This window comes from Apteryx mantelli, chromosome Z (genome assembly GCF_036417845.1).
Source record: "Apteryx mantelli isolate bAptMan1 chromosome Z, bAptMan1.hap1, whole genome shotgun sequence".
NCBI classification, from domain to species: Eukaryota; Metazoa; Chordata; class Aves; order Apterygiformes; family Apterygidae; genus Apteryx; species Apteryx mantelli.
Genome location: NC_090020.1, coordinates 83730418 through 83873201, shown reverse-complemented (window position 1 = coordinate 83873201; position 142784 = coordinate 83730418). Strand labels below are relative to the sequence as shown.

At 45.7% G+C, this 142784-nt stretch overlaps 2 protein-coding genes across 7 annotated transcripts; both read left to right on the top strand.

Moving 5' to 3' along the window:
* The first annotated feature begins 48851 nt into the window (after positions 1 to 48851).
* Positions 48852 to 57393, top strand: ZBTB7C (zinc finger and BTB domain containing 7C). Its single transcript, XM_067315896.1, has 2 exons — positions 48852 to 50044; positions 56757 to 57393. The coding sequence occupies exons 1-2, from the start codon at positions 48864 to 48866 to the stop codon at positions 57391 to 57393; spliced, it is 1818 nt and encodes a 605-aa protein (XP_067171997.1). The 5' UTR covers positions 48852 to 48863.
* A 29333-nt stretch (positions 57394 to 86726) lies between these two features.
* On the top strand, positions 86727 to 137304 carry SMAD2 (SMAD family member 2). 6 transcript variants are annotated; one of them, XM_067316348.1, is made up of 11 exons: positions 86727 to 86787; positions 97514 to 97806; positions 121644 to 121733; positions 122885 to 123078; positions 123572 to 123706; positions 126922 to 126996; positions 128290 to 128343; positions 129487 to 129699; positions 131541 to 131678; positions 131849 to 131993; positions 135373 to 137304. In XM_067316348.1, exons 2-11 carry the CDS (start codon positions 97571 to 97573, stop codon positions 135494 to 135496), a joined length of 1404 nt encoding a protein of 467 aa, XP_067172449.1. In that variant the 5' UTR covers positions 86727 to 86787; positions 97514 to 97570; the 3' UTR covers positions 135497 to 137304. The 6 variants fall into 6 exon arrangements, with proteins under 6 accessions (XP_067172449.1, XP_067172450.1, XP_067172451.1 ...); XM_013958624.2 differs by lacking the exon at positions 86727 to 86787 and adding an exon at positions 92912 to 94554; XM_013958625.2 differs by lacking the exon at positions 86727 to 86787 and adding an exon at positions 98460 to 98491 and having other exon boundaries at positions 97711 to 97806.
* The last annotated feature ends 5480 nt before the right edge of the window (positions 137305 to 142784 follow it).

The following is a 142784-nucleotide window of genomic DNA, read 5'->3' as shown; positions in this document are numbered from 1 at the left end:
TGTTTGTACGGCTCCCCTAAATTCTAGCTTAGTGCATGTGACACATTTAATCCGTAATGAAAACATTATGGTATAAATACCTTTTCTCCTACGATGAGTCAAACCTGTCATGCTCTTGGAAGGGGAATCCACTTACATATCCTGGGTTTGAGCTAATAGATAGGAGAGTCTTGTTTTATTTATTCCCCCCCCCCCCCAGATTTGGAGTATTTTGCTTTTTTCTTGGCTGAATGTAGAAAGGCATAGCCTGGCAGTGCGGTCCGGGTGTACAGAAGGGTCCATACGGACTGCAGCCGTGTTTTGTTCCCCCACGCCATCCTTGTGGTGGGCTTCAGCCCATCTCTGGCCAGGCGGAGATGGAGAGACAGGCTTTTTCCACTGCCCGTTGAGTTCCCGGTCGGCCTCTTGGCAGCAGGGATCCCGGCTCCTCTTCTCCTCCTCACACAGATTAGCAGCAAGGCCTGAGGCTAAGACGGGGCTGTGCCAGCTTCCTCCTTGGCGCCGCTCACTGCTCTCCTGGCAGGTCTCCTGGCTGCTCTTTCCCCGTAGACCTTCCCTTGAGCAGGCAGAGGGGAGGCTCAGGGCCGAGGGGTCTGGGCAGCGTGTGGAGAGAGCAGGGTGGAGCTTTTATTTTCGTGCAAGCCTCGACCTGCCCTCTCCATGGCTCTTTTCCTGAGCGACCTCTGCCTCTGTCCATCCTTGTCGAGCCATGCGGGGAGGAATGCAAGGAGTTACTTCTAGACACTCTCCATAACGTGTTACGGTGATGTGCAGGTCCGAAAAGTTGGGCGAACAGGGGGAGGCTGAAACGTCTCTATTCAGGTTGTCGAAGCGGAGGTCGGGAGGTGGCTTACAGCTTTCAAGTCCCAATGTTGGGAAGAGACTTCCGAAAGTACAACTGGGATTTTTTAGTCTAGTAGAAAAAGGCATGGGGAGATCAGATGGTCACAAACTGAAGCTAGACATGTTCAGGCAAAAAGGAAAAAAATGCAAATCTTTTATATTGAGGGTAATAAACTGCTAGAAGCACTTGCCTGGGATCACAGCAAAGCCTCATCCCATTTGAAATCCTTCAGTCAACATTGCTTTTGCTTCTAAATGCGGGTGCTGGAGGGTAGACAGGAGTGAGGGCCTTGGTGCAGAAATTACTGGGTGAAGTATGTTGTCTTGTATGAAGCTAGAGGGCATCCTACATGATCGCAACAGTCTCTTTTGCTTGGAAATATCTATATAAAATAACCCTTTTGTTTTGTAGCATGGATTTCCTATGAATCGTGGTCTTAGATCCCTGCATAGAGTTAACATGCATGTTAAAATCCTGAGTACCAGGGAGTGATATTAAGAGGAACAGACAAGGAAGAAACAATGTTCTCATATAAAAATTGAAAATACAAGGAATGGGGTGCTTCGGGAGCAAAGACGTAAGTTGTGAAGGAGAATGCTCTTGCACCTGCGAAAGGGAGTTTGATCGGTTATGTTCGATACTGTGTATAGTTCAGGTCTTCCTTCCATCCATAGTGTGGTGTGAAAGGAGAGGAAATAAAAGCCTGGATTTTTTCTAAGAAAAAGAATGACCCCCAATGTCAATTTTCTGTGGCAAGAATGGATGAATTTGGTGTTTTCCTTTCTCGCTCCATCCCGCTGCAGCAGTTTGCTGTGCAGCTGGGCAGGCCAGCAAGCAGATAATGAATCTGCTGAAATGTGGTTATTGATATAGCTGAGATCATTATACCTAAGATTCTTGTGAGCTTTTCCATATAAAAGGGCATTTTTCAGAAGGTTGCGGTCATGACATAAACAGTTTCATTTCATATGAAATCTCAGCTGGTGAAGTCCTCAGCCTGGGAGCACTTTTTAAATATGTTATCAGGAAGGTAAATCAGGTCAGGCACATTTTTTTTCAGCCAGGAGAAGTAAAATGGTTCATTTGCCTCTCGCTATTAACGCAATATCCTGCAAGGATCTGTGGCTTGATCCACAGCTTTTGAAAGCAAATGAGATTGTTTGCATCTACACCAGGGAGCTTCTGCTAAGGGTCTCATTCCAGGATACAGATGAATTTCTAGATTTCAAAAGAGAAAGCTGGTGGCCTGGGAGAGGGTTAGCCACCCAGGAGAGCTGCACTGATTTGAGTCCTGAGACTGGCATTACTCGATGCTTATGTGTCCTCAGACCTTGCATGGACGGGATGGGAACAGGACCCAGCAAGGACTCATGATGGATTTTGTGCGAGAACAAGGGAAAAATGACAGTTTTCTGCTGGAAGGGAAATTGTGATGCAGGGAACATGATTTAAAAGCTGGCCATCACATTTCACTGTGCAAACTAAGAAGATTCTGGATAATACTAATAACACGCACTTGTGTTTAGGACTCCACCTATAGTCATTTGTTTTTGGTAGCCCTCCCCGCCCCCAGTCCAGCACTGCACAGACACAAACTCAAGTGGACTTGAAAATCTTTCCCCATAAAGAGGAAGTGAGGCTTGAAGCATTAAAACCAAGTAAAGTGACCTGGCTACTGCCTTCAAGGCTTGTATCATCTAACCAAGTAATCAAGCAATACATCAAGTATTTATATAGGCATTTGTTCAAGGAGGTGGATGCGTGCGCGTCTGATTTACAGCGGGTGCCTCGGGGAGTGGTGGCTGATATCGTTCCCTCCTCATGCACGGCTTGCGCACCAGTTAGGGTCTGGATGCTGCTATGGCTAGAGTGACACGGCCCATGATCTTCGGTGTGGGGAATGGCCATTAGCTCAGGTGTGCTGGGTACCTGCTCGTTTCCGAGAATGGAGAACGATTTAATGTATTTAGCCTTCTAGCGCCTCTCTAAAGGAGAGAAGAGCAATTGGCTCGGTGTTGCAGGGAGGGAACGGAGGGCTGAAGGACATGGTCTGTGATGCCACCAAGCCTTCCGCGTCCCAATCTATCACTGTAGAGCTGTTCTTGCTCTCCCACCGAGCAAGAGATTGCCCACACAGTGACTGTGTCCTGTTTCATCTTCTTCCGTGTTTTCCAAGCAAAATATGGATTTACTTTGAAGTCCGTGCAGAAGTTTTGCCACATTCTCACTGTTGGGCATCATGATGCTGCAGGGGAACAAGAGGGCCTGGGAGATTTGGGGCCAGCTTAGTATGGGTAACATCTCGTGGTCGTTTCTGTACTCCTGGCCATGCTTGCCATGGCTGAATAACCCCCGGCAGCGTTAACCCTGGGATCCCAGCACACATGCTGGCACTGAGCTCTGCCGCATATTCTCAGGTTTGGTTGGGTTTGGCTGGTTCTTTGCCACGCCATCCTACATGGCCAACACACCACTTTACACGTAATGCTGTGGACAGCCCCAGGCTTTGCCCTGAGGTGGCTGCATTCACAGAGAAGGTACAGTTCCCCCCTGGAGCAGATGTGCTGGGAAAAGCAGGGTGGTTGGGAGGTGGCTCTTCCACTCAGACCTTCTCAATGAAGCTGTGTGATGTAGGAAAATCCCGTCATAGAGCTACACGTAGAGGGTGTAGTGCCCTACACCCTCCCCTTCCAGGACCATCGTTGACTACATCCAGCCCTCTTCCCTGTATAGATATCAAACGATGTATTCATTTCACAAGGAAATCAGTGGGTAGCATAAATGAACCTATTTCTCTTGAAGACACTGGAGCCTCATTGAGTTACATTGTCTGGCATTAGGTAAAGCACTAGAGATCCCTTAGGAGCAATCTGGATTATGACCATTACGATTTCAAATAAGGCACACTGTAAAATCACTGAGACTCCAGCTAGCTTATTTTAGCTAAGCACTTAATTGAGGTTGATTTTCACCGATTTGTTTTAGAGCTTATTTTTTCAGCTGAGAATATTTTGACAGCAGGTAAGAGTTGTTTTGATCAGACTTTGTGCATAAACATAGCTCCGACCAGCAAATACGTCTGATCCATGGCATGGAGTAACGTGTAATTCTACCTCTCGCTGGAAACGGCTCCTTTTTCTGCAAAGCGTATGGCTATTAGCAAGGAAATCCGCTTTATGATTCACCCTTTCCCCAGTGTCCACAACTGTAAGTGTGTTTTAAGGATGAAGCCCAGCAGCTTTTAACTGCGTCACGAGTGCACAGGCTTTCTTGGACCAGATGGGTCTCCTTGTCCCTCCTCTCCCTGTAGTCCTTCCTCCCGCTTCTCCTGGCCTGGCAGTAGCTCGGCGGTCAGAGAGTTATGTCAAGGGATGTGAGGTTGGGGGCTCAGATCTCCTCCCTCCACTTGGTTTATCGCCCTTAAAATAAGGCTGACATTTGGAAGCACTTATGCAGGGCTTAACTTTATTGCCTGGATAGCTGTATCGAAGGTAATGGGGATATACGCCGCAGCAAACGGAAACATGTGTGAATATGTGGGATAGACACCTTGGAGAGAAACCTCTCTGGGCTTTTCGAAGTTTTTCCATTTTTGCAAGCAGTTTCTCTGAGATCTGGGGGGGGGGGGGGGGGGGAAATACGTTGCTGTTTTTTACTTCTTACCAAAATTAACCTGTAAAAAAAAACCTGTCTTTTTTACCCACATGTTTTGGCAATAAAATAAAGATGTTGGAGGGAAAAAAAGATTTTCTTCTGAAAAATGTGAGTGGTGTAGCAAATTTCGTTGCAGAAAATATCACACTGGCTTTCAGAATAAAACCGATTATTGGGTTCCAACTAGCAAAAGTTTAAAACCAGTCTGAAAATTTCAGTTTCCAAAGGAAAAAAAATACAAAAATGCACAAAACATTTGTGCAGGTTTATTAAAAAAAGAAAAAAGCTGTGGGAAAGCAAAACTGTGTTGAAGCTAATTTTGTCCAGTTTAAATTTGATGATACCTTATTTTTCTGATTGGATAAAAGTCCCTTAAATATTCCTCCTGGAAATGTTTCAATTCAATATATTAAGAATTAAAGCTTTTTTTACTCTGTGCCTTTAGGACCGTCCTGGGATAAACGATCTTTACAGCCTTTTCTATAATTTTTTTTTACTAGGTGTTTTGTGTTATGCTTGCGAGCTGCCTAGCCGAGGTGGGATCTGGCACAACCTTTTTTCTTCTCTTCTTTCTTCTGCTATTCTTATTTCACACCCTGTTAGAAGTATTTTATTCTCTCCTCCTTTATGGACTAGGAACGGGCCGTTCATCCCTCTGTTAGTGGTGATCAAAAACTGGGAAGCAATTTCACATGGAAAATGGCCAGATTATTTCCCGGGTTCAGTAGGGACCCATTTTCCACAGAGTGGTCTGCAGCGTTTTTGCGCTCTTGGTCTGTTCTGAGATTTTTCATTTGTCACCGTCCCTCCAAGTATTTTTCAGTATGAAAACGTTGGGTTTGGCTCGCAGAAATTTGGGGACGTTCGTAATAAATGGGTTGGGGACATTTCCATGCACGCTCTCATTAAAAAAACCATCCTGGGAGATTTCATGGCAAACAACGCGCTCCGGTAGCGTGGGCTGGAAGCAATTGTTCTTTCAACAGATCGGCTGCTGCGGAGCGATGGGGGCAAACCATTTCGATGCCAAAAAAACAGCTTTTGTGGGAAAAGAAGGGTTGCTTGGCTCTAATTGAGAGCATCTCTGCTCTGGCCCAGGGTGGTTTCCTTCACCGAGGCTACTCCCGGAGGTGGCTGCCGCTTGATTTCTTGCACCCTCAACCCCACCTCTCCTCAAGCCCCTCAAGGGACGGTGGAGAATTAGCCACTTCTCCGTGCTGTTTTTCGCCGCCCGGCCAAGCTCATCATTCTCGCAGAGGCGGCTCAGGCTGCGTCAGGGAGCTCGGCTGGAGCTGGGCCAGCAGATGCTTGGCCGGCTGCGGTGACCCTGCCCTCTGCGCCACCCGTGGCCCCGCTCGAAATAGCCGGGCATGGAGGCTGCCGGGCCGCGGGAGTAACAGGAAAAGCAGTGGGTGGCAATTTGTGTTCCTCTCCGCGGTGCCGCATTGGCTTTGGCGTTCGCTGGACGTTGCCCAAGTTTTGCTTTGCCCTTATCTGGGGCCAGACATATTGTTTGCACCGACTTCATTTACTGATTTACCCAGACACTCCTTAGAAACCCAGGAGTCAGAAGAGTTACAGATAGTGGTTTGGGTGTGGGGATGGAAGCAGCATTTTTTTTCCCCCTCCAAACCCAAGAGAGCGTGTAATAAGCGTTTCAGAAGTAACCATGTTGTGAGCACAGACCTCTTCCAAGCCAGGCTGGGAGTGCCGGGCTGCCCAGGGCTATCTCGCACTTGGATTTGCCTTGTGCTCGAGAAAGATTGCCCTTGTATAAACAAATTTGATTCGACTTGGGTTGCGATTTGGGTTTTTTAATGCACTTCTATAAAGTAAAACCAGCAGAGAGTCATATAATGTATAACTGGGTGTCCAGCTGCGCTCTTCAGATCTGTTGTATTAACAAAAATATCTGTTCCCCTCTCGTCGCAATAGCTTTGCCGGGAAGGAACTAGTATTTTGTTAAATGTGGTGTTTAACTCGGTGAGACTCCAAGACGGAGGCTCCCACGGGTAAGATGGGGTCATTGAATTTTGGGCAGGATCTCTAGAAAGAGCCCGTCACTGGGGCGCCAGCGGCTGCACCATCTCTTCCAAGCTCACCAGACCTTGGGTGAGTGCCTGGAAGATCAGTCCAGCCAGGTTTGAAGCAGCTTGTCCCAACCTCCAGGTGCTTCCTGGTCCTTGCTGTTGGGTGCGTGCCTGTAGGATGCTGGCCTGGTGGACCTGGCATGAGTCTTGGCTCTGGTTAGCAGCTCCCCACCCAAAATGCAGCCCTAGAGCCCGAGGAGAAGAGGAGGCACCTGAACCAAATCCTGGTGTTTGTCTCTGAACCTGGTGGCCAACTCCTTAGGTCACCCTCTCCAAACTCATGCCAGGAACCCAAAGGTGAGAGAACTTAACCAGGAGGGAGAGGGGGAGCTCTGCAAAACCTTTGTTCAGGTGACCCAGCCAGCATGGCGGTGGTCAGAGGTGGCATGCCCTGCTGAGCAGGGCCCGTGGGGATGACTCCTCTCCCACCAGCTTTCAGGTGGAAGGTGACAGCAGAGGGGACCCAGCCCTCAGCTGAGCTCGGGTGGCCAGGAGATGGCTTTGCAGCCCGGGCACCAGGAGGGCTTTCTGATGGGCCGTCAGTGCAGCCATGGCTTTTTGCAATCGCACGGCACGCACACGCACACACTCAATGACACACACGCATGCAATAAATCTCCTCGGAGAAAAAAAAAAAACGGGATAAAAAAAAAATCTTTCCAAAGAACTTTCTGTGCTTGTTTAAAAAGGAAACATGAAAAGATCCCGGTAAAATTGGTCTCTGTCCCATGCGCTGTTTAGACCTTAATAGTACAGGTGGACGAGAAGGGCTCGGTGCCAAATACTTTTGGTTTAGAGGGAGTGGTGGGAGTGAATTCTCATAACCGCTCCTAGAAAGGCTTAACTTCGCTCGCACAAATCAATGACAGTCTCCACTCCGCTGCAGACAGCCGAGGAGCAGCGCTGCCAGATCGCTGTTAAAACAAAGCAGCAAGTTTTATGACGGACACCGCGCGGCGAGGGGGGAAAAAAAAAGGGGTCGATCCGTGGAGCGGAAAGGTGGGTCGGATGCTGTACTTTTCCACATTGTGCCTGCTTTCCAAAAGGGTTTTTTTTTTTTTTTTTTCCCTTTCCGGGCTTCTGCGGTTTATTTAAGTGAGGGGGGAAGCAGCCTGAATTTCGTGCTCGGAGGCTAATCTTGCTCATTTTGAAAATCTCCCCGGCGCGTCCGGAGCTTTGGAGCTCTCCTCCGTAATAATCTATCACCATTTACATGAATTTTTAATTGCTGTTTAAAGTCCAACCTGTCATTCTCTTTCTGATTTACTTGTTTGGTATCTTGAATCTTTACCAAGCCCAAAGCTTTTGGCTGTGTATCAACCTCTGTACAACGCAGCGTCTCCGTTTGTGGGGTCTTTTTGCAAGTCCAGCTCGGTTATTTGTTTGTTTGTTTTAGATAGGAAATATCAGTGTGAAAACCTATCTGCTAATATCTCCTGCTGGGTAGGCAGGAGGGCTCTGAGGAAGGCAGATGATTAATATTTTTCTTTAAAGTGATTTTTGTTTGCATGGTTCTTTATAGAAAACTTCCAGTAGAGAAAAAAAAAATCCTCTTAAATAGTTTTTTTAAAAAAAAAAGTCTTAGTAGATTTAATGTGTGCAGAATAATTGCGATGAAACGCTCACTTAGAAATGTAATTCTGATGATACCAGCGGTTGGTACATTTTTAGTACAATTCAAAGTGATCGGCTCTCCGTTGTCTGGGCAGAAAGCAGCGATTGTGCGGGGGAAACAAGAAGTACTTTATCTGGAAACGTCCAGTCGTCCCTATCTGGAGTCCAGGTTGAAATCCCTGCCTCTCCCTCTGCAAGCTTTTGCTTCTTTCCTAGCGAAGGTGACGCTCTGGGATGCAGTGCGCTACCCAATTAGGTTTTAATATTTTTAACAGCTCCTTCGTGAGAGTAAATCCAAGTGCTGTTTCAACGGTGCAAATTTCCTCCCGGATGCTGGTAGCCGGAATAGCTGCACCAACGCCGCGGAGGTAATTCCCAGTGTGGTGCCGCACATAAAATCAGTGTACAGCTGTAGTTTTGCTTAAGGTTTGGCTGAGCAAAGGTGCGAGGGGAGGAACGTGCTCGGCGGACGAGGAACCGGGAGGTCCCGGCGTTGCTTTCCCGGGCGCCTGCTGCGTGCGGCGGCACCGGCGTGAGCCGCGGGGTTGTGCCTGCTGGGGCTCTCGCAAAGGGACGGGGCGGCGAGGTTGCGGCCCGTCTGCGCCCAGGGCGTGCAAGGCAAGGTGGCTTTTCAGCTGGGCGGTGAAAGGGTGGAAATGCAATCGGGGGTTGCAGAAATGCTGCCCCAGACAGCTGGGGCTGGGCTTTCTCCTCTTGGGGCAGAGATCCCGGTGGCTTTGGGAGGTTGGGAGCGGACACCGGGGCCACCGGAGACGCCGGGACCGCGAGCACGGCCGGCCACAGAGGTTCGGTGCTGGAAAGGGAGGCTTTGCTGGTTCAAAGTCGCCGGCTCCCCAGAGCAAGTCGTCTTCTGGCCTCTCGGCACTTATCCTGGGGACCTGCCCCACGATGGCCTGAGCAGATACCTCCCACCTGCGCTGGGAAAGGTAGATGAGACACCCCAGGCTGGCAAAGTCTGAAAAAACTCAAGTTTGGACAGGGGGACCCGCAGCAGCGCCGCGGTGATCGGCTGCAAGCCCATCCTGGGCGTACCCCGATACCGTGCACAGCTTTTTCCCGGGGGCTGCAGAGCAGCGCTAGTCTCTTCTCTGCAAGCGGGTGCAGGGCCACGAGAGCCTATTTGCACATGTGGTCAAGCCGTGCAAGTTGGGCAGGCCGGTAAGGCACGTCGGTGGAGACCTCGGCTGCACCCCGCCACCCAAGGCGGGTGCTGTCGGCTTCGTTAAAACCAGACGGCCTCCTTACGCGCTGGCACCCGGCGCGTTTCGTGGTGCACTAACCTCCAGCGCTCACGGCCCGACTCCGAGCAGGTTTTCTCGTGTGAGTCATCCGCAGATGTGCCCGACCATTGCGTTAAGATGCATCTCCCCTTTTGCGGCAGAGGCTGCTTTTCCCGGCTCCGTCCCTTGCCTCTTGCTCGGTATCCTTTTTCTCTCGACTTCCTGACGAGGTGTTTAATCATTTACCCCACCGCTAAAGGACATTTAAAACCTACCTTCCTGGTCAGGCAGCGTTGAACGCCCGCTTTCCGTGCTGTTTACTTCAGGTGCCAGGCAATGAAGGATCAGACCTTGCGTGTTTGTGTGCTGAACAGGCATTAGCCGTGTGAACCTGGGATTTTCCAGCCAGCCTGGGGCTGTCCAGCACCGAACTCCATCAGCCTCCTCTTAAATTCCTCCTCTAATTAATAAATAAGTGGCAAGTTTCACCAACATAATTTCAGAGCTATTGCTTTTAATTAAATAGCAAGCTATTAAAATATTTTCAGAGCACTGAAGCCTCTTTCCCCTTGTCGTATTCCCATTAAATTTCACTGATGGGATGGTTTCCCAAACTTGGAAGTACCTAGAATGGCAAAGGATCTCAAACCGGATCAAAACTTAGTATTACTAAGGGTGTGTATGCTCTATCCTAGCAAACAGGGCAAAGACTGGTGCACTGAAGTCTCCTCTGTTACGCTGTTTCACCAGTCTCGGCCCCATTTTTTTTATTTTCTGGTTGAAAATCCTTTTTATTCATATTTTTTGTTAAAGAATAGCTCTCGCCCAGCTATGCCATGCTACAGGTTGGGCCAGTGAGATCGCTGCATGGTTTATTTTCTTTTGGCTGAGCGCTTTGGGGATGAATAGAGGGAGAGGAGCTGGGGCTGGGATATTTCTGCCAAGAATGATTTGGAGGCATCTTTTTATTAGTCAGAGCTTTTTATTCCTTACTGGAAGCGTGTGCGGCTTGATAGCAACGTTGCTCACACGTCCTCGTGATTTCAAGTATCACTCAATTGAGCAGCTTTGCTTTACATATATATATATATTTATATGCATACTCTTCTTGTTGCTGTTGTTTGATTGTTTTGTTCCTCATCCCTCAAAAAGATGCCTCCTGCCCTTAAGAAATAACTGCAGGACACCCTTTCGCACACCTCAAGTGCCACCGCCACGTCTGCTTCCAGCCCCCGGGTGCCATGCGGAGATGGGGTCAGGCCCTCAGGGTTATGGGCTGTCCTGGGGCTCAGCGTGTTCAACAGCTGCCAAGCACGAGGAGGGGACGTCTCATACCATGAGACATCTCCTACCTCTCCTACCAGGAAGAGGTAGGAGACCACTTGGGAGAGAGATCCTGGCACTAGTGGGAGGAGGAGGCAGGGTGGAGGGATGGAGAGTAGCCAGCTTCCTAACTATGCAAACAGCCCACACCCAGGCTCGGTGTTTATCCCCGCTGAGCCCGTCACCATGGTATCTGGGCACCCTTTGCCAAGGTGAGCTGAAGCTGATGGAGCAGATCCTCTGCCAACCCCCAGGTTCTCCGGGGATGTGTCTGGGAGGTCCTTCAGATTGGCTGGATGTTCACGAGCTGTTCGCGGATGTTCACGGCTGCTTAATATGATAATCCTAATTGTTTTGCTGCTCGCTTTGGGTTCCCCGCTGCCAGATCCCCCTGTTGTCTCTTGTCTGTCACTTAGCTCATGAACTCCTCCAAGGAGACGCATCCTCTTGTTTGGGGTTGCTACCACTCCTTGCCCACTGCAGCCTTCAGGGGTGCTCCTGGCTCTCCCTTATTACAGATAATAATAAATTATATCTTGCCTCTCCCATGGGTTTGGGGGATTCCCTGCATCCTGCGTGTGCAGTTTTGGAGGTGCCAGGTGGGCACCATGCATGTGCTGCTCAGTAGTAGAAAGCCAACCTCATGGCCCGTTGCATTGTGATTGATTGCTGCATTAGTGCAAAATTTGGGTGCTTCTCCCATGCATCGTTGTGGCACTTCTCTGATGCGTTGAGGACCAGTCAGGCAGCAGTGGCGCCTCCAGGAACGTCTGAGATTTGTGCTCACTCATCCAGGGACCCAAGCCCCTGAGATAGATGACATTCTCACAGATGTTAAGAGCTTCCACCTGTGCCACCAAGCAAGCTTGGGTAGGGATGTTGTCTGCTGGCTGGAGCCTTCAATGATGAAGGTGGGAAAGCTGTTTCTGGCCTGGAGAGTCACCAGCATGGACCATTGGCAAGTCCCTTTGGGACATATCCCCTGAGACATCCTTCCCAAAGCTCACAGAGGGTAGCCGAAGGGGTCGAGATGCATCACTGCCCCTGCAGAGCTGGCGGCGGTGGCTTTACATGGGGCCACGCTGCACCGTGCTAACGTATACTGGGGCCAGGGCCAGGCCGGGTGCTGAGAGCCCTGTCCTCACGGCCTCGCTCGGCCTCTCCTCCTCACCAGCCTCCCAGGGGAGGTTGGGAAGTACCAGGTGAGGAGCACACAGTTCTCAGGTAGGTGGTCAGCAGGGGTCCAGTGAGGGCCACAACGGGGCTTGTGGGTGACTCGCTGCCAAAGCCAGACAGTTTCTCTGCCTGCATTTGTTCCCTGCTGCTTCTCACCCACAAGTTTGGTTGGGTTTTTCCTCTCTGTGTGCATTGTTAATGAAGGGAGAGGAGGAGAGGAGAGGAGAGGAGAGGAGAGGAGAGGAGAGGAGAGGAGAGGAGAGGAGAGGAGAGGACAAGGCAGTGTATTTTTTCTAAGAGATATTTAGTGGGGGGGGGAGGGGGAAGGAACATTTTATTGTTGTTGAACAATATCTAAATGGGAAATTTCCCCTCCTGCCCTACTGGCAACTTGTTACCCTCAGCCATTCCCTTGGCCTCATTCACGGCGTGCGAGAGGCGGATGAGTCACCTCCCTTAATCCCTGTCTCCTGACTGCCTCGGTCCTTCCAGACTTTCTCTGCGGCCTCACAGGGCGCAGCGGTGGATTCCTGGTGCAGCTGCGTTTCATGCACAGAAATAATCAGTGTTTGTGAAAGACGAGGCAGCGGGGTGGGACGGGATACGTTTCTGCCTTCAAACCAGAGCCAGGCCAGGTGATGAAACTCGAGGCAGCCTCAGATGAGTTTGGCGCTTCTCGTTTCCTAGTGACTGCCCAACAATTATTGCGGCTGTTTTTATAGTCTGCGCCGAGAGACTGAACAACAGCAGCAAAAAGGGGACTCTGAAAGTCCACCTCAACAAGGATTAATACCTCCGTGCCACAGTTAGATGCTGGAAATATTAGAAGGGGACAGATTGCAAAAGAAATAGGTTGGACTTGCTTTCCTTTATCATCAGTTCTCCCGTGCGATGAACAGGCCTGGGCTGCATTCTCTCTTTAGGGAGACATTGTTTAATATCTCTTTTACTGGCGTGAACTAAAAATGAGAAAACCTTCTCCATGGACTCAGCTATTGAGTGGGAAAAGCTCATGGCCTCTTCAGACGCAAGGGGACTTTGAAGGTCACAAGGGAACTGGCATGGGAAGTCTGAACATCCTAGGCTGGAGAGAAAGGCTGTGATTCACCTTGCTGAGTGAAGTCATCTCAGGAGGCCTCCAATGAGGCTTCCCAGGGCTGCCCAAATGCCTTGCCAGTGCCCGCTTGGCCTGTGAGAGCAGCTGCCTTTGCCGTGTGTCCAGCATCACCGAGAAAAACGTGGGAACCAGAAGAGATCAGCTGGTTGGTTCCCCTCGCTGACAAAAAAGGGGGAATTTGTTGCAAACCTGAGTTTAGTGCACGTCCGGCAACTTCTGTCTGGCGATAAATTAAAGAGATTAGATCTTCTGTGCCTTAATTTCCCTGACCGTAAAATAACTCAATAGTCGCTTCTCATGGGTCTTGGTCTGTTTTTGAAGGGATTTGGAGATCTTGTGGATGGAAGGTGGTAAAGTGAATGCCAAGTGTTATATCAAAATGGGGTAATAGATTTCCTGCAGACAGTTGTTTTACCTTTGCGGTTGCAGAGGAGCAGGAAGGTTGCAATATTTGAGCCTTTCCGCTCTGCACACGCACTTTCCAAACAGTTTTGTTGCAATTAATTATAGCGTAATTAAAGCCGAACGACAGTGCTAACTAAGGGCGAAATCTTGTGAAACAAATAGTGTTTGGGTTGATTTTGTAATTGCTCCAGGTTCCCCAGATACAAATTACACTGTCAGGGCTCCTGATTTATGGGAGAGCTATATACGCACAAATAACTCAGGGCAAGAGCACGCTGGCTGCCGGCGTGGGTTGCAGGTGCAGACATCCGTGCCCCATCGCTTCTCCTCGTGGGCGACTCCATTAGGATGGAGAAGGCCTCGCCTACATGGTGAACCATCCCACAGCGAGCAGGGCATGGATGGCACGGTGTTTCCTCCTCTCCTTCGCTCCCGAGGCTTTTTGCAAGGTTTTCCCTGAGCAGAGGTGCCCCAGGGAGCTGAAGGTGCTGCCTGTGGTGCAGATCTCTGCCCGGGTGCATGGACACCGCAGGCAGTGGGCCACCTTCGGGCCACGGCAGGGAAGTCCTGCTGCAGAAATGCCTCCCCATGGCTTCTCTCCTGAAGCAAAAGGGCTGGAGCAGGATGGAGTGATACACCCTTGTTCTTTCCAAATCTTCCTCTTCCTTTTGTCCAAAGGAAATTTCCTTGGTGCAAAATAGTCTTCAGGAACCAGCGTTTCCCCGCCTGCTAACGGGCACATGATAAGGAGCGCCCAAGTACCATGACTCAACCGTTAAAGGTGACCTGCAACAGGAATACAAAGAGGTTGTGCCCTTATCTGCTTCTCCAAGGGGGGACCGAGAGTTTTATTTCAAGGATTTGTTTCCTCCGCTCCATTTTCCAGACGTACAAGGAATATCAAGCATTGTTTTCTCTGTTCGGGCAGGAAGTCTCTTGCAAGATTAGAGAACGGGAGTGGGTGTTTTCTCACTTTTAATTAAGAGGAGCGAAGTTGTGACTTTTTAGCAACAAGATCCTTCCTTCCAACCATTTGGAGGTCATTTGAGTTAATGACTTTCAACAGATGCAAGCAAAACCCAAAGTTTTTCAACTTTGCTGCCCAGCTGGAGTTTAAAAATAGGGAGGTATGCTTCTAAAATGTCACAAGATTAGGTTAAAAACAATGAGAGGAGTTAAAAAACAGCCATTCTTACAATTATACTATTTTGCATTCTTTTTTTTTTATTTATTTGCTTTCAAGTGCTGGTGCATTTTGGGTTCATATGTGGAAGCCAATGACATTATTTTGTAATAAGACCAGAAATTCTCAGCAAATAGTGTGATTCCAGCAGCTAGAGCTTAGATAGAAATAGCTAGGGCAACCAGGACGCTGCGAGAGCTGGCAAGACTGACTTTAGAACAGTTTAAGTAGGCATCGCTTCTGGTCTCGGCTACAGGGGTTTCAGTTCCTTGACTCCAGCGAGATGCAAATCCTGCTGGCTCTCCCGTTGTCTGTAGTCTTCCAAGAAGACTTTTGATTTTTGAGCATGCGAAGACGGGCGCAAGGTCTGGTTTTCTGCTGTGCAGAGGGAACCCGAAGACTGAGCAGCGAGTAATCGTCTTCCAGCCATGGTGGCTGCAGCGCGAGCCGGCTCTGTCAGTAGTTAAGGACTCCCCATCGGATTTAGCCAAGAAGCAATAATCTCTTCGCCTGCCACTGCAAAATCCACCGTTGCTTGTGAACCTGCTGGGCTGCAGCTCGTGAAAGGCTGCCCGGTGGCGTCGGAAAGTCACCGCCGGGCCAGGCCTTCCCCCTTTGCCACAGGGGAAGGAAATTTTGGCTTTCCCGGCGGCTCCCAGCGCATCCCACCCAGCAGGCTGGCAGCCGGGCTCCCGCTCAGGATGCTAAACCCGCTGTGGGTGAGAGCGAGGGAAGGAGCCCTTCTGCTGATTAATTTGAGCCCGTGCTGCTCTTATCCTGGTTTCAAAGTAATTGTCTCCCTTGTCCACAATTTTCTGTCCTTACATTTCGCTGCATATTTATTAGGTTTTGTGAGGCTATCTGCAGCCACATTAAACCAATTTACTCCTTGAAATGTCTGACCTTTGATCTGCCAGCCACTGCCTTTCAGAGCCAGAAGAAGAGCCTTTAATAACATGTCACATGAAAGGCTTGCTACCGAGTCTGTCACTTTCATACCCGACTCTGGTTAATAAAGTATCAGATGAATCAATTATTGCTTAATAATTGTTACCTATATTTTTGTGCCAAACAAGGAGTGCATTTTCCCTTTCTTTTCCCAGCCGCTTTATAATTTCCCACTAGATAAAACCAGTAATTCAAATACATATGCACAGGTACAAGGGGATATTTCTCAAGCAGCGCCGTCGCCCCGTGTAGCCAGTTCAGATCTGAACAGACGCAGGGGCTCCCGCTGCGCCGTTAGGCTATCTGGGTGCATCTCATTCTAGGAGTCAGCCAGCTGGCACGTTTGCACCTCTCCTCAACACGGAGGTGAGTCGGGGCACTGTCCCCGCGTGCACGGCCGCGTGCTGCATCTCCTGAGCCTCTCCAGCCTCCCCGATCCATGATGGGCACAGGCGAGGAAGAGGGAATTAGAAGGTCGCAAAGTGCTTTGCTGAGGCGTAAGTACCATTTTGGCCATTTTCCAGACAAGGGCAATGAGGCAGGGAAGGTGACTTGTCCATCAGGGCTAGAAAGTGGCCAGTGGAGAGCCAGGTGAGCACTCGGCCCCATGGACCATGCTCCTGCTTGTCACCTCCCTGCACCCCGGAGCACTTCCTGGTGTCCTTGTGGCTGCTCTCCCTGCCAGGACACGCGGAGGAGACCGATGGACTCCCATCGTGGTCATGGCTGCATCCAGCCCCCCTGGACACCTTTTATTTTACACTCTTACCATGTATTTGAAATGACCAATACCTCTTACTGATGTGGAGTCATAGGACTTTCAGGGGCTTGCTGAAAGAAATAGCACCAGATCTGGCCAAGCTGCTGTTGAAATAAAGACATAGGGCCAGAGCTGGTGGGAAGCAGTGTAGCTCTTCTGCAGTCTCTGCCAGCTGATCGCAGTTCCTCAGCCTCTGAGCATGAGACACCACTGCCCTGAACCTCAAGCAGTCATCTATAGCAGCATGCACTGGGTCGGAGACCCCATTTTGTCAGGCTGCTGGCTCTTTGCGGCTGGCTTGAACATTTTTTTGGGATGACAGGGAACATTGTACAATGGAGCTGGTTCAGCTTGTTTCCACATCTGCTGCTGAGGGCTGGGGCAGCTGGGGACATGCTCGAGTCCTAGCAGGACCCGGAACATCCACGAGGCCTCAGGAGTACTGTGCTGAGGCTGGGGTGCCAAGGATCTTCACCAAATTTGGTTGATTTTCCAGAGATGCTCCAAAAGCAGTTTTCCCTGGCCACACGTGCCCAGACACTCTGCATGCATCAGGGAAGGTATCTTTTGACCAGGAAGGGTTCTGCTCTGTGACTTCTGCAGAGGCGGGTGGGGGTGTTTGGATGATCAGATGCCCACAACGCTGTGGCTTATACCTGATGGCCCGGGGTGCAACGCTGGCAATTTTTTCTTCCCACACCCTCTGTTTTCCTGTCCTGGTGACTTCACCTTGTTAACACGCCACCCTCCCATCACCCCAGCGCCTGCTGGCGCCAGCTTTGGTCAGCTTTGTGCTTTTTTGGCGGCACTGCGTCTTGTATCAGGGTCCTCTGCTCAGTCAGCGGGGTTTTGCTCATGCTTTGGGCGGTCTCCTTGGCACTCCCAATCTGTTCCCTGTTACGGGCCTCGATCCTGCTTCTGCTGGAATTGGCAGTGAAACAGGCACAGGTTTCATGAGGGTGAAATGGGCCAGTGAAGTTTAATCACAGCAATTACAGTTTCTGTCACCTGCAAGGTTCTCCGATGCATCACTCTGAAACAACATGTTGCCCAGGATCTTCACTTCACTCAAAGTGACATTCTCGCTGGGGCAGGAGAGCAGGTGGCCTCTTGGAGGAGAGTATATGTGGGTAGAGATCCATCCTGGAGGTGGTGGCCTTGGCAAATTATTTTGGCATTTATGTATTATTTATTTTCCTGCTGCTTTTCATCTCTTGCGTGGTTGCTTAACAGTGTTAGGCTTTCACAAAATGATGGTGAAGGGATGATAAATGCAGAAGGCAGCCCAGGTCTTCTCCGTCTGCTTTAATCTTCCCAGGATGGCTTCTCACTTGCCATATGGGGAGGGATGTGCTCCTGACATCCCCAGCTTGCAGAACACGGCAGCATCGAGAAGCAAAGTCTTGAGTTTCAAGGGAAGGAGAGCCATCTGCCCCTTTCTCCAGCACATCTGTGCTGGCTGACTTGGCTCTGCAAGGGCTTGGTTGCAAGCCTCTAGGATTCATCCTCAAAAATGATGATAATATTCGCCATCAAAATGGGAAGTGTAAAAGCAGGGGGAAGAAGAGGTGAAGAAAAATAGGGAAGCTTGGAAATATCACAGACTGATAATTCTCTCACTTAGGTGTGTTTTGAGAGTATTAACAATCCTGATGGTTAAAATTGTTACTGTAGGAAGCCATCTTCTAGGCTTCGCTTACCATGAATTGGGAGATGAGATGGAAGCAAATACGGACGGGGAGTTTTCAAACACAGGACTGGATTGTGAAGTGAAGAGGGCAAAGGACAGGGTGGCACAGGGGCAAGTGGCTGCTGCATCGTGAGATCTTGCTTCTGCTCCTGATTCGTAACAGCCTTTTCAGATCCCAGGATCTCAGGCTGCTACAGCAGTTACAGGGGCCAGAGCTGCTGTGGAGCCCAGGTGGAAATGGTCCATTCATCCTTTTCCACAACATTTTGCGCAGGAATTCATGGTTAGCAAATCGGTGTTAATTGGCAGGCAAGGAGACCTCATCTCTTACCTGACACAGGGACAGTGGGCAGGCTGTGCTGGAACCTGCGCTTGGAAATTTCTCCCAGCGGCATCCAACTCTCATGAGCTCCCTCACAGAAAAAGAAGAGTCTGGGCCAGCACAATTTTGTCAGCACAACTCAAAGCAAACTCTGGTCTCCACAGGGACAGCGAGAAATTTCAGATCACCTTCCTGTCCACTCTGCCTTTGAAGAACTGAACTTCTCTAGTGGCAGCATGCTGTTGCTGCTCCCCTGCCTCTAAAACTCACCTCAAAGCAACATCCATTTTTATGAAATTCCAAATTTTATATGAGATTCAGATGATCCTGAAGACCTTCATAAACCTGAATTTTACATGCAAATGTACCAAAACGTATTTCATTCTTTGTATTATCACCTGCATCTCAGTTGGAGGAACCTAGTTTACTTTCCAGCTTTAATGTTGACTCTTGCCTCGTGCATTCATCTTTGCATATCCAATGAAAAAGTCCTGACCAGGGTCACTTTTTATCCAGTATTGTTTCAAATCTAAGCTTCAGAGATGGAGTCAGCCTGGAACAAGACAGACAGGAAGAGGTACCTGAGCTAGTTCTGACCACGGAAAGCCACATAACCATGTTGGCTTGGAAGTTCAGCTTCACTAATTAGAGGGTTATTAGAGTCTGAACAGACAGTCCTGGATCTCTTGCCTCTCCTGGGACCTGTGTTGTCAATCCTGAGTCATGCTGATGGCCTAGATGGTGTTATGTGGACCATATAGCACATTTAAGGCCAAACCCTGGACTGAGCTGGATGTCACAGCCTTCTCCATTCCCCCCACATCATCCCACATTGATCCCCATAACCAGATGTAGTTGTGGTTGTGTAGTCTTGCACACAGCGGCGGCAAAGGGTTAAGTGGGAATACAAACTGTCAGCAGGGAAGTTTGTGGCTTCCCAAACCCGTGGCGTGTTTCTTTCTGTTCTTGCATCTGTCTGGTATCAGCGTTCCTGTTCACCCCTTCCAGCAAGAAGAGCCCCAGATTGGGTCTTTCCAAAATATTCCCCCCTGCCACACTGCCACTTTTACGCTCATCTTTTGTATTCAACATCCAGCAGGGCGCAAGCGGGAGCATCCGTGCGTTTCCAAGCCCCGAGCCCGCGGCTGCTCGGCTCCTGGTCCCTGCTCCCACGGCACCGTGGACGGGCCCCGCTGTACCCCAGCTACATGAGCGCGAGGAGGATCAGGCCTCTTGACCTTCAGTTTTCCTCCTTGCGAGATGAAGTTAATACTCACTGCCATACCTTGCAGCGACGCTGCTAGGATGAATTAGTTAATAGACCAAATCTCACTTGCCTGCCTCAGTGAGGGAAATTGCAGCGTGGCTGAGTCTAATCTCATCTACACAGGTTTGAAAGTGGTGCAAAGCCAAGATTTATGCTGCCAGTTTGCACTGATGTAAATAGAGGATCCGGCTGCTTGCTTGAGCCCCGGGTCCCTTATTCTGCGTTCCTGGGTGAAGGAGAGGGATGTGGGCCTGAGGCTGGGATTGCTTATCCAACCTTTTAAGCCACATCCTGCAAAATGAAAATATTTCCGTGCCCTTCTCTCCCTCATTGCAGAATAACAGGTGGGGAGAAGGGAACCTTTCGCTCTACGGGAGCAAATGATGCAATCTGTGGCCTTTTCACTGACCGTGGTGGATTTTGGATCATGGTGGGATTTTGAAAGCAGCCTTAAAGACGCCCGGTGGGATCACAGCGGGTGTCAGACTGTTTCCCTTCATCTCCTCTGGAAAGCTCAGCCTTGCAAAATACACTGCGACGCGGCCCAAACATCCCTCAGACTTGATCCTGCTTCCTACCAAGGCTGCAGGGGTTTCGCCACAACTTGGGTGGGAGCATCCTGCGGTCCGGGCCAGAATCCGGCCCTTGGGTAGCGATGAGCCGAGGATTTTTGCAAATACAGTGCAGATGTTTTCCCCGAGCCCCGCGATGCTAAATTGTGGCTTCTTGGCTGAGGTGAGCCTCCGGGAGGCCACATAATTTCAAGGCTCGCAGCGCCGTCTCTGCAAAGGTGGATTCAGTTTCTATTAATAAGGGGATAATAGCACGAGGAACCTGGCTACAAGATGGCGCGCAAGCAATTACAGCGGTCGCTGGGCTACAGCCGCCGTTTCCCTGCAATTATCTCACCGCACACGCAGTTGTGGTGGAGCCGCACGAGTTTTATTCTTAGCTACAGAGCACAGGGCAAGGTCAGGGGCTCCCTTTGGCTGAAAGTCCCCGGCCTGCAGGATGGGGGAGTTGCAATGCCAGCAGCTGCCTCTACGCGCATCGAAACGGCAGAGGCCAGAGGAGCCAGCACGGGCAAAATGCTAGCGCTTCTCCCAGGATGGTGACGGATTTACTCCAGGAGCAATTGGCTCCAGGATGCCCAGTTTCCGATCCCTGGTCTCCCCTAGCCTTCTTCTGCTCCTAGCTAGCCAAGCTGTCTTTGGCTGCCCACCTCTGGATGTCTCTCTAGTCAAGGGGTGGCCAGAGGGAGGACGTAGCATCTCCACGCACCGTGCGCACCCACCCGCCATCCAGCCCGTTGCACTGAGTCCTCCTCAAAGGCAGCTCAGGGCCCTCTTCTCCCACCTGCTGGGTTGGGTGAGCAAAGACCAGGAGAGACATGGGTCCAACAGACTGGTTGGACGCTTTTAAACTGTTGTCATCTGCCTGTGTACAACCTCCTCAAAGGACCCCGCTGACTGACTGCCCTCCATCCTGGGCCTCACCCAAGCTGGACATGAGCGGGAGCAAAACCTCGGGATCTTGCAGCTCTGGAGGCCTTTTCATCCGGAGCTGACCCTACCTCTGTAACCTCAGCTTTAAGAAGTCAAGACATCTGTACGGAGTCAGCATCTATACAGCTTTCTCTGAGGCAGCCTGTGTGATTAGTTTGATCTTTGGCTTAGCGTCTTTTTAACAGACTTGTTTGCTCCAAGCCCCTCCTGCCCTCGTGTTTTGGACAGGCAAGCCTGGCAGAGGGAGCTCGCTTGACTGACTGATGTCTCATTCAGAATGTCATGAAGGGAAAACGGATAGGTTTTACTCAGCCATGGCTGAAAATAGAGGTTCTGCAGTTGGGCTTGCTTGCATCCAGGCTGATTTTGGCCCCACCGTGGTTTTACTTGAAAGCCCCGTGTACTCAAGGAGGTAACGCAGCTGGAAGGCAGGACTGACATGTCGCACGAACAAATAGCTTTTATGTGAGATGCTGAGGCTGTTTTGCTCTGGCTGTGAGTGGAAACAGCGCAGAGCCTCTCCGCGCTAACTGAGGGAGCGCAAGGGCGAAGGTGCCCACCACCCTGCCCATGTGCGGGAGAAGGCTCCCCAGAGGATACGTGGCCTTTCCTCCAAATGCATCAACCTGGATTTCACCTTGGAGCAAGAGTCTGCATCTCACTGGTGATACACAAAGAGCTTGTGAGCAGGAGGAGCCTGCCGGACCCCCCGAGCACGTCTTTGGGCAGTGCAGCCCTAGTGCCAACACTGCACAGTCCCGTGCCTACAACATTGCCCTCCGTCTCCCACCAGCTTGTCTGGGCTAGGCTCTACCTCCAGCACTTTCTTTAAAATCAGCCTCCTGTCCTCTCCTGGCTGTTTTCCAGTGGTGACAGTTGCTTAGCTGAGGGCACCAAATCCTTGGACAATGCCTTTCATCCCATCAACTTGCAAGTCATCCAAAGCAAGGTGCTGCCCCATTTTATCATCCCAAGCGCCAAGTGGTGCTGGAAGATCATGGTGACTCCCATGGGCTGCAGCGGCCGTTGCAGCGTTTGTAGTGATCAGACTCAGTGGTCAGGACAGGAAATCCCCGATCCAACCAAGACCCCTGCTGGGTTTAAGACTGGAGCAGCACTGATCACGGGCTCATCTCTCTTTTAACAGCCAGTTGCAGCTCAAAATGCTGTTTCTGGCCGCTCTTTGCAATTCTCAGAGTGTGGAATTCCCCTTTCCTTCCCAATGCAAGTGGGTTTGGTTTAATTTTCTGTACTGGTTTATTGGCCTCAAGTTAAAGGGGTATGGGTAAAATTAGTAGGCTGAGAAAATGTGGGCCTTGGATAGGTTTATTTCCCCCTTTCCAAGGGCTGTTGAACTGAACGGCTACAACAAAATACTTGTAGGCAGGCACTTAATTTTAAATCCATGAGGAGCTCTGCTGAGTCCTTGCTTTAGTGCACTCCAGCACGCCTGCTCATGGGCTGTGCACAAGCGCTGGGTCGAACTGGGGTTTGGTGCGTGCCTCCTCCGAGAAGCGGCAGGGCAAATCTATGGTGTGGTTTCATACAGGAAAGCAGTGCTGGACTGGTGCATGGTGAGCTTTGGCCACTGGCTTTCTTGCCTTTCATTGTGATGGATGGTGTTGTGGAAAAGCGGTGAATGGAAAATATATGTCAAGGATAAAGAGTGATACTTAAAGGACAGGAATAAAGCCTTGCTTGTGTGAAGAGCCCAGATCTAGTCTGTGCTGTTTCAAATTAAGTTTTCGGTTTCCTAAAGGCAGCAGACAATGCTTCACTCAATTCTGTCCCCACTATCATTAAAACTCGAGTATGTTGTCTGGATATAGTGTTTTGCCCTACCTTAAGAGCCCTAATCTTTTTAGGGCCATTTCTTGTAGCTCTCTGCAGACGCTCGAAAGCCTTCTCGCCGCTGGAGTGAAATACAATCCCTGTCTTTGGGAGCTTTACCTTCCCTTTGTCTTCTGCAAAGACAGGAGGAAAATAACCACTTAACAAATCTGCCGTGTCTGAATTTCTCCGTCTCCCCTTTGCAGCTATCATTTGCAGTGTGCTGCTTTCTCTCCGTGCCACCCGCCTGTTGCAGGGAGATGGCAAGGAGCCTTTATTGTTTGCTGAACAATTCCCTGCAATTTGCCGCTCACCATTTCTTTCGGGCTCCTTTAATCCTTTTCACTCGCAGCTGCTTATTTTTAGCTCGCTCACCATCTCCCTTCTTCCCAAACTGTTTATGTTTTGAAAAGTCCCGGCTTGCAGCCGGTGTTACCGTCGCGGTGAGCATTCCTCCGCGCCCGCAGAGCCTTCCCATCCCGCTCCAGCAGGTTGGGCACCCGAGGCAAGGAGCTGCAGTTCCTGGCTTCACCAGCTTTCCCTGTTTCTGTTTTTCCTTGGAAGCTCTCTGTATGCTGGCTGGGCTTCCACGAGCCCGGGAAATCCACTTTCCCTTTGTGCCAAAAAAATCTTTTTGCTTTTGTTCGGGGAAAAGTCATGAGCCTGCTACCAGGTGAGCCGTGGGAAGTGCGAGCAGAACCTCCAGGGCTGTCATGAGGCCAAGCCCTGCCATCCCTGCTCCTTTGGGTGATTTGTTCTATCCTGGTTTTGGTGACAGTCATCTGACTGGGTACCAAAACTCGGTAGTGACAGGCTCTGCAAATTGGGCTGACGCTCTTTGAGCAGCCTCCTTCTGCTCCACAGCAAAGCTGGGTTTAGGGACGAGTCACCCAGGCATCGGACCCACAGGCAAGGACCATGAGCCCAGGCACATGGCAGCACCCGCACACGGGACCCAATGTGTTGGTCCCTGCCTGGGCCCCTCCGAGTTTCATGGTGCCTCTAGTTGTAGGATAAAACTCAGTCCTAGGCAGAGAGCCAGCTCGGGTTGATCATCTAGATAAGGTGGCGAATTGTGATTTGGAAGGTCTAGCTTGAAATTTTGGCTCTGCCGTGGGCTTCCTACGTGGCTTTGGGCAAATCACCAAGTATCTCTGTTCCTCATCTGTACAAACGAGGTAATCTCTCTTTTCTCCCACTGTTTATTTTGGGTGCAAGCTTTTAGGGACAGATTGCTCCTTCTCCTGCCTTGTTTATTCAGTGCCTGTACAGGGCGAGCGTCCTGCTTGTAGCTCTTAGACACTGATGCAGTATAAATGGTTATTTCAGTTAGTAGTAGTAATAACAATAAAAATAATAATAAACCCTGCACCTTGCACAGTAAAAACCTAATCTCATCTGAAGATGCTTCAAACTATCATAGTCCAAACGTGGTAGCACTGGATATTTTTATTACACCACCTTTACACACGCTTTTATGGCTATGCCTTGCTCTTGCTCTTCTGATCTATAGCTGGAGAATTCAAATCCTTCTCCTGTTCACAATCAGGATTTTGAGATTCAAGCAGGACTTTCTTATCTGTACAAATATTTCCCGATCTGCTCGCGTTGACTGCCCTGAAGGCAAATAGCAACATCCGTGGCTCCCGTGCGTAACCCCGTTGTTCTGAACTATCCAAACTATCCCTGCTGGGTCAGCCAGGAAGATGTATTTCATTTCTCCCTGTAGGTCCCATCTCCTCCCTTGCTAATATTGCAACAAGCATTCCTCTGCAGGAACGCTGCCTGTCCCTCCGGAAGTCTTTGAGTCTCTGTGTTTCTGGCCAGAAGTCCTTCCCCGAGTCCAGCGGGCCTCCCGTTTCAGTAATATCATCGTTGGCCCTGAACACGTTTCATTGCAGTTCAGCAGCCCTCTGCGGTATTGCCCGTATACCTGCATTGCCCATATACACCTTGGCTAACCCCTTCCTTTACGCAGACCCCAAAAATATCAGCTCTGCCTTTTTCTAGGGGATACCTTGAGGTATATTTGTCATAATCTTCATCACTCCTTGCCATTTTTTAATGAACAAGTGAGTTTGTGTTGGAAAAGCAGCTTGACTTTCCTGACCCCAGAAATGCTTAAGAATAGATCTGGAAATACTCTTGTGTTAGGGTTTGTTTTTTTCTTCTCCTTCTAAGATATGCTGATGGCTGGAGGTTCAGCCCTGGAGCTGCATCTTTAATTACAGTTTTTGTGAGCATCACTGCAATTGCACTGTTGTTTAGGGAAAGCCTGGGATCTCTGTTAACAGCCAATGGATCTTGCTGCCAGTATCTCAGAACGGCAAAAAAGACTTCTTTTGCTCTCTCTTAATAACAAACGGATTTGCTCTGTTGCCTTTCAACGTCAAATAGGTTCTTGTTCCTATTTCCTTGTAATAAGTGGTATTTTGTTTCCATTATTACTCAATAGTAACATCTTTTCCAGCTGACTTTAACAGAAGTAGATTTACGGCTATCAAAATAAACTTGGGCGTGATGAGATCTTGTCGTTTTAATATCAATAAAGAATCTTGCATGACTTGGTAGTTATAAAAATGTAATTAACAATTTAGATTTTTCCATCTTCTCTTTTTGCTTTTTTTAAGAGGGAAGTGATGAAAACTCAGAAATCCGTGCTGGGGCACCCCCTCGCACCTTAAAAAATCACTGCTCGTGACTGCACCGTGGCTTCTTTCAGGGGCAGAAAATAACCACCGTTGGCCGTGATGGCGTAGATCTGCCCAAAGCGGTGTTCATGTCAAGACACATCACTGGGGCTTTTTCTAATGCATGGAAAATGTCAGCGTTTCCTGGTTCCAGAGACGGTATTTACTGATTCTTACACGGGGCTGGATGTTAATTGTCGTCGGAGATTCTGGGTGTGGGCGAATCATTGTATAATGCCCACACCCTTCGGGTGGCTTAGGGCGCGGCGTCGCCTTTGCCTCACCACGCAGTTTAAGATGTATTATTATTACCCAAAAGCAACACACCCTTCCGTGCTTCATTGTTTTTATTAGGGGATCGCTCTGCACCAGGCCTCCGAGCACCTGGCAGATCTGCCGCTGGAGCTAATAACTCCGGCCTGCCTCGGCTTTCCATGTGGAAGTCCCTGCGGAGCAGCTGGCTGCTAATACTTTGCCGTGGGAGCAGATCAATGCGGGAGCCTTCTCCCATGGGAGGAATAAGGGTGTTTTGGCACTTAGCCAAAGGCGTGCGGCACATTTGGAGACCATCGAGGACTTTGGCTAATTTTACGTGGAAGGAGCTCAGATGCTTTGGTGATGAGTAGCAGTGTGAGGGAGAGATGGAGAGCACCTAGGGGTGGGGGGAGCCTAGCCTTGCAGATCCTCACTTCTTCCTAGAGCGAGTGTTTCTACTGGGAGGCAGCACGTAGGACTAAATCCGACAGGAGAAAATTACCTTTTTGCCGAGGACTTGTAGGGTGAGCCATTTTTGGACTTCAGCTGGACTTGCCTTGTGCGAGGGCTTTCGGCTGCCTTTTTGCACTTCAGCCAGGCTGCTGTAGCTTTGACCCCTGATTTGGGTGCTGTTCTGCACATTACCTAACCTGCCTCGGTTTCCCAGCTCTGAGAAATGCGGCTAGTAATAACTACCCAACAGCTTCTTCCACGTGGTGCAGGCTCGTGAAGGTGACCAGTTATAACCAAGTGCTTCTCCAAATGGGGACTGTTCTTGCAAACTGCTTAGGAAAGATCTGTCCTGTAGCTAGGCCTGAAGAGCCCGCTTATACGTCCCATTTGGCCTTTTCTATAACTACACCAGACTTAACATCTTCTCCACCCTGGCAAAACCGTGGTGGCTCCTCCACCATCTCCAGCCAGCCAGCCCTCACAAGCACATCCACAGTGCCAGCACCCCTCTTTCATCACCTTGAGGTCAGCGGTCCCTTCTCTGACCACCCAGTTCTCGTTCTGCAGAGCGTTTTGCTACTTTTCCTTGCCTGAAGTAGGGGGCTGTATTTAAATGAAACACATCCAAGACAAACTCGCAGAGAAGTCTCACCTTCCCTGTGCCACATGATTGAATAGGGGGGCAAAGATGCAACCCCCTTATTAGAGTAATATAATTTTCTATCTCAAATGGGAACCAGGGATGTTTTAATGATTGGGCTCATTAGGTGGACTTTCCACTTAAAGTGTCTGTCTGGCAATTAAGGCTGAGAAAAGCATGACAGATGACCACACCTTCTGTGACTTAATGGGGAGTCTGAAGGCTGATCTTATTATCACACTGATACAGTCTGTGATAAAAAAGAATTTAAGATACTCTCCTGAGATTTATTTGCCCATTAGGAAGCTGCCAGGAGAAGGTGAAGAGAACTCGTAAGGTCAAAGCTGAACAGAGTAAAGTACTAAATGCTTGGAACCCGGGTGAGCCGTCGGAGGGGACGGAGGACGTGGTTTCTCGCTTCGCTCTGCTACTGACCTGTTAGAGGACCTTAGCCAAGTCACTTCGTCTCTGCTTTCCATCCGCGCTGGGTTATAAACACCCCGGGGCTGGTCCTGCAGATGTGCCGTGGTTTTAACACAATGGGGCAGCGCGCTCGCCTCTCCGACGTTAATCATTGCCGCGCTTTCGCGCTGGAGTGAGACGTCCCGGGCACGGTGTCCTGGGCACGCGGCCGTTCCGGGCGGAGGATTTCAAAGCTGCACCTGGGCAGGAGCTGGGCAGGAGGGGGGGATTGCATCAGCCGAAACGAGAGCCGCGTTGGCACTCCGGCTGCACATCCGCCTTGGCCGGCTCGCGGCGCCGGGAGGGTCTAGCGCGGATGTCTCGTTTTGCCCCGTCTACAAAGCGATCCCAGGAATAGTCTCGTTCCGGGTGAATTATTACAGGCTTTGCCGCGCTGATAGTGAGCGATGTGTAACCATTGCAATCCGAAGGATTAAAATAGACTCGAGAAGATGCTAACTTTAGCAGGGGAAGGGGAGGAGGCGAGGAACCTTCACCCTTGTATTTTCAGGTGGATCTTTTCTGTTTTACTTTTAACAACAAATAACATTTACCCATTTCTACCTTTTTTTTGTTTCTGAATGTGCTTCTGCTCTTACCCGCATAGTCTGAGAAACACAAATGCTTCTCAGAGTGATCTGGGAGGGATCTGCCAGTCCTTACATTAGAGGCATGGGGAGAAGTTTGGGTTGTATGGAAGGAAGCCCTGAGGGAAATCTGAGCAGGGTGCAGGGAGCTGAAATTTAAAGCAAGGTGGCTCTTTTAGAAAAAGAGTATGGCAGAATTTCCATTCTCCTCCAGAATCATCCTTGTGGGTCCTCAATGATTCCCCAACCAATTCTGCCCGCTTTAAAATGTGACCCGCTGCAATATTTTACTTAAGCCTGGTGTTTAATGGACTGGAACTTATTGTAGAGCTCACTGTGCAGGCTTCAAACCTCCTGTTCGGTACCATTTTACTGACATTAGCTTGCCATAGCTTGTCAGTGATTTTAACAGTGCTGATGGGTTGAACGCCCCAGGATACAGGAGCAGACTCTTTTAGCTTTGTACTTAGCTTTAGCTTCTGTAAGTACAGTTGGGAGAGATAATTCAGCCAAATATGTTTTAGTACAAAGTGAAGATTTGACAACATAAACACTTCCATGAATTTGGGTCAGTTTTGTCATACTAAAACAAAAATTGTGGGGAAGGAAAACATTTCATTTCAACGTTCTCGGAGCGAAACTCTAAGTTTCATGTGCAGTGTGATTTGTTTGCTTCAACATTGCCTTTGTTTTTAATTAAATACGATCTATGCCAGATGCCCAGAATTTATACAAATTTATACAAAACATTTTATTTCGGGGCAAGCAAGAATTTAAGCTAACTTGAAGTTATTTTTTACCATTTTGCAGTCCACAAACAAGAAATCCTGATTGTGGTCCCGCTTGCACCCTCCCATTCACATGAAGCAGAAAAGCCTCCTCTCTGCTCAGCTCTCTTTGCAAGCAGGTAGTGCAGAATCCAGCCCCATCTAAGTGCATTGGGGAAGCAAAGAGTCTGAGACTTCTCCCATCATTTCTCCACTTTGTCTTTGCTTTGTGCCGAATTGAGTGTTGGGAGGTGCAAAAAACCCATATATTACTTAGATTTGTGTGAAAACTAAATAATTGAATATGAAGGCATTGGCTTTATGTCTTTTAAGGAATCCTTTTGAAGTTGACTCTTTTGACCTTCCAGGTCCTGCATAATTTTTCCTCTCCTCTCTCCTCCTCTTTGTTGTTCCTTACACTCCTGTAATCTTCTCTCCTGCCTGCTTCCTTCATCTCCTCCCACCCTGCTCCGTGACTCCATTTATCTGTGCCCCGTGTTTGAAGCGCTTGGTGGCTCATGCAGCAGGCAACTTCCTCCCCCTGCAATCCTTCCTCCGAGCTTCTCTCTGCTACGAGCCTTTCCTAACCCACCTTCACCAGCTAGCGTTTTACCTCGGCTCTTCACCTGTATCTTTTCACCCCAGACTGCTTTTTCCTTCCTCATATTGGGAAATCTTAAATTAGGGAACGTGCCTTAATCCTCCCACCGGCCACGTGCAATACGTTCACCCACAGCTTTCAGCTGGGGATGGGCTCCCTACGTTCCCCAGTTGGACAGAAGTAAGACTCCACCCCTCTGGTACCGGTAACTTGATAATTAATAACTGCGTGACCTGCCTGAACTTCATCCATATAATACTAGGGCTTGCGAGTGGTTTGAGACTGCTTTGCCCTTCCAGTCAAACCCCACTGTTGTCTTCTCTATCACTGGTGTCTGCAAGGGTGGCCACTGTGGGTGTGTATTTGTACACCATCCAGCACGCGGTAGGGTCCCAGCATCCCGTCAGCACGCTTTAGCAGTACGGTAATAATCAGAGCCAGGAATATTTCAGTAAAGAGGTTTAAGCCAGTGAAAAGGATCATTTGGGTAGTATTTAGAAAGTGCTACAGAGCTTCAGTCTTACCGGTTGAGGAAATAGCTTTCTCTATAACTATACCGATAACCACTGGGCAGTTTATCAGGAATCATAGCCTCACTGAGGTGGATGGGAGGACTCAACTGACTTCAGTGGGACAAGCAGGCTTCTTCATAAGGTGTAAATTTAGGTCCGAATAAAGGATGTGTGTACACGCACATGCACACTGTTTCATGAAGATATTTGGGCGTGAGAATGCTGGCACTGGAGGGGAAGCACAGCGCTGGCCCTGGATTTGTCTGGGCAAGGAAAATTCTGCTTGTTTATTCCCCCTGGAGGAAGGAATATTGATTTGCTCCCGGTGTAGGTAAATGTCCATAGTGATTTCACGAGGATTTGAATTCCTCCTGCAGCCAGCAAGTGAGCTGAAAAAGGGCAGCAGTGATTGGTTTTATGAAGAACTGCTCTCCTTTCAGCTGATCTCGCCAGGGTGTAGAGTTCGTTTTTCCACTGACACATCTCTGACAAACACCCAAAGACTGTGTGGCAGGGGGAGCCAAGTGATTGTGTTGTCATGGCATAAGACGAGTGAAAGAAGAGCAAGATTTATATCGTGGCTGCTCAGGGGATGGCCCGGAGCCATAAGTCATGCAGGCATGGTTGATACGGTCTTCAGTTTTTGCCAAGTGTGGGCTGGTTGGTGGCTTACGTGAAATGGGCTGCATAGTCGTGGTCCAAGTCTTGGTGGGCATGATTCCACATCACAAAACCAGCGGTACAGCTGACACTTTTGCTGACAGTCTTAGCAGAAAGATGAGTTGCTGAATTGGCCCTGGAGTTTAAAAAAAAAAAAAAAAAAGGAAGAATTTTACAGTTGGAGAATAGCTTCCTTCTACCAGGGAATAAAGAAGAGCAGATGACCCTGGAAAGCCCAGCACTTATACAGCTATGGTGCCATGTCTAATATACCCAGAAGCAGTCGATTCTACAGCAGTGTAGGAAGGGCTTTAGAGCACTCTCAGGAGATGTAGCCTCAGGTGCAGACCCACTGTGAGCTTGTGGCTGTATCATTTCATCTCCTTTGTGCCTTGGTTCCCTATCTACAAAACCAGAACATGGAGTCAGAGACTGACTTTGGTTGGTGAGGACCTTTGGAGGTCTCTTGTTCAATCTTCCACCCAAAGCAGTGCTAGTGCTAGGTCTGGCTCATGCCTTTGTGTCAGTTTTGAGTATCTCCAAGGACAGAAAAAGCCTCTCTGGGTCCATGGTGCAATGTTTGACCAGCCTCATAGTAAAAAATGTTTTTCTTACATATGATCAAAATGTCCTTTGCTGCAACTTGTCCTCTGAGAACTCCACCTTCTCTGTAGCTATTCCTTAAGTAGTTGAATAAAACAATTAAGTTCCCCCCTTCACCTTCTCTTTTTTGGTCTGAACAAACCTCTCTTCTTACATTGTGTGCTCCAGCCCCCTAACCATCTTGCTGTACCTCCAGGATGATAACGTTTGTCCTGTACTGGAGAGCCCCAACTGGACACAGTCCTCCAGATCTCATCTCACAAGCTCTGAAGAGAGAGGAAGAATCATTTCCCTCAACCTCCTGGCAACACTTTTCCTAACGCAACTCAGTGTGTGTCTGGCCTTCTTCACTGACTCCTGTGCACCTTGTGGTCCACCAGGACCTGCAGGTCCTTCTCTACAAGGCTGCTTTCTAGCCAAAAGAAGGTGGTACTTGCTTCATACAGAGGTGGCAAGGATGGGAAGTGCCAGCGTAGCTCAGTTATCTTGGTACCGCTCAAGAGGTGAGGGATAGACTGTGCCTGGAGGTACAGGGTCTGGAGACTCAGATGGATATGAGCTTGGACATGTTGTGTGCTGCTGGCTACAGCTAGACTTGGCTCAACCTTACCTTTTGAAAGCATGAAGTCCATTAATGACAGAGGTGAGATGGCTGTAGGAGCCAAGTATTGCAGAAAGCCTGAAGCACCTTTTTTTGTCTGAGGATTGTTCTTGTTCGGAGAAGATGCAGCTCGTGTAGCTGCTGCAGTTGCTGATGAGGTACCTGCCCCGCGAATATAAAAGGAAGATTTCTGTCTCCACTGCTGCCCATCCATCACCTTTCACAAGCGCTAGAAGCAAAAGGAAGAATAAAAGGAATAACAAGAAAATAAAGAAACATTGTAGCTAGAAAGCTATCCTGTGTGTTTCACAATTCTATAAATTATACCCTTCCCTTCCCCTTTAATCACCAGGCATATAAAATACACTTGCAGCAGAATCATATTCTTCACATTAAAGTTTCAGAAGAGAAATACAGGTCCCATCTGCCTGTTTAGCAAAGCAGGGCAGTGCACGACTGTTTCTTTTTTTTCTCAAAATCTGCTTTATGGCAGGAATTTTTTCTTTTAGGGGTGGCCATTCATTTCATTTTCTCATTTCAGCTTGCATTTTCACAAGCAGCCTTGTCTTTATTCTCTCACAGGGCCTTATCTGATGCCTTCAAAATCAAACATACCTTAAGAGCGGAGGCTTAACCTGCCCTAGGTGAAGGTCAAAGAGAAGTCAAGGTCATTTAGGTCTTTAGCAGGGGTCCTAGAGGCAGGTTTCTGCTCTGGGGACAGGACAGACACTGTCTGAAAAGCAATGGTTGGCAATAACGACTCTTAGAAATTAATAAACTGGATGACACTAGGACTGTGGGGACACCCACATGCTTCACTATTCTGTGGCCTGTCATGGATTGTTGTTGAGACACGTAGAAATGGCTTGAATGATTACTTACAGTGCTGTGCCCTTAGAAATCCCTTCTCTCCTGCAGAAAGGACATGTCCCTCTATTTTTTTACTGAAGAACCTCATTTTTATTCAGTGGCATTCAGAGCAGAACAAATTCAAAGGACCAGGACTGTATGGTTTTTTACTGTGCCTGGAGATTTACACATGTGCTCCTGCTGCCGTTAAAGTTGCCCTGCTGTAAGTGTAAATCAGACTGTGCTCTATTCGATGCGTTACACATTTCCGAGAACTCATGTGCGACAGCAGGAAGGATACACTGCAAATTTTGTACTGGCTCTTAGGGGCTGAATGGTGCTCAGTGAATAGAGCCACAGAGGGAGCTACGTTCCCCTTCCTGATGGGTTCACCATAGAAGAGGGGGTTTTTTTACCACCTTGGGCAAGAAGCTGTTTGGTTTGATGTAGGTTCAAATTTTATTTTTAAGCGTCATATGAGAAATGCAGTAGAGGAAACCACATTCTGTTCCTTAAAATAAATGGAAGAAAAGACAGTGCTGTAAAAATATTCTGTGATGCATACGCTTCGTGTGCATGCCATAAAGGTGCATGTACCTTGGCATATGCAGCACTGAGGAGCTCTGGATGTTTAACTGCATGCAGATCTTTTCCTATATACGACCTGGTGGAGCGCTTGTGCATGTAAAGGGCTATAGCATCTATGGGTAAAATGCCAGCAACTTCATACTGAGCTCCAGTCCTGCAGGACCTCTGGAGGAGGAGGTAGAAACCAAACCTAGCTGATGACCTACCTGAGCAAGCTTGTTGCTGAGGCCCTCAACAGGTCCTCAACAGCCATGGAAGCAGACTTCAAATCCCCCGTTTCACCATCTGTAGAAGCTGGTTTGCTTGCCCTTACCATCAACCGCAACTCATCAAGTGAGTCACCAGATGTGTCTGTCCACCTGGGCAAGGAGCACAACCGTGCTCTTAGCCTCACGCACGCATATGTACGGGCCCCTCACAAACATACTGTACCCGCCCAGAGCACAATGAGCTTATAATTAAGTCCCTTTTTCCCCAACTGGAAGGATTCTGCTATAAACAAGGGTTTTCTCTGACCATAATTGTGCATGGCAGCGGGCAAAGCGCTGCAATAAGTCAGGTCTTTGTTCTGTGTGCAGCGAGTGAGTCCCGCTGCCTTATCCTCAGGTATGCGAACAATGCGAACGCGACTCCCGCTGACCTGACATGAATCTCAGGGCAGGGTCTGCAAACAGAGGCAGTGGTCAGAATGGGGCTTAAGTGCATTTTTAAACATTTTGAAGTGCCGACACGGAAAAGGAAAGTCCCGGCGTGCTGCGGTGCTGCCGTTTCATCCCAACCCATGGTCGTGGTGAGCGCTGGCATACTGCTTTGAAGTGCAGCCTTGGCAAGCCGCTGGGTTCCTGCCCATTCCTAGGATTGAATGATGGGATATATGTGTCTAAAAAACACATAAAATACAAGACGCAGCATTTAAGCTGATTTTGGTGAGTGTTTTCACTGACAAACAGGGAGAATAAATTAAAACTGTTTTAAAGGTTATTTTGCTAATGCGATGCATAAATAAAGCAGCATAATGTGTATTAGAAATGCCAGAGATGGGAGGCTAGATGGGTGGACGGAGAGATAGATCTTTCCAAATGTCTTTTTTTATTGTAGCCCTTTATCTAAGGAATTTTCCTCAGCTAGAGAGAATTCATGGTAATACATTTAACACAGAGACTGACATCTCTATGCTATAAGAGGAAATGCAAAACAGAGACAGTGAAATGATGAGGACAGTGGGGTGAAATGCTGAGGCTTTCATGCCCAGGACGAAGACTGTGTCTTGGAATAGTACCATGGATGCCATGTACTTTCTACACACATGCAATATCTTTCTCCCGCGCACAGATACCTGGGGTTGTGTTAGGCACCTGCATTTCTTTTTGTGTAAGACAGCAAGAGTGAAGCTGCTGCCCAGCAAGACACCCTCTGTTTAGGAGCTGAGCGCCAAAGCGTGTGTGGATATTGATATGTCACACTGCTCCACAAGACTGATCTGTAACATCTAATAGGTTTGCCTGGAAGATGTAGCACTTTAACTAAACTGGCTTAGTTATAGTTGTACCTTTCCCCGTAGGTAGATGCAATCAGAGCCTGCACAGATGTTGACTTATGCATCCAGCTGTGCCGATGGAAGATGATGCCATCCCACCTCTCTCCTGGAGGTTGCTGCCTCTGTAACTGTGCCCTGGAACAGCCCTCGAGGCGGATCAGCCAAGTTCACTTAGCCAGCTGCCCACAGCAGTTGGAAGAAACCTGACTGCTATTTTCTCCCAGCAGTTACAAGGATACTCAGAAGAACAGCCTCAAAGGCAGAGCCAGTTACCTGTGGCCAGGTAGAGGATTTGGATTTATTTGCAGAACTGTCTCACAGACCATTGTAACTTCCTTGTCCTCAGCTGCACTGGTGTAAATCCAGGGTAGCATCGGTTAAATCCCTGAAGCAAATCTGTAGTTACACCAAGACAAATAAGAAAACGCTTTACCTAGTAAAGCCAGACAAAAGCATAAATTCCATCTGTTCAGCTCCAGCAGGCCGGATTCTGGCTGCAGTCAGTGCCCTTTAATTCAAAGTCTCCTTTGGACACCCCCTTTGAGTCCGGACGTTTGAGCAATCCCAACTTCCCTTGAAAATGTTTCCTTGTAAAGCCTTTGTGAACCAGTGCATGTATTTATGTTATGGTTATCACACATGTAATTTAATCTGACATTGTAATGACAGCATGGTGAGTTCAAAATGCAGCAGTAAATATAGTCGTTAGGGGAAAAAAAATCCCAGCCCATCATCCCAAATGCCTCTTCACGTCATGGGAGGGATCTAGACAGAATCCAAACACCATAAGCATTTCTGGGTTCCAGTTGGAAACTGCCTGGAGTTCAGGATCAGCCAAAACAAACACGCAAGACTGTCTCTCTTTACACGGGGCTGCCTTTTCTCCTTTTTTTCTCCCCTTTTTTTCTTTCTGAAGGGTCACCCCTCTGAAAGTCCCAGGAGGAGAGAGGCTGAGGTTTTCTCCCGGCTTACTTGTGCTGTTTCTTACCCAGCGGTGTGAAGCGCCCCTGATCCTGCCCTCGCTCGTGGCTGAGAGCTGAATCCTGACTTGAGGCCTGATTATTTTTGTATGCTGCTGGTTTGCAATGCTATATTTAAGGGTCATTTGCCAGTTCCATTATAAGCCTCATTTACAAGTCAGCTGTTTTAAATCGAATCAGACTGTAAGTTGGCATATGCTTGGAGTCAGCTGAGATGTAGGATTTGCCTTGCTTGGGGGGGCCAATCCTGCAAGCCCCCTACTTGCTTGCAGAGGCGGTAACTGAGAAATTAGTGCTAATGATTGTCAATTTGTTCCATGTATTTGGGCTGAAAGATCCGAGCTGTAGATATTTTTCTTCTGCTTCTTCCACACTAATTCTTGGGGAGAGTTCAGATGTTTTGTGTGTTGGCCTTCAACAGCTTTGGCTATATCTACCAAACTGGACATGCGTAGGCCCCACTGAATGTCACCAACTGCTCAGGCAAGTAAAGCTTTGCAGGATCAGGTGCTGATCTGACCATTTAGCTGCTTTTCAGCTTTCTAGCAGGTTGGTAGAGAAAGCAGTGGCCTCACTCACAGAAGGAGTCAAGATACAAATGAGATCTGAATCTGACCCATGATCTTTAGCTAAATTGCTCTGTAACCTTGAGAGATGGATTAAATTGTCCCCTGAAGAAAGGGAGTTGCCACTGGATATTCAGTGCTTTGGCCACACTGTCAGGTTGTGCTCATATATTACCTGTGGTCTTCAGAGAGCTCATTAGGCGGTTGGTTTACATGCAAAAAGTCTAGATGAAAGTATCATTCCTTTTCCCCAACTGTCCTCTTCAGAAGTCTGTCAGTATTTCCTCTAGAAACGTCCAGTTCAGGGGTTAGAAAAATGATTTGCCTCAGTGGAGTTTTAGCATGGTCAGGAAGTGTGATTGAGAGAAGTGTTGCTTTGCAGAAAAATGATACTTCTCCTCAGGTTGCAGAAGGATGGGGAGATGTGCCATTTGCCCGTTCTGACTAATGCCCGTCTGCAATGGAGTTGGGCTGTATGTGACTGAGAGGAGATACATGGGTGAAAAACGGCCGAATTTGGTCCAATAGATGTTCTATCCTCTCTATCTTGGGCCTTTGCATTGGTTTCGTAAGCATGTTGCTTCTAGAAAGTTGATTAAACAAGATAGTAAGGTTTAGTCAGTGGGTTGGGGAGCCTAGAGTAGTTAGAAAGAAATGCGAAGGGAAGTCCTGTTTGCAAACATCCTAGTACTTGGAAGTAGGTTGGATCTTATGGTGTAACTCAGAGTCTGTCTCACTTGTTGTCAGGTCAGCTCATGAGTCCTCTAGCTAACCCCAGCGCCATAATAAAATGTTCCCAGGGTCTGGGGACATTCAGATCAGGGTGCTAAGCTTGGGGCTTTGGTCCATCTGCAGCATTTGGGATGGACATCATTGGTGCTCCACCTTTTTGGCCTTTCCATGGCAGATCAGGACAGGGGAGAAGGCTCCTGTTCTCATCCAGGATGTTCTCCCACCCTTCGACAGCTCCCAGAGACATTGACAAAGTTAAGGCCACATTAAGAAAAAAAATCATGCTTAATGCTTAAGTTAGATGCCATGTTTTAGTTATCAACTAGGACTAGGAGTTGTGAACACGGGCTCAATGTAGACAGCCAGCTGGCAATGCTGGCAGGGCCTTGCCATGCCGAGCTGTCGGAGAAGAAGCTGCTCTGAAGAAGCACCTTGTGCGAACGCTACGTCCACATGGGAGCTATTCTGGACTAGCTGTAGCAGGAGATCTTGTGCGCTTAGAGCTCAAGGACTTAAATGGCAATTAAAAGCAAATGAGGCTGCAAAAGGATCTTAAGGGAGCCAAGCAGAGATACAAGGTTTCTGGTGACACTGGAGGAAAATACTCCAACCTGAGGTTACGCTGAGCTCCCACTCCCATAAATACCCATCTGACCATGAGCCTAAAGACAGCTTTACATAAGCCACGCGGGGCAGGGTGGGAGGTGAACGCTGATGTTGGTCTTGCATTATGGATCTTGGTCCAAAGCGATCCAGATTTTGTAGTCGGGGGCACTAGGACTGAAATCCAACGCTTTGGTACTAGTCCCTGAAGCTACCCTTTGTAAGACAGAGGGAGGCTCCTGTTATTCTGGGAGAGTCAGTGCAAAAATATATACGTAAATATAAAATACGGGTGATGCGAGGAGGCTGCAGCAGACAAGTCTCAGGCCGTGTACCAGGAATCGAGTCTCCTCCTGGAAGGACGTCTGGGAAGGATGTAGCTGGGAGAAAAAGGGAGCAGAAGGCGAGGCAAAGAGCAAAAACTTCCCAAACGCAGGCGGGTCTGTCCGACCGCCCCGCCGAGGGCGGCCGGGGACGGAGCCGCGGGGAAGCTCTGCCGGGATGAACCCTGCCCGGGCAGGGGGTGGAGCGGCGCCTCTGCACATCGCCGCGCTCGGGAGCTCGGCTCGGCGCTCGGGCTTTCGCGGAGCCTGTCCGTACCTGCTCGGAAGCGGAGATTAAGCCTGCTCAAACACTGCGCCGCCTTCTCCTCGCATTGTTTGCCGGGCCCCACACCCAGCACCAAAATAGAGATAACCCCCCCTTCCCCACCCTGCCCGCAGTGACTCAGGCGGACGGCCGCGAGCAGGCACTGCGGCGCACGCACATCTGGAGCTCATTTAACACGCTAGCGCTCTGACCCTTTTATTTTCACTCCCGGAGACCTTCCTTCAGCGTCTCTCTCCGGGGGAGGAAGATGAGGGTGTGGGGGGCACCCAAGAGAGGGGCAGGTCGGGGCCGGCACGTCGCTGCGCCCGCTTTTCTGCGGCACCCGGCGCCTTTGGGCGCCGTGTTTTTGCGGAGGCTGCCGCCAGGCTTGCCCGGCTCCGCGTCCAAGCCGCTCGCAATCCTGTCCACTCGGGAGGGACGGGAGCCAAACCAGTTTTCCATGGTTAAACTGGGCACATTTTCCGTCGTGTTTTTTTTTTTTTTTTTCCCCTCGTCAGGAAGCAAACCCACCCAGTGTGCGCGCCGCTCAATAGGAGGCTTTTTTTTTTTTAATTTCTTTTCCTCTTTCTGGCTCCGAGGAGAAGCGGAGGGAGAGGGAGCGAAGGGGCCTTCCTCGTTGCCCGGGAGCCCGCCTGGGCTTGCAGGGGAGGGCGCTCCGGAGAGCCCAGGCCAGCTCCGGATGCGAGGAAATGGCTTTTCACAGGTTTCAAGGCCATGCTGGAAGGGGATACCCATCACCAAAGGGCTCCGAGGGTTGCAAATGCAACCCAGTGGCCCATCCATAACCAAAGAGGTGGCGGAAGCTGGGCAGCTGGTGGCCAGGGTGAAGGTGGCATTTGGGGACAGCAGTCCCCGGCGTGGTCAGCGGGGCCGTGTCCTTGCTGCAGCCGTGCCACCAGGGCTGAGTCCCAGCAAGGTCTGGCAGCTGCCTTCCTGGCACGGCTGTAGCACCACCGAGTATGGTGAGGTTTGGTGATCCGGGTGCCGGTGGCACCATCAGAAACAGGGGTGGCTCCATGGCAGGGGCCAGGGGGCCATGGGCCATTGGGTAGAAGGACTGGGAGTGAGTGTGGAGCAAACACACGTGCAGAAATGCCTCCCACACCTCCATGTACCTCATGGACCCTCACCCAGGCCTGGCTGGAGATGCTGGAGGAACCCAAGGGAATGGCTGCAGCAGTGGCAGGGCTGATCCTCAGGCAGGTCAGTTCCGGTGCAAGTGCATCTCTGGTGAAATGCACCAAATGCAGATTTTCCTCTCACTGTCTTTCTTTTTTTCTTTCTTTCTTTCTTTTTTTTTTTCTTTGCAGAACACCGCGTGGGAGGGAGCATGCGTCACTCGAAGTATGAGTGAGTTTCCATGAAAGTGGAGTGGTTGTAAAGCATGAATGGAAACTCGGTCGCGTTATGTTAGACATGCTCCCTCTCCCACAGGATTTATACACACCCACAAACACACGCATATAATGTATATGTATATTTATATATGTATGTTTATGTAGATATGCACACAATCAGCATAGGAAGTAGAAATACTCAGACACCCGGGTAATTTCCCATGTCACTAACATCCCATTTTAACGTGCCCAAAACACCGGAGTCGGGCCAGGAGAACATCAGGGCTAGCCCAAAATGTCTTGTAGAAAGGTACCGTCAAGCATTTCTGCTGGTGACGTGCTCTGGACCTACTGCCTTGCCCCAAGAGGACGGTGGTCCCGGCTCTGGTGCTGAGCGCATTCCCCATGGAGCAGCGACTCTGCAGCGCCGTTCAGGATTGATCCCACAAACACCCTCTTGTCCTTTCGCTTTCTTTATCCCCGCATGAGTCAAGCCCCCAGCTCGTCACCTCCAGCGAGCTGCTCGGCTCATGCATGGGGGGCACGAGGCTAGAGTAGTGAAAAGCTGTGACTGAACGTGACCATCCCCTAAAGCCGCAGTACCTGCCCGCGGTTGATTAATTTGTCCCTGCCTTGCGAGTAGACACAGCCCCAAAAACACCATCTGGAGCTGGGCTGTGCCTTCGATGTAGCTCCGCTAGTTGTTTATGCTGATTTGCCTGCTCGCGATCATTTATCACTGGGGTCCCCCCTTGCCAAAACCTGCTCAGCACATCAGATGTGCCTCCAAACGCGGCCTTCGGACTGCGTCAGGCTGCCGCCCAGAAGTGACCCGGAGCTACTGACTTGGGAGATTTGTGTAAACTCTGAAATTAGGAAGCGTGCTGGGTAATTTAAAGAAGCCAGAAAGAAGGAACCGAAGTGAAAACGTAGCCCTTCAATTACAGGAGGCTTTGGGCTGGGCTCTGCCCTTGCCAGAGCTCCCGATTGCATTTATCTGAGGCCTGAGAGATGGGTTCAAGGGGTTCGGAGAGCCGCGGGGCTTGGTGCCGGTGGTGGGACGGCACCTCCAGGTTAATCCCGCAGCACACAGAGCCGCCGGATGGCAGGTCACTGTGGCGTTACAAACCCCCGTTCGGGCTGGACCGGGGCGCGAGACCTTGGTGGAGATCGACGGGGATGCGGAGGCAGCCTCTTGGCTGCCAACGTGATGAGAGGGGAGACGCAAAGGACTTTGGGGAGCTCAACCTGCTCATCATCACATAGTGATGGAGGAGCTGACTGGAGCAAAAAGCCAATAGAAGGATCGATGCCAATAAAAATAAAGAGAAATCTGCTAGCTTGTTAGAAGTGCATGGCCTTTACTTAAACATGCCATGGGCTAGGACTTGGGTCCCGGAGCAGCAGCAAATTCCCATTCCAGCCCGCAGGATCTGAGAGCATTCAGCGCACTGCAAGCCAGACCAGATCCTCTCGGGGGGGGGGGGGGGGGGAGGATTTGGTTCCTCATTTGCAGGTTCTCCAGATCGTATCTGTGCATAAACAAGGCTGTTCAGAGCAAGGTGTCTGGGGCAGGCTCTCTGCAGCTTGAGCTAACCTGCAGGGATAGATTTGTTCAGAGATGCATAATATTTGCTGCACTTTATAACTAGCCTTTAAAAATGCCAAGAGATGAATTTGCAAAGGGCCCGGCAGACGCTTGCGTTTCCACACCTCGCTGAGTGAATGAGTGGCACGCGTAAGCGCTGTGTGTCTTCTTAAACAAGTAGTCCTCACGATGCTTCCGAGGTGATGCCGCACTAGCAAAATATGTAGCAGAGCTCCAACATTGGCGTGCCTCAGGTCCGCTTGGCAGGCAAAATTTTCGTATGAATTTTGGAAACTGGAAGGAATTGCCGTCACCAGGAGGAAAAAGTGATTGTGTGTCATCGTGTGGGTGGGAGATGCAAAGTGTAGACCCTCCGCGTGCACGTGGGGTCAGCTGGCACTAAAGGAAGGAGACTCTGTGCTGGTGCCCAGCTTGGCTTTCGGGATGGACGATCAGACTCTGCCTCTCTGTGTCTTCTTTCCAAATGAAAAAGGGAATTTCCTGTCCCACTGGACACTGGGGATTATCGGACAAGGTGGAGCAGTTGTCCACCCCGCTCTGAAGGTGGCTCTCTGCCTTTGATTTTGGGTTCCATGGTGAGACTTGAGGTGAACATGTCCTTCTGATGGCCTGCTTGTCGGAAACTGATAGTGCCAGGCCAAAAAAACACAGTTTTGTATAGTATGTGTAAATATGTATCGTTCACATGGGCTTAACCTGCCAGCTGGATGATAGATGAGGTTAACGTGACCCTCTTGGCATCCTTCCTCACCCAGGCATCGCTTTGGAAACCGCTCGCCTTGCCTACCTTGTCCGGATCTGAGCAAAATCCAGGAATTCTGGTTTTCTTTTTTTCTTTTTTTAATTGGCCTCAGTCATTGGGCGGATGAGGTTGCTACGTACCGCTTAGCAAACGAACACCCCCACCTTTCCCACCTCAATCTCCGGCTCCCTCAGCACGACCGGTCCCAAGGGGAAGGCTGTTCGCGGATATCAGAGCCTCCGGAGGGTGCCCAGCCCATTAATAAAACCCTGGTGCTCCTGCTGGCAGGTCGGTCCCCTCCCACCGCATCCTTGGGCCTGCAGTCGATCAGCTCCTTTAAAAAAAAAAACAACAACTGATTATTTCCTTGCCAGGGAGGCGGTGGTTTGTGTCACTGCGTTTTCCTCGTCGGCTCGGCCGTGGCGCGCGGAAGCGATTGAAAGGCAAGGAGCGCTCGCTGCCCCACCTTCCTGCCGGAGGGGAGAAACGCTAGGTACTAGGGTGGGTGGTTTAATAACACGTTCCTTCGGAGACAAGATGTTCAGAGGGGAGGTGCGCTTAAGGAAATATTTGCCTTTTTCCTTTTTAATTCTGCTTTTTTTTTTTTTTCCTTTTAATAAGAGGAAGAAGAATCCCTCCGCCCGCCTTTCCCAATGGGCTTTTGCGGATCCCCGGATCCGCAAAAAATCAGAGTCAAGCGATGGGGCAAGGTAGCCGGGCCGTTTCGGCTCCGGCCCGGCATCGGCTGGGCTGGAAACACGGGTGGCTCCGCACGAGGCCACGTGCGTCCCCTGCCCCTCCTCGGGCAAGCGTGACGCGGACATTCGTCACGCTCGTATCTCCAAGGAGGAGGAAAACGAGCTTTATTCTCTTTAGCGCTGCCCCCGTGAGCAATATATCCATCGGGGGGGGGGGGGCGCACGGTGCAAGCGCTGTTTTTCGGACGGCAAGGAGAAAGCGCGAGGCTCGCTCGAGGGCGCCTAGCAGCCAGCGGCAGAGCCAGGAACCGAGCCGCGGCATCCCGCTTCCCACGGATTAACAACCGGACCGAGGCATGGCTAGTAATAAGCGGAAGGAGCAGGAGCTGCAAATCCCCGGTCAGTGAATCCCCTGGAAAGGGGTGATCTCCCATGCACATCTTAATTGCCTCGTTACTATGAGGCACAAATAAACCTGGGGAAATAAAGACAAAAAAGCGTACGTTTGCCGGCTGACCGATGGAGCAGGCAGCTCTCCGCGGCGGCGCAGAGGGCAAGCGGGCAGCCCACCCTTCCCGCCGGAGGCTGGAGCAGAGGTTGGGAAAGAGGAGCAGGTAGCAGCACGGCGGAGCCAAAGCCTGTCCCTGCGGGTGGCAGATGCCTGGGGCAGGGCAGGAGCCGGCAGCATAAAACAACTTGTGATGGGCAAAGCTGTTGAGACCTCCTGCGGACTCCCTCTCCCAGCTCTGGACAGCCAAACGGGGTCTCCTGTGCGGAAGAGGTCTTGGAGAAACCTTGGCCAGCCTAACGCCCCCCCCCCCGGGGCAGCTCCCTCGGAGAAGGGACCTTGCGCCCGAGAAGGGTTTCCGTGCACCTGACCGAGGCGGCTGGGGGAAGGGAGGACTCACAGGCACCGTTTGCTCTGCCTGGGAATGTCATTTTGACGCTCGGTGGCAGACAGCGATCAGCCGCAGCCTTAGGCTCTTTTCCCCACCGCGCTGCATGCGGAATGAGCGGCGGCGCGGGGGGCGGCAGCCTCTCCCTGCCCCTCGCGGCCGCAGCCCGGCTCTCTGCGGTGGGAAGCATTCCCGAGGAGCGCCGGACGCACACCGACGGCGCTCTCGAGAAGAAGTGCAGTTAGAAGCAAGCACCTTTGCAGCCCAGGGGAAAATTACAGCAAAGAGGAGGCCAGGCAACGTGCGTTTAGGAGGAAGTGCTGGGAGAATCCCCATGCAAATAAAATGCTGGGTGTTAGAATGAGGATGCTGCGTGCCAGCATGCAATTAAAGCCCAAAATTGCCAGCTCCCAGCTAAGAGTCAGGGTGTGAGCAGTTTTAAGCACTGCGTATTTACAGGAACAGCATTAGGGACAGGTGACCCGTGCTGGGAACTGGCAAGTGGTGCTGCAGGTCACGGCATCCTTCTGCCGGAGCGGCTGCATCTCTCCCTGCACCAGCGGATGCTGTCTGGACCCCTCTCCTTCCATTAAAAGACGAGGGTGGCAGACGAAGAGCAGCGGTGCCAAGCAGCCTTGTTCAACAGTGGCGGATTTATTCCTCCGTAATGGACCTGTGTCCTTCAGCTGGAGACATCTGGCCTGGAAGAAGACAGGTCACAGGTCTCCCGGTCCCGCGTTTGGCGCCGTCTTGGTGGCAACGTGCAAGGCCCTGGCTCACCTCTGGGGCTGGCTCCTCTGGGAGCCAAAGGAGCTGGTGAACATCAGAGCTATGGCAATCTTCTCTTTCCACTCGTAATATAGATATGTGCAACATTAGTTGAATTTTAATCCGTTGTATTTAGCATATTTGTATTTTTTACTTATCGGAATGCCAAATGAGCATTTCTTCTCTCTTTCTCTTCGGTTTTTCTGTTTTATGCTGGTATCGTTATTGGTTTTCAGAGGCCGTAATGTGCTGAAGAGGACGTGAAGTTAAAAGGAGAAGTGGGGATAAAGCAACCAGCAGATTAAAAATAGAAGCAGCTTCAGAGCTGCGGAGCGCCCTGCCGGGATCGTCGGAGCCGAGGGCTGGGTTTGGCCGCGGTCGGACGGTCGGTGCTCGGCCGTGGGTGGGACGGGCTTGCAGGCCAGGCTGGGCTCGGGCGCTGCAGGCAGAAAGGCTGGGGACACGCAGGCTTTGGCGCCGGCTCTGGCGTGCCGGCGTGGGCCGGGGGGACCTGCTGCCGGCGTTGCACGCCGGTGCTGCCGGGATGCAGGAACCAGCTGTGTCCGGGATGTGCTTTGCATCGTCCGGACTGGGGGGCGTTGCGGGTTAATAAATGTGAGGCCTTGCTTTCAAAACAGCTGCAGATGGAAGCGGTAGGAGGTGATTTGGGGCTAGCGGGCAGCGGTTTGGGGGGGGGGCTCAGCTGGCCCCTGCCTGGGCTTCCTCTCAAGTCCAAACTGGGAGATGCCCCCGTGCAGCTCCTCGGCGATGCTTGGCCGCGGCACCTCCTTCTTGCAGAGCCCTTCGTGTCGAAGCGGGTCTTTCGATGCAGGAAAGCAAGCGCTCTCCTAAATGCGCTGTTTCGAGATGCCGTTTGCAGCCGAGTCAGAACGTGGCTATTTTAGGTGCCCTCCGCCCTTTCCCACCACCTCCCCCCCGGGTTTATTTTAACAGTGCTGTCATTTTCTATTGTAAAGGGGGGATTTGTGTTCGACTCGGCGCAGGCAGTTCTGCCGTCCTGGCGTCCGCGCGCGCGCTCTGCTCTCTTCACGGGGGTGACATTCGTCATCCGGCAGAAGGGCTGAGGTTGCGGATGCTATTTTTGTGCCGGTTATTCTTGCGGACCCCACCCTGGGGTTGGCGGAAGGGAGGGGGGGGGACCGCGCAGGAGGAGGGAGAGGAGGGGAGGTGGAGGAAGGAAAACGTCAGCCTCAGCACGCTCGCAGCCCGTGGCCATCCCTCGCCAGCCTCCCCAGGGCATGGGAATCGTAAGGTCATTTCTCAGGCTTGGTGCCCTCCGCAGCAGCACGGAGCTTCGGAGCTGTCAAACCGCCCTGCGAGTGAAAAAATGCCCTTTCTGCAAACCTATGCAAATGGATTGCCTCGGTTGTGTCTCCTTTTTTGTTTTTTTTTTTTTCTTTCCCCTACCACATTTAAATTACATGAATCACCTTCAATTTTGCCACCATCCTGTAAAGTTATCAGCTCCCCTAAGTGCTTTGGTTAACAGAAGCACATCTCGGGAGAACCAGAATGGGAAGATAAAGGAAAATGAGTCCATTTCCACAGAAGGGAGCTGTACATCATTTTAGGCACAACAGCTGTCCTTTCCGTTTCCTGCTAAATTGGGGGGTTTATAATCACATACCCCCGTCTCTTCTAATTCCATTTTTCTTTCTCTCTTGCGGCTGCTGAATGAATGATCCACAAATCAGGGAGACCTGAGCTGAGTATCCAGGAGAAATAATGAAACCCTCTGTAATGAGACCTGAGGAATTCAGAGCAATCTGATATTCTGCTTGTCTGATCTTTTGCACTTATGCTGATCCGGCAATAATAGGTTGAAATTCCTATGAATGTAACGTTTCTTGAACATTAATGTTCTTTCAAGACAAAAATTATAAAAGAGTAAAAAATAAATGCAGCAATGGGACTTTAATTTCACATACTTATTATTAGGATACAAAGCCCAAAATAGGAAGTTGTCTCCTCCTCCCCTGCTTAGGGACTGGTTTATTATCTTCCACTCAACTTGGATAATGCATTGGATTTACTGTCATTTGTCAGCGATATTAAAGGAAGATTTTCTGTGGAGCCTGTTGGGTTGTTAGAAAAGCATAGCTAGTTAACGTGGTTAAGCACAGCACACTGTAATGAATCAATTTGTTTCAGACAACAGGCATAATTACTCTGCAGATAATGTGCACACCAGGGGATGCAGGGCTGGGATCTTTGTTCCTGAGCCGAAAACACAGACATCAGTGACTGGAGCTAAAAGAGGGACTCGGAGGGGTGTTAGCAGCATTTTCTCTTTTGGGCTGGCTAGTTGGGAACAGTATCACAAGTGCACCCACCCAGAAGCACAGATAGTCCCACTCTCTCTCCGCACATCAACCCACACTTGTGGTCTTCAGCTGGAGTTTGGCCAAGCCCTATCAAAAGCTTTCTGGTATCTTGGAGAAAAGCTGCACGGAAAGGCGTGAGCCGGTGGGACACAGGAGATCAGACTGGGTTGTCCCCTCTGGGATTAGCTGTAGCAGCTCCGGAAAGCAGAGGACGCCTCGCCTGGGTTTCGTCCTGTCAAAACATGCTTTAGGGTCCTTCCTCCCGTCACCCCTCAGCTTCTCTAGGTGCAGAGCAGGTGTGATGGGAGCTGTCTTTAGCCCTGGCACGTGCCATAAATCCTCAATTCTTTGGGCTGTGGCTGGACCAAAGCGTCACAGGCTGAGGTGGGGCTTCCTGCAGTGCCCTGATGGCAGCAAAGGTCTCCCTAGGAGAAGGACAGCAGCGAGGAGTGCTCAGCGCCCTGGCCACAGCATTGCACTCACCTGACTGATACTCATCCCACTGGACCTTGTCCTTACCCTCCAAGTGAGCGTGGAGGATTTGCTCACTGGGATTTGGGCCTCAGCACTGAGCAGCCTCCCTGGCCCGGAGGTGCCCCTCGGGCAGCTGCTTTGTGCTCTGCTCCCGTTGCACCGTTTTCCCAAGACCTTTGCTCGCCTGCTCCCACGCAGTAACCGCTCAGCAGCGCTGATTAGGTGTGGAGGAGATAACTGCAAGGTCTCAGCTGCTTATTGACCCTGTGGAGGCAACCACGTTCCCCTTCTCACGGGAACGCTTGCTGGAGAGCCCAGTGCCCAGCCGGGGGGATGGATCCCAGGAGAGATGCAGAGATAGGGTGGGATGGGAAGCTGCACATCGGCGCATGACAGCGTTCAGCCCTGAGAAAGGGCTAGGGGTAGGGCTGAAGTTTTCCTTAGGCATAGACTGACTTTTTCGGAGAATTACCGCTCAGCTCTGAAGTAGCTGCTACCTGCAGCAGTGCTGCAAGCCAGGGCTCTTGGAGGTGAAACAGCATTAACACGTTCTCTGTGTCCTGGGGGCTTCCAAAGGGTTCACGTAGTCAAAGTTATTCAGGCTGTTTGATATATTCTGCATGTGACGGGACTAATGTATTCCTAGCCTGCCGGAGAAAGTCACTCTCCTTTCCTGGGATTTCTCATGTGGAAGGGCTTTTGGAGCCATTTGAAAGAGGAAACATCTTACAGATTAAAAAATGGCAAGAATAAGGTTTTCCTTTTGGGTGTGGGCTTTTTGCTTTCAAATTCCACTTTGCAACTGGAGCTGCTCTGGCAGGAGAAGGTTTCTGCCAGGCACATGGGGCATTTGATAACACACTAACATGTCTGAACAGAATCAGGACCAGAGCAAGCTCAGCTTGTTGGTGGAGTTAACACGCACCCATCTGCCTCTGGCCAGGCCCTTGCTCAGCAGTTGAGTGCTTGGTTGCCTTTCTTTGTTTGTCTACCCAGTTTGCCTCCCCCATTCCCAGATCCTTCAGCAAGACATCCTTGTGCAAGTGTCCACATGGGGTAGCTGCCAGGCATGAGTAGAGCAGGGGACACAGAATTGGAGACCTGCTGGCCCGTAAGGACCACTCTCCTGCTGCAGCAAACAGCCATGTCCCTCCTAGGCTGGGAAGTCCAGTTGTACCAATCACTAAAACAATTGCGTAGCTCAAAGGACACTCCCTGGCTCGTCTTGTTTAAGTGATGTAAGTGCTGGTGCTAAGCAATGTGAAGCAATGCAACATCACCCTTTCCCCAGAGAGCTCCCAACATGGCAAATTCTACATGCGCCTAAATGGTGTTGGCTCTGGGAGGATATGGAAGAGGCATCACGGGGAGGAAGCCATAGTGCAAGATTCCTTGGGGCAGGATGTGAAAGAGAAGAGGGAGCATGTGGTGGTACTGACAAGGGACAGGCTGAGAACAGAGGAGAGAAGGAAGGAGACAAAGAAGGAGATTTGAAGGGACATAGAGGAAAGCAGAGGTTAAATCACAGAGGACGTGGAAGGAGGTAAAGGTGACATGGAGATATAACGCATTGGGGCAGTGGAAGCAGAGAGTGATTACGGAGATGGAAGTGGTGCCATGGAGAGAAGAATACTGCAGGAGAAGGCAGGGTCATTTTGGTGTTACTGATTGGGAACTCCCCTGCTAATGCCCTACTGTCTGTGTTTTGTCCTAGGGCACTAAATGAGAATATGGCCAATGGCATTGAAGATCTTATCGGGATCCCATTCCCGAACCACAGCAGTGAAGTCTTATGTGGTTTAAATGAGCAGCGACATGACGGTCTCCTCTGCGATGTCATCCTCATTGTACAGGACCAGGAGTACCGGACTCATCGGTCTGTCCTTGCTGCCTGCAGCAAGTACTTCAAAAAACTATTCACTACCGGCACTTTAACAGACCAGCCCTATGTTTACGAGATTGACTTTGTCAAGCCTGAAGCACTTTCTGCCATCCTCGAGTTTGCCTACACCTCAACCCTCACCATCACCACCTCAAATGTCAAGCACATTCTCAGCGCTGCCAAGATGCTGGAGATTCAGTGCATTATCAATGTATGCCTTGAAATCATGGAGCCTGACAGAGAGGCGGAAGAGGAAGATGACAAAGAGGATGAAGATGATGACGAAGATGAAGATGAAGATGAGGAGGAGGAAGAGGAGGAAGAAGAAGTGGAGGATTTCGTCAATCAGGAGAACCTAACTGATGTCCAAGAAGTAAGCTGTCACCAAAGCCCTTCTAAGTCTGATCTTACTGAAGAAGCATATACAGAAGCACCTAAAGACTTTCCAAATCACTATCCAGCCAATAACTCATCTGGACACTTGGGTGTGATACGAGACTTCTCCATCGAGTCCTTGCTAAGGGAGAACTTGTACCCTAAGGCAAACATTCCAGAAAGGAGGCCAGCTCTCTCTCCTTTCACCCCTAGCTTCTTCCCCCACCTCTGGAATGGTGATTTTAGCTCCTTTTCCCAGCTCCAAGAGCCACAAGTAGACAATGGCCCTTTGGATCTGGTGATCAAAAAGAGGAAGATCAAGGAAGAGGAGGAGAAGGAAGACCTGCCTCCACCTCCTTTCCCTAATGACTTCTTCAAGGACATGTTTACTAACACCCCAGCAGCTCCCTTAGGGCATATTAAGGCAGAGACTGACTATAGCGCTTATCTCAATTTCCTAAGTGCAACCCAGTTTGGAGGAGTTTTTCCTCCATGGCCCCTGGAGGAAGAGAGGAAGATAAAGCCCAAGGCATCCCAACAGTGTCCCATCTGTAACAAAGTCATCATGGGGGCCGGAAAGCTGCCCCGGCACATGAGGACCCACACAGGAGAGAAGCCGTATATGTGCAATATCTGTGAAGTCCGCTTTACCAGGTGGGCATTGGTTTTCTCTGCCATGCTTGGCGGAGTGGCAGGGGGTGGCGGGGGTGGCTGGAGGGGGCAGAGTCCCAAACCCATGGCTGATTCCTGTAGCTCTACCAGGTGGCCGGCTATGGGTGCCGTGAAGGGAGACAGCATCCTGCCCCTGGGGCAAGTGGCAGGCAGCAGAGGAGAAAACCCTTGCAGTGGCACCAGGTGGTCCCAACTCATCACGTTTATTGTCCCCTAGACGGAGGTGGCAACTGCAGCTGAAAGGGCTAATAACTGTGATTTGCCAGTGAAGGGCAGAAGTTTCCACCTGCAGAGGCAGTCACTTACATTGTAGGGGCAATTTTTTCTGGATGAGGGAGCAGCGATCCTCGTTAGAAGTCACAGTGACTTCTCCTCTGGGTCTACAAGGGTCGTCTGCATTTGCCTGCTACCTCTCAGTGGTTTTCTGTTGCTGTGCTCTAGCACAGTTACTTCCATACCAGCAGTAACACAGGGCTATGGAGACACAGGCACCTAAACTATATCTCTTTTGCCCTAAAGAGAGTAGCAAGAAAACAGGGCCTGAACTCTTATCTCTTTGAAAAAAAGGAGGGAGGGAGAAAGAGAGAAAGAAGGAGAGAGAGAAGGAAAGAAAGAAAACAAACCCACATATTTTGGTGGCTTGTGGATGATCTCTCATAACCACTCACTGGACAAAAGCTGAAATAAATAGTAGAAGATTTTCAGCCTCACCATAGTTTACCACAGTTGGAGCAGAAAGAGCTGTTTGTGCCTAAGAGCAGCGGAAAACAGATGGCTGCTTTTGATGAAAGAGCCAAAGAAGCTTCATCTCTAATGTGCTGGGAGATGCGCTGAGTTCGGAGGGACATTTAGCTGTGGGATGTAATTTGGTTTTGCACATCGTTTTGGCATCAGTGTAGACCACAACCAAGTTACACATGTTTAAACATGACAGTGTTTGCGCTTTCTGAGGCCAGAGTGGTCCTAATTGTTATACGTTCGTCTGCAAGGGTGGGATTCATCACCCCTAACGTCAACCGTCCACGAGTCTGGCACCCAGGCTCCCTCCATAGTCAGCGGGAAGCGAGAGGCACCTTTGGAGGCATTTGGCCAATGCTAAGGTAGATGAGTAAGGGGTGTTTCTCCATCGCTGACTGCAAAGAGACCCTGCATGACTTAGATTAAGCAACTAATTTTTAGGTATTTCAAATAAGGGAAAACCAGTCTTAAGCCAGGTTGCTCCAAGACAGGCCTGAGTGGAGAGAGCAAGCTCAGATCCACCCTCTGTGCCAATTCCTGATCTTACCACCTCTCTGCACCCTAGCAGAGCCCTGGGTGCTAATAAATTGGAGTAGGCTCTGAGAGGGCTGCGCAAATGTAAGACGTGCAACCCTTCCCTGCAAAGCTGGGCAAGTTTAATTGGTGAGCAGGGACAAATAGATTCCTGGACCTGCTCTTGCTGGGTATAATTAATATCTAATGAGTACAATCTTTACTATAATAATAAAGCTTTCTGACAGGAGCATGGTATTTCAGCTTCTGGCTGCGTGTGAGACAGAGAGCCCTATTAGGCTGGGGCGAGTGAACCAGAGGAAAATAATGTGCGCAGTAGGCAACGCCGAGCTCCCGACAATGGCCGGACACCTGGGGTGCTCCCGTATTCAGCCTGTCTTTTCTTCTCCCATCCCTGTGATAATATTCAAGTGGAATTTATGCAGATGATGAGGATTTGACCTGAAAATAAATTTCCATGCTCCGCTCCGTTAGCGCAGCAGACACCATATTATAATGCACGGAGCGTCGTGCCTTGGCCGGGCGTATGCAACGTGATGCGGCTCACCCTGGTATTTGCAGGCCAAAGGCCAGTGCCCAACGCTAATTCCTGACTGCAGGTATTTGGCTCCGGCTCCTGGTGTCCCATACCGGTGTCAGCACCCAGTCATCAACTCTGGACACACATGCTCCTCTGTTGGGGCTTGCAGTGGGAGGAGCAGTGGGGTCACCCCAGTGGATATATCTCCGGACTGGAGGCCAGGCCATGGCTGGGACTTGGCCAGGTCTCTCCTGAGCCCCTGTCACTGCTCCTGGGTGTGATGCTCTAGTGATAATTGCAGAGAAGAAAGTGGCATGACTTGGCAGGTTGGTGACACCTTTCCCGTAACGGGAATGGTAGAGCTTGGTCCTTCCAGAGGGCACCCAAAGTCCTTTACAAACAAGTACCATTAGTATCGTTAGCTTTGATTGGGGAAAGTGAGGCATGGAGAGATGTTGGTATTGACTCACAGTCACTGCAAAAGCTACTAGGAGGGTTTGGGTGAGAATTTGAAGGGTGAGAACCCTACTCCAGGCTTTGATAGACCACAGTCAGGTTAAACCAGCATCTGGGAGGTGGGAAGTCACGCTACCAAGTCTCCCTCCACCTTGCCGAGCCGCTGGCTAGCTGCAACCAGCTCTCAAAGTATCTCTAACAGCAACAGCTTGAGAGTCCGTGGCCCGTGGCCATTTGTCCCTGGCTGCGGCAGATCCTCCTTCTGGAGCCGGTCCTGGACCCCGGCGCACGACGTGGCTGCAGAGCCCACAGCCAGGGGAGTCGGGCCCCACAGCGAGTGGTTCCTTTCCACCGAGGTGACATTTTACGAGCTGTTTATCGCTGCTCTTAATCATTTGCGTGCCGTAGTGCAGAGATGGCCCTGCCACATCAGCCGTTCCCAGCTCCAGACCTCGCTGCATGTGCTTGGAGCGGCTCCTGCCAAGCTCGTGTTCGGGTGCACTCGTCTTCCCAACGGCTGGTGGGGGGTCTCAGAAAGCCACAGCATTTTAGCTGCTCCTTCTTGGGGGTTTTTCAAGTTGTTTTTGAACTGCAGAGGCAGTTCCCATCTCATTTTGACTGACGAGGGTCTGCTCCTGCAGACCCTGCAGGTCCCCCCACCTTGGGCTTTTTCATGCCGCACCCCATGCTGAAGTGGCAATCAGCGCCTGGCACTGTCGGAGGTGATCGACGCCACCCGCGGTTTGACTGCAGCCCCAGCACCTTGGGGTGCTGAGCTTAAAAGGGCCGACGGCTGGTCCCATAACCACAGCCGTATTCTCTGTTACTGTCCCTGGTCTGGGAAAAATAGGCGAGGAAACCTGGTCTCGAATGGGGAAATGCCTGAAGTTGCAAAGGGTGTTCGCTTGCGCAGCATCACACCCCGTTTTGGTCTAGCGTGGACCATTGCTAATTTATGTTTAAACTTCACAGCTCCTTTATGCCCTCCTTATGCTCGGCAGCTTCTAAATACAAAGCGTGAGGTTAGGAGGACTTTAAACCAAGCAAATGATCACAAAGGACTCGCCCGAAGGCACAGTCCTCCGCGTCCCCATCCCCTTGCATCATCACCCGCTGGAATGAAGTCGTTCACACGCAGCGTGTTTGCAGGGTCCAAGCGAAGGCTCCCACCACCCCGCGCAGAGCTGAAGGCTGCTGGAGGGTTTTTTCCTACTTTAACACACTGAGCAAAGTGGAAGTTTCAAAATGTTTTTTTTTTTTTTTTTTTTTTCTAATGCACTTGGAAGCACTTTGAATAGCCCACATCTGTTTGGGTTTAGTTTGTTTTTCAGCCGTGTTCAGTAGTACTATAACGTGAGGGTAACGTATATCGAAGCGAAGTGGAGCGGTTGGGATGTCGAAACAGCTTTCTGCCAGGATTTTCTGCGTGCGGCCGCCTGCATTATGTGTTTCGCTCTCCCGGGGAGTCTCCCGCTTCCTGAAAGCATCGGGCTCTTGCTCACTCCGGCCAGCGGCACCTCCCCAGGGAGATGCAAAGCTGGGCACCGCAGAGCAGGGTGCCAGGGACAGGCTCCCCACCGGGATTCCTGGATTAATCCCTCCCGTGCATTATTTCTGCACTCCCGGCACTGCGTAGGAGTGAATTTATTGGAGGAAATAGGGTTCCCTACATCCCGCGGCAAGGACCCTGCATCAGTCCTGGCTGTCGTGGACATCTAATTGCAGGAAGCAGGACTTCATTTAACAGCTCATCATTTTTTTCTTAAACAAAGGCTGCTCAGGGTCTGGACTGCTGTTTTGCATGGCTAAAGGACTAAAGAAAACTGCAAATATTTCAGCTTTTCCACCACGGCAGCCCCAGAGCGTTCAAGGAGAAACTGCTCCAGCCAGAAAGGTTAACTTTATTTGTTCGTGTTATTTGTGTTGTGACAGCTCGCAGAGCCCTAATCGCTCTCCCGACGCAATTGCATTAAGGGTATTCACGGGCACGCAGCGCGCCTTTCTCCCTCGGAGCGGCCGCGAGCCGAGCGCCGATCCTGCGAAGGCGGGCGCCCGCCGTGCGTTTCACGTGCCGCGTCCTCCCGTGGACGGGTCGCGCAGAAAGCTGGCGCAGGCCTGGAGGCTTGCTCCAAACGCACGACCTACCAGCAAGGGTGGCAGCGGGAGTGGCGGCGTTTCACCCCTTACCTGGGAGCTTCTCCCTGTGCATCTGGATGTCCCAAAAGTTAGTATTTTGGAAGAAAAAGATAGAGCCAAGAAAACCTCTCTTATTCTATAGCCCATGGGCCGCCGTGGTGGTAGAGGTGTGCACCAAAAGATTGAGTTTCTCCCTGTCTGCTGACAGAGATTGGTAATAGCCTGAAAAAGCTCTGCCTGTATTTACATTGTATAATCCTGGCACGCTGCATGTTTATTAGGAAAAGTGATCCTGCTAGGTTAAACATTACATATATAGGTTTAAATTATATTATAGGTGGGGCTGGTAGCTCTGCTTTTTATTAAGGTTTCCCAACACTTCGCATTACGAGACCCTGTTTTCGTCCGCTTGTAACATCGCTGAACACGATGCATTTGGGCTGAAATTTTCCGTGCCGCTTTGTGCGTTTTCTGAGAACCGATTTCAGCACTTTCTGAGAGTGAGGCTAAGGGGCAATGTGCCCGTGCTAAAATAGTGGAACAACAGTGTCTTTGCAAAGTTCAGGTCTGGCTCTGCAGAGTGGGAGCTTGGGATCTGGCGCTGGCGCTGGCACGGGGCCCGCGAGGAACTTTTCTCTGCCTCCCTGAAAATCTGCACACGTTATAAGCCTTGGAAAACCAAAGGTCGCGCAAGCTCATTCCAGCTGTCGCACAGGCAGAGAGCATCTCCGTCGGCTGCGCTGCAGTTGCGTTATCCCGCAGGTGCAGGGCTGGGCTGGGGCCGGTTTTCCCAGGGGAATAAAGGATCATCCGGTGAAGAAGTGACCCTCCTCCTCGGGACACTTCTCTGCTTCCTTCTTGGATTCCTTATTTCTTGCCAGAGGCTTTCAGAGCAACCACACTGGCAGCAAACGGTCGGTTTGGGCTGTGCAGACCCGTGGGAGTCCTGACCGTGGCTGTCCCGCACACAGCATTGACTCCACTGTATGCACTGAACAACGTCGGGGCGCGTGTAAAGCAGCAGGGTTTGATCATGGCACCAAAAACTATTTCAAGATGTGCACGGGCAGGGTGGCAGAAATCAGCGCCTCGCACATTTTTAGCGCTTGACCTGCCAGCGTAAATATATTTTTGCTTTTTTTGCATGCTCACATATTTTATGTTTATTAATAGCATGACTCTATATAGTCTCTCTGTTCTTAGCTACATTACTCACGTCTCGGAGAGATCAAACCAAAAGCATTTCAGAAAACAGCATAAATTCTCTCACTTTGCTGTTTACCTACTTTCCGCGCTGAGCTCCACTTGTGCAATCTAGGCAGCACGCTTGGCTCGGCTCAGGCAGCTTCGCTTTTTATAATCATACGCCTTAGCTGTAGACTGCAGAAGCAAATATTTATTTATTGGAAAAAAACAGTGCGTTTCCCCCCTAGAAATCCTGTCTTTGTAAATAAACGCCATCGGGATGGGTGCTATGCCATCCCGTGGCTGCATTTAAAAACCGTCTCCGAAATCCGTGTAATCCCTGCAGCTTGGAGGCTGGAAGCGCAAGCGCGTGGGTGCCGGCCTTGGAGACTCTCCCTCCGAGCAATAACCCACGCAAAGCGCCCGCCCGTGCCCGCGCACCCCTGCTCTCGCCCCGGTAGCGGCTCTGCCTTCAAATGAAAGCTCCTGAGACACCCAGCGGTCGGTGAAAGCATTAAGAGGAAATTCAGCACCGAGAGAGACGTCAGTCGTTAAGCAGCGCCGGCCCAAATTGCCGGGCTCTCTCGCATCACCTTTTTCCCTCGTTTGTGTGCATAAACATAGCTGTACTTCTGTGTAGTTAGGCTTTATTCCTTTCTTTTTTCTTTTTTTTGGCCTTTTGCAATTAAGCCATTTCGAACTCGGTGCAAACCCCTAAAGGGCTGGGGCCGTCCCTCGCGGGGACCGGCGAGAGCGCCGGCAGCGATGGGGCAGGCCAGCCCTTCCTCCACCCGCTGCGAGCCCCGGCGAGGTCCAAAAGCCCAGCGAGCGGGCCCAAAATCCACCTTTTTTTGCACGCCCTGCAGGAGTCCTGAAGCTCAATACGCCAAACGCCCACCATCGCGGGGCCAAAGTCCTCCTTGAGGGAAGGTCCTCCTTGAGGGACGGAGGAGCTGGTCCAAGGGCAAGGGACCGACCCCGGGTTGTGTCTCCGGGCAGTTCAGCCCCTACAACCTCCTCGTGTCTTCTTGAGGTTTTAAACCCATTTTCTTTCCCCCGATTTGGAGAGGGTGGAGATACAACCGCGTCCCCTGCGGCCTCGCTGACCGGGCTCTTGTTTTGCAGGCAGGACAAGCTCAAGATCCACATGCGGAAGCACACGGGCGAGCGGCCCTACCTCTGCATCCACTGCAACGCCAAGTTCGTGCACAACTACGACCTGAAGAACCACATGCGCATCCACACGGGCGTGCGGCCCTACCAGTGCGAGTTCTGCTACAAGAGCTTCACGCGCTCCGACCACCTCCACCGCCACATCAAGCGCCAGAGCTGCCGCATCGCCCGGCCCCGGCGGGGCCGCAAGCCGGCGGCGTGGCGGGCCGCCAGCCTGCTCTTCGGCCCCGGCGGCCCGCCGGGCGAGAAGGGCTTCGCCGTGGCGCCCGGCCTGCCGGAGGTGGGCGGCCACCTGGGCGGCGGGCCCGCGTGCCTTCCGGGCCCCAGCGCCGAGCGCTTCCTCGGCGGCACCAAGGACGCCTTCAGCCTGGCGGAGCTCGAGAGCCGCTTCGAGGAGACGCAGCTGAAGCTGCTGAGGCGAGCCCAGCTGGACATGGAGAGGAACGCGGGCCTCTTCGCCTTCGCCCTGGGCCGCGACGACGACCTGGCGGCGCAGCCGTTCTTCCCGCTGCCCGACCCGTGGGGCGCGGGCTTCGGCGGCCTGGCGGGGCTGGCGCACGTGGCGCCCATCTCCGAGGCGGGCAACTAACCCGCCCGGCCCCGGGAGGGCTCCGCTCGCCGCCCCCGCCGCCGCCGGGTCTCTCGGACGCTCCGAGGAACGTCGCTTGCCTTAGCCCGCCGCCGCCTCTTCCGCAGGACGCCGGGCGCGGACGAGCCGTCCAGGCTTTCTTTCGATACCTTGCATTCCTCGGCCCTTTTGGTCAACAGGACTTTTGGGGGTTTTGTTGCTGTTTTGTTTTTTTTTTAAAAAAAAAATCCCACGTCTGGCAACAGAATTTGCTCCGCGAGGGAGCCTGGGGACGGGCGAAGGTCCCGGCTGCCAGCGCCCGGCACGCGCCTCCGAGAGGTTTTGGGGCTGCCGAAAGCCCTGCTGTCCCGGATGAGTTGGGACTCTAAAATAGAAAGAGGCTGAATATCCTCCAGGAGCAAAGCTGTGGGGGGTGTGTGGGGGGAGTTTGGGTTGTTTTTGGTTCCGTTTCAACATTCCCCAAGGAGAACCAAACCCCGTTCCGAGCGTTTCTGACTGCGGTCGCTTAAAAAAAAAAAAATGTGAAGAAAATTGTATTTTTTGGGGGGAAGGAGGGGAAATGTTTCGATTCTGAGCTTTTTGTTTTTTCTTTTTTTAACCCTGGCTTTGCAAAAATAATGCACGCGGGAATTTCGAAGCGAAAAAGCCGGTTCAAACCAAAGAGGCAGAACGGCTCGCTTGGCTTCGCGCCCGCCGACCGTTTCGAATTGGCTGGATGTTCGTCCTTAATTCCCCCCCCCCCCCAAAAAAAATAATAATTTCTATATGTATTTTGGTGACAGACATTTACAACACGCTTGGGTGTCACCAGAGCTGCGATTTTGATTGGGGAAAAAAAAAAAAAAGAAAAGCTTTGCGCCTGTTTTCGTGTCTCGGGGGACCTTTCCCCGAAGGCGAGGGCGCCCCGAGCTGACACCGCTCCCCCGTGTCCCTCGAGGCCAAAAAGCGGCGGGTGGGCTGGATTCGCCCTGCGAGCCTCGCTCAGCCCGGCAGCCGCAGGCCGAGCCCCTTGGCCTTCGAAAAGCGAGTTAGGCGAGGAAGGCTCGCCAGCGGCTTGGCTGCTTCGACATAAAACCAGAGCTCCGAAAATGCAAATGTTAAAAATTAGGGCTTTTTTTTTTTTTTCCGGCTTTCTCTCTTTACCGTTATCTTTCCACGTCAGCAGAATCAAAGGGAACGCGAGGACTGTAGGTTCTTTTTTTATTTTTTTTAAATTTGGGGTTTATCCGTTGCTGGTGCTGCTCTGAAGCCACGGCCGAGCGAGGGTCTCGCCGCCGGAGCGTCTCGGCGTCGGCGGGCACCAGGAGTCCGCGCTTGGACGCGGCGCCTCCCCGCACTCCTCCCGCCGGGGCAGGAGCGAGTCCTTGCCGTTCGGAGAACGCGCCGGAACGAAGGATCCCAATGAACTGCCCGACGATGGCTTTCTCCTCCCAAAAACACATCCACAAAGACTCTGTGTGCAACAAACCCAGTGGAGAGGGGGAAAAAAAAAAAAAAGAAAAGAAAAAAGAAAACTTTTTAAAACTGCATCAAACTTTTTTTTTTTAAATCCGTATCGACTTCTTATACAAACTACATTTTGCAGATGACTGGTTACTTCAGGTGTTTTTTGTCTACGATTTGGAGTCATTGTAAAGTATCCAAAGATGCTGAGTACTGTATAATCTACAAGAACTTGAAGCAAGGTGGTTTTTTTGTCTCGATTTGTTTGTTGGTTTGTTTTTGGTTTTTGTTTTTTTTTTTCCTATTTGTCTATGGGGGAAAACCTTTGCAATTTTTCTATTTATAACTATTTTTATGTGATTGCTTTATGTACAAAACAATGGAAAAAAAAACAAAACAAAAAAGGAGAGAGAGTGACAACACTTGCAAACAAATTTGCCTTAGTTACTCACGGGACAATCATCCTTAACTTTTATTGAAGCTAGAAACCGAAAGAAAAAAGAAAGACTAGATCCTTTTACGTATTTATTAAACTGTATTAATTGATGCTCTTAAATTCTTAGCAAGGCTTGCTTCTTTTGCAAACCTGGGAAGGCCAAGCCACTCGAGAAGCCAAGCCGTGTGGCGTGTCGGAGGTGAGCTGTGCTCATCCTTACTCGGGTTTGCCCAACATCCAAATCTGGCACTTTCCAAAGGTACCTTTGGAAAGAGAAACCAATGACGCGTTATTTAAGCATCTGGCCAGTAACGTTCCTGGCTCGAGGAAGCCGGTTGCGTGGCAACTCCGATGCCCATGAACAAGTTAAGGTTGATTTTCCCGGGCTGCGCTGGTTTGGGTTGTACGTAGCTGGTTGCTGGCTGAGCGCACGCTGGGGATGGGGAGGGAGGACCACAGCAATCCCTGTTTCTTCCCGTTTCAATGTTGTGCGGTGACTCCAGGCCACAGGTATCAATGTGGGTGCTTGGCCAAGGTTGGAGAGCGTTCCCTGGGGTCTCTGCTCTCCGTCCGTCTTCCCCCACACCAGGCAAGTTCTCTGCCGCAGCGACGTCTCTCCAGTCGACACAGGCGTGAGGAGCACCAAGCCTTGGCGTGGTGGCTTCTTGCTCATCTTCTCACCACAGCCTGGCTGCAGCAGATACTTGAGCACCCAGCTAACACTAACGCGAGGCCTGCAATTTTTGTTGCAGCTAAGGAGCTGCAGAATTTCCTTGTTATTTTAATGCTTCTCTTTGAAAGAGGTGCAGAGCCCTGGAAAATAGGCGCCAGGTATGAGTGGTGGGACTCATCCCACTTCTTTCAGCCATTTCCAAGTTAAGTAACAGACACCTCGTGCACATTGAGACACCTACGTGTTGACACCTGAAGTTTAGGTGTCCTAATCCGCAAGCCGTATTCCAGCCTTCATCTAAACTTGCCATTGCTCTGGAAGGAGGCAGGTACTGCTGGAAGGTGATTCATCCCACCCACATTGGACCTCCCAAGCATGGGATGAATCACCTTTGCACCTACCTACCCACTATCTACTAGTGTGGTTTGGAAAACTAGCTTGGACTAATTGCTTCACTTTCCTATAGCTATAGTGAGGTAAGGGATATCTCCCTTCCCACCCACCCCCACCCCACCCCCAGGCTACTGACATTACTGATGTTTGGGAAGCCAGATGTTCACCAGAGCACCTAAGGACTTGCCAAATCACAGTTACTTCATGAAAAACAAGTGTCACTGTTGGCTGTGGGATCCTTCAGCCGTCTCTGGAAATACATGGGGAAGTCGGGTATGGCAGTCGTTAATACTGGGCTTCAGGAGGAGGTGACTCAACAGCAGACACATACACGGACGTGGTGGCACTGTCCTTGTGGTCCCAGATGGTCTGCAGCCATCAGGGCAGTCCCCAGCGGGACTGGGGTCAACTAGCCCCATCACAAACCCTTCCCAGGCCTGGGAGAGTCATTAGCACAGCCCCAGGACCGTTCCCAACAGGCCGTTCGGATGCAGCTACCTTCTTCCAGGCAAGGCAGAGGGTAGGGTGGATGCAGACCATTATCTACCAGTAGGTCCCAGCTCTGGATAATGCACAGCCACAGTTCCCATGGTGCAGCGTGACAAACACCCAGCTCGGATCAACGCCTGGGACGTTCAACAGCCCGTGCGCTAACATCAGCCCATCGGGGCGCAGCGTGGGACGCGGAGGGCCAGTCTGCCCTCCCGAGCCTGGGCACGGGACCACGGCTCGCACGCCCCACCGCAGGCCCAGCAAAGCGCCCCAGGGCTCTCGCCGCCGCTGCTCATTTCCCTTCCCTCTCCCTTCCCGAGCGGCGGCGAGAGCCCGGACGTGCCGCACAGTGGGCACCGAGCTGGAGCTCTCCAGGGCTCAGCATCCCCCCCCCGGCAAGCCCATGGCAAGCATAACCCCGCAGAGACGGGGCGTTTCTCACAAATCTGCAAAAAAACACATCCGCAAAAAAAAAAAAAAAAAAAAGTTATAAAATACATATGCAAATTTCTCCCATGCCCGGGGGAGGCAGCGGCCCCCAAGAGCAGCTGGGTGCCCATGACCGGGGAAGCGCAGCGGGTGCTGGCGGGAGGGCGTCCGCAGCCCGGGCTTTGCAAGCCTTGCTAGCTTCTCGCTAGCACATTTCAAACAAGCCGGGTATTTCTGAGCAAAAAAAAAATCACAGAAAAAAGAAAAATGAAGTGAATTACATTTTAGCCATTTAATACATTTCTGAAGTTTTTTTTTTTTAAATCTTGTGGTTTTTAAACCCAATCTTATGTTTGTATGCTGGCTGGCTCTAATTTTTTTAATGCCAAAAAGAAAAAGAAAAGATTCGTGGGGGGGGGGGGGGGAGGGTGAAAATCTGAAAATTGCTCAGAGGGGCTGTGCGCTAATCAGGCACATGGGAATCGCAGAAAGAAACCAGCTTCCGTAAATGCTTGTTAGCAGCAACATATGGCCACGCTCTTGCTCCTAACCAGCTGCTGTTATCTGCTAGGTAATCCAGACCGCGGTGGGGAAAACGCTGCTCGGACCACGTTTGCTTTCACCAGGCGTTGCCGCAAAAAGGGACATCTCCGGTACGCAATGGGCTGGGCGTTAAGCAGCAAAGGTGACTCCCTGCCCGCTGCTCACAACCCTTTAGAGATCTGTGCAAAAGCATCTCCTCGCAGTGGTTCGGGAGAAACGAAATATTGAAAAAGGAAAGGAATAGCCCTTGCCGTTCCGCCGTCACCTGCGGGTCCCCCTCGCCTCCCCGGGCGGCGTAGCTGCCTCGCGGCCCCGCAGAAAATACCTGTGGCTTGGAAACACCTTTTTCATTGTTTTCCTGTGTCGAACGGATGTTTTCCCTGACTTGCACTAATTGCTGTAGGGCGGTAGACTATTCGATTTCTTTGTTTCGGTCTGTTGTTGGGTCGCGACTCCCCCTGGCTAACGAAATGGCAGTCCTATAAACGTACCTGTTGCACATTTGCCACCCCTGGAGAAAATAAACTATTACCCGACGCAGCGAGTGGCTCGTACGTCCGTAACGGTGCCGCGCGGAGAGACGATCCCTCCAGCCCCCCACCCCCAGCACCGGCTTTCCTGGGATCTGCCGCTGATTGCAGGTGCCTTTGGGCTGGTTTCGTTAAAAGAAAATCGTGCAGAAATGCCAAAATTTCCCAGCGTGCGGAGGGAGTACAGTTTTGTATAGCTTGCTGTGCCCCTCTTTAAATACACGTGGTTTTCTTAGGCGGGCAGAGGACACCGATGGTGGACACCCCCATGCGAGACCCATCTGCAGACCAAATGAGGCGCCGCCAGCACGATTTGGGGCTTTCCCCCCCGTTTCAGCTCGTCTGTTTTCCGCCGGGTTCCCGGCACGCTCAAACTTGCACTGCCCTCCTGTGGTGGCCCGGCGACAGCTCTGTCCCCAAAGCGGCGCCAGGGACGGTCACGGGGCACTTTGGGGTCATCTTGAATGCAGGCAGCCAATTTGCAGGCATAGAAAGCCATGCACGATGTTGTTTCAAAGACGGCAGGGCTTTCTCGGTGGGGCCAACTCCTGCAATTTTATCGGGGCTTTCACATCGTTTGTGAAATATTTAAGTCTTAACCCTTAAAGGCATCTTAGCTCTCCAGAACCTCAGGTTTCATTTAACCAATTTATATGAAATGTTTCCAGCCCTTGGTACTGCAGAAAGGTTCGAAAGGGCAAATGATAATCACTGAAAAAACAGCTGGAAATACAAAGATCTCCCAAGGCACTTTGTAACCAGTTTTTTACGCCCCCTCCTGCTCTAATTTGTGGTCGCTAGGTGTGAAGCGAGCGTGAGCTGTGATTCTCGCCGAACACGTGCGGCCAGGAGCGGGATGCGAGCTCCAGCAAAGCAGGGACTAATGGGTATGGGGATTCGAAGAGAGGATCCGGAAAAGGAAAGGAAAGAGCGGGACACGCGGGAGATGATCTGCCGCAGGGAGACGGGGATGCTGAGGGCAATCGGCACGTGCCGTGTGGCAGCCCCCGTGCAGATGTGCTTCGTGCCTGGTCGGCCGGCGTCCTGCTCTGTTGCCTTTGATCAGCTCAGATGATGGCAAAGGCTCCAAGCACTGGGGATCTTTTATCTTTGGAGCAGAAATATCCAAGCTGTGTAGCGTACTTATCTATTTTAAGATAGATTCAATAGCCCTAATGAATGTGTAAATATACACGTGCAGAGCTATGTACACACAATATGGGTTTAGCTGTTATCCTTGCTGCAGCACAGATACTTTATAACAGAAGACAACCTGATTCCTCCCTTTTTTACAGATGGGGAAACCGAGGCACAGAGCAGCACAGTGACTTACTCATGGCTACCTTGCAGCACGCAGGTACCCCAATGGGCCAGCCCACCCTTTTCCACCTGGTGCTTGCACAGGTGCATGTCAGGGTTAACAGCAAGAGAAAGGGAAGGGGAAGTCTTTCCTGGGGGGAAAAAAAAGAAGACTAAAGCAGCTTGTCTTATTTAGGCCATGAGCAGAGAGAAGACGTGGTTGCTCTTTAGAAATCTACTGGGGGAAAACCCACGAAAAGAAAAAGCCTGTGTAAGCTAAAGGCCAAGGCTGTCACAAGAACAAATGGGTTCATTAATACATCCAGGCTGACTTCAGGAGAAAGTCAGAGGACTTGGAGGACAGAGGTTCTGGAGCCCAGCTCATCCCTGGCCCAACAGGAGCAAGCTGGGTAGGAAAGCAGGCAGGTTTAACCAGCCATCCACGCTCGAGGTTTAACGCTCCTGCTGAGATGCTCTGAAGATGATCATCTCTTGACGGAAAGGTTAAAACAAGCAACTGAGAGGAAGAGGGGGAGAAAACACTTGGGGATGACTCTCAATGCTAACGAGGAGCAAAACTCCTTTTGCCCGCGTGCCCCAATGAGCAGCCACGGAGTCAACCCACAGCAGCCGGGGGGAGAAGCAGCCGCCACTGCTGACCCACCTAATTGGGAAGACATGTTCAAAGCAAGGGACGCTTGCACGTCCCGCACATGAGCTTCTTGTTTGGAGCAGACCCGTGTGGTTGCCGCGCTGAAGCCCACGAGGCTACGTGCCAGCTGCTGTATTAACTCCCCATATGCCGAGCCATATGCTCACCCAGAAACCCTGGTGGAGTCACACGGGGAGCGTTCGTATCAGCATTAAGGGAAGGAAAACCGACAGCTGAGCCCTTGGGATCAGTAAGCTTTAGACCCTGGGGCCTGGAGAGATGTGTGACACATTGCCAGACTGGGGAAGGGGGTCTAGCAGGTGCGAGAGCCTGCTGAGGTCCTTGCGGCAGGCAGGGCAGGAGGGACGAGCCTCAGCCATGCGGAGGCAGGAGGAGCTGCACGGGGCCAGCTCGCATTGGGTGGCCAAAAGGGGAGCTGGTGCGAATGTGGAGGGGAACACTGACCCTTTGCAATGCATTTCGCCTACCCAACTTGGCAGGAAGCTGCACGTGCAAACTTATGGAATGGGATTTCCAACAAGCTTTGGACAAATGTCACGTTGGAAATCAGAGTGGCCATGCTGGATGCTCCTGTGCTTTGGGAGCATCTTCTGTCAGCATGGCAGCAAAGGGTGAGATGAAAGGAGGGGGATTTGTCTCACCTGGGGCTAGACACCACCAGTGGAGACACCTACTCAGGGCTCGCTATCTAGACTCCTCTTACAGCCAAGGGGACACCAGCAGATGTGATTCCTTCTGAGGTGAACATCTGAAGCAGGTCAAATAAATTGTGCTTGTAAAGTGCCTGTTTTTCTGCAGTGGCTGGGGAAGGAGGATATTTTGGACTGTCTCCTCTCACGCGTTATCCCTTTGGTTACCAGCCCTTGGCTGTGCAGCTGCCAGGCGCCCTCTGCTTGGTCGCGCAATTTTCAGTTTTCATCAGATGGGGTTGGATTCACATGGTGGTCCCCAAGCAGAAGCTCAGCAGTAGTTTCTCCATTCAATGACTTTTAATTATTTGGCCTGAGAAGGGGCAAACTCTCCATTTCTGTCAGCCTTTAACACAGGGTGGACACTAATTTCCCTGCAGACTTGGTAGCTCAGCCAGATACTGGTGACAGAGGATGCTGGCTGGCATCGTGCAAAAGGTTAGCTAAGATGTCCACAGAGCTCCCTTTCAGCATGAAAAATCTGTCAATCTATATGCATAAACCAGAGACTTGACCTCAAATGATGCAGGGACCTAAGTCAGATTTAGCAGCCTGCTATTATATTTTAATAAACTGTCTTGTCTCTTCTCCCGTGAGCCTACCCCAAGCACACTGCGATTCCCAACCCATATCTGTAACCTGCCCCCTCCTCCTGCTCAGGGCGAAACTCATTACGTCTGAGCTCAGGAATAAGGCTCCAACTCCTTGCAGCCTTGAAGGAAGGCAGTTAATCTTTCTGCCTTAGCTGCTCTATTTGTAAAATGGAAATGATGACTTTATCCATCTTTGCGGGCTGTGGCGAGGATTACTGCTTAATCTGAGACTCTGCTGCACGCCGCCGAGGAAGCCTGGCGTGAGAGCCCATATTAGCCCTATTGATCGGGATGACGCTTCCCTGCTAGCGCCATAATTGCTCCAAGGACACAGTGGGATTTGCGAAGGAGGACAGGGAGGGAGGAATGGGGGAGCTAATGTCACTGAGGAGCCCTGCTCCGTGCGGGTGAGGCAAGTCTTGCCGTGCCTTAGCCGGTGGGCACCCACCGGTGCTCTCAGGTGCACGTCCTCTTCAGCCCTGAAGGACGCCCGGCTGCCTGGAGAACATCTCTGGTGGGCAAAAATTTTACATTACACAGTTATGGTGTAATTAATGTGTCCAGGGCACGGCAGGATGGGAGGCTAAGGTCAGCAGACTTCAAATAGTCCCTTCAGGAACGGTTCCCAAAGGTAAAAGCACCATAGTCCTAAAACCAGACTGTAATGTCCTAGGGACGTTTAATCCCTGTATTTGCTCTGCTGTCTAATCTCTTATTTTATAAAGGTGTGGAGATGAGCCTGAAAGGATGCAAGAAAGAAGGTTTTTAAGGAACAGAATAGTGAGGAAATTGAGCAGATGAGACACGGGAAACAGCTCCAAGCATTGAAAAGCATGAAAGGTGCAAAAGCTGAAACAAGGAGCAGACAAAGAAGCTGTAGGAAAAGGCAATTAAGAAGAATTGAGAACCAGGTGTGAATGGTTAATCTGTATAAAACCCGTATCTCAGCTGACAGTGAGGACCCATAGTCTGAACACATGCTGTGACTCAAGGAGGTGAGTAAGGTGGTAATAATGCTTGAAAGGGGCCTTGGTGGGACAGCTGGAGCTGTGGGAGCCAGGAAAGGAGAAAATACTGGGGGATAAGGGGACAGTGGGGATGTGGTACAGGGAGAAAATTGTTCCCCCTTGCTGTCCAGTTCCTCGTGATGTGGGGTGGAGGGTGGCTTGAAGAGTGAGCATGCGCCCCTGTGGCCACCAGCTTTCCCTCTACATCACTATGCATTAATTTGCTGTATCCTGGTCCCAGCATGTCCACGTGGTGTGTAGGGCCAGTTGCAGGATATTTGTGGTGGATGGGCCAGGGATTCATGTGTCCCTGATCTACCTGGAAAGCATGAGCTATGCTGCCCAGACTCCCTCCTGGCATCTCCCTATCAAGTGAGGGCAGAGGGTTTGATGTGTGGACAGGGACATGTTTTGGTCATGGAAGTGGATTTGAGCTTGTGCTTAACAGTTAGTGAGGGCAAACCCATAAATTCATCTTACTTCCCTGTACATGCCCAAGTGCAATGCCCAAGTCAGGCTGAGCTCAAGTGCAGGTCTCCTTACCAAGATATTTAAAGTCAGGGGAGATGAATCCCATGATCTGTGTAGGCACCAAAACTAACCCTGTTTTTAGGCAGCACATCTTGGTGCCGTGGCAAAATGAGCACTGCTTAGTAAAAGTCCCTTGGTCCAGCCTCACCCCGTCTTCTGTGTCAGCAGAGGACCTCTCTGACCTCACCTCCTGGCTGTGGCCTTTCCCTCATGCCCTGGTGGATCAGTAGATGCAGGACCCAGCTGGGCAGTTGTGCCTTGCACATGCAGGCACAGGGTGAGGCCAAGTCCCTGCAGCACTGCAAATACATGAGCGCTCGTCCTGCCTGTGTGAGAGACAAAATCCAATCGTGCAAGCCTTAATTTCAGCTGGTATGGCCAGACAGATTTGCTGTTGTCTTTGCTGGTGTAGGACCAAAGCAAAGCCTAAGAGGATCTTTATGTGCACATTGTCCTCCGGCGTCTTCATCACTCATCGGGGAATGTCTGAAATGAGCTTCCAGCAATTTGTTTTTGTTACTGCCCTTAAAATAGGATACAGAAGGAAAGGTTTATGGGAGGTGATTTGTTTTATTGGCTCTTCTGCACTAGAAATAATTGCAGCCATATTTATTGCTCAGGAAAGTAGAGATGAGTTAGATAAGGGAACATCTTTGTTTAGGGCAATGAATAATTTATATCGTAAATTCACCAGAACCTTGAAATTTGAAGGACTGATTTTGCTCCCTTCTTTGTCCAGGGAGTGAGATTGAGCCTTAACCCTTGAATGTGGCTGGCATTTATGACTTTCATGTCACTATGATCCTCTACTCGGCTCTTCTATACCGCAAAACATAGGATTTCTCTCAGGAGGAGGCATCTCACCTGGCACGAGCTACCTATAGGTTTGGCATCTAGGCTCTGTCTGTACGTAGTGATGGGAGAGGTACTCCAAGGGAAAACTCCTATTGTTATACCTTGGCTTTACCCCATATATCCTTTGACAAAAAATCTAGGTAGAATAAAACATACCATGGAAGTGCCTCTTTCCACTGACTATAGAGGGAGCTTTGGCAACTGGTTTGGGTGGCTATTTGCTCTGCCTAAACAGATTCATGCATCAAACCTGTAACTTCTAGTTGAGCTGGAGATGTTTTAGAAAGATACCCTGAACAATATGGACTAAAAATCTCCCAAATATTACTAGAAAGTGGCAATTTCTTTCCCAAAGCGACTTTCCCCAAGACATAGGCACCCAACAAAGATTAGCTTTCCAACACTCGTCTCCAGTCCTATGCTCAGATGAGATCCAAGGATTTGGGTCCCAAGAAATCCCCAAAATACTGCAGATATTGGGAAGAGAGGACAGATCTGTTTTTAGAGACCTATTCAGCCCCTGAAAGCCTGGGCTGCTTTACACGTGGCACTCGCCCTCCTGCCCAGGCTGGCAGTGATGAAAACCGCATGTGAGCAGATAGTTGCGTAAGGCTGTGCCTCAGAAATGAAGAGCAAATACTGGTTTATCAGTCTTGCATGCTTGTGCTTTGGAGCAGAGCTGGAGGTCTCTTCAGTGTGTGTATATTCGTGTCCCTTGGATGATCTCTTCCTTCACAAAGAAGGAAAAACAGATAGTGAAAGTCAGGAACTGTGACTTCAAAGGAAAGCTGGGCTGGGAGACTGTGCCAGCTTGTGAGAGTAATAACAGGGATGTTTTCGATTAGCAAGAAGGTAAAACACATGGTCAGGCTGAACAGAAATGTCCTGTCATAGCTCTCTTCTAATCAAAGGAAGAGCAGTTGTGGGGGACACTGGCATTCTCAGTGGAAACTATTATGTCTTGTGAGGGGAAAAAAAAATCCATTTATTTTGATTGAGAAAACAGGTCTATAAATCCTTCTGCCTTGGAGAAACACTGACAGAGCAATGCTAGCTAGATCCTTTACATGTGACACCAGCGTTGCTACCTCCATTTTTACAGATGACAGAACTATGGCAGCAAACTGAAGTTTAAAAGTGGGACTATGAAAAAATATCTCTGGTCAAATTCTGCCTCCTTAGAAGCCAAAGGTGCCCTAGAAAATCCCAGCTGCAGAGCGGTGGCCCAGGTCTCCCAGCCTGAAAGGAGATCACCAGCAGAGTCTCCCAGCAGATCTCAGTGGAACCCTGCACCATTAAACATATGCAAAAATCACTTCAGAGAGGGAAAAGTTGGGGGACAGGCATTCGCAGATGATAGATGTTTTTCAGGATAGCTGAACACAAAAAGCAGCAGAGGGCTCATGGCATGGAATGAGCAGGCCACAGGATGGCAGATGAAACTCAGGCTTGATGAATGCAAAGTGGTGGCAGTGGGGAAAACATGATGTCACTGCAGTGATCTGGGTGGCTTGGCCAGACCCCAGCAGATGCTCTCCTAGACCATGCAGAAGGCCTGGCTGCAGGAGCAGCACAGGTAAAGGCCCGTTCTGCTCAGCAAATCCAGCAGGGCTCGGTGCCAGGGAAATGCTAGCTGCTGACCATGTGCACGACTAAGGTGGGTCTCAATGGCAACAGCCACCCGGCTCCCACGAGAGCTCTGCTTACACAGAGCAAGGTGCTTGCAAATGTCACTGGCTGAACATGGATTTTCAGGGGTTGAGTTTTGGATGTAGGCACCTAAAGTGGGATTCAGCTGCCTGATTTGGCAGTGATTTATCCAGAGCAGTGTGGTAAGGGATGTATATTTACTCAATGTTCATGAAGAGAGAGACCTGCATGAATGGACTGTGGCCATAGATGTCCAGAGTGAAGATATTCTGCATCATTTGGTGAGATAGGTCATGCTTTCCCCCCCCAAAATCCAGCTTTCCTTGTTCCACCTGCTTGCAAGTGTGAAAACACTGAGTATTAGTGGTAGCAGAGAAGGGAGCTGATGATGATGGAAGATCTCTTTGGAGCCATCACTAGCTGATGTGTTTTGGCTCTCAGAGATTCCAGCTGTCTGAACAGACACAGAAGGAGCATTATAGATGCAGGAGACATAATCCATGAGGAGGTCTTGGGCAAAAGGGTTGATGAAGCACCCTTGTTGCACCCTTATCTCACAAGTGTAAGAACCCAACTGCATTACCAAAATAAACCAACAAAAGAAAAACCTCTTCCTTGCTCCCCTGCTGTTCTGCCTCACCATGACACTATTTCTAAAGCTAGAAAATTTTCCTCAGCCCTTAGTGAATCTGCTTGGTCGGGCCTGGGAAATCCCCAGGCATCTGGAGAGCTGGCGCAACATCATCTGGTTACTGCAGCAGCAAAACCAGGCCTAGCAAGGCTGGAACTGCTTTGCACTCCCATGCTCCCTTGGATATCTATTAAGAGCACTTTAATGAAACACTGTGGGAAAGGTTTCTGGCCGTGCTACCTCTGTGTGTCAGCTCCATTGCAGTTGCCTCTGGAGGTGCAAAACCCCTCAGCCAGACCCACACAAGAAACACTTGCATGGGGAAGGCAAGAGTGGAGCATTTCCAATGAAAGCCCAGGTGTAAATTCAGCAGTAGCCATTTAAAAGTGTTTTTGCAGGTCTACCTTCTTCCACTTAGAGGATATGAGCTCCACCTGGGCAAAGCAATCTTCCTGCTGGAAAGCAGGCTGGCCACCACCAGTGCTGCTCCAGACTGACTCTGGATTAGACCTTGCCTCTGGGTCCTTCTTGATGGACTCACCACCTCAGCTGCAGAGGTGGGTGGCCTGCGGTACCAGGCGGATGGATGGTCAGCCTGCGCAGCGACCCTCCAGGCCTGTCCTGCGGGATCCTGGGGTGGGAAGGCTACAGCACTGGGAGGAGGTTTGTGGGAGCCACCTCCCGCCTTCATAGGAACTTAAGCTCATGGTCCCCATTTCAGAGGCATCCAGCCAATTGCCCACCCAAAACAGGCAAAACCCATCTTTGGTTCCAAAACTCAGCCTCCAAAGAGTGGAGCCAAAAAGAATTTCTTCACTGTTTAACTTTTTCTTTTTTTTTTCCTTCTTTCCTGGAGGAGTGAGGATGGCACAAGCCTGTTCTCCCCTTGTCATCCTCTGCCTCCAATTTGCAGGTCAGCATTCATCCAGCAGTGTTGAATTTTCAGGTGTCACAGAGGCAGAGGGGAGGAAAAAAGCCTTATAACTAAAAAGCCACCTGCGGATCATTTATGACCAGACACCCAGCGATGGAGGCTGCTAGGTAAATAATTTTCACTGGCAGAAATTGCCAAATAGACATCATTTTACCTTGCTTGGTGCTGAGAGTTGCCAGACAGCCTGCTAAGCAGGGGGTGAGATGGTCTCCAGCTCATGCTGAAAACTTCCTGGGACAGAAGAGGTAATTTGTCAGCTGCTGAAGTGCATTAGCCCTGGGCTTCTCTTGTATTCTTGGACACATCCCTGAAACTCATTTTTTTCATCTTTTGTGGATAGGAAGACTTCAAAATCTGGGCACTGCTTCCACCAGGAGAATATTTTGCTGTCCTGTTAAGCAGCTCTGTGAAGCAAGAGTTTAACATGTGTCAGGACCTGAGCAGCAAACTCTTAACTGTGTATCTCCCAAATCTTCTGACCTCATGCATGACATTCTCCTTCTCTTCTCCTTCTCTGCCTCTGTTTTCCTTCAGCATTTCTAATTCCCCTTACTTTACTCTTCTTTGGTCTAGGTTTGTACACAAGCATGAAAAAGCCTGAGCTTAGCCCTACGCTTAACCAATAGCATCTTCTAGCTTTTACTCTACATTGTATTGGTCCATAGCTGGATTTCCTATGTGCTACCTCACTTAAACTGCTTTAAAAAATTTTCTGGACTAAATGTTTTTAGAACAAACTTGTATTGGGGGTGTCCATAAAAAAGGCAGCTGGCTACAGCCCCTACCACAAATAACCCATGTTCTTCTGAGCCAGTTGCTTCAATACTTAGCACTTGCCTGGAACTCTCTGAGGTGGCCAAGATGCTGAACTCACAAATCGAGGTCTAGTATGAAAGTGGTTTGGGTCATCCCACTGCGCAGTGGGTTTTTCAGCACTGAAAACTAAAAGTAGAGGTCAATTTTGATTTTGATCAACCAAGAGAAGAGATATTTAAAATTGAACAGTTAAAAGCATTGCAATTTAAAACAATGTTCCAATAAAAGTTAATAAAAGATAAATCTATTCTGAATGATATAAAGGAAAAAAGGGAGTAATCACTTAGCTAAACTATAATTTCATTCATTGTTATTAGGTGGATTTAGATTACTTGCTCAAGATTAGAGTTTTGAAGTACATGACCAAAATCTTCTTTCTAATCCAGAATTGATAAATCCTTGGGTATTTCTCCATTATTGTGCTTTGATTTACATTTATGCCCATGGGCAGGACATAATCTCAGTTCTCTGGCAATGTATTTTCCTTTTGTCTCTCCTAAACGTGGTCACCTGTTTGCCTAATAGCAACCATTGTAGAAAAACCAACAGCAACAAATCCTCCCAGATTTCCCAAGGCTCCAAACACTTCATATTCCCACAGAGTGCTGTAGCTGCAAGCTCTGGAGCAAATGATAAAGAATTAATTTTAATGAAATAAAAAAAATACCGATGACCATTTGAAAAAAGTGCCTTTTCTTTACAGAAACCTTTACACAGACTTGACAAACCTCCTTGTTTGTATCGCTGCTATGAGAACTGAAATATAACCCCTGTGCCCTATTGCTCTGTCCCTTCAGCCCTGTGTGGCTGAGAGTTGTTGCTGGGTGTGACGGAAGTGGAAAAGAAAGGAGGGAACAGGCAGACCTGACACTCCAAGAAATATGGGCTAAGCCTCAGCCAGTCAACTGGAGAGTTGTGCCAGCTTAAGTCAGAAACAATGTGGCCCTTCATTTTTTGGAAGAGGGTCTCCAGAGCCTGTTCCTACTAGCTGTCATAGTAACACATTTCTGTCATTTTGGTACTTGGGGAGCTCCCTGAAGGGTTGCCCATTTCTCCTTGTCACTATTAGGGGAAGAAGCGTTATATCTGCAGGTGGCCATGTGAAGGAGATGCTGGAGAAGATGGGGTCGGTGAGTTCAGTACAATTTATACAGTCAAAGGAAAAATGTCATGTCACCTGATTCTGCTCGCTCATGTTAAACCCGCAAAGTACTTTGGGATTGTGGGGTTTCACTTCACAGCAATTTCTACATGCTGGCACGAGGCTATCACCTCGAGATGGAGCGAGGAGTTAACAAACTCTTGCCTGCAGAGACCAGGCTGTGGGGGACAGTGTTTAGGCAGCTCCTGATCTGTGGCCATTACCAACCTGCCCGTTAGCATTGCTGGAGAAGGCATCCACATTTTCCTATCTAAAGTAAAATAAAAGCAAGAATTGTCTGAAAAAATATGCTTCACCTGCAAAAAATAGTCCAGTGGGAGATCTAACTCTGGCCCTTTTGGTTTTCTAGCTGTTTAAGTGGTCAGGGTGCAGAGGGAGTGGTTGGGTGCTGCTAGGAGTCATAACCACACTGGTTAATGTTTCAGTGCTCAGTCACGTCTGGTTTCTAGCTGTTACCTGCTCTCCCTCAACTGATTTTTAACTCACTTGGCATTTTCTCTGTGTGCAAGATGTTTGGTTAAATTCCTAATGCTGTGTGTGTGTGGAAATAAAAGGCCAGTTAAGAACAGACAAGTGATTAGGCATTAGGTGAAGTATAATCCTCCCTAATCATATTTCTAAACCTGGTAGTTGGAGGTAGGATTAGAGTTATTAACATGTGGACACAAGAGCATATAATTTATTTAACAATTACTGGCTCTTTGTTAAGGGGGGCATACGCAAGCTGGAACCTCAGTTCGGCTCTTCTGTCTTGCACAAGGTAAAGCAGAATATAAGCAGAAAGAAATCTGAAGTCCTCTCACAGGACCCCTATGCAGTCCTATAGGAGCATGCCTGACATGCATATATTAAGCTGGGTAAACATAAATACATAAAAAGAACATAAGGTGAAGGAATGTCCCCAGCGTTTCTTAGTCCTCTCTTTCTCTGAACAGCCTGTCATGAGAACGTGCAACAGTTTAAAAAGCTGAAACTTGTTGGATGAAGAGCGGGAGGCAAAGGCAGACAACTGGCAAGCAGTGATGTGCAAGAGCAGCAGGGAAGGGAATTCCACAGCTCCTGCACCAAACCCTGTCCTTGAGCACGTCATACAGTTTTACCAGCTCGGTTGGGCACTACACTGTTACACCGGAGATTTATGTATGCACCAGCTAGACATCCTGGTAGTCTATAGATCTGTATTTTAATTCTTCAGTCTACTACGCAGTGCCTGTCTGTCTCAGGAGAACTGAGGTTCAACTTTGAGATTTTGCCGAGTGTGTTTGGAATAGGAAGCTCTCTTCCCAGTTTGTAAAAAAAAAAAAAAAAAAAAAAAAAAAAAGGGGGGGGGGGTGTGGACAGCCCACCACAGGTATAACTACAGAATTCCTATCTCTTCCAGTCCATGCCCCAGCCCATTAAGCTACTCCTCTTCCATACATTTTGGATGGATGAAGGATAATTTCAAATTGCTTGGATGTCAGGTTTGCCTGGATTTGTGGAAGACGAGCAGAAAGACAGGATGCCAAAGCCTGGGGGGCTGCTTAGTCTGATCCTAGAGTACCCATAGACACCAATAGGAAGTCCCAGGGAACAGCCTGATGCACCGCAGCTCCGTTGTTCATGCTCTTCAGCTGGAACGCTCCCTACCAACTGCTTGGCCCAGGGCCAGCTGCACTCTCCCAGACAGGTCTTGGGCATGGTTTGGGATTTAGGTCAAGCCAGGGACCATTCGCAACAACGCTTTTCATGCGCCCGCCCTGTTTTGAAAGCCGAAAGTCTAGTACTCTGGGCGTTGCCCATTCCATGCTCACCGACGTCCCTAGCCATGGCCAGCTGGCGTGGTGCATACACCATGCACTACTCCGCACGGGTATGGCTGCAGCGAGAGCGCTGGGAGGATCTTCCCATGGCACCGTATGAGAAAGAAAACAACAGTGGTATGGTCAATGCAGAGAAATAGGAACTCCAGAGGGTTATTCATCCCATCCTGAAGTGAGCTCTAAAATAAGCCAGATGTACTGTCCTCTGGAGATGCCTGTTTTTCCCTGTTGAATGTAAGGAAAGTTTAGGATGACTAACTTATACTTAGACATTTAACTTTTAGAAATCTAATATTTGGTGAAGTGCATCCCACCACCCCAGTCTGCAGGGATAAGGGGCTGGTGTTGGAGGCAGCCTCAAGGCACCCCCTCAAAAGACACCAGAGATCTAGCGTATAAAATCATGCAAATGCCTTTATTCGGATACATTGCAGAGCAAAAATGTGTTCCAAATATTCTTTTCTGGGGCTGTAAGTATAATGGCATGGCCAGAGATGTTGACCCCATTTCTCTGCTCTCCCTGCTCTAGGCTCTGTTCTGTGCCAGCCAACGGCCCTGTGACAGCTCCTGTCTCTCAGAGCTCAGAGAGCTTCCAGGTAATGCCTTGTCTGCATACCTTGATGTCCTCACCAACATTTCTAGCTGAGACTCTAATCATATCATGTCACAGACTTCAGTCACATCAGCCACTGTTATGTTGTCATGCTCCAAAAAGAGCAAAATATCAGGAGGACCAGGAAATGGCAGGATTCCTTCATGCCGACAACCTTATCTTTTTGGAATTATAAATGACCCTGGGACCATTTCTGGCAGTTCTCTTTCTCCTTTCCATTCCTCACTGTTTTGCTGGGATAAACAACCTAAGAAGAAAAACTGATCATGTGTTTCAAAACAGCTGTTTTTCCAAGCAACTAGTCTTCATTTTTAAATTTAAGCCAAGCGTAAAATATCTTGGCTTTTCTTCTGGCTTTATCTAGCAGCAGGAGACCATTATCTCCAGACATTACCGGTTAAATAACTGCAAACTACCTGTAACCGCAGCATGCAGTGCTTGGAGAATTTATGTAAGCCTCAGCTTACTTATGTCACTGGTGGACTTTGGAAAAAACCTAGAACATCTTAAAGAGGCAGAGTTGATTAATCAAATCATGTCTTCATCTGAAAATGTTGTACCTGCCACTGACACAAATAACCTCTGAGATGATGACTGAAAGAGGATTCACAGGGAAAACATTCTCCCCTATCATTTTGTTAACTTTGTGCATTTGACAGCACATCACGGCGTCTAGACAGTTTCACGGGTAGGCTGACAATCAGCTGTCTCACACTGACGCACAGTAGGTGAGAAACTACATATTCTTTTCCTCTGGATCAACTGGAAGAGAAATAGCAGGAACATCAGCTGAAGGATGAGAAGATAGCAGCCAGGACCTGATAATCAGAGAGAAGAAACCCTAGCACTCTGGCTGTCACTGCTCTGAGTCTTACCAGGAGAGGGCAATTTTACAACTGGAGCATCATAACCGCCAGGTCCCTTCAGTGGGGTGACTAGGATTTGTGCTGGGCACTTCTCCTGGGCAGAATGATGCCTGGACTCAAAGCCTGCTCAAGGTGGGTGTCCACTATACTTCTTGAGGGTGGACAGAGTTCAGACTGACATTCCCTGCTTCTCTCACTCCCAGACAGGGGAGTCACCTGTAACGCCAAGTTTGGTGGATTGCAAAATCCACCTGAGACCTGGGTAAACAGCCAGCCCTAAACTCTGTGCTGCTCTGGTTACAGCACTCGCAAAACTTGGGCTATCAAGTTCAAACTAGGAGGTTTACACTTCTGATTGAAATACAGACATATGCTGGAAAGGGCCTTTGCAGACGATTCTTCTGTTTCCTTTAACTCCAGCAGGGTTTTTTTTTCTCACTTGTCAGTCAGAAGCAAGTTGAGCTTCATAGGTAAAATTCAACACTAATTATTGCACCCAGCTCAAGGTCCTTCAAGGCTTTGTATTATGATAATGTCACCCATCAGGACCACTTGAGGATTCACACAGGCAAAATTGTGTGAATCTCTGTGCTGCAAGGGCACAAGCACCTATCAGCTGTGTTATTTAAGGAAAAATCTATGGTTATATTCAACACAGTTAGGGTCAAAACTATGCACAGATGGCAGCTGGATCCTTTGACTCCAAAAATAACTGCCAAAGCTTGCCTTAAACCCTTCCATCAGATTTAGCTTTTGTGTTTTTGCAATGGACTTGCATTCATTATGAAAAGGAAGACACCATGTACTTGTAACATCTCTAATACCATGTCACAGAATCACAGAACAGCTGGGGTTGGAAGGCACCTCCAGAGATCATCTGGTCCAGACCCTCTGTTCAAGCAGGATCAGCTAAAGCAGGTGGCCCAGGACCATGTCCAGTTGAGTTTTGAATATCTCAGGGATGGAGACTCCACAATCTTTCTGGGCTATCTGTTCCAGTGTTCAACCACCCGCACAGTAAACAAGTATTTTCTCATGTTGTAGTGGAATTTCCTGTGCTTCAGGTTGTGCCCATTGCCTCTCGTCCTGTCACTGGGCACTACTGAGAAGAGTCTTGCCCTGTCCTCTTGACACCCTGCTGTCAGACATTTATACACATTTATAAGATCCTCATAGCCTTCTCTTTTCCAGACTGAACAGTCCCAGCCCTCTCAGCTTCTCCTCGTGTGAGAGACTCCTCATCTTTGTGGTCTCCAGTAAATCTACGTCTTTCTTGTGCTGGGAAGCCCTGAACTGGACACAGATGTGGCCTCACCAGGGCTGAGTAGAGGGGAAGGATCACCTCCCTTGACCTGCTGGCAATGCTCTGCCTAATGCAGCCCAGGATACCATTGGCCTTGTTTGCCACAGGGACATGTTGATGGCTCATGGTCCACCAGCACTCCCAGGTCCTTCTCTGCAAAGCTGCTTTCCAGCAGGTCAGCCCCCAACCTGTCCTGGTGCATGGGGTTATTCCTCCCCAGGTGCAGAGATTTGCACTTGCCTTTGTTGAACTTCATGAGGTTCCTCTCTGCCCATCTCTCCAGCCTGTCCAGGTACCTGTGAATGGCACCTTCTGGTGCGTCAGCCACTCCTCCCAGTTTCGTATCATCTGCAACCTTGCGGAGGGTGTGTTCTGTCCATCGTCCAGGCCAATAATGACAAGGTTGAACAGTGCTGGACCCACTATCAACCCCTGGGGGACACCACTAGTGACTAGCCTCCAGCTGGGCTTTGTGCCACTGATCACAGCCTCTGAGCCTGGCTGTTCATCCAGTTTCATGTCTTGCTAGTGTTTGAGGTGCAAACCACTTCTTTTGCTTTATTCTTCAAGCCAGTGGATGGGGAGCAAGACATTTCTCCTGATGGATGTTTTTGTGGGTCTTCAGTTGCTGTAGATTACAAATCGCTGTAGATTACAAACTGCTGTTTGTGTGGGTTTGCAAAGTGATTTCTCTTGAAATAAATGTATGCAACACTTCAGCATCTTTCATTTGTTCCTTGCTCTTCTTTGCAGACCACTGTTTCTATTTCAGTTGGTGCTGCTGTTTATTTGCGCATGATGAGTATCTTCAATGTTTGCTAAGACTTTCATTTTTTGCATCTTTCTTGCCTCGTTCCCTGCTGTGGGATATATCAACAGGCTGATTAAGTTCTGAATCTGACTTTTGCAGTGTATGCACTCTGTCTTCACTATCCCTAGTGCTTAAAACTATATGATCTGTAATATGTTCTCCTGCAGTTCTGTCAAACTTGCACGAAGAAGCTAACTAGTATAGACTGTAGTTTCACATTTGGTTTGGTCACATACATCAGAAGACATACCTCCCTATTTACACTTTCAGTGACAATACTATCCGAAAGCATTTAAGATTTTGGTATTGTCTGAACTTTCTTCACCTGTTAGTGGTAGGGTCTGACAAACCAGAAGCTGTCCTTGCCTGTGGCTGTAGGCTGGGAGGCTTTTCCTACTGCCGTGTTTCGTAAATATTGACAAATTACTTTAATAGCATGATCTGCACAGTGCAGTAAATGTGGTAACTCAGATTGGTGTTTTTAAGACAGCTGTCTCAAGGAATCAAGAATGCACATCTCAACTTTAAGAGCAGGGACTGCGTTTTGGAAAGCAGTGACTCTAAAAAGGTTTTATGGGTCACTGTAGAAAATATCGTGAACATATATTCCCAGTTTTACATAGTAGCCAAGAGACGAAATGAGGCGAATGAATGTATAAGCAGAAGACAACTGAATAAAGGCAGAGAAGTGTTATAACACTGTAAACATACTAAAGGACTTTTTGTGGTTTCAGTGTCCATACTTCAGAAAGGAAGTTGCAGAGCTAAAGAGGATTCAGCGTAAATGTTGAAATTTGGGAACTCTCCTTATGGTGAAAGACCAAAGAAACTCAGTCTAGTTCACTTATCTAAGAAAAACACTGAGGTGCAACTTGCTCTCACTCACCTTGCTCCTACTCACCAAATACTTACATGTCTTACTAAAGACATCAGTCTAGCAAAACACAACCGAAAAAAAAAAAAGAAGGTATAATGAGATCTAAGGGCAGGAAGTTGAAGCTAGACAGTTTCCTTACAGATAAAAGAGAAAAGCACTCATTTTCATGGGAGCAACCTGCTAGGCAGGTGGTGGATCTGTCCCACTTCAAGCCTGCAAGTAGAGTTGGGTTGCCTTTTCCTTCGTTGATAGGCAGTAGCTCACAGCAGCAGAGGTTATGGGCTTGCAAAAGGATTCTGGGGGGGAAATTATTTGGCCTTTGAAATATATCACATAAAGTAGATGGCTGTAATGGTCCCTCTCAGTCATAAATCTGAAGACTTTGGTAAAATTTTGATTTTTTTTACCTGTCAGTTCCTTAATTCCTGCAGCCAGAACATGGCGTCAGGACGATGTCCTTAGCATGTACTGGTGAGAAGCTGGTCTGGATTGCCAGAAAGGCTCTTCATAAGCACAACAGGGCAAAAAAATATTTCTGCGGAGGGTAGATTTCAGCGTGCTGGGGGCCTCCAGAGCAAAGGGCTCATTTTTCTGTCACCCCAGTGGAAGAAATCAGCCTGCCTCCCTGGGAACGCGGGTTGGCAAAGATGGAGGCTCTAACACATACTTCCCCACGGATTACACAGAAGCAGCTATCAGCTCCAAGCGTTGTTAGATGGATAAGAGATTTTTGCATCGGTTATTCATCATGATAAATGTCAAGATCTGAAATAAACAACATGACAGTTTTGTGATGATAAAGTCCCAGTATATTTTTAAAGCCTAATTTTTTATTATGGCAACATTTTTAGTTTGTGATGTCTTCACCTGTATAACAGTAATATATGTTTTATATCTCTAAATAAAACTAAGCAAGGAAGATTATTTTCTGGTTCTCTGAATTCTCGCTTCATCTGTGCTGCTCATCAGAATAACAATAGCTATTTAAATGATACTGTCAGAAATCACTAGTTTTTGAAAGCACAAAGAGAATATTCAAAATCTGTAACTAAAGCTTTGCAAGACCAATAATAACATATAGAAAACTTTTACCTCGAAGGAGTCTAAGTACTTCACAACCTAATATAGAAAATATATACAGAGATCACTTCCAACTCGGCTACCAATCTTGCACAGATGGTGTAGAAAACTGGGGTAAATCTCATTGAGACTAATCTATACAAACATATGCTTAATTAGCATAGTGCATCTTACACAGTGTAAAACAGAAACAGACTGTATTGCAATAACTGATCACAGCATAAATTGGTTTATTTTGATCCTTCCTACGGAGGCACAAACTATTTTTTTATTGTGCAGATTTCACTGTAATGATGAATTAATTTCAGCTTCTTGGAAAAAGAAACTGGAAAAAAAGAAATAAGGGTGACAGAAAAATTAATCATCCCAAAGTCTACATTTATGCCGAATTTTGTTTCTGTGAGTGATCCCATTGCCTTCAACCGGCTAATTCATTGCATAGATTCAAACATGTACACAAATCCTTGCTGGACCAGGGCCTACTAATAATTCAGAAACAAAGCTCTTGTCCCCAAGGTCTACTCACAAATTACACTTGTTTATTTAAGACAATACAGATAAACTGGTGTAAATCTCTGTGCAAACATGACTATTTCACATTAATGATGGTTTATATGGGCATAGCATAAATGTGTTCCTAATCAACTTCAAGTAATTCAAAATAAAAGGTGTACGCAGATGAATGGAGTAGTATTTGGAACAGGGAGAAAGGAAAGAGGGATAGCCAGGAAAAAAAAAACAACAGAAATGATGACTACACAAAACATTTCTAATCTACAAAAACCAGGAAAATGGAGGAATGAAAGGCAAGTGCCTATTGACAAGCGAGCGTGGAGACCCCCAGTGAGCAGTGTGAACGGAGGTGGTGTGTCCGAGCGGCTCCCCGGGACGCTCCGGCCGGGCTCCGGAGGCAGCGGGAAGCCGAGGAGCAGTCCCGGCCGCACCTCATCTCCAGAGGAAACAGCTCTGCCACTGCAGGACCCGTGGGAGTCCATGCGAAACCGTCTCGGAGGCTTCTGCAATCTGCTGGCCTGCAACCTAGGTTGGCATCCGAGCGTAATTTAGAGGTGATGTGAGTTCAAGCCGTTTAAGAAGTTGCCGTTCCTTAGCCGTGGTTGACCACACCTAAAGTTAGGCGTAAGCTGAAGCATTCAAGCCAGGAGACGAGTGTGAAATTCGGTTCAGCTGGCTTAAAGTACATGTCTCATCCGTGATTGCATCTGAGCTACCAAGCTCCCACTATGGATCCCGGCCTTCGGTATTTTCCCAAAGCGGGATCTTACTGCCCTGCCTGGATGAGAGCTCCCGATCCAATGCAGCCCAACGTAAAGCAAATTAGCTCAGCACCTCAGTCCAGTAATTCAAAAGCCTCCCAAGCGCTTGTTTGACTGTGCCAAAGTTGTCTGTTTAACTAACCACGCTTTCGGTTACTTAGGGGAACTGAGTTTATGTGCAAATAGGCACTAGGAATTAAGATATCTGGATAAGTTAAGACAGATCATTTGCTCATGAGAATTATACACTGTAAATCCGGAATGTGAACAAATATATAAATCTCACAGAGTTATGAATTTCTTACAATAGATGTCACTTTTATTGTTTACCTCTATTTCATCTGATAAATGTAATATACTACAATTAATGTACTTTATAACATAAACACCAACTAGTTTGCATTACAGTGGGTCAGAAAAGCACTTCTTTGCTTTTAAAACATGATTTTACATATTATTTATTTAAGTCCACTTTGACAGGGTATAGGACAGGGACTGCAGGCTTATACCGAGGGCTGACAAGTTGTCTGTGCTGTGGGATTGTTTCCTTTTTTTTTTTTTTTTGCTTTGCTTCGAAATCTCATACCAGGCTTGTCTGAAACTACAGTGATTTATGTAATATTGGAAATACTTGCATTTTAGAAGTGGTAGTGAACAGATTTTGAGTTTCGACATTTCAGAGAAATTAATTTACTGAAAAGATAAATAGAAGAGTAAAAATATGAAAATGCTTCTTTTATGTATTTTGCTGTTCCTCTCAGCCTTAACTTGCAGCCTTTTTACAGTTTGAGGAGTACTGGCCCTTTGCAGGTACTTAGTCTGTTATATGCCTGTGTGACTCAGTAGAAGTTCCCGTTCATTTAGGAGTCTAATGCAATAGCTTCCTTTTCATTTATGATGTTAAGGATCTTCTCTAGTCAGTCGAAATGCGTGCTTGGACAATACAAAAATAGCTGTCTTTAAAATCAACTGCTCCTTGTTATTTGATGGGAAAAGCAAAATGTGGCTTCCTCTTTAACCCTCTTCATGCTGCCACGCGAAGTGATACAACGTGAAGTTGCTTACAAACTTCATGTGATAAAAGGAGAAGTGGTTTAAGCCCATATTTAGCCCTCTGAAGCATGAGGGAGACGCAGACTCAATCCCTTGGACTAGATGAGTTGTTTCACGCTACTACCTACACGGGGGTAGCGTTTGCAAGTACCGCAGCGTAAGCCCCTGTGGCAGGCAGTCCTTCAACAACATGGAAAGACCGTTTTGATGCTGTTTGGCCACAAAGTAATGCGGAATGAAAGGGAATCAGTCTGGGTCACAGTTTCTAGACCCGGCTTCTCCGTGTTTCACAACCTCCTGCAGTCTTGTGGAAGACGAATGCCACCTTTGCATAAGTTTAGAGCAAAAATAATTTGCTCAGATGGCATTTACAGTAAGCAGGGAAGAAGCACTGCTGTAAGAGACTTCTTACAGTATAGGCTTCTTGAAGTATATGCTGGAGTTTCAATAGCATGTGTTGAAGAAATTTAGCAGCATTTAATAGTGGTTCTCCATGGATTGCTGGTCACTTTCAACAAATATTTTTTCCTGTCTTGAACACACTGGCTGAATTTTTTGTGTCTGGATTCTGTTCAAAGCTATTCCTTTATATCAATTTAACAGGTCATTCTGACATATTGGTAATAATGACTTCAACACAAAAACTATCTGCTCTCTCTCCAAGCTCTGCCTTCCTGGCATTGCACTTCATGCTTGTCTTCTTCATGTGGTGATATCTGATAGTGTCGGGTCATTTAGAAATCCTAAGTGTCTTTGACCTGATCTAATATCAGTGTTACATTTCTTTTACCTTTAAGGGGATTGGGTCACAACCTTTGGGAATTCAACACGTATCCTCTCTAGGATAGTGCAGCCAATCACAGTTTCATTATGTTTCTTTAGATCTTAGATTATTTCCCTCATCCTTTCTAACAGACAGGTGAAACTGCGACTGGGAAATACCACCATGTTGTTTCCGTGTCCCTGCACAAGAATGCCATTTGTGAGGATTTTGAGCCCTCTGAGACCCATTAGCTAGAGATGCTGATGCTCTTCCGCTGCAGGTTCATATCCAAACGGGACAGTCAGCCAGCTGTACCTAACTAGCAACGTCCAAAATGTGGTGAGCCACCTGCTTGATTTATTTAATAGCATCCAGGAATACCCAGATTTGGCATCAGAGATTGAGTTTTGCTGTTTGTTTTTGCCAAATAGTGTAGCATTTCTGCAGTTGCAGGAATGTGGCTGGAAGCACTTTCTAGAGCTGTGGTTAAGTTGCAAATGCACATCTTCTCTGGCTTCTCCACGGCAACGATGCTTCTCAGGTAACTTTGGGATCTGTGATTTGTATCACTGATGCCTTCTTCCCTTTGCTTTATTTCTCCTATTGCTTGCAATTTCCTTTCCTGAAGAAATGAGGTTTACGCAATTGCTGTTTTTTTTCAGAGTCCCTCACACACGAGCTTTTCAACCTTTTGGCCTATTTCAACCCGATTTGACAGAGATGCAGAGGTTTTGAAAATACAGAGGTCTGTCAAGTTGTGTGACAAGCAATTGCTGCATTAGGGAACACAAAACCTTGTTAGTGCTCCACCCGGGAGAAAGGCAGAGAGAGAGCTCAGCCCTTATCAGCACTGTTTGGCTTCTTTGGCAGTAGAGAAACAGTGGGCAGGTGGCCAGCCAGCACACGCATAGCCCTGAACCAGCCATAGCATGTGTTGCTCCGTGCCCAGACAGCAAGCTAATAAAAGCAGGTTGGGGACATGGAAGGGAACTGAGGACATTGCAGAAGTCGGCCATGAGGATGTAAGAGGAGAAAGAGCCGGGGAGTTATTGCAGAGTAGAGGGGAAGGGCATGTCTGACCCAAATCCATGGGGAAAAAATGAGCTTAATTAACATGCTGCTCATAGAACAAATTCTCCCTGAGTGCATTGAACCCTCTGCAAAGCAAGTACTGTATTGGCTGAACAGCCTGTATCTGTTTCCAGGTATAACATGCCTCGAACACCTCCTTATCTTTCGAAAACACGATGGTAATCTTTTAGCAGCTCTGCATTGCCTGCAATGGATATCTTCTCGGACTGACGGAACTGAAAAGAAAACCAACGGACTGAGCGAAATGGCTGCTTCAGGCTGGAAAAGGTTTCTGAGAGTCCACACCTATCGTTGGGTCAGGAGGGCTGGATGATGGGAGAGGTGCCTCACACCTGGCTCCGGAGCCCGGCGGGGCTGTGGAGATGGGATACCTGCCCAGGACACTGAATCATGGTACCTCCGTCGCCCAGTGCAGAGACCATTCCAGTCTGGAAGAGAAGCGTGTCTCCGGAAAGCAAGTTCTTATACTGGCGAGATGGGACCTAAGGTATAAGGGAAGTGGCCTGCAGTTTTGATATATGCGGGGGGGGGGGGGGGGAAGGAAAGGATGAAAAAGAAGAAGTGAAAACACAGGGCATTTCCAACAGGCTTGCAGCAAAGTGAGAACAGATCTTTTCACCCAAAGAGAGCCAAACCAAAAACCCACTAAACCTTCATTTTGTGTTTCCCTGCTCACGCTTCGGCGAGCCTGTCGGCTATCCCGGCGCGCCGCCTGCCACGGATGGAGCAGCGGCAGACGGATCGCGCAAGCCGGCACCTTCCAAGCTTCGGGCCAACGGCCTCTAATTTAGCCGTGGTGAGCCGGTGCGTTTACTTAGGCACAGGAATTCGGTTATATTACTTCATTACCATACCACAGGTGTTTAAAGCTGTGAAGAGGCTATTAAAGGCAGTTGGGAAAAAAAGGCAAGCAAAGAACTACTCTTAATCTCTTAATATACACCGAAAGCGACCCAGTCGGTCCCCGAAGCTGAGGCACGCATGTACCACGGTGCCTATAGCCCGGCGGCTGCTGCAGCCCGCAGCTGGCAGAAAGAGAGACTCAGGAGGGTTCAGCACGGCCTTTTATTTCAAAAATCACGCCTTGGGGACTGCCAGGGCCAAATCGGTTCCTCAGGACCCATCATGTCCCGGAGCTTTTTAGGCGATAAATAGGTGAATCCTTCGCTTTCGCACGGCATCGCGAGAAACGCACCACAGCAACAGAAATGAGTGAGCGAGGCATTCGGTTTATTAGTGCTCGGTTTTTGGGTGCTGGCGGGGACCTCTGGGCCTGTCCCCGATGCTCGCGGCGCGCGGGGCCCCGGGAGAGGCCGCTGTTTGCCTGGGGGAGCCGGGGCAGGAGGCAGCTTCGTGCCGAGGGAGGGGCCGCCATGGCGGCCGGGCTGTGTCACAGCCCCTCCCAGGGAAGGGGTTTAAACTCCGATTGGACTGTGTCTTTACTGGCCGCTCGAGGGCGGACAGGGCCGGGGGTGTCACTGTGCTGGGGCTGCCGTGGGACGCGAAGGGTTTATGGGGGAGGGGGAGGGCAGGGCCGCACTACTTTTTCTCAGCTCCCACCCGGCCCGGCGCGGAAGGGTACAGCGCCCGCGGAGGAACCCAGTGCGCCGCCAGCGCGGCTGCGCAATGCGGCTCACTCAAACCGGCGCCTTCTCCTTTCCCGATCAACCGCCCCCAACGGGCGCGTTCGGCGCGGAGTGACAGCCCGCGCGGCCAATGAGCGCCCGCCGCTCCCGCCCCCCCCAGCGCGGCGCACGCAGCGCCGCCGCGTGCCCGCCCACCCGGCTCCTTCCCCCTTCGCCTCGCTGCTTTTTTTCTCCTCCCTTTTTTTTTTTTTTCCGCCGCGGGCACTCGATTGGCGGCCCAATCCGCCAATCGGCGGCGTGGGCCGGGCCCGGCCGCCGAGCGCCCAATGGCGGCGCGCCTCTCCCGGAGTGGCGGGCGGCGCAGCCAACGCGCCGCGTCCCCTCCCAGCGGCGGAGGCGGGGCGGCGAGGCCGCCAATGGGCGCGGGGAGGGCGGGCGCGCAGGGGAGGCCAGCGCTGCGGGAGGAGGGCGGCCGCGCAGCTCGCCGAGGAAGAGGTTGGTCCCGGGGCGGTTTCGGCGGGGCTGCGCCCCGGGGGAGGGGAGCGGGGGGGGGCGCGCGGAGGGCGGCGGCGGCGGCGCGGGGTCCGGCGGCAGCGGCGGCGGTGGGGCCGGCAGAGGCCCGGCGGCGGCGGCGCCCCCACCCCCCCCCTTCCTCCTCCTCCCGCTTTGTTGTGGTGGGACGCGGCGCTGAGGGGGGCGGGCGGCCGCCGCGGGCCCGGCGCTCGGGGCCGCCTCTGCCGGCGGCGGGGGGGGGGGGGGGGGGGGCGAAGAGCCCCGGAGCGGCAGGGGGGAGCGGGCCGGGTCGTGCCTCGGCGGCGACGAGGAGGAGGAGGAGGGAAAGTTCAGTTTCTCCGTTCTCCCCGCCGGCCCCGGCTTTCCGCTCGTGGCGCGGAGGGGTGCGGGAACTGCGCGCCGGGGCGGCGGGCGAAGTTGGGAGCGGGCCGCGGGGGAGGGAGGCGGCCGGCGCTCTTTTGTCTGCCCCTCCGCCGCTCCGCAGCCGGCGGCGTGGGGTGCGCGCTGCCTCCGTGAGGCGTGCGTGCGTGCGGCGGGCTGAAATTAGCGCTTTCCTTCGCGGCGCGGGTTTTCCTTCGCGCTGCAGCTATCTGTGCCTCCTAAAGATGTAAACAGACGTCATCTGCTAAGTGCTTCATCCACCTAGATAAGCACATGGGGAGAAGTTGCGCGGTGATAAATGCTGATGGTTGCTGCAGCCTGGTGGAGTTCCCATTTGCATTTTTTTGGGAGAGGTGGGGGCACGGAGGGGAAGAGAAAAAATGTGGCATGGGACAGTCTTTTAGTCTTCGCTCTGGGGAAATAAAAGAAGGGAAAAAGTGCGTGGGTGAAGAGCCCTTGTGATGTCCTGGAGAGCTGTTGAATCAAACAGCTGGGATTCAGACTGCAGCCTGGTCTCATGTCTTTTGGTTGTCCATCACAGTTTTGGACTAAGAAAACATGCCTGTTGCGCTCTCTTCCAGCGCTTTACAAACAAGCGGTTAGCTTTGAGAAAAAGTTTTGCTTTGCTGGTTTGCCAAACAAATATTTCTGAAAATGCTGCTGGCAAGCGCTGCGACGTGTGTATATTGCATGCGGAGCTAATGTTGCCACAGTTCATGGTTATAAACAAGTAAGATTCTATCTATAGCAAGAAGTTTATAATGACAGCTTATTAGGAGCCTGCACATAACAGCAGGTTTGTCTGTTCTTAAGTGTTCCCCTCTTAGCCTGGAGAGCTGTACTTTCAAACCGATTCATGACATTATTTCTGTGGGGGCTGGACTCTGTAGTGAGAGACTGATTAGGCTTTGCTCTGTTCTCCAGACTGGAAAAAAAAACTCTTGTTGTTGAGGCAAAAGGCTTCCCTTAGCAGAACTAGGTTGCTGTTTAGACTTTCCTATGCTTTATCTCAGTGTTGGAGCATTTAGTTGCATGGTGCGTGAGTACATTCTTTATGAGTTTCTTCTTTAAAACTTCTGTCTTTACAAGCTGCAGTGAATTAGAGGGGAGTGAGTTATAAGTAAAGGGGAGGTTTTTGAAGTCCCTTCTGCCCCTGCTCCCCCTTTACTCAGCACTATCACAGTGAAAGATAGCATTAATTATAAATGCCTCTAAAAAGAGGAAGGGGAGGATCTCATTTGAGGTGGCTTAAACTTAATTTAGATATGTATTTAAAGACATCTCCTAACAGTATATTGGAATGTTTAATAGAAGGACTTTGTAGTGGATTATTGTTTTGTAATTGTGTGGTTCAGACCTGGACTGCACTGGAGGTCACCAAAATCAACAAACGTGTTTGAAGGTCCAGTTTTCTTTATCGAAGAAGCTAGGCTTGTGGGCAATGTAATCTTGAAGAAGAACTTGTCAACTTCCCTGAGGTTCTGTTTGATCATTAAAAAGAGAACACAATTGAAAAAACGAGGTATTTTGGTCTCTTAAGTGATCTCTTCTTTTCCTCCACCCAGAAGCTGGGTTTATGAGCAGAATAAAATAAGCTTGAATTACACAGTGAATCTCCAAATGAAAGGCCCTCCAGGGTCCACCTCCATCTTCCTGTTCCACTTGATCTTTCAGAAGTGTAGAGCACTGGTTGATATAATTGAGTTTATTGGAGCTCACAAATCTCTGTTACTGAGTGTGACTTAAAAAACAAAACTCGTTTCCATCTCTCTAATCCCTTTCCCACAAAACTACTGGGAGAACAGGCTTTTTAGTAGGTCCGGGATAACAACGAATCTGAGCTTTGATTGAGACTGAAGAGAATTCCTAAGTTTTGTTTATATAAAGAACAGTGCACAAAGTTCTAATTATTATAAAAGTATTCTAGAGTTTTCAAATGTGTTCAACACTGCCTTAATGATTTGTGCATGTAAATGCCCTGTAATTGAAAGCATCCATTTATGGGCCTGACTTGCTAAGTGAGCTGTAAATTCTGCTTTTCAGATTGGATTTAATGACTTTTATCATAAAGCCACAAACTGGTTGTGAACTGTGCCGAGAGGCAAACAATACCTAAGCTTACTTTGCCAAAATATTTGTAATTGTTGATTTGTTAAACTGAATTGCTGCAGGTCATGCGATGGGATTAGTTTTTTGTAATAGAATAGAGAGTACAGTCAGCCCTGTGTTCAATACTCTCTGGGCTAGAAAAAATTGGCTACTGCTGAAAAATCTTCCTAAAACATTGCTCTCAACTTCCAGTAGAGAAACTATATTACAAAGAGTAAGGCTTCAATCCGGATGACATTTTGTCATGGTTATGTGTGTTTGACAGTCATAGTGTGAAGACCAAGAAGAGACTGCGAGGGAGTAATTCCTGGGTCTCGTAACAGTTTAGTCTGGAGCTGGAGCTTGATTAAATTACGCTGGAGCAGTATGAGCTCACATAGTGCATTCATAAGGCACTTTTCAGTACAGGGCGAAGAGAACTCTGCTTATCAAGAGGAGTGTTTGAAGAACATTTTTTAGGCCTGTTTTGAAAGTGAACTTGAATAAACTAATTAAATACGCTTGTTTATCATTTAACAAAGTGGAGAAACTGCTAAGCTACATGAATGAAAAACAAAACAGGTACTTGATAATCGGGTATGTGACTATTCCTGTCAAATTTATCCCAGGAGTACTTGCTTTCTAAAATAATCAAACTGACACTTGCCTGTTACACATGGAAAATCATAGTCAAAACAAAAGAAGTGAGAGGACTTGCAAAACTGCTGTGGTTTGGAATGTGTATTTAGTGCTTTTGTGGAAAGACTGCAGTCTTTCAGTTTTCAGGAGCAATTCTTGCATGTACTTAATATGAACCAACTCACAGAAGTTTGTTACTTTGTGAAGACAGGTGGATTGGCTGACTACATTCTTGGTAATATTCCTCTTTTGTAATTCTAGGAGAGTTGCTAAAATGCTTCAGTCCTATTAGTAGCTTAATCAAAGGTCATTAAAATTAAAATCTCCTCTTTCTCATGTCTCTAGTTACATGCAGTTTTGGTACACTATGAATGCTTGTGCTACTTTCAGTGTGCTAATGATCTAATACCAATAAAGCTTTTCATTATTACATTTATCTGTAACTAGCAGTAGTCCTTAGTTTAGTAATTGAAAAAAAATCCAGCTTCTGAAGCTTTTATAACATCATGTTGGTGCTTATTTTAATTCTGGGTATGAGAAGCATAAGTTTTCTCACTTGATTCATAATCAAACTTCATGAAATGAGTGAGAGGAAAAAGTCTACTTTCAAAGTAGGTGGGTAATTCTCTTTTCAATGAGCTATATAAAGATAATACAGTTATGCAGAATTTTGAGATGCATTACAATACTAGAGCATAATAAATTTAAAGAATTAATGTGTCAGTTGAGTTTCTAAATTGGCATGTTACAAAATCCTCGTTCTAAAGCTGTCCCAGAGGAAGAATTTTCTTCACTCCTGTCCCCCAAAGTCACAAGCAGCCTGCCTTGAACTTCATCGACACGTGTCAGAGCTGAACAAGGACCTTGGCTTTCCTTCGTGGAGCTTTGGCCCGAGAGCTGGCCAGATGGAGCTGCGGGCCAGATGGAGCCCCTTGGGAGGGAGCTCTTCAGAGCCGCTCCCCACTGCTGGCCTAACTGGCCGAAAAGCTGAACCGGGGAGGAGGGGGTGGATCTGAGGGCATTGCTCAGCAGGGCTGGATTCCCCTTCCCTCTCCTCTCCACCTCCACCACCAAAAGAGAAAAATCCCAAACACCCCAAACCCACTGAGGAAGTGCTTGAAGCCGACCTACTCCACTGAGAGTAGGGGGGGAGAAGGATGTGAATCATCTTTCGTGTGTGGTGGTTCCTCAAATGCACGTAAGCAGCAGCAGTTTTGAGCTTCTCCAGTTTGATGAAAACAGGTGTCTTTAATATGCGTTTGTAGAAGAAGAAAGAATGAGCCCTTCTGGAAAGTCAAAAGGCAGGTTTTGGAGGGGAGGTGGGTGCCGGGGTAGAAGTAAAATGTCCTCTCTTGTCTGTTCCGCTAAATGTATTAGCTAGTCTATATTTTGTCTGAAAGTGAAAAGAGTGGCTTTGATTTTTGGTTTGAACTTCATAGAGAATTTAGGTTTCCTGTGAGTTGAGATCAATAACATTGGGGAAAACTTTCTCAGGTTCCTTTGAAAATAAGTTGTCTTACTGCTGTTTAGACCAACAGTCTAAAGAATCTAGAAGCAGATCATAAGTTACTTTTGTTTTACTTCTGCTCAATGCAAGATGAGAGGCTTATTCTGTCTTTTCTCAAAGTTTCTCTAACTCTTAATGATTTTACATTAATATAGATGACATTTATGGTACTACATAAGCCGTGCCCTTTAAAACTTCAACTTTTAGTATTGTTGTATCTTGCTATTGCCTTAGATAGGCTATGCTTCAGTAAATGTTACCTTATTCTGAAGCGGCATGTGAAGGGAAAGGGTGTATATTCCCTCCTCTCTCCTAAGAGATCTGAAACAATGTGCACTTGGATGAGATTCTTTATCAGTTCCACCGAATTCCAGGATTAATGAAAAACCATTGCTTTTTAATAATACCACAAAAATGAGACAAAGATTGGGAGGAAATGAACTTTCAAGACTGTCTCAAATGCCACGAATGATTCTTCCTCGATCTTCTTTCCTCAAGAGCTTAACTTCTGTCCTCTTTATCCGAGAAGAGCACTTGCAAATAAAATTCCTCTAAGCCAGAATACTTCTAGTAAAACCAGGAGAGATCAGATTTCTTTATTTCAAGTTTAAGATGAATAAGCAGACTGATATGAAATATGTTGCATAAGGTTTTAGAATAAATTAGCCAGAAATCACTTGATATTTTTGGTAGCAGCAGTGTGTTTATAGTATGTTCCAGACACTCAGGAAAGGAAATTTTCCTTGAAGGTTTTAATTTGTTAGCATGCTGCCTTTAAGGTTTTCTTCATCTTTTATGCTCAGTTGTTGCTGGGATCATGGGCTTAACATTTAATAGTTGTTCCAGAGAACTACAGTAGAATGGAATAATAGCAGACATGACTCAAACTGTGACTTTAAAAGTTGCCAACTATGACACTGTGTTTGACCAACTATAGAAACATGTGTGCATCAGGAAACGTGAATACACTACAGGGGTAGGGATGAACCAGAAAGCACCAAAGTTAGGCAGTTTGTAAATTTTCCAGTTTTAATCTGTTTGGAGTAACTCTGTTTTTTAACTGCACTTGCTCCCGATGTGCCAGCAATCTAAAGCAACACTTGTACTTCTCTGGGCAAAACTGAGTATTCAAAGCTACAGTTTTAAGGCACAAAACAAGTGAATGTAGAAAGGGGCGAAACAGTAGCTGTCTGCTCTGTATTGCACTTCTGCCTTGATACTAATAGTTCAACTGTAGTTGAGCTTGGAAAGGGATCTTGAGACTCAAAGAGGAATTACTGGGAGGTATTCGATATGTTGAAATGTTGTGGAAATAGTACACAAGAAGGCAAAAGATCCCATTTTTGAGTATAGTATCAGGTCTTAGTAGAACAGAATGAGCAAAGGAGAGACGGTGCAAAGAACGAATGATGAGGAAACACAGTTGTCAAGGTCCTTAAAAGCAAAGGCCTTAAATGGGTACTCAGTATTTGGAGATGGTTGGCTGTGGACTACAAGCAATTCACGAAGATTGTATCACAGGGAAGAGATATTACAGATTTAGTATGTATTCATTTAGTCTGCAGTCATCTTTGTAATGTAGAAATGTTTCTTGCAGTGTTGGCAAAGTTCAGAATTGGGGTGGGGAAGGAAACATTTTATACCTTTTTATGGATCGAGAAAGCATACAAGGAAGAAGCAATAGTAGAGGAATGGTTTTTAGCAAGCGATGGAGGCTAGTACCAACAGTGGTGAATGAGAGGATGATGCTTTAAGAACAAAAGATTACAACTGCTTATGTTACTGTATTTGCTTGCAGGCAAAAATTATAGGTGATGAATTGAAATGGGATTTGCTGGTCAAAAATGAGCTGCGGCAGAGTGATTCATAAATCCGTGTGTATAAACATAGTACCTCAGACTAGATGGGCATGGTTACAAGCTAATACAACTGGTAGAGATGCGTACAAGAAGCCACAGGGAGTGGAAGTCTAAGGGGCAGAATTCTATTTGAGCTTCTGCTAGATGTTCAGCAGCGTGGATGTGCTGTCCATTCTCTAGCTACAAGTTGCTAGTGAGGTGTAGATTTCCATTTTATACTTTTTAATAATAACATTGGTAGCTTTTGGATAATATGACCAAAAAGATAAGTGGCAAACATTGACCATAGTCTGATTTAATTCTTCTGTAGTCTTTAGATCAGTTCCTCTGCCATGTCTTCAGGTACTTGTAACTTAATTGAAGAAGTAAAGCTTTCAGGCTTGGCCTCTCTCCAGAGAAGCTTCCCAAGCTGTATGAGCTATGTTCTGATGCTGTGTTTGCGACAAAAGGCTGATAACCCTCCGTTTGCGGGGGTGATGTGATTCAGATCTACAAAACCATGAAGCTTGTGGACAAGATGAATATAAGCAGCTCTTCAGCAAAGCTTGCAGGAGTAGAACAAGGGGCACTTCCTGCAACTAGAAAGAGATCAAGTCAAAACAGCTAAAAGTCCTCCTTTATGCAGTGGGCAGTAAACGTCTGGTGCTGGTTGCCACAAGAGGTTGTGGAGGCAGGTAATATCATCAGGTCTAGAAATGATTAGATAAATTCATGGACAACAGTCCATAAATGGCTACTAAATGGAATAGGTGAGGCTGTAGCCTCTAATGTTGTTGCTATAGTGGTTGTGGATGCTGAAGGTTAGGTGGGGAATGGGCTGCATAAAGCAGCCAGGCCCTTGTGCTTTCCTTGAGTAGCATATCCTTTTGCTGCTGTTGGGGACAGAGCACTAGGCCAGATACAGCACTCTTCTGACCCAGTAGGGTATTTCTTATTACTTACTTTATTGCTGCTTTGTCCTTGCATAATTTAGATTTATCTAAATTGCTTAGGATTCAAGCTAAACATGCTTTGTACTTTGTAGTACCTCCTTTAGGTTTGGAGAAGAATGTAACTTTTGCGGAAATAAAGCCAGCTGAATCTATCGCAATCGACTGAAGTCTTAAGCTGAATGAAGTCCTGTCCTACTTGTGTCACGTTCTCTCTGCTCGCCCTATTAAAGATATGGGGCCATTACTGGAATAACTTAGTGAAACTTAATGGCACATAGCGTACCAATGACTAGAAGGAAGAAGCTGGTTTAATCTTCCAAGAATCTTAGACTGCAGTTGTGGTGTATGTTTTTTTTTTTTAATCAGCTGTTAAGATGGAATAATCATTATAATAAAGGACTCTAAGTATATATATATATTGTTTAAAAAAAAAAAGTTGTTTTCCTGTGAAAATAGCTAATGTAATAACTAATGGGGTAGCAGATATACCTGTTTTTTGACAGCTTCTACAGAAACTAGACTAGTAAACATGTATGTAAAGGAACTGGTTAAAACAGTAAGTAAACTATCTGGAAAATTGTGATTAGTTAGGTCTGAACCGACAGTCCTTTGAAAATGGGAAAAAGAAGACTTTCGCTTTTGAATATATCAAAATAGCATAAGAATTCAAATGTAAAGAACAACTGATATGTATGGGACGTCTAAATTCTTCCCTGCTGCAAGAGTTGAATCACTCAGTGTGCATTTGAAGTAGAAAGGCAAATATTATTCTTTTTTTTAAGCACCAGAGAATACTGAAAATAATATCTCTATATACATATATAGAGATATATATAGATATATAGATCAGTGTTATGTCTTAAGGGAGGGAATACTGCAAAACTGGACATTTCATCTCAAGGGGTATTCAGGAGCAGAAAAATTAGATAAAAGCATTGAGAATGTTTTTAGAGGGCCTGGAAAAATAGGCAATTTATCTTGGTAGTAAGTGAGACCTTAGCGAAATGTGTTTTATGAGGCTGACAATCAAATAACTATTCTGGGGCACTGAAAGGTGTCAAATCTGAAGCTAAAGAACAGGAAGTATAAGGATTATGTGGAACTGAGTTCCATAAATTTGAGGAGAATTGAGGTGGGAATAAGCATCAGTATTGGTCCTCATAGTTGCCTACTTCTGTGAGCATTGAATTTGGTGCTCAGACTTTAAGCTATCAATTATTAGTGTTTAAATGTCATCTCTGGCAAAATAGGCTATCCCCCTTCGGTTTGTTTTTGGAATTTCTAGCACGTGCCTCTGAAGCATCTAGTGCTGGCCCTGCTCAAAAGTTGGAAGTCTTTTAATAAAATTCAGAGCTACTGCTATTCCAGGTCACACCTGGAACATCAGGTCCAGTTTCCTGTTTCAGAAGCTTAGCATGAGTGTTTCTTAAAACAGCTGAGGCTACATAAGCCTCCCATTTTGTCTCTGGAGCCACTCAGTGTACTGGGTTAAGGGTCTAACTTGTTCCACTGCCTGGCCCGCAAGCAGTTCAGAACAGGTAGGAAATGGGAATAAGACTGCTTAATTTGGCTTTTCCACCAGAATTAATTATCTACTGATAATAAAGCGTATGCTCCGGTTGCAGTTCAAGAGATGCAGTGAACTGCGAGCACCACTGTTGAAGGCTGGGGCTGGAGGACAGTCTCAGTCTTCCATCCGTGCTTAAGTTGCCAGGTGTCAACACTTGCACTTACAGGACCATGTGTGAGCTGATGCCACTTGTTAATCTGGAAGAAAACTAACTCGGCAAAAAAACTTGATAATTTTCTGCTGGGTTAGCTGTCTGAGTCTTTGTGGAAAGGCCTAACACACATCAGGGCTGGTGCAGAGGAGGAGGAGGAGGAGGAGGAGGAGAGAAAGGAAGAAGCAAGACCTGGACATCTCGTGGCAAAAAGCTGTTGCATTGGCTTAGCTCCCTGTGAGACTGTAGCTCGAGTGTCCTATTTGGGATTGAATTTTAAAGTGTTAGATATTGTGTTTATTTTTCTTATTCGCACTGCAACTAGGATTCCAGTATAATGGTTTTGCTGGCTGCAAAACCTGACCTGCGGTCAGGTTGGACACAGTTGGACATAATTGTGCAATAATTTAATGTTATTGGGAGAATAGAAGTTCTTTTCATATTGTAGTCTTGTATGAAAATGAATACTCTTGATTTAAGATTGATGGATTATTTTGAGTCCCTTCCCTAAAATTAGCAGTGTTAATCTTGAGTGCCTGTTAATCAGAACCTCTGTCTCCTGGAGCCCAGACGGCTGTAATTCTTGCTTCAGTAATGTTTTCAAGTGGTCTCAGAAGCTATTTTGTGGAGGTTATAACTTAATTGAAAATGAAATAGCCTTTCTATGGAATGTTCTGTTTTGTTGAAGTCAAAAAGTTACAATTTTAAGTTATTAATATAATGTATCTTTCGTTGACTTGTTGGTTCTCGCTGAAAGTGCGAAGATACAACAAAGCGTAACTTAATCCTGAATACTATAGCCTTAAATATCCCAAATCAAGGGTGCTATTTTGCAGATGGGTGAAATTTTAATAAAATGAAATGGGTATATTTTGAATAGAAGCGAGGAGTGTGCCTGTGCAGGATGGTGAGGCATGTAAGGTACCTTGAAAGCTCTGTTCAAGTAGCTTGAAGGTAGCATTAGTTCCTAGCTAAAACAAGATCTTTCAGCTGACCAAACTAATTCACGCAGCTACGGGTTCTGAAGTTGGGAAACAAGGTACCTTTCTGAAGTTCAGATACCCAGTTGCTGCTTGGGAATAAGAGCAAGTTTGTTGGTGGTGTTTTTTTTTTTTTTGGGGGGGGGGGGGAGGGGGTTCTTGGCTTTAATGCCATACTTTTGTCCACAGGACCACAATGTCCTCAAGTAAGCTATAATAGCTGTCTGTTCAAAATAATACAGCTGATTTGGAGCTAATATCTTAATACCTACAGCTAGCCTAATAGAAGCTGCAAAACCAAGAAGTTTTTTACTGGCTATTATTTCTCTGTTAAATGATTTGAAGTGTAACCTAACCTAATCGACCAGTAAACTGGTATGCTAATTTGCACAAACTGTTGAAAGAGGGATGGTGTGCAGAAAACTTGCACTTAAATCTCATTGGTGACATAACTAACCATGATCCAGACTAGTTTTGAACTGTTATCTGGCTTATTTGGGGAACCTGTGTCCTACGGTGTTTGGTAATGAAGTTCCTAGCAAGGTATTTGTCCTATGTAATACCTCAGTGCTAATGTGTCTGTTCTGGTTTGTGTTTTTAGGGAGCAGACGGGAATCTCTAATTTATTGCGTGCCGAGTGTTCTGTCTGGTGAAAATCATGTCATCCATATTGCCATTCACTCCACCAGTTGTGAAGAGACTTCTGGGGTGGAAAAAATCTGCTGGTGGCTCTGGAGGGGCTGGTGGTGGTGAGCAGAATGGTCAGGAGGAAAAATGGTGTGAAAAAGCAGTGAAAAGCTTGGTCAAGAAGCTAAAGAAAACAGGACAGCTGGATGAGCTTGAGAAGGCAATTACCACTCAAAATTGCAATACAAAATGTGTGACAATACCAAGGTAAGTGCTGTTGTGTTTGAAATTGTTATAACCAATTAAGAAATGACTAGATGGATGTTTAGGCTATCTTGTGAATAAACAAACAAAAATCAGTTGCATGCCTTTGAGTTTTTTGGAAAAAACTTTAAAACCTATTTTGGTTTTAAATAGTGCTTGCTTCAGCTCTTACAACTGAATCACATGCTTTGTAAAATCAAAATTTCTAATAATAATTTTACATTCGTTTTGCGGTACCAAGGTGCCTAGCATAGCTTTTAGTTTGTAGCACTGCCTTATGCTTTTATTTGATAACCCTGTCTATAGTTGGAGGGGCTTACTTGAACCTACACTTTCACTTAAAAAAATTGATTTGTTTTTCCTTGGTCAACACTTCAGTCACCTAATTATTATTTTCAGTTGTATATGGTAGCTTAATTAAAGTTGTACAAGCTGCATCCATTCTCCCTTTGCAAGGGAAATCTTATCTTTGGAGGCAGGTTGCCTGCAGATCAATTAACTTACTGTAATTATTATTTGTTATTGGTTAATGAAAGTGCATTTCATTTAATAACTTGGAGTGTTTCTAGAAATTCTCTTCTGCTCCTCTATATGTATATACATTTAGGTGAACGACTTGCATTCTACCCCTTTGACTTTCTCAACTTAATTCATAGCAACTGCTGTGCGAGAGGCAAGGGTTATGTTTGTAAGTATTAATGTGATGTACTCTAGATTCATGTTGTACAAAATTCCCACTAAGGTGCATGTGTAAGCTCGTTAAGTGTGCAAAATAAATATCAAATCACTTCACAGGTATTTTTTTTTCTTGTTATGAAAAAGTTACAAGATCTTGTGACCCAGGAATATTCTGGGCCCCTAGCTCCTTTGCACTTAAAATAGTTTCTAAGGGAGAGAAGCGACATGCATTTTATGAGCTTGGTTTCTATATTAGCACGTTGGTCCCCGCTATACTTTTCAACTTTGTACTAATCATAGCACAAACTAGATTTAACTGGTGTCGGTAATGGTTTCCACATATCAAATGTGTTATAGCCTTTATCTAATAATGGTTTTAGCATTCTCTTTTAGATTTGACATAGCTTCCTGAGAAAATCTTGCCTATGCTCTGAATCAATGGCTATTTAAATTCTGCTCTTTTTCTCTTCTCGATTCACCTTTTGTTTCTAACACTGCACTCTGCTTGTATTTTTCTTTTTTCCCTTAGAGCGGTCTCAAAATTCTCTGGGTTTCTCTTCTGCTTTCTTCCTTTCGACATTTGGAAAACAATCAGAAATGAAGTATTTGTTAGCGCTTTGTGGTCTTAGTGTGGATTGGTAGACTAAGATTCAAACTTACTGGGATATGTATTTCTTTGAGATGGTTCTGTTTATTTGGCCAAGGCTTTCCTGTGACAAAGACTGAATGCTCAACCAGAAGAAGTTTTCATGTGATAGAAACTAAATGTGCCATACAACTATTCACTTGATACAAATGTGTATCTAACCTTTTGGCCAAATGTTAGACTTCCCAGAGCTGTCCTGCAGCTGGGGCAGTAAATATTGCTGCTTCAGAAGAACAGTTGTCTAAGTATCTTGAAGGCAATGTTAGAAGATACAAACAGCATGCCAATTTGCAACTGTTTTCCTGGGGCACTTGTCTTTTGTATTCAAGTCATTCTTCCTGCCTGCGTGATCTCTTGTGCTGCAGTAATAATAGTAAATAACTCTTTAAAACAGAATGCAAAGATCTGTTACACTCTGTATAATACAATCTCCATGTTGTGATCAGCAGTTTTTGCTGGGCTGTGGCATACTGTTCTGATCTATCCTGGAGTCGGCCCTAAAAAGGACTGGACCTAGATTTTACTTCTTTCTTGACTGCCTTGGGAAGAAGCTGGTAGCTGGAGAGCTCTTCAAGTGGTGTTGGCTATTGCACAAGGTTTAATTTTAAACAAAGAAGAGGTTTTGGTGTTAAGAGGCTAGATGATTTCAGGGCTGCCAGCAGTGGTCCACAGAATTCTTTAGCTTCATAGTTGGCTTTTAGACTGTTTGTATTATTTCACTTTGACAGCAGTAGTCTGGGTGCCCAAGAATGAACAAATGTTAGCTCAGTACTATAATGATCTCTGGAGATTCTTCTTGAATTTAGGAAGTTAATAAAATCTCTGCTTGAGACCCACTTCAATGGATGACCCAAAGATCTGTTGGTCATCAAGTAAAATATCAAAATACTGAATTTAAAACTTTTCTTTCTAACCAGCAAGAAGTTTGGGGTGCAAAGCTACTAAGATGCAATTCTGACATAACACTTGGGCTAACTTGCCAGATGCTCTTCTGTTTTTTTGTTTGTTTTTTTCACTAACTAAGTCTTAATCACTGGTACTGTTAAATTAAGAGTAGGTATTGACCAGTGCTGCCTGCCTCTTTTCCGAACTGTGGCATTATTCCCTCAACAGAAGTTTCACTTGTGGTTTTACAAATTTCTGATCCTGTTAAACATTATATCAAACTCTGGAAATTTCTAACTCCCGTATACCCTTTCATCATAAAAATCCAAAGCAACTAAAAACATGTAGGCTTTTTTCCAAATTGAAAGAAGCTTTGACAAAAGTCGAATAAAATTCCCTCTTCGGAAATTTGCATGTACTTACTGTATGTCACTTATAATCCTGCTGTGATTAGAATTGTTCCGTTTCTGCCCTGTCTGTTAAGGTGACCACATACTAAGTAAGGCTGATGCTATGTGTACTGTTCAAGCTGCTCGTGTAGTAATTAACACAACTTCTTGTGCAGTCTAATAGGGGTTCTGAGAAAGCAGAAGCAAACAGATGGAGTGGGTGTTGGCACGGCACAGCAGGGGTGCTTAGCGCTCCGTAAGTGGGTCAGTAATCTAGAGCAGAGGCTAAATAAGTACAGCGGTCCTTCTGACACTAGCCCTCTAAGTAATTTGTGGTTATCTTGCTGAATCCTCCCAGCAAGCCAGTAGAATTCTAATCTCATAATCCCTATGTATCCTCAAACTAAATGTTGGCACTTGAGTTCACTTTTCTAAAATGTGTAATGAGTTCAGCTGAATATAAGAACGTGTCTTTATGCTCTCCCTTGCGGTTTTGATACAAATATAGCCCAAAAGCAGTCAGTGAAGAAATAGAGGACATGAGTGTCAATTTATATAAGACTTCTTCCAAAGGACCTGTTTGTAAATGAATATTTTTCACATAGCAATAACTGAGATACAAGCCTTTAACAAACTAAACTATGCCACGTAGTGAATAATCAAATGGCATATCCATAGTCTCTATTCATTATATAAAAAGTCCTTTCAATGGTGACAGTGCAGGGTATTTTAATCCAAAGCAGGGAAACACAAATCACTAGTTTTAGCATCCCCATAGTGTGGTGTGGTCAGCAGTGTCTCTTCTGTCTTAAAAAGAATATAGATATACTTCATGCTGTCTTCTTGCTTTCTTAGTAAGACTTACAGAAATGAAGTTGCTTTTGAATAATACCAAATATGTAGAATTAACATCAGAGGAGGTTAACTGGAATGAGTTAGGGGATCGTGTTGAATGGAGTGTTGTAGTTATTCTTTAAAAAGAAGTCACGGGAAGAAGGGTAATTTTGCATGGAGTTCAGACTGCCTCGTGATGTCTTATGTTGCTCCGGAGCACACGTTTCTGAAAACTAATGCAGAATTGATCACGTCATTCTTGAACTGTAACCGAATGAATCCATATCGCAGGTTGAATTCTGCTTCTGTGTCAACATTTGGGTAAAGTGGCAACTGTAATAGTGTCTTAGGTGAAAGGTGAGTGATAATGGAGATGACCTGCCTGCACTGAGTATTCCCTAGGTAGGACTCTAATCCTTGTTCGTTATACATCGTAATCCATTCGCTCTCCCCCAGAAGATGCCATCTCCTGCTGTGCTTTCACTTACCTATTGTTGAACCCCCAGAACACCCTTGTATCACATCTTGCTGCTGGCAGTTTCCCTGCTCTACGCTGACACAACCTGCACAAAGCAATACTGAAGAGAGGCGTGCTACATCTCTCAGTGTATACGCGCACCTTCTTTCAGTATATGTGGGATGATAAAGAACACGTAGGCGCCTCCCATCCATCTCAGAACCTCTAGCTTTTATTCATTTTAGCTTTGCACAGTGAACACAGCTTTTGGGTATGCCCTGGCGTGGCTATTGCCAACTGAGGGGAAGGAGAGGAGACGGCTAAATGATGCATCTGTAACAGTATACCTCTATTTCCTCTTTCCAGAGGTTTGTGTACTCATTTCGGTACTCTAGAAGGGTTTGATACAGCACCAGATAACTTCCTGATTGCTAACTTAAAAGAACAAACTCTCTTCTTGAACAGACAATTTTTTTTGTTGGTGCTAGTGGTAGTGGCAATAGATATGTAAGCTTGCTTTTGATACTGTATGTAAAACAATATTTACAACTTGAACCCTAGGTTTCATGGGAGACCTTGATTTTTTTTCTCTGTAGAAGAGGTGAACTTTCACTGCTTCATAACAGAGAAAAGTAAGGCACAAAAGAAAAGTGATATATCTGGTAGGGTACTGTATTGGCTGAGGTAAGGGGTTAAAGATCTTGTTCCTTGAATCCACATTTAGGGATTTTTAGCTAGGGTGCCAGTGCCATGCAAGTGCATTAAGAAGGCTTCAGTGAAATGCAACAGTTGTTTAAAGCACAGAGCGAAGGCTAATGCTGTTGCCTAAGCCTTGGTTCCCAGCCTGCTGTGCCATTACAACTTTAGAAGGTGCTATCTGAAAAATGGCTGTTCTTGCTCAACAGCTCGGTATCTGTGTAGAAAATGTAGTCTTACCTGTGCCCGCTGTCCTCCTTGCTTAACGTGAGCATAGCATCTCTGCTGTGTTTCCTGGTTTTCAGAAGCATGTTTTTGCTTTGTTTTTGAGCAGCCCCCTCTGAAATGGGAGAGAGAACAGGAGGGGCTTAAATCCTGCCTTTGTTTTTGGAGAGTCCAGCTGACCTGTGGAATTCACAGTCAGCAGTTCAACTTTTGAAGCACCTGACTTCTGACTTCAAATGTGAGATGCATTCTGCATTATTACTCTCCAGAGGCAAAGAAAAGCCTTACAATAGACTCCACGGTTTTGAGAATATAGAAGATTTGGAGGGAGTGTTGGATTAAACGCAAAGTAGGCAACTGCAAGTGAATTGGTTGATTAGGCTTAAAAATCAGGACCTGCCTACTGATCAAATTTCAGTAACGGTGCTGCTTCTTTGAGTTTATTAGGATGAAGAGATAGTATTTTAAAGCCATACCTGTTGCATAATTTTCACTTCAGCTAATAGTGAAGGTTGATAACTTTTTAAACTGCTGTCACAGAACTGATCACATCCTGATTCCTGATTCTTCAGAAGAATCTGCTGTAAAGTTCATCAGGCACCTAAAAGTGAGAAAGACTGTTTAGAATGGTCCAGTTTACCTAAAGAAATTATGAATTTCTCTAGTACACCAGTGTCGTTCTTTAACTTGCCTGCCCTACAGCCCTGTCTTCGTTCCCTGCAGTGGGTTAGCAGTGTGGATAAGGTAAGCAGCCTATGCAGTGGCTTATTGCACGTATTGAAATCGTTTTCTGAAAGCTGGTGCTTGTGTTAGTTATCATCATCCTCCCTAGATGGAAGTCAGTAATGCTGATCAAAGTATTTAGGAGTGAGCAACAGCAGAAGCAAACTGGGCAAAGAAAAGACATTTTTGAAGGTGGGACAGACGATTTGGAACTGCTGTTTGAGAGCAAACAAATCTTTTAAGATGAGAAAATCTGGGTGCCTTTTTCTTCACGTAACAGAATAAAAAGTCATGCCTAATTTAGGTCTAAAGTGCACAGTTTTTTTCAACAGAACCTGTTCTATCAGTTAGTATGGTTATTTGCATTCCCTGGGAATGTTTGACAGGAAAGTGATTGCATAGCTGCATGCAGTAACCTCATTTTAAGGTGCTTTTGATCACCGCTACAGCTAACCTGGCTTCTACAATAGATTGTTTCCAAGCTTTTAAGATCCTTCCCCAAAATAAGTTACTTCAGTGGATAGCAGTACAGCAGTTTCTGTGTTCTGTTCTTCCACAGGTTAAGGCCATAAAAGATGGGTGATTCCAACAATTAAACTGTGGAAGAAAAAAAAAGTTCCTCTGGAAACTGTTACAGGAGAGTTCAAACATCTGCATCTCTGCTAACAAGTTAGCTAAGAGGACAACTGCAGGCAGTTGAATTGGCACAGTAGATCCAAAAATAATAATGCTATCCAGACAGAGGTGAAGTCTGTTTTCCCAGCAACAGAACTTGACACCATCTGTTAGTTTGTAGCAGAGATGGGATAATTTGCTAGCTGAGTTGAGGATGGACATTAATTCTTAATCGTAGCTCCCAAGATGAGAACTGCTGGTTTAAAGAATGTCGTCAAATAATAAATCATATCTCATTCCATACACATTCACTGAGACATAAATTAAAATGATTCTATAAATGTTTGAAGATCTATAATTGAACATCTTAAGCAACCTAAAATATACATATAGATGTTTAAGTACATTGTCATACACTGAAACACCATCTTTATTGCTCAGGTTGCAAGAAACATTCTTGTAAATTGTTTGCTGATAAACTGACTCCTTTTTCTCATGATAGGATTATTGAGAGTGGACTCTGCTTCATCCTGCTTTTCTTGTGTTGGAATTTAAATAAAAAGGATGCCTGAGGACAGCAAAGAATGGCAAGTGATGGCTGAGAGTTTGAGAGTTTTAGGCAAGATCAGCTTCAAAATCCCTCCCTGTGATAGCTGATGCTGTGAAGACTTTGGATGTCTTCACTGGAAGGTGTAGCAGGAGGAGGATCAAATTGCACTTGCCCTTTTCAGTCCTGTAGTTATGGTGGGACTTGAGTGTTGTCTCTAGATTCTCTGTAGAAGACTGGAGGAAGTTCTTGGTGTCTTCTAAACACTTTGGGCCAGGCTCTGGCCTCTGCAAAGCAGTAAGGGCAGAATGACTGTGTGCTTTGCAGCAGCTTCCTGTGGAGTGTATCTCTACATCTCATGATTTCTTGTGGCAGATCTTGTAGGCGCTCTGAATCGGCCCCGTGTGCATGTACCCCTTCAGCTGAGGAGTCCAGCAGCATGCTCTGGAGCTTCTCGACTTCCTCTTAGTAAAAGGAGTTGTACAGCCCCCCATGCCAGGCCTAGCAAGCAGCCAGGCAGCTGCTTGCCAGATGAATAGAGTCTACCTGCCATAGCCTGACCAGAAAACACTACTGAAAGATGATTATGCCAGATGACCATTCTGTGTTATTCCTGAGAGTAGCCATGGCAAAGCAGTTGGCTTTGCCGGGGGTATTTTTCTGGTGTTTTTGCAGTGTTTTCTGGTCTGTGTTGAGAATTCTGTTTCAGTCATTTTATGGTGACTGCTTTCAACAAGGCCATCTACTGTAGCGCTGTACAGCACAGTTTGGATTGCTGTTCAGAGAAAATGCAGCATTTCTCTATGTGCTAACTTCCTTGGGGCTTTTCTCAGAGCCAGGGTGGCAGAAGTAAGCACCTGGTATTCCAAGACAGTCTCCCATTCAAGAATAAACGGACCCAGCCCTCCTTAGCTTCCAAAATCAGTCATGTTCTGGATGGTGTGGCTGTAGACAAGGGGATGCTGGCCCTAACTACATGCCTGAGGTTGCAGGACACCTTTAGATGCTGCATGGACGATATGTAATAGGAACTGTGAATTCATGTCAGGTTTGACTTCTGGTCCCTGTGAAAGCTCAATTTCTAAACTTGAATTAAGCAATCATTGATAGTGTTGGTAACACTAGTCACACCTGTTATTTGAAAGTTACTCTTATGCGTACCCTTCGACTACAAAGCTATTTTAAAAATCAATTTAATCGGTGTATTATTGCAAAGCTAAACATAGAAATGAGATCATTAAAGATCTGCTGGTGGTCATTCAGGAGTTTCTCAATTTCTTTTAAGCTAATGAAAAAAAAAGAATTTAAGTGAGTTCAGACCAATTTAAAAAAAAATAACCATGGAGGAAATACCAGTTTGGCATTAATACTTCTGAATTATAATTTCTTTAAATGCTTACTCAGTACTATATCTTGCTGCATAATTACACAACTTTTGTAGTGCTTGTTTTCAGAAACTGACTTTAAATAACTTTTTGAAGCTTGTTGTGAAAACAGTAGTTTCAGCATTCTGTAGGGAAAAATGTTCTGTTGTAAACTGGTCGGCGCTGTTTTGCAGTCCTGTTTTGGAGAGGAGCTGTCATGGATGGAGGTGAGCGAGATGTGACGGATGAGTGAACGCCCAAAGCAGTCGGGTTTCGGAATGCCTGGTACAAAGCTCTTCAAGAACCTCTCTTTGAATTAGATTTTTAAAGGAATAAGCCCCAAAGTTGAATACTGTCATTCCCCTTTTCCCTAAATCTTTCTATGCAACTTCCACATTATATAGCCTGAAGTTAAATTTTGTTTGCTTTCTCCTGTTTGATTCATAGCATTAGTGCATTAGGTAGGTAGAGTATGATGCAAGATTAATATGAGCATAAGAGAATGTTTTTTTTCTCATAGCATATTTTTCTTCTACCAACACTTCCTACTTGAATGGCCACTTTGCAGCAAGCCCTTATTCCTAATAGCTGGGTACAGAAGAATATATGTACGTGTGTGTGTGCAGAGGGCCCTTCAGAAGGTGTGTACGATGGTGATCAGGGCTTTGCTCTAGTATATGTAAGTCATGCTTTCAAAGTTGAATTTGAATCGAAAACTTTAATTTTCTAGCCTTCTCAGGCAGTGTTAATTGAAATAAAAAGTAATGACTGTATTCAAGTGTAACTGAGGTTTTATTAAATACACTAAAACATAGCTTTTTTTCTTTTTTATCTTCTCTGGCATTGTACACAGCTGTGGCTGCTGTTGAGAATGGAAGTCCTGTTAGCTCAGGTTAAGCTTTAGTGCAGCAGCAGTTCAGGTTACAGCAACTTATAACATCAGTGTCATCCTGAGAAAGGAAGTCTTAAAGCATTAAACAATGAAACTTAATGCTGCCAATTTTAAGCTCGTGCAATTCAGGAAGTCATATGACTTGCCCACATCATTCGTTACAGAATTGGTATGCCAAGCAGAAAGCATTGGCATGTCAGCTGAGGCAGAACAACATGTAAAAATTGAAATGCGCAAGATATTTAGCCAACAGCATAGTTCGAAGGAGCTCGCCTCTTGAGGCAGGAGGAAGAAAATGTTGAGTTTTGAGGACTATGTTGTATACGAGTTAAACATTGGATCAAGGCTCTGGAGATGTGGATTTCAGTCTTGGCTGTGCTGCTTTTTTCTGGGTATCCTTAAAAAAAATCGCTTTATTTGCGGTGATTTCTCAGTCTGTAAATTGAGACAAATTTTTGCAAGGTATATGTGATAATGCCTCATCTTCACCTCAGTGACATAAACTGAATTATTGGTTATGGAGTGTGAGTTTAAGATGTTATTCTTGTTGGAGTATCAATGATGTAGAAAGCAGATTCAGGGGTGAAAAGTTGTTTAAATCTGTTAAAGTTCCTTAGCTTCAAGTTACTGTTGCTTATTATTATTATGATTATTATTGCTTTAATGGTAAGAAGCAGCACTCTAGTCAAGAGTCTGACTCAAAAAAAGAAGTATTAAAGCTTACTTGATTTATGCGCCTTGACTTATTTGTCCCAAGTTAACAACTGTTGTTGGGGCTGTTGATTTTTAGACACATGAAAAATAGCTATTTGTGATTACTTTAGCGACTTATCTGCTCGGTGGATCCCAGTACAATGCTTTAACTAGGAAGAATAATATCTGTATCTGACACTTTACGTTGCCATTAAGAAGATATGTTGGTCACTCAAGACAAATATGTTGACTGTGCTTTATTGTCAATACTGAGCCCCAAATGACCTCATAAATAGTAGTTATTTTTTCTCCAATTAAGGAATCTGGTTATAGTCAGCCTGTGTCAGTGCTGAACTATTCCCTGGCTTACTGTAGTAATTAGTGCCTTTATATCAGGCCAACTATGCAGTGTGAAGATTTCTCATTATGTTCTTCTCGTGTAGAAGTCAGCTAATTTACTTTTCTTGGTACTATAATAAAAAAAAAACCTGAGCACTGTTTTCACTAATGTGAATTTTTTATGACAACCAGAGCGTTTTTGTAGAGAAACTTTCCAATTGTGTAGCTCAGGCTGTTAGCCTAGGAAGTATTTATAGGGTAAAAAACATGCTGCAGTTCTTTTAATGTGCAGCTTTGAACACAAATAGCTAGTTAACTGGTTTCCTACTGATTTAATCCTCTTTATAATCTACACCTGCTAATTTAATAAGAGTAATTTCCCATGTCTTGTTTACTACTTGTTGCTGTTGGCTTACTCTGACTTGGTTGCAGTTGTGGATTGGTGAAAAACTTTTAAAATTTACTGTATACAATGCTGTGGTCTGAACGTGAACAGGTTTCATCGGCTTCTGTTGTGCTGCATTGCTTGAAGCAGATCAGCAGGATAGAAGAGAGCATGGGGAGCTGGAGCGAGTTTGCATCTTGCTGCATATGCTTCAAAATCAGCAGAAGAGCAAGGAGATTGGGGGGATCCCCTTGCAAAAGTGCTACACGGTAATCTGACTTCAGAGTTCGTTCAGAAACAACTCCCCAGATTGTGGCTTTTTATTCCAAAATGTACAAACACATTTCAGTGGGTCAAAAATTGAGTTTTCATTTGGAGTCTTTGCTTGTAATTGTTGGTAAACTGACCATTTCCTGGGGTGCTTGGATATCTTCTTTCTTATAATACTGGATAGCTAAAAGCCTGATACAAAAGAAAAACTTGGAGATTTGCTTAAATGTAGAATTTCAAAGTTAGTTGATTTGTTTAGTTGATTTGGTGAGTTATGTCCCAGAACTGGTATTCACTTCCTCTGAGTTCTGTGGGAGGCTTCAAGTCAAGTTTCTATGTGATACTTCAAATAACTTTAACTCATGCTGTCGTTTTGAAATTTTGAACGTGTGGGCCTAATAAACAACTGTTGTGGAGTTATTTGGCTCTTAAGTGTAGTGGAAAGTCTCATATGTTCGAAGCAATGTTCGACTATCAGGTGTTTGATTGAAAAAGTCTTTTCTCTTTAATAACTCAAATGTTATTTTCATAGACTCAACTGCATTTTCAAAGAGCACTTTTTGAACCTTGAAGTTTTTGTGTAAGCCAACAGCAGCATAGCATCTAATCAAAGTGTGTTGATAGTTCTTTACTGTCTTTCCATAATAAATGTTTCCCCTTCTGCATTAGTGGGGGAGACTTGAATGTAAACTTAATGGCCATTTCAAAGAAAGAATTTAAGTATATCCATCCTGATGAATTCCACAAAGCTGAGGATGAAAATCCCCTTTTGGTTCCTTCATATATAAATTTTATGAATGCCTAATATTATGCTTATGTCCAGTGTACCTGTCTTGCAAACTGATGCCTTGTCAAAGCACAATTGGGATCAAAAAATCAATGTTCCACTGTCCCCTATCTGTCTCAGGTGAATATAGCTGGAGAACATACAGCCCATTAATGTGGTTGTGTCTGTTGCGAATTGCATTGGTGGCAACCACTTAAAAATGCCTGTTCAATAATAAGAAGACATTATTACTGCAGCCTAGTGCTGAAGTGTTCGATCACCATGTGGGAACCCCTCAGTGCTTTATCCAATAACCTAGCAAGAAGGATTTAACCAGCTTTTGTTGCACTGAGGAGCCACAAAAATGTTAACTTGAATGCTAATATTCTTTAGCCCTTGAAATTCTAATCTTGTGCTGCAGTAGCACAGGGAGAGAGCAAGGCAGCTGCCACCAGAGCATAGAGCAGTTGTTTGTTACCACTTTTCATTTTGGGTGGAGGTAAATCAGGGTCTACTCCCATCAGTGGAGTGAGGAAAATAAACTGTTGGATGTCCTGGGAAAGTGCTTTAACTATTAAGCAATTGTATGTGAAGCAAGAGTGTTTGTGGGCATTATCTCCAGGTGAGCGTTCTGGGTGTGGAGCATGAGCGAGATGCCTAAGACTTCAGGACTTGTCCATAATATTAACACTTCCTTTTTGTCTAGCTCTAGGCAGTGAAGCTCAGTAAACAGGTTTTGATTCCTATTCCAAGGGAACTGCCTCTCTGCCTGCTCAGATTCTCTGTGAATGGTATCTGGTAGCGTCCCATATCCCGCTCTGGTCTGAGGAGAATAGAGACCTGTAGTTAGGCATCTTGGTTGTCAAACTTTAACTTCATTTGAATCCATTTGCTTACTGTGTGCACTGTGGACAATAGTTATGTAGTACTTGATATTTCTTTGAATTTTTGTATGCCTTATCTCTAAAGATATTGTCTCTTGTTTGGAGGTGTATCAAGGTCAGTGTATTCTCTCAGTTCACCAATTTTCATGTTAGGTATGCATCAGTAGCTGGCTCAGACTGCAGCAGTTGTTCTGACATGGTATAGAGGCTTCCCTGTGTCAAGCACTTTATAGTTAATATATGTTCACTTGTCTTCCTTGGCCTCTGTCATTGAGTTTCTCAAGACACATGGAATTTGTAGAGAAAGCTATCCAGAAGCACCTTCAGTTTGAAATGTGGGAGTAAGATTCATGTAATTCTGTTGTTCTAAGAGTGTTTTTTGACAACTCAGCATATTTTTCAAGCAACACAGACAAGATGGGTGTCTTGCAGACCTAATCCTTCCTCCTCACCACCCCAAGCACCCATAAGTTTGAGACAGTTATCAAATTGTCACATCTCAACTTTGTCTACCGCCCTCCAGGTTACAAAACAGCCCACTCATGCAGTAGTATCAGCTGCTCACCTGCTTGGAGGATGACAGGCTACTTGAGAGAAATTATTTGACTTAGCCATGGGTTGCTGTACCTGTTAACTCTTGAGGAAAACTTTCACCAGTGTGGAGACTGACTTTGCACCTAGGATGACTAATAGTGATTGGAGAACTTAAGATAAAGGTCATCTTTAAATGTTTTATGGTGCAAATCTGGAAATGTGTATGTGAGCTCTGTCTTTACCTCTTTTGAAAGCATGATCTTCTGTGAGATTGTTATCTGTTATTTGTGGACAGATCAACCAGTATTGTGATGGATATGTCTTTCTGTAAAGATACTTTGTCCTCTGATACTCCTGATTCTGTTTAGGTCTGTCTTCATGTTGGAGATGATGAAGAGCATTCATTAACATGTGAAACACCATTGGGTGTCATCTTAATTTACTGCATGGCCTTACTTAACTGATACAAACTAGAGAAGAAAACAGTAAATGCAGGTTGTATGAAACAAGATTGAGGTGATTCGGTAGGTTATTCATTCCTTGTGTAACTTAAAAGAAAAAAGATATTTAGTGGCTTGGCATCGCTCCTGTTCTGGAAGATGGTGCTTTAGTTGGAGCCTTTCAGTGGGGATTTAAATATTAGGAAGGAATTGTTTAATTTACTGTTTTAAAAGATGTGGTAAAATGAGAGTAGAGGATAGATGGTTATTTCCCAGCTAGACTGTGTCGCTGAACATGCTTGCTTCAAACCTGCACGCTGCATGATGTGGTGCAACATCTTACTAGCTACTCCAAGCTCCAAAAAATTCTTCTCCTAATTGGGTATTTTTGGAGTGTGTGTTTCTGGATACCCTTCTTCTACTTTGATAATAGAATTTTGATCTTTAGTTTCTTTTATGACATGGTGGTCTTGTTCTCTGGAAGGTTTTTATCAGAAAGTCCGAAGATGTTTTCAAGTATGATGTTCTCATTATATGAGATACAGATATTTTTTACGTTCAGCATTAGTTCACTCAGTCACATAATGAGCACAGTACTTTCAGCTTTGGAAACTTCAAACTTACAAGCTTTTATCCCAGTCAAAGTACTGTGTTTACATTTCTGTGAAGATGTTGTGAGAAACTGCAAAATAACATTGCAATCAGAAAACCTTTATTGCATATAATAGTGTAACAAATGAAAGCAGTGCAGCAATTTGAAGTTATTTCAGAAAACCATCTTAACACACATCCAAAGCTCTAAAGCTTGGGGAGCCACATTGCTGGTCTCTCTCTCTTTCTGCCTGGCTATTCTCTGGGGAGTTGCCATTGCAAATGCAGTTGTACACTTGCCTTCCTCGCTGGATGCAGGATTTAGTGGTTGCTGTTCTCAGTGACCGTTTTGAATATGTGATTTCACGGGGTGGGGTGGGGGAATGTCTGTGTCGTGGTTCATCTTATCGCCAGTAAGATTGCTTCAGAGTTCATCCGATACACATTGCAGCTGCTCAAACCGTGTTACATTGGGAGTAGGGAGCCGTGGGGCGAATTTTCCAACAAAGTCGTTGGGTCACGGTTTCCTAGGCTGCTTCTGCATGCTCCCTGTCTTCTTTGGTCTTCCTGCCGACTCTTAAGTGAGGCTCAGTTGTATTGCACCTCTTACACCACAGTCCTGAAAAAAATCCCTGTGTCCTGCCTGGCCTTGCTCTTTGGAAGCTGACAAGTTTGCAGGATGCTCCCCCTGACTTTGAACACTGATTGCGGACTCCTTGATAGGATCTGCATCTGAACAGTCCATGTGGACAGCAAGAAAATATTTTATTTCTGCTTGATTTCCATGGCATCCTGGAAAGGTTAATCTTGAACTTTAAGGTGCTATCCTCCTAGTATTTCCTAATTTTGAGAGAAAATAAAGGTAGCAGTGGTTGTCATTGGCTGCTTTATTTTATCTGACAGCGCTGGGCTAGCATGTCAGGATTTGGGAGAAGGGAGGAGGAGAAAATGCTTTGAAGGGGCCTGCCTTATATCTGTATTTTTGCCTTTGTAAGCAGTTTTTTGATCATATGACCAGGAAGAAGTGTGCCTTTAGTAGAGGCAAGAGAAGCATTATACTGTTCGTCAGGACGGCTTGCTGGCCTGGCACTCTGCAAAACTGGAAGAAACTTGCCCTGAAATGTGCAATGAGCAGCTCTGATGTGAGACTGTAACAGAGCATCCTTTGTATCTCACGTTCCACTTGTGCGTCCCCTGTGGACATCCTCGAAGTTTAACATCAAGTAAATAGAGCTGTTTAATGACTTTTTTTTTCCTTTCCCACAGTGTTAGAGAGGTTAATTGCATCCTGTGTCTCCTGCTTTTCTGGCTATTTTGATGTGTTAATTTTTTAGCATATATCCATTTACTAAGGAAGATTACTTAAGTCATTTTCCACAGTTGAAATGCTGCATTTTGTATTTGATGTAATGATTTTGAATGTATTGCATAAAATTTTATGTAAACTTTATTCTTAAAAGAGTACTTGATCAAGAGGAGTTGTTTAGTGGTTCCTGATTTGTATTCCACTAAATATGCACATGTATAAACATTTCTTCCATGGATACAGTATGTTCTCAATATGTGTGAAAGGGGGAGAGGGAGCAGGGAGAAAAGGTACAGTTACTGTTTTGAACAAGTAGTCTTTCTGTGTATTGCTTCTGCTTGAAAAAAGTCTGCTTTTGGGCTCTGGGGGAAGAGCAGAACCAAAGCCTTTCTGTTATGTGTATATAAGACCAATTACTTAAAAAAAAAAAAAAAAAAATCTAGTAGAAAAAAGGTACACCTGGAGAAGTGTCCATAATTCTAGGAGCTAAGTATCCAGCTGCCAGTGTTACCATCATTTCATTAAGTTCGTACTGAGATTACAAGTTGCACTTTCAGTTATGTAAGAGCTTTCTTTTCTGGAGCCCAAACTCTTTTAGACATTACTTAATGTCCTTTTCCTAGACTTACCAGGCTCTGCTACTCCTTTGAAAAATGGGAGAATCTGTTAGCAGACTAATTGCCCAACTGTATTTATGACATGTTCAAAAATCCATTTACTCTGGTGCTGATACTACTCTAACAGAATCTGTCCTCTTTTTTTCCTCCTTTCCCAGTAATCTCCTTTTCTGCTGCAGTGTCTGTCACCGACAGCAAAGGTCTGCAGAGAAGAATCTTGTCCAGCTCCTACTAAGGATAAGTGCAACTGCAGATCTAAGTCATTTTTTAAGAGGAATTCAGACTCGTGCTTTTTATTTAGCATTGACCGATATATTAGCTCATCCCTCTAGCAGATACTTAAAAATAAATAAATAAAACCCTGATTCATACTAAACAGCTCCTGAACCTTTACATTTTCCCTTTTAAGAAAGGGAGATCAGGACCTGCATTGCCTCTCGTGATTCGTAAGCAGGAATGTACTGCTGTAACGCTGGCTTGTGCCATTTGATGAACGTGCACATCTGGTTATGTACATTTAAGTGAAGAGGTGACATCCTGTCACTGTAATATGGGATGATGGAAATGCAAGTAAAAAGATTGTTCAGTTCTGCTGGGACACAAAATGTTGTAGGATTCGAAAAGGAGTAGGGGAGCTATTATCTTGTGAAGGTAGCTTAAAATTTGCATTGTTAATGCAGATCTCTTTTAATGTTTTCTAACTGAGCATAGTGCAGATAACCTTCTCCTCTGCCACCCCCAGTGTGGGGGAAAATAAACCCTGAGCAACATACAGTTCAGAAGCTGAGACATTTAGGCCAACCAAACTATATTTTGCAGTAAGCTTTTGTATAGCCAGTTGGCCAAACAGCTAGCTAAGATGCTATTTGCAAAGACAGGTAGTATAATTAGTGTTACTGCTGGCTGGTACATAGACATTTCAGACTGTAGTAAGGAGAAATGCTAATTGCCAGTGTAAAGAGAGGATTGTCAAGTCAGAGTATAAAAGTAGCTAAACACATAGCATATTTTCATTTGAAACCCAGAATTAAGAAACCATGATCAGGCAGATTTGGTAAGAACTGTCTTCTATGCTGAATGTAAGCCAATGAATCTTTTTAATTACTGACTTTGGTTCATTTATATAGTCCATCTGGACCTGTCATCTTCAGGACCTTCTGAGCTAGTCCCAAAGGTTTGGCATATCCTTTTTTGATCTTCCTTTCAGCTATACGGACTCTTGAATCCCCTTGTCATCTGGAAGAAGAGATTGGAACGACTGAGTTCTCATATCCATCTCCAGGGTCAAGTTAGCATTAGCGGTGTAACGGATGGTGGCTTCACACAAGTGCAGCTTCAGTCCAGCTGCACTAGTGATGAACTAGAGTCTGAAATAAATAGTTGTGTTCCTACCTTGGATTTCTGCCCAGTATGTTGCTATATAAAGTCTTCAATCTAAGATTTTACATAGCAAGATTTAAAAAAAAGATAAAAGTTGCCATACAAGATACAGATCTTGAATCAGATTTTATTCTGATTTCTCAGGCAGATCTCACAGAAGAAGCCATGAGCTATGATAAAGCAATGTCACTTGCACCTTCCTTATGAGAAAATGAGCTTTCATAAATCTAGTAACCATTTTTCACTGCTTTACCTCAAATTTGGACTGCTTGGTGTAGCTCTTCAAGCAAATTCTGTACCTCTCTTCTGCCCCCTTCCCCATACCCTCAACAAAATCTCAGTCAAGGTAGTAAGTGCTGTGACTGTTAGGCTGGTAGTTGTCTGACACTATGAACATGTTTGAGTGTGTGCCTGTACTAAGTAACCTTTTCAGTTCAAGTCAAAACCCGATCTTCCTTTATTCTTGTTGTGTTTTTCTTGTTTAGGTTTTGAGTGAAAATGTCAGGCTCACATCTGTACAGAAGCCTTTGCATGAGAATTTTAGAAGTTGAAAACTAACTCTAATTTTAAAATGGATAAATGGAGTACTGTTACAGTTTACTAAAATTATTTTCAGTAGCAACTGCAGCACTGCAACTGTCTCAGAATAGGTGCGGACAGAGAAACTAGATTCAGTGGTAAAAGGGCTCATGAATGTAAGATCTGGGAGAAAAAATAGAGAAGACAGCCTTGAACATTCACTTACAAACATGTTACTGGCTGTAGATTTTGCAGGGTACAATAGAGTCAGGAAAGATGTTAGAGATTCAGTGTATTACTTCACAAATAAGCAAATTAAATGCCCGAGACCATTTTGTAGTGATGCCCAAGTAATACGGGCTTTGACTAGTGTGAAGCAATTTGCTTTTGTAGTTTTATTTGTTCTCTTCCTAGTACTTCTGCTTCTGGTAAAAAGGAGGTGGTCTACTGAACTCCTTGCTTTTTAGCTGCTTACAGCCATTCCACTCCTTTACAAGAATAAAATGGAATTCCAGTTATCTATGAAGTGTGACAATATTTAATGACTTCTGTGTAGAGTTTCTGCTGTTTTATATACCATTTTGAAGTATATCATCTTTGAAGTGGTTCTGCCTAACTTGCATCTGATGTAGTATTGTTGCAAGCACTGAATTTAGTACAAAAAAAGTAACTAGAGCATGCAGTCTGGCTAATGCCATGAACAGTTTTAGTGGTGGAATGGTTACTTTGTTCATTCTGTCACTGTAAAAAGTAGTAATAAATTTATATTAGCAAAGGGATGCCAGCCTAGGCATGAGAGTGACAGTGTTGTTCAATTCCTTTGGGTTCACGCAGAGCACCGTTTAAAATTGTTCTGGCTTCAGATTCTTTCAGCTATAACCTCAATCATTGTAAAGACTTACTAACTTAATCCCTACTTTTATTTGAGCAGTCCTTCTGCTTTGCAAATGCACTAGGGGAAAGTTACAGGGATGTCTTGGGCTATTTGCAATGCAGTGCCACACATAGGCAGCAGCTTATTTGATGCTGTAGTCATTGCTCTTCAGACAGCACTTATGCATACTTGCTTGGATCTGCAAATCAGTACATCTAGCTTTTAGCTGTGCTGAGAAACTAAACCTAATTAAGAGACCTAGGTTGAGCACCAAGCTGAGGTGGCTTTTTTAGCAGGCATTTGGGTATCAATGAGGGCCATGGATTGTCCTGGGTAGATGCATCTTCAGTTACTGAAGCTTCTAATTTGGAATCAGTGCTACCGCAAGCCAGAACCCAAATGGTTGTCTGTATTCATTATGATGAGGTCGTACTATCACGAATTATCATTAATATGCTGGTTGGCAATGGTCATCTTCCAAAAAACTGAGAATGGTAGCCTTATCCTGTTGCCTTTTTTACCTAGATGAGTCAGTGTCCTTTGCCACCTAATCATATTCCAAATGCAAGAATTTGTTTTTGACCAGTGTGTTCCATTTCAGATGTTGTCCATCTGTATATTTGGACTCTTGAATGTAACTCTAGTACGCTACTTTAGACTATTCCATCCTGGGTAGTTTATATCTAGCTAGTATGGAATTTCATATGGATGTTGATTCTTCAAATAGGGATGTAATACATCAAAGCAAGCAGTCGTATTGTATACTTAGCAGTATGGCTCACATCACATTTGTCCATGTTCATTCTTTATTGGCAGAGAAATAACTCTTCTGTATTTGAACTGGGACTTCATAGTTCAGTTTTGTAGTAGGCTTATGGCTGTTATTACTCCTCCAGTATGTTTTGCATTATTGATGCTGCTTGGTATCAACATCCATAATATGTAGACTTGAGTAATACAAATACTTTTTAGGTTATCTGTGATATTTAGGTTCTTCCTGTGTCCTCATTTTTCTTCTGCATATCACTATTTTCTATCTTACTAAAGGAACGCAGTTTTGGCATTTTGTCTCAAAATTGTGAAGCATTGCTACAGCTCTTTGCTGTTTAGGTAGTTTCTTGCCCAGAGTAGGGTTTTTTGGAACTCAGATTTTCCTGTTAAAGGAAATGATGAAATGGAAGAATTGAAGGCATACTCTGTTCTGTTGCATGCTGATAGCCACATTAAAGATTTTTCTTGCCAGAGCTGTATAATATCATCTGAGATGCTGCTCCTTATAAGCAGATAAAAAGTTAGGTTGCAATGCCAACTCTTGCAACCCTTTCCATTTAGGGAAAGGCTCCGACGGAAGTAGCTTCAGGTCCACCCAGTAATAACTCTCTGACCCTTTATTCACCACATCTGTCTTCTAGTCAGTCCAGAGATTTGGATTGCAGGACTAAGCTGTCCCAGGTTTAGTGTAACAGCTTAACCAGATGTTCACTAGAACTTTGCCTTTTCCCTGAAAATCCTTCAGTCTCTAAGGGTAGCTGTTTTTCCTTGCAGGTATTCTTTGAATGTTTCTTCTTCTTCCAGGAAATAGCTTTCTCTTGTTAGAACTTTAAGACATCTGGGAAATTGAGCCAATTTGATGCTTTAGATCCCTAAAGTCTCTTATAATAAATTTGCCAATTCTGTTGTGTCTGCAAAAGCAGCAATCTAGTATTCAAGCAAGCTTGCTCTGGGAGTGCTGGCAGCCACAGAACGTGGTGATTTGCTAATCTAAACCATTACTGAAAAGATAGAAATACTAGCTTTTGTCTAGTTGAGACCTTGTTTATGTCAACAGGTCAAATTGTTTTGAGAGCAGCGCTGAAAATGCTCCTTGGAAAGTGTCTGCTCTGGCTGGAGGAATTATATTCGTTTTAAACTTGTAGCTTGGAATATCTTTAAGCCCTGTCTACACAGGAAAGATTTAAGTCCATCTTGGACACAGGAGTCGAACTGTATTTTGGAAACAATGATGGCTTAGCAATGTTGCAGTATACAGTGGGTTCAAAAACAAAAATCCCTGTTCTACAAAACATGAAGCCTGAAGGGTGCTTCAAGACTTTGGTTTGAGGGCAGCCTGCTTGCTAAAGGTTAAATGGCGATATGTTTTGGCTACTTCTCTCCTAATAAATTAAACGTGCCTGGGAATGTTCCCAGGCACTGAGGCCAACTGGCTTACAACTGCCTGCGTCCACACTCTTAAACTCTTCGCTTCCAGGGCAGGGGGGGCTGCATCTGAACTGCCTGCTGCCAGTGGTCCCGATCCTTTGCCGACTCTCGAACCTGGGAATTGTGTGGGAGAACGCTCATTGGCATGGACTGATGCTGGGGAATGTCCTAGCTACTTTTGAGTGTACATGATCATGTTCCAGCGCCTGGGAATGTTTCCAGACAATGTTTAGTTTATATGTACAGATGTTAGTCCTTGATTCTTCCAGATTCTTTATGGACTAAGGCAAAGACTGACTCTTCATCTTGCAAGGGATTTGGGACAATTTAGAAAGACAGGTTTAGGAGAGAATGCCTCCTATACATTTTTGATTCTCTACTGCATAAAAGGGAGATAGGAAGCATAAACTTTCAAATAGATGGTTTTGGTGGTGGTTTAAATATCTTTCAGAATCCACCTTTGGCCACCAGCGTGCCGGGATGAGCAGGAGTGTCTGCCCTTCATCAAGCTGTTGCTTGTATATGAATGAACATATTGTGTTGGAGTAGCAACTGTAGCCTTTCATGAAAGTGCTGTCTGTGAAGCATGCTTTTTATGGTTGTGAGGAATTTCATTCTGATTTGGGGTCTGTGTGAATGTTCAGAGTCCTAATTTGCTGGCTGGGTGACGAGGGAGTCTTGAACCCTTTGGGCAGTGGATCTTTTATGTGAGTAGGAGAGTGGGGAGACCACTTTATTTCCTCAGATGTTTCTTGTAGTGGACAGGAAAAGCTATGTGGAGCTCACTTTATTATTGATCATAGAGGGTGATTTCCAGCAGGCTCTTCAGTGTTTGATCATGAGTTATTGGAAAGGGAGTAAAGCCCTAGTGTAGATGAGTCAGTAAAAACATTGATACTAATCTTGGTTCTAAGCAGACATATGTCCTGAAAGACAGCATATCGCATAGGCTGCCGAATAATGGAGATTTTGCTCTCCTCTTTAATGGATCACTTTTACAGAAAAGGTTTTGGAATATACTGTCAGCTTTGACAGTTCAAATATTGATGAGGGAAGAGGTTAACAATACAAAATAACTGTTCCTGTTCATCAGGTTTTGTCAAGGGGTATAAGGCTTTACTTCTGCATGTGTTGTCCTAAAAGCTTTGTGAAGCAGCTGCATGGCGGGGTCCCGCTTGCACCAGTGATGCAGCCGAGGTTGGAGGCTCTACTGATCCTGTAGTGGTCAGTTATCCCTCTTCTGACCACTCTGTTTCTTGAGAGCAGTGACATTGTCTGGGTATCGGGTTGACGTGCTTGTTCAGAATAGTTGACTCTTGTGAAGAGCTGGATACGTGTCAGAGAACGGGCCTTAATATGTGCCTCTGTCTTGCCAATGCAAAAAGACAAGAAGTCACCTAGCATAAGATTTGCTTGTGTTCGTTATCAATGAAGTGTCAAAGGCCATAGGGGTTTTTGGGTTTTTTTTTGGGGGGGGGGGGGGCGCGTTGGACACGTTTGTGTAGCTCCACAGGAAATAAAAAGGAACTGATCTGGCTGAGAAGTAACTCGCAAAACGTTAATTTTCCACCACGTGTGCTCTGGGATCAGATGGGCAATTCTCTGATTTGGCTCGCTGCTCTATTGCGTGAGCATTCCCGCCTCCCTTGGGGCAGTGTTAGAAATAAGGATGTGGGGCAGGTTGGAAGGGGACCTGAACTATTCATCTGTTTTGTCCGTAGCCCACGCTTGCATATTATTGAAGCAACCATGGAATTAAGGCAGTTGTCAACCCTAAAAGTAGTCTTAAGTACAGTCCTGTGCTGTCTTCTCTTTTATAACACTAATGAAATCCATTAATGAATTTCCCTGCGAAAGGAGGAGAAATAAAAATGTCACTTCTTTATTAAAGCACTGAATCCAACCTCATAAGTATATCAACTAAGTTTAGCAGCTTAAATTTAAATATCAAAGCTTGTATTTATACCTAAGAGTTTGGCGAACTTGGCCTCTTTTCTTTATGGTAAACTTTTCAGAGACTCTTAACTTCAAAGGTAATGCACTAACCAGTCAAACTTCAGGCGTTGTGATTAGCTAGTGGAGTTGTAAGGGGCTCGTCAAACAAATTCTGTTCCCTTCTGAGATGCAAAGTCTAGCTGTGTGTTACTTAGGTAAAATAAATTAACATTTCCAGTGGTCACGGAGCAAGTCTGTGACAGAGCTGAGCTTGATGTATGATTTGAAAACATGCTGCCCGCTTACAAACCTATACTATTTTCTTGCTTTGCTTAAATCTGCTGCTCTTAGTTTGTCTCTGTCACTGGAGGCTCCTTTCTCTTTACTGCTCTGATCTTGTCATTGAAGCAGTTCTGTAAAGGAACGGTTGTCTCTCCTTTCCTCCTGCTTTCCTGGTCTGCTTGATTTACTGGTTAAAGTTTTGTTATTCTATAATTAAATCTTAAAATACAATGCTATAAAACTTTGTTAAACAATGCATTTTGTGGAAAATAGTGTTTAGTTCTTTAATCGAGGGCAATACAGAAAACAGTGAGAATTATCAGCTATAACATGCTTTTCTTCAGAGTCCAAATTTTCCTGTGTTGGGAAAAGCAGCAAGTTAGTATCTGCATGGAGAATGAGATTGATGCTGAAGTGGTGGTACCTGAAAGTTAGGCTATGACAGTACGGTTTCAGCTACCCATGGTGTTCGTTTGAAATGTTAGATCAGTTTATGTTTAAAATAAACAAAAACAAAAAAACAAAACAACCCAGAAACTACCCTTTAAATTTGAATTCTGTTAAGAGCTAGGCTGAGGAAGTTTTGCCTGTTTTAAGGAACATTACAACTGTATTGACTACTTAAAACCAGAGAACTTGTTCACCTTTTAAAAACATTATCATTTACCTTGAATCACGTGTTCCATTTTAATAGTCTCCTTCATATAGAAAATATAGCATTAGATGCCACTTTAAATGCAAACCTAACAATGCTCTATCTTCTATGTGAAAGGACGTATTCTGTACATTTTTCCATGTTTGACATCATGGTGTTTTGAATAACCATGTTCCATATTCATATCAATTTTTTGTTTTTGTTTTCAATTTATGCACAGCACTTGCTCTGAAATTTGGGGACTGAGTACACCAAACACGATAGATCAGTGGGATACAACAGGCCTTTACAGCTTCTCTGAACAAACCAGGTGAATATTCTGCCCTCTCTCGCATCATAGAAGTCTTGTGGGAGGGATTGGCTTTGGAGGGTCTGTAGCGGGATGCTTTAGCTGTAAAATAGACTAAAATGCTTCCTAGGCCTCTCATGGTACAGCATTTTAAAATAATTGCTTGCCAGTATAGAAATCTAAGTGTTCTCAGCTGATGTTTTGACCAATGAAATTCTAACTCTGGAGTACTCCTTTTTCACGCCAGTGCCGTTGAAAGAATGGGAAGACTTGTTAAACGCAAGCTCTAATGTGGTTTGGTACTTACATTAACAAAGTTGAGATGCTTGATTCTGTTAGACCTAATCTTACAAAGTGTTTAAACTGCTTTGTATGCCACAAGCTTTCAATTAAATCTTGCTAATTGGATCAGATACGAGCTGCTGAAGAATTGTTTGTAAATTCTTCAGTAGTTAATGGTGGGCAAATTCTAAACAGGGTCTTTATTTTTTCATGTCACATTACTTAATTTGTGTATTGAGGTTTGTCTCCCATCCCATAACAATCATAAACATCTGCATTTGTGTAAGCATATGCAGTCTGTCTTAAAACTAGCAAAACATTTTCAGCTGGTAGCAAGGCAGATGAAGTCAAGAAGATAAACTATACAGCCCTTACAAGATGTGCCTTCATGCTTTTTGCATTACAGTTTTACTGCCATGTGGATCACTTGGGCAGCTGACTGCTTCTAGGCTTATTTGCAGTCCTGTGGGAATTTTTATGCTTAAAGCCATAAAGCATTCATGCCACAGCAAAGCTGTGGGGTTTAGAAACTCAAGGGAGTATTAAGTGTATGATTTTTTTTTTTTTTTTTTTAAACAACTGTCATGCATTTGAGAAAATGTATATGAAGCAATCATCTTAAATACTTGGAGGTAAAGTGGCTTTTCAATGAACCCCAAACTCACTGGCAATAATCTGTGCAGCTCAAAAATAAGTTAAAGCGCTGTTTGATACCATCATTTTTCTTACATTTGAAGCCTTTTACCAAGCATATAAATGTCACTAACAGTGCCAATCCACTGAATTCTGAGAATAAACAAACTACCCATCCCATGTGTGTACACTGTTGCTTAGGTGATTAAGAAACAGCATGCAGTCTATAAATACTTCTCAACATCTTTCCCATATAGATCTCTCGATGGCCGTCTACAGGTATCTCATCGTAAAGGATTACCGCATGTTATTTACTGTCGCTTGTGGCGCTGGCCAGATCTTCACAGTCACCATGAACTTAAAGCAATTGAAAACTGTGAATATGCTTTTAATCTTAAAAAGGATGAAGTATGTGTAAACCCTTACCACTACCAGAGAGTGGAAACACCAGGTAGGAAGACTGCTTCGGCCATTCTATAGCAGCATCTGTCCGTACCTATTCAGCATAATGTTTTAAATGAAAAATAGAAAAGGATGATGTGTCTCTTGCCAAAACTGCAAGATAATTGAAAATACAGATTTTGAGAATACTATCCACTGAAAGTTTTTAATAGTAAAGCTACTGAAAAAATCCTTATTTTATGAATGTGTTGAATGCCTTTGATAAACACTTTCAGTACTACTAGCAATTTCCAGTTGGCTAAGTATAATCCAACATGAAAATGAGAATGGAAATGACTTACCCTAGCTGATATGGGGTAATCTCACTCAACAGGGACCTGGGTAGCCAGCAGCTCTGTAGCAAACATAATACCCTGACATTTAGAAATCTTCAAGGAATCTAAAGACACTTTTAGACTTTTTAGATTTTTTTCCTTTTAGCTCACAGGAGTAAAGCATGTGTTTTCTGAGCCTAACTAATGCTTTAAAATTTTCTTTCCCAGTCTTGCCTCCTGTACTAGTGCCGCGGCACACCGAGATCCTAACAGAACTTCCACCTCTCGATGACTATACCCATTCCATTCCTGAAAACACTAACTTTCCAGCTGGAATTGAACCACAGAGCAATTACATACCAGGTATTTTCTTAATTCTCATTGTAAACAGTATGCTCAACATTGTACTATAGGAACAGAGATGGTAATTTCATCCTTCTAAGTGATCAAATGGCGTGGAAGATGCACAAATAAATTAAATGTTTTCTTACCTTGTTGATTTTGTGGATGGATATATTCCTGTCGAAATATCTGATCATGGTTATCTGCAAAGCGCAATCCTGTGTGAAACCACATGTGCGGTTGTGTTAGTACAATAAGCTAGTTTATGATTCAAAATGCTGGTGAATACAAAGTAGACCTTTGCCTCATGCTTTAAGCCTGTTTTACAAACATATAGGGGTTACCAAATGTTGTATATTGGAGACTGAGTAGTAAACTGCTGCTCAATTTCTTAACACGTATATATGATTTGGAGAAAACCTTTTAAGTTACTGTTCTGGCAACTTAAAGATTTTTTTTTTTCTTTAACTGTAGGTTGCAACTGATCAAAGTCTGTTTTGCGTATTTGTTTCTGTTGTGTCCATGCACTTTTGTCCTTTGTTAATATGAAAGAACAATGTAACAAAATTGAACTGTGAAATAATTTCTCCTCCACCTGTTTGCTTCTTCCCCACCCCGAACAAATATCAAGACTAAGCTGCTACTGTGCACACATATGCATGCATCCATATTGTAAAGTAAAATGAGCAACTGCTGTTTCCTGCCCTAACTTCCTGTTTCCTATCTCTTCAGGAAGTTGCCTAGAGTGTAAAACCACGCAAAGCTGAAATTTTCTCACTAGTGTTTAATGCAACTACCTTGCAGCATCCAAAAACTGATGAATAAACTAAAAATTCAGTTCCTGACTCTAGAAAAATAAGATTACTACCTTGAAGCTCAAAATGTGTAGTATACAAAACATATCTACATGTCTTAAACAGAATGTTGTTTGCATTTTCATAAATATATCGCAGAATGAAATGGCACCTAAAATCTTGATGGATTTGACAACTGATCTGTTTAATTAGTGGCATGTTTGTTGCCAACGAAGGAGAGCAGATCTTTTGAGAGCAATTTAAAGTCTTGGAAGTTGGTGTCACTTTTTTAACTTATATATACTTTTTTTTCCACTGAAGTTTGAGGGCTTTTGTTAGTGTTTGCAGACAACTTACTGGAAAGCAACCATTTGAAAATTCAGTGTGTTATGTAAATGAGCTAAAGCAGCTATAGATAGTCATTTGCAAGGAGTCCGTTGAAGGTGATTGCAAGTATTCACGTGATCTTCAAATGCTTATGCAGCTAACCACAGCTTGAATTTCTGTAGAGTTCTTTCCTCTCTTTGCCATTAACCCCCTTCTTTTCAATTCACATTGTGGAATCTTACTTTATTTGACCTGGCTAACTAATCTTGAATGCTTAACAGGTGCTGATAAGTCTTGTGTGTCTTCACAGCCTCCTACAGAGAACCTTTTTCATTAGCTGCAGTCCAGAGTAACAACCATGGTAATAGTATTGCACTGCAATACTGTCTTGATACTCAGTCTACAGAGAGATTGGTTTCACCTACGGCATACGTCATGTATGCTTGCCGGGCAGATGGTGACCATGGAAGCCCAGAATGGCCTTTTGGGGCTGTATGTTCCTTTTGAAGTTATGGATGTGCTGAATGGCGTTGTCCAAACTTTGGCAGCATTCACTCTGCTAGGGGTTTTTAATGCTTCAGCTGAGCATTTATTTCCAACTGTGTTGGTGCTCAACCTCTGACCCGAAAGCTGTATTAATAGTACTACGTGGGGGAAATCTCTGTTCAGAGAGACTAGATATGGAAATTATCTGTGCCAAAGAGCCTAGATTAGCAACTGGAAACAGGAGGTGTGGGTTAGATTGGAAATGGTTACTGACCTTTACCATGGCTGTGGGCTTAACTGTAACAAGTGACTCAGAGATGGGTGGAGACCACTTTGTCACAATGAATTGTATAAAAATGTTCAGAACAGTATGATTTTTATCGTCATACTTCTTGCTAGAAAAGGTTTTCCGTAATCTTCCTTTTAAATGCTCATTTGAGTTTTCTTTGTCACAGATTTCTAATATTTAGCATACTAGTCTTACAGAATGCACAAAAGAGGTAATTCTTCAGTTCATTTTTATTTAATCAATTGTGTTTCCTCCTGCTGACTTCATTCTGATCTTCTGTTGCTGTGAATCTCTGACATATAAAATTTTATTCTAATTCTCAAGTAAAAGGCTTTAGCTTTAAATTTCTGCTTTTTGGTAATATTGTAATTAAATGTGTTTAATCTCTTAGATGTCTCAAAGACAATTCTATGGCAGTAGTAGAGATTAGGTAGCTTCAAGCACTTTCACAAAAGAAATTGAGATTTTGCCTTTAATTTATAGGAAAAGACGCTTGTCCGGTTCAAAGGCAATTATTTCCTGAAAGGCAGTTGGTTAACTCATTATCTGGATTGCAAAGTAAATTTTTGAATGGAGAAAAGGAACAACCGTGCTCTCTGATATTTTTAGATATTTCTCTGAAATTGGACACAGTTTCAAGTATCAAAATGCTTCAAACTTGTTACGGAGTTTACTTCAGTCTGTGGAACACCTTCTTTAAAGAAAGCTAGTTGAAAGAAGAGGTGATCATTTTTATAGAGCTTGGAAGTTAGAATAATAATAACAATAATAGAGCTTTTGCAGGAAAAACTGGTTAAATAATATAGCTGTAGTTAATGAGTGAAATCAACTGTCGGGTATTAAAGAAAAATGGATTTGGGGACTGAATTGAAAGCTAGCCTTCATTAAATCTAGCAGCTTCTAAACTGTGGGAGGGTATCTGATCCTACACTTATACTACATAAGGCAGCTCATATTTTTCTCTGGAAGTCACCAGATGGTTTTCTTGTTTGTAATTCTAGTAAATGTGAAAGCTGTTGATCACAATTGCAAAATTGTTACTCATTGTAGTGAAAGTATCTTGCATTGTGTGGAATAAACAAGGATTGTCCATTAATTATATAACTCTGCCCAGTAAGCAATTGACAGGCATACGAGAGAGAATATATCTTACATAGACAATAAGACCTTTAATGGGTCTGAAGCCTACTGGAAGGAAAAAGGGCCTGAAAAGTGAAATTCTAATTCAGTGTTCAAGTAACATATGAGGCTCAGGGCAACTTGAGGACAAAAACCCAAAATGCTAAATCTTATAAATCTCTCCAGTCATTGAACCAATAGATGGATACTTTTTTTGACAGAAACACCACCTCCAGGATACATCAGTGAAGATGGAGAGACAAGTGACCAGCAGTTGAACCAAAGCATGGATACAGGTAAAATTTCTTTTTACCACTTTCAAGAATAGGGATTACTAGCTGGGATCCATCTATACGGTGGCATGAATTCAGCTCAAATGATGATAGTAGTAGCCTTCTGTGTAACCTGGTCTTTTGTCTTTAAAGTATCGCTATCAATCTTTTGTGGACAAAACAACTTTGCTAGGGGAGTGTTTTTAAAACATGTTGTGCCATATTAAGTACATTTCATTTGGTTCATAACAAAAGCGTACAAATCTAAATAAGTCTTCACTGGAAAGCCTTAAAATAGATTTTGAAAGCTGACTGTTTGCAACCTATCCCTGACTTTCCCTGCTGAAGACAAGCAGGAAGGTGTTAGGTTCATTGGAGGCAAGATGTCTGTTGGCCTAAAAATGTTACAGAAAAGCTGCTTTTTGAGATACCTTATAATTTTTGCCATATTTCAAATGAGTACTTGTATAGAAGGGTCTACTAAAACAATAGTAGTGTCTTTGTGTGAAGGAGTTCCTAGATAATCTGTTTGACTCTAGACTTGGACAAAGAATAGTTAATGTGTTGGATAAGAACCTCCTGCTGCGCACTGGCAGACTTGAGAGAGTTTTTGGCTAGCTAATGTTAGCAACCTTTTTCAGTTAATTAGAATCAACTGCACTAACTTATGTAAGAACTGCAATATTTTCCCACTACGTGACAGTAGCTACCTTAATTAAAAGCCTGACTTCAGCAGTAACTGTAGGAACGTTTCTGTGCAACCTGTCTTTGCACCTGAATTTTGCCTACTAGTGCTCATATTGCATTGGAGAGTCCATGTTTTTCTGAGTTTTTTCTTCCTCTTTCCAGGAAAGAATAGTTTCCTCAAATGAGGAAGTCCAGCTTGTTCTTTTCTAGAGATAAACCCTCTCCTTTGAGAATAGAGAGGTAATACCTTGATTATCTTGTCCACTTTTTGTTAGCTTTTCTTACTGAAACTAGGAAGAAGTCACCGATTTCTCACTGGATTCTAAATATTGTGCATAAGTAAAGATGTATTCACATAGTGTGCATGAAGTGAGATCTCTGCCAAATACGACACTAAGATGTTAGTAGAATCTTTACAAGGAGGGGTAGGTTCCCAGGTGTCTGGAAGATTAAATGTAATCTTAATTCAGAATAAGAATGTGACATGCTGGAAAACTGGTTGTAGGATTTCTGAGGTTTCTTATTTCCAGAGAATTTTAATGTAAAACTAGTACCTAGATAATGGTCATAACTTCCCGTCTGAAACACCGAGAATCATTTGCTCTGAAACAATCTGTGTTGCTCCAACAGGATCTCCAGCAGAGCTGTCTCCTAGTACTCTCTCCCCAGTTAATCATAGCCTGGGTAAGCTGGAAATACTTTAGTCGTTTCTGTGTGTGTGATCACTCCTCTTTATATATGTAATTACATTAAATATAAAAATGTACTTTCAGAAAAGTAAGAACTGTAGTAGGAGGAGACTTCTGGGTTCACTCCCTGATGATAAGTGTAGTAGGATTGGGTTAATACCTAGTGCTAGTCTACCTCTATAACTGTTGAGCTTCTAGCAAAGAGAAGGGGTTATACAATTGTGTGTGCAGGAACTGCATTTATAACATAAATCCTTTAAAGGACAACAGCCTGTAACTAGTCTTACGGGTAGATACCAAATTTCAGGGGCCATCAAGCCTCCCCAGCCCACTAGTGCTCCCCAGACTTGCTGTCTCCCTCTATACGTCTGTTCTGCTGCTCTTCTAATGCACTGTTTCACCTGGGAGCACAAGACAAGAGTTGCTCCCATGTTGGCTACCCACCTGCTTTGATCAAGTGCCATTGCTGTGTGTGTATAAATGCCTAGGGAAGATCAGATTCCCTGGGATTTGTGTAAGGAATGGGGAGCTGATGGGGCAGGAACATGCCGTTCTGAATGTTGGGCGAGTAATTAGGACAGGTAAAAAGGGGAAGTAAAACAGCGAAAGCTGAAGATGCACAGGGAAGTCACTGAGGGGTGGAAGGGAGAATAAAAGGAATTTAGAGGTGCCTTGAAGGAGAGAAAAATGGAAATAGTGTAAAACAAGTGAACATCATTTTTGTATTAATCATTTTTTCCTCTGTGTGGTTCAGTGTTTGATAATTTCACTTTAATATTGCCAAAATCCTTGCAAATTACAGAAAGGCAACAGAAGTGCCTCAATATCTGGCATTCACTAATTTTCACTATGTTTAGCTCAACTGTTTTGCTGAGCAAAAATACATGTAATGAAGTACATGAGCTGTTGTCAGATTAGGTCGCCCCTTCTCCCCCTCCTTGTGGGGAATATTGAATTCCATTCTGTTTACCGGGGTAGATGAAAATGGTGGCAAGCAAAATTTAATTTGAGTAGTTTGAGAAGACTACAGCTGTCCTTCCTGGAGGAGACAAGTAACAGGGCAGAGAGGTTTCTTTTCAGCCTAAGATTCTCCATTACTCTTATTTTATTGTTTTTTGTTTTTTTTAAATTTTTTTAGACTTGCAACCAGTTACTTATTCGGAGCCTGCATTCTGGTGTTCAATAGCGTATTATGAATTGAATCAAAGAGTGGGAGAAACCTTCCATGCATCACAACCTTCACTGACTGTAGATGGCTTTACAGATCCTTCAAATTCAGAACGGTTTTGTCTAGGTCTGCTTTCCAATGTAAACAGAAATGCTACAGTGGAAATGACAAGGCGACACATAGGTAAAAATCACTGATCTTTTAACTATTTAATTTCATTTTAGCCATTAAACTGAAGTGATCGAAGCAGGATGGGCAGAGCTGTGCTTTGGGCTCGTCTCACCCTTGTGCAGCCAGCCGTTGAGCTTCTCCCTTGAGGCTTGACAGAGAGAGCATGATTTGCTCCTGGGAAGGACAGAAGTGGAAAGATGCAGAAGTCACCGCTGCCCAATCCAGAGGGAAATGTAGCAGCTTCTGGTGCAGCAGCCAGTTGCAATAGGGAGGAGTTGTAGTGATGGCTGAAGGTGAAAGGAGCTAGCTGCCTTTCCTCGTTCAGTAGTCTCTAAGTTGGTGGCAGCAGCAGTGTCACGGCTGTCAGACTGAGAGCAGGCACAGGAGGAAGTATTCAGCTGTACGGGTATTTTTGTTGCTCACGTAGCTGTTCTCTGTCTTCTGGAGAAAGATGATGTGCTGAACCGAAGCATCCTGTGGGCGGGTTGTGGCCTTCAGGTTCCTAGCTGGACCACACTGCCCTGGGTAGCATTTAAGTTCAGAGTTGTTTATAGTTGACATTGAAGCTGTAATTAGAAAATATCAAAAGGTTGCTCAGTTTATTCTAATTTTTAAAATGCAGATTGGACATATATAGTACTTCTCGACTTTTCTGGAATTTGAAAAGCTGCCATTGGGGTTACATGCTGTTTTGACACGACCAAGATTTTCTTTGAAACGGTTAATAAAGAATATCATTTACCACAATGCAGTGTCTTGCTTTTAAGTTCTTTGTTAAACTATATTTTAATTTTTGCTGGATTCTTTTTTTCATTTAGCAGTGTTCATTAGTGTTTTTGTTTGTTTTTTTTACTGAAACCTCTTTAGTAGAAGCTTCTGACTCCTCCCACCCCAAATCCAAATGCTTATGTAATAAAATTTAGATGTGGAGAAATCCAGGATATGCCTGTGCTGACTGATCAAAATGGTCAATGATGAGGAAAAGCAAACATGTAAGGAGTACACTCTCTCTTTTTTTTTTTTAAGAGAAGATCACATTTTGTTTGAAAAAATGTTTTTCAAAAGAAAAGAGGTAGAGGGATTCTTAGAAACTAGGGCCTTTAAAGGACCTGTTAATTATAAGTAGTTTTCTTTTGGAGATCCGTCCTATATTATTTTTTTTTTTGTGCCAGAATAACCCATCTAGATTTTTTTCCACTCAGAACAAGATCACAATTTAGAAGTAACCAGTAGGGTGGCTTTGGTTTTTTTTTTTTGGTAATAGGGCTGAATGAAGTCCTGTTGTTTTTGTCAAAGAAGTAGGGAAAAGAGGTATGCAGTGGGTTGCTTAGTAGTGTGGGTGCATCTAAGAGGAGTCTGCAGAGGGGGAATACTCGTGTTTTGCTTTTTTCCCATTGTCTTAGTGGCATGTGCCCCTTCAAATACAACACTTAGAGCTGGCATAAGTTTTAATAATGTTGAATCTAATCCACTTTTATTCCAATTCCAAGTATTTCTTCAAGTGAAAAAGTTCTTTGGGAATGAACGCTGCTTCTTAGCTTGGACTTTGTTGCAAGCCGTTACATGGCTAGAAAATTCTAGCTACCTCTTGACCAAATATTTGTCTGCTTTTCCTTCAAATGGTGTATGTTTCTGAGGAGAAAAAAATAAAAAAAAAAAGCAAGTTAATCGTGTTCTGCTCTCGCTACAGCTGTCAGCCCAACAGTGTGGTCATCTAGATAACTGATTTCTGTTGCTGTTGTAAAGAAAGACCTTGGCCTTCTCTGGAGGAAAAGGGGAAAAAAAAAAGCTTTCTTGTTTGTAAATCTACTTGGGTCATATCATAACTGGAGTTCCTTTGGATTTTGTTATAGGAAGGGGAGTACGTCTCTACTACATTGGTGGAGAAGTTTTTGCTGAGTGCCTAAGTGATAGTGCAATTTTCGTTCAGAGCCCCAACTGTAATCAAAGATACGGCTGGCATCCTGCAACTGTGTGCAAAATTCCACCAGGTTAGTAGCCTACAAAGATCTTTTACCAAAAAAATCCAGTGAATGTATTCATTTGCTTTCCTTTGGATACCTAGGAGAGGTTTCTTCACTGTTTTGGGCTTCTGTGTAGCAAATGCGAGTATACATTATTGTCCCTTTTTAACTTTGTGGGGTTTTTTTTTCCTTTGTAGGATGCAACCTAAAAATCTTTAATAACCAGGAATTTGCTGCTCTTCTGGCTCAATCTGTGAATCAGGGTTTTGAAGCAGTCTATCAGCTTACTAGAATGTGTACCATAAGAATGAGTTTTGTTAAAGGATGGGGAGCTGAATACAGGTAAGAAAAAAATCCTTGCTTTTAAAGTTAGAGTTGATCATTTTCTTGTTTCGCCAATGCTCTGTTTCTGTCCGGCTCAAAAGCCGTACGTACAGGCTTCTTGCCACTACTATAGATACTCTGTCTGCAGGTTAAATGCATGAATTTTTCTTTCTCTCACCCTCAACTGTGGAGCTCCTAAGTCATAAAGACAAGTAACCTGATTTTAGTATTGCATGGAAGTTAGCTGTTGAGCAAGGAATGTCATCAAAGTTCACTTCCCTGCTCAGTCCTGCTTGCTTACTGTGGTGAAACCACTGACTACATCCAGAAGTTTCAATGTTTGTGCTATGGTTATTTGCTATTTGTTAAACCTACCGTCGTTTTAGTCTCTGTGCTGCTCTATATAGAGTGTAAGGAGTTGGTTAGGATATGATGTTGGATTCAGTAGATGGTACCCAAGGGAAAAAATTGGAGCGACTCTAAGGCCATTGTGCAGAATAAAACAGCTGGAGAACACACATTTAAGGGATGGCAAATACTTTGGAACTTGTAGCGGAAAAAACTTTGCAGGAGTAAGATGACTCTGTGTGTGTATGTGGTAAAACTGCTAAAAATGGGTTTTGAGAAGAAAAAAATAGTCCTTTTTCTGCTTTTGAATGGATTCCAATTGTATTCTCTATTAGCAAAACTAAAACCTAACTTAGGATGGTGCCTGTTTTTAATGTAATATGGGAATTTGGAAAGAAAAGCATCTGACTTCTACTAACTGAGCAATTTTAAATAAGATTTCATTATTTTGGAGAGTTTAGAGTTGTGGTTTAAAAAAGAATCCCTTAAACATCTCTAGAAAATGCTCACTGAAAGAACAGAAATCTGACATCATATCCTATTGCAATACATAATGATTTTTTAAGTCCAAATCATTCCTGATTTTGAAGTTGAGTGATGCCATGTTGGTTGTACTGTAGATCCTGGGTTTTTGATTCTTTTATCTGCCATGTAATGTATCCACGTAGATGTGAGCATCAGTATGTGGGGGAGGACTCTCGGCTGAGCGAAGCCAGTTTTGTAAAAGCCTAATTACATGAAATGAGAAATTTGAGTAATGGAATAAATTGGTGCCTCTTTGTTAGCAAGAGGTACAGAAGAAAAAAATCTGGCTCGAGTTTAAAGAACTGTTGGATTTGACTCAAAAGGAGTACGTATACACTTACGCGTAATTAAATACAACATTCAAATTGGAACAGAAGAAAGGCTTAATCAGTCAGATGATATGGAGACAACTTGAAGTGAATGGAGTGTTAGTGCTGTGTTAGAGCAGTGGGGAGGCTTTGGGTAAACGTTATTTCTAAGAAGGGAAAATGTTGGTTGTTAGTAATCTGTAAACCCTCCAGAGATCAGAGGGTTGAAAAAGCTCCAGTAGAAACACTGCCAGAAGAGAACAGAAATTGGTTACTGGCATAATGCTGTACTAGTTTCCTTGCATGTGTTTGACGTGGTGCTAATAAGTTATTGATGCAGTAAACTTCTAGGTTATGCTACAGTCGTGATTAAAGCAAGAAGAGGTTGCTACTACACGCACGACTGAATTTAAATGAATATAGTCTGAATCGTCAAAATAGATGGTGAAGTGGGGTAAAATCACTCATTCTTGTAAAAACTTTTGTGCTTCATTATTATGTCAAAAATGTTTCTCATAGACTTTGGCAAAGCCAAACCAGTACTTAGTTTTTTGTTTGATATGTATTGGCTTGAATTGAGGATTAGGTTAGAAGTTCAGACAGAATCATCTTCTGAAGAAAGTTAAGTAGAGGTAATTGTAGCAAAGAGACGTAGTGATATGTGGACTGGAAACTCCTGGGTAAAAAAGCTGAGTTTTAGCTTTGAGCAGACTGTTAAGGGACTGCCACTATTTTCTCTTTTGCCAGTTTAGTGAAGAGCTAGGGCAGTTGAACAAAACCAGTTATAAAGTGTTGAGGAAGTATGTTATGGAACACATTGTAGGGGAGTTGACAGCGGTGGAATAATGCACTTCCTTCTTTGGGAGAGGATTCGAGACTAAATGGAATTATATTTCCTGTGGTTTAGATTGTTCTTTTATTGGATCACTTTGTTTTGGCATAGGCGTTCAGTGCTAAGATAACAATGTTTTTCAGAACGCTGAGAGAGCGCAGACCCCAGCCGCTTTCTCGTCCTAGAAAATGCAAAAACCACAGACAACTCTTGAAATCCATCCTCTCGCTGGCTTAATTTTTCTGCCTTTACAGTTCCTCTGTTTATATAAACAGATTTACTTAAAGCGGAGGGTTGCTAAAAATGAAGGGGTTGTGTTTGTGCCTGACCAATCTGCTGTCATTCAATCTTAATGACTCCTTCTTTGACTTTGGAATAGCTAGAATTGCTGGGAAAAACTGGCTTGGCAACAGTAGTCTTGCCATTCTAGTTCAGGAAAATTCCCATGCCTGGAGTGGGTAGTGTGAAATAACAGGATTTCTCAGGTAGAGAATGTCCAGTACTGATTTCTTTAATTTGGAAATGGGAAGGAAGAATTTTGAATAAAAGATCCCTAAAACAAGGACACATGGGAGAATTAATGAAGGCTGTCAACACTTCAGCATTACTGAGGCTTTCTATGTCATGTGATCTGGAAAAACACAGTGATGTTTATATAGAAGACGAGAAACACATAAAATTTTTACTTAAATTGTTTGCGTGAGGATGCTACAGTACAAAACAAACGTAGAAGTATAAATACAGGAAATCAGAGATGAAGTTGGTGTTCCTTTGAGATAACATCACTTAACATGGTGTAACCACATACTGTGTTATGATGCAGTGTTTTTGACAACATCTAGCACGGTTCCCTTATACGTTTCTCTTGACAATTTCTCTAAAAAGCTAGACCTTATGGTTGTGATAGTATTGTGCTATTCAGCCTTGCTGACTGTGCAGAGCAAAGTGTTTCTATTCCTTCTTTTTCAGTAGTTGTCTTCTAAATTCAAACTCTGTTATGCATGCAAACTCTTTGAAGATTAAGCTACTAGCTGTGTCGGGCTGACTGTGATATGAACAGCAGAGCAGCTTCAGTTTTGAATCTTTTTTTGAAAGTAGGTCTCCTGGCGTGGCACTTGAAGCAAATGCTGCAGTTCTAGTTTTAATCTGCAGAGTAAAACTGTATTCTGGACATTGAAGATATATAGCTGTAATTATTGACATGTCTTATAGATGTGGGGTGTTTTTGCAAAGACTATCTGAAAAACCTTAGTACAGTTATGTAATAGTTGCAGATTTTTATCTTTGTGTGGTACATATGTATGGAAACATTTGCTCAGGTGGTGAAGGACTTTACAGTAACCAAAGCTGCTTTCTGACTCTTCTATTCCTCTTCATTTTCCAGGCGGCAAACGGTAACAAGCACTCCTTGCTGGATTGAACTTCATCTGAACGGACCTCTACAATGGTTGGACAAAGTATTGACTCAGATGGGCTCCCCTTCAGTACGCTGCTCCAGCATGTCGTAAAACTCCTTCCTCCGTTACCAGTGGGCTAAATATCAAGTCCAGTCAACAGACTTAATATAACAGCTCGTCTGTCGTAGTATTTGTGTGTGGTCCCCATGAACTGTTTACTATCCAAAAAGTTTTTTTTTAAAAAAAAAAAAAAAGAAAGAAAACAGCACTTGAGGTCTCATCAATTAAAGCACCTTGTGGATTCTGTTTCCTATACTCTGATACTAGATGAAAATTTAGTGTATAGAAATGCCTTCTTCAGAAAGAAGAAGGGACAGTTCTAAAGACTCTTAATGGTGTTTTTATTGGGTATATAATTGAGTGTCCTAATGGTTTATCAATAACATGAATAGTTAAGTATATGTACAGGTAATGTATCATGATCCCAAATATCACAGTATTGTGCTGTTCTACATTTTAGTTCCCATAAATAGATGTTTGGTTTTTTTTGATTGGGGCAAATCTCTCAAAATTCCAAGACTCTACTCCTCTATTCTTTTATATTTTTTTTATATAAGCAGGTTTTTGAGTTGTCCTAAACATAAAAAGCAGACTTTCCTCGTAGAAAAGCTTAACTTTTTGCTGCCTTCTTAAAGAAAAAGAAAATCCCTCCATTGGAAGGGAAAGAAATGTCTGAGATTCATCTCTGAAATCTTAAGACAAGTTATATGCTTAATGGGGCCTAAAATGAATTCATATTTTAATTCCAAGTATCCATCACACTAGGAGTCTACTTTTCCCTACCCATCTGAGTTGGTGCACCTGTTGCCAGCAATAGATGTGCTGACATTGCTGGCACTGATGCATTTGGGACTTTTTTTGTATCTTGAATCATTGAGATCAGTGTTTTTTCTCATGGAATGAGAATTTTTAGTAGCATTGGATACTGGATTAAATATACAAGGTTATTGGCTAACCCCTTATATCTGTATATTTTAATTAAGCAGATGTCACTAAGAATCTCATTTTTAATTTTTGAAGCCAAATACCTTGAAAGATCCTCTCCCAGGGTAAACTAGACTCTTTCGTATAGGTTTTAAATAGATGCAGCTTCTTAACGTGTTTCAGTAACAGAACTTAAATTTCGGATCTGAGTGGCTTTGTATAGGTTACTTACATACCAGATCATACGCATTCATTATGTCATAATGGGCCTTGTTATTAAAAGTAGTTGCTTCTGCAAAACCTCTAGGATAGTGGTTGCTGAGGTATGACCAGCGAAGGAGGACTTCTAGGTTCTTCATGACAGTGCATGTTATTGTGAACCCTTGGACACTACAGCTGCACCATATTAAAAATACTCTGAAATATATTCTACAAATAAGTCTGGGTTGGGGAAGGGTTGGGAAACTGTATAGAAGGGTTATTCTGACTTGAAAAATATACATCTTACTAACAATCTTGTGATCTAGCTGTCTGTCATTCTTTCGTTATTGTGGCAGTAGCAGGATTGCCTTTGTCTGTTTTTCCCATTGTTTCATCCATTACACTAGTACTGTACTTTGTAAGTACAGCTAGTGATAACTTAGCTTTGAGAACAAAAATGTGGCCAGTGTTACAGCTTTTAATCAGTTGACTGAATTGATAATAGTGATGGATATTTTTATGCCATAATGACTAGGGCATAGAAGCAATACCAAAAATCAAGCCTTGAAAAAGTGGGCCAGACAACTCTTAAAAATTGGCAAAGCAGTTACCAGTTTGTGCTAGTTTTACCAGTAGACTAATGTATTGGTAGAACTTGTGAACCTAAGAAATAAGCTTCATGCGTGTTGCATTTGCCTAATATGTGAATACACTAATAAAAGTTTTAATTCTCATGATGGTTGTTTTTTATTATTATTAATTGCTATATATATATTTCCTGTTGAAGGACAGGAGTCATTCTAACCAACCTGAATAAATGGCAAGTCTCCTGCATGTTGTGGCTAGAAGGGTATAATTTAGTTAAAATCACTTCTCGTACAGCTATCTTGAAGGCTCTGGATCTGTGTTTATTTAGTGATACTGGTTTCTACCCCAAATCAAGTTTATAAAAGCAGTGACGTTTTTTCTACCAAACAAGTTACATCCTACTAGCTCAGATGTTTGCTTTCAGCTATGAAACAGTTAGATAAGAGTGACTGGCTGGGTGAAAGACTCCATCGCATTTATGAGCAGGTTGCAACTTGAATCAGTTGGGTGACCTCATTCTCTAGTCTCCTTGCTGCAGGTTTCTGTGTGTTCTTTTTCAGCTGTGACAATATTACTTGCTTTGCCTTGAACATTACAGTAACCTTGATAGTAGGCTTTTTTGGTGCGTACTCCCCAGTAGTTAGTGTACAAGGACACTACAGACGTTATCTGTGGACCTGTGACACTGCCTGCATGCAAGGTCATCTCGGTCTGTGTAGAAGTCAGGTTTTTTGGCTTTTGTTAGTATCATATAAAATACTCTTTTGTGCCGTTAATGTTTCTGCAACAGCTTTGTGGAACAAGGGAACTAGTATACATTTGAAATGTTTACTTGCCTGTATTTCATTTAAATGCCTTTGGCAGTCCATGAGTAACTTTAACCTACTGTTTCTAAATCCAGTGCCTTTCTGACTTGTCCCACTGCTGCTCTGCTCTTCCTCAAAATGTGACCAGTGCCTCCTCAAGCATCTTAATGCAGATTTCTGCCTACGGGTACGTAATGAATGTGACTTCATCCCTCTTCTCTTCTGCCAGTCAAAGTACCTAAGTCCAAACTGCAAGTGAAAAGTGAATTACTTTTTTCAGTGAGACTATTTTGCTAATAAACTCTTTATCAAGGAAGGACTAATCAACTTAGATACCCTTAAGTATGGCTAGCCAGATGGTTTTCTGCTTCACAAAGCTTGGAAAAATTATCTGTATAATGACCATCACCATAACTTTGGACTGCGATTCCACATGCCTGGGTTCTGATCTCTCCCTTGTCACTAGCCCTGTCTGATCTTGATTTTCATAGTTCTACCAAAGCCAGGTAATTAAAAGTCAGGCAGCTCATGTAAGCATTGAAGCTAAAAGTGTTTTTAAGTTGCCTCTTAGCTGCTTGGATGCATTCGGATCAAGTATCAGAACCCTTCCCCACCCTCCAAAAATACCCTAAATTTCATTTAAATTTCTATTTCCAGTTACATGGCTGGACTTCAAGAACAATGTCAAATGCCTGGCCTCTTACATCTTTAAACTGTAAAGATTGATAGTGGAACATCACCTCTGTAATTCCCCCTTCCTTTTGTGCATGTTGCCTATTTAGGTGGTAAGCTCTCTGCAAGAGGAATTCTCTGCTGGTATTGTAGCGTCTTGCACAGAGTCCTCCAACCTCGTTTGACTTCTAGATGCTGTTATACAAATCTAGAATATAGTGAAATCTGTAGTGTCATCTTGTTCTTATTCAGGGCATTGTGCTTAATCAGTACTTAACCTCTTTGAGACTGATCGCAGGCAAATAGCGTAAATAGTTTAACTTTAGACTCCCTGTAATCAACAGGGAGAAGTGAGCTCTGAATGTAGTTGGTGCTCTGAATTGCTTTCCAGCAGAGAGCCTAGGCTGTTGGGTAATGTGCCTAATTTAAATGCTTAAAGTAAGTATGAATGTCTGCTTTATTTAAAAATTAAAAATAAAAAAAAATGCTTGAGTGCCATCAAAGTAGGCTGCTTAGATGTTCAGGAGTAGTAGCTTTAGAGTAATTTACACAGTAAAAAGTAGAAATCACACCTAACGTATATCACTAAGCTTTTTTTTCTCTCATGTGTCCAACTTGACTTTTCATGTTGAAGTGGGAGGGTGTGAAGTTTGGGGGTTTGATAATCATCTGCCTCCATAGCAGTTCTGAATTGTTGGCACAGTGAACTGAAAGTGTTTTGTTTAACCTTCAAACTTGTCATGCTTCATTGTGGTTACTGCTTTTTTTAGCATTGCAAACTGAAATTTTAATGCAGCTGGGTTTTGAGTTAAAATATTGTGAAATACAGGATTTCACTATACTCTGCCCACACAGTGTTTTACTTGAAGAATGAAGCCCTGTTCCTTTTACCAAAACAAGTTTGACTATAACCTGATTTTGGGGACTCTCAAGCTTCATCACTATTCTGAAGAGTTGAAGAAGTACTGTCTTTGCTGGAAGAAATACACATATCTCAAGTAACATGCCAGCTATATTAGAAAGTACTTCTAGGAGGAAGGAATTAAATTGTTGCTTGTCTGAAGGTTTATTGCTAGTAGGAAAATACTAATGAAATGTGTATTTTCCTGGTCTCTTAAGCTTGGGTATTAACTAACCATCACAAACTCTTCAGACTAAAGGCCATTTAAAAATAACCTGTAGCTATGTTGGTCCTCTTCTCCATATCTCTTTTCTGTAAGAATTCCTGTAGGAAAGGTTGATGGTGTTTCTTCTCTTGGGAAAGCACAGTTTGCAGAGTAAGTTTCTGGTAATACGTTGTCACAGCTACAAAAACTAGAATGGAGGCTTCAAAGCTGAGAACAGCCTTTGATGTTACATTAGCTGTTGTTTCATTAACTGTAGTCAGGATTAAATCAAGTCAGTTGGCAGAAGAAAAATGGATGACAAGTAATGGATATGCAAAGATGTGAGACCTTGATGCTCTTGATCTTCTTCCCCTATGTAGAAGATCTAGTCAGAAGGGATTGTAATAAGGTCCAGTTGCTTGTTCCGGTCCTTTTGAAATAGGTTCCAAAGTGGTAATGGACATATGCTCCTGCACAACTATTTTTTTTGCTTTTAATTTTAATTTGCAACACTGAAAGGTGAGACACAATGTGCACACAAAGCTTCAGTGATTCTGTTGGTGTTTCTCTGTTAACAGTATCTAGCTATGGGCTTGTCTAAAGCTTTAGTAAGGTATCTTAGTTATGTACAGCTTATGAATTGAATTTACGAGCGATGTGCACCTGATGAAAAGATTATTATTAAATTTAGCTTTCAGCAGTTGCAGTTTATCTTTGGGGATGGATGCTTTCCATCAGTTCTTATTTATCTTTTGAGAAGAGTCGTCTAGGCAGTTGGTCACCTTCGATCAGAGAATAACTAGACAGGGAGGCTGGAGGGTCTAATGCATGCAGCATTTTACAAGAAAGCTGGAGTAGAGGTGGTTCTGTTTCTAGAGCCCTATTCTGGAGCAGAGAATTCCAGACTCCTCAGTTATTTGTCATATACTCCAAATTCTTCAGAGATACGAGGCAGTTTGACGAGGAATAGTATACAGATAAGCCTAGATTGTCGAGATTCATGAATTGCTTTGAAAAAAAAACTAATACATAGTTAATTCAGAAACACTTCAAAAGTCCTCTCTCTTCCATTTGTGTTGTGTGTCTTTGAAGAGTTCGTCTTTGGACTTCACAGAGTGAACTTGAAAAAAAGATGTACTTAAGCTATGGAGATTTGGGGAAGGGGAATTCAACACGTTCCACTGGGCTGGGTGTTGGTGTACTTCTTTCTGTGAAATCACAGAAGGAGCCTGGGGTAAAAAATGTTTTAGGCAGGAGAGGCAGGCTTCTTGGGAGAGAAACAAGACTATCCTACTGAAGCCCTAAGAAGAGCAAAACGTATTTTGCCACGGAACAGCAGGCAGTGGGGAGATTCCCAAGACAGTGGAAATCTGAGTAAGGCCACATGGAGAGGGCTACAATCAGAGGATAAGTTAGCTTAGGTACAGCTCCTGATGAAAGAGGCGCTATTTCTTTTGGACCTGAGCCAAGTTGTGTGCAGCTGTGTAAGTTGTGCTGTTTGTCTGTACTGTGCTTCATCACATGCTTGGTTCCAGAGTTAGCAAGGGCAGATGAAGCTCAGGTTTGTCCCTTCTGCCAGAGTAGATGGATAAGAGCTCAACAGAGTCCATTGAATGACTGTCCAGTAGCTGGACTGTTGTCTTGACAGTGGAGAAATGACTTTAGAATTAGTTGCTATATATTTTTGCAAGTGGCCTGTTGAACAGCAAGTACCGTTGACATAGCTAGAGGAAAATCCAGAAATAATGGGGTTTGTAGTGGGGAACAAATGGAATTGTTACTTTGGATGAGGACTGCTGTGCATCTGAGGAGCTAAGCAGTCTCAGGCTGGGGAGGACTGTAGCATGCTGAGGCAGGCTGGGGGAAGAGGAGTCTGGAAAAAATGAAAAGTATGTGTCTATGAGTTGGTAAGGAGGAGAAAAAATAGTTTGAAATGTGAGGACTCTGATGGAAAAGAGCTATTGGGATGTGCAGCTGAACCATCTGAGGGGAAGAGGAGGAGTTTGAGATCATGATGTTGAGGGTCTTTGGGTTGGGAAAGGCTGTGGGTTGCTCTGGAGGTCATCCACCCTCCAGACTGAACATACCTGACAGGGTCTGGGCTACAGAAGAGACAAATGTGCAGCACTGAGCTGCACATTTATACACCAACGTAAATCCTCCCTCCTCTTTTTGTAGTTAGTCTTGGAAAGATAATGCTAACTTAGGAACAATAGTTCCTTTCTAGATAAGTATGCTATTTATTCTTTTGCAGCTTCAGGAGTCTGATAGTCCAATGGGAGGAAAAACCACAGCTATTAGCAAGGCTGATGTTAGCACTGATGTGAGGGAAAAATATCTTCATAATGTGCTCAGGCTTTGAGGTTTGTGCTGTTTAAGAAGTCAAAATGGGCAAAGAGCCAAGACTGAGAAACACTGAAGTTTCAATAAAACAGGGCAAGTGGTGGAGCTGAAAAAATGGGAGGGTGTGTGATGCTCAGCTTCAGCAGTGATACTCTGTCATTAAAAACAAACAAACAAAAAAACCCTTACCAGTATCTGAGCACTTTTAACATGCATTTGCTAATTAAAGATCACAAACCTAGCTTTCCTTTTGTTACAGTACTGAAAGAGGAGTTGGAGCACGGGAGCAGGGTTAATGGATTTGGGGCTGATGGGAGCACAAGTCTAGTTTTGCATCTCTCTTAATGTCAAAGCTAAGACTCAGTATAGTCCCTTTAGAAGCAACACGAGCTGAAGACTGAAGAACGGACACAACTTGTGCTGCAGCCTGGCATGGCACGGAAGGGGCTGTTATGTGTCCACAGGGAGCAGCAGTCCTAAAAGGACTCTGGGAAGAAGTTTGCTTATGTATCTATATGAATTTTGATTGTGGAGAAGAGAATTTTGCTTGTTATTTAATGAGAATGCTCAAACTGGTCTTAGGAGTGCTCCTCAGCAAATAGGACATCTCATCCTGTAAAGACAGTATTTTATTTTTTAGGGACTTGGCAGAAGGGTCTGACTTACTGAATCTCTGCAAGACTTCTTTTGCATCCGGAT

Excerpts from the sequence above, each read along its gene's own strand:
- ZBTB7C (XM_067315896.1), top strand. The coding sequence starts at position 48,864 with ATGGCCAATGGCATTGAAGATCTTATCGGGATCCCATTCCCGAACCAC. Across the intron at positions 50,045-56,756 it reads TGTGAAGTCCGCTTTACCAG|GCAGGACAAGCTCAAGATCC; the intron begins GTGGGCATTGGT and ends CTTGTTTTGCAG.
- SMAD2 (XM_067316348.1), top strand. The coding sequence starts at position 97,571 with ATGTCATCCATATTGCCATTCACTCCACCAGTTGTGAAGAGACTTCTG. Across the intron at positions 123,079-123,571 it reads CCAGAGAGTGGAAACACCAG|TCTTGCCTCCTGTACTAGTG; the intron begins GTAGGAAGACTG and ends TTTCTTTCCCAG. Across the intron at positions 128,344-129,486 it reads CCCAGTTAATCATAGCCTGG|ACTTGCAACCAGTTACTTAT; the intron begins GTAAGCTGGAAA and ends AAATTTTTTTAG.